Here is a 131,463-nt window from a genome sequence, read left to right on the forward strand (position 1 = left end):
CCAGGCAAGTAGGGGAGGGAGCTCAGTGTGGAAAGGACTGCATGTGCCAAAAGGCTGTTTTCTGGGGTGCTTTTTGCTGAAAAGCCTTTCAACAGAAGGAAAAACAGAAACTCTCAAAAGATCTGGTTCCAACTGCTGCATGCCTTCTCAGAGAATCCACCACACACAAGGGAAAAGCCCTCAGAGAATGCCCCTTTTTCGTTATAATGTACTTAAATTACACAAATAGAAAAGTTATGCTTATTAATAGTTTAATGTATGAAGGAAACATCCAGATTTCTGAATATGAAGGTACATATCTCACATTAATTTAAGTCTACGTAAAGTAGAGCCTCTATACTGACATACTGAAATTTACTTCTGCTTAGCCATTTGTTATGTAAACAATTGTACATTTATTTGCCATTCTAAAACTTCAGGATCAAGTTTACATAAGTTTTGCTAAATTTCTGTGTTTGCTCAGAAGCAGTTTACAGTACTAAAACCAACCAGCCAAAGAACAGCTTCAACAGAAAGTCATATAAAAAGAAAAAAAAAACAAACAAAAAACCCAAACAAACAAACAAAAAAAAAGGCAAAAAAAAAGGAGGAAAAAAAATCCCTAAACACACACACACAAAAAAAAAAGAAAGGAAAGAATAAAGGCTAACTAAGTTGAAACGTATGATGGTGGGGAATGGGCGGTCACAATGTTCACAGAAAAAGGTCAGTTAGTAAGTTCTTCTGCAAAAAGCCTACACACTTCAGTCAAGCACATCAGTAGAATGATCTGAGAGAACATAAACTGTTTCTGCCACTTGTGTTTTCCTCTGCCAAAAAGGAATCTCGAGGCTAGCAAGTTGATCCCACTCAGCCCAGTTGGTTCATATGCACACTGTTCATGTGAGGTGTCCAAGTTCCAGTCCACACCTGAAAGAGAAAGCTTCATTTAACACCATGCTTTGGGGTCAGTCAAAATAGCAGCAAAGTTACTTTTGGCATTTATGGTTTTCTCTGCAACCAAGCAAAGTCTGGCATCATATAACATGGCAACACATCAAACTACACAGAGTTCCTTCCCACACTTGTTTTATCCTGCAGTAATTCAGGCGAGAAAAAAGGGAAATGGGGTGTTAATTTTTCTGCCTGTACTTTTTCACCTTGGCCAAAGCATCAGTCAATCTTCCTTTTTAATTTAGCGCAGCAAACTACTCCCACCCAGCCCAACCCTTCACCCCAGAATCAAAAAAGAGAAATCAATGCTATTTATGCCCACTAGTTCCTCCATCACAGCAACACTGATATTTTACTGCTCCCTTTAGACCCAGGAAAACGAGTGTTTCCTCTAAACTGCCAAGGAGAAGTAACAGAACTCTATGTGCGAAATTCTTGGCAAGGAGAGCACCTGAAGATCTCCAGCAAGAGCAAGAGACTATGTTTCCTCTTTACGTTAGTCTGTCTGAACTTTCAAGAACTTGCTTTCTGGCAACCTTAATTGTTTTCCCTCAGTGCATACCAACACCCTTAGCTCTGGATAAACCCAAAGACAAGCAGCTAAATCTTCTCTGAAGGACAAGGTCTTCTCCCTAAACCAGAAGCAGCCTCTACCAGACATGAGCCACTTCAGCACAGTGCATGAACTATGGCTAAAATCAGACTGCTTCCTCGGCACACCTATGATCTGCCAGTGCTGGGAGCTGCTCTTTCCAGCTTGGAGGGCTCTCAAGGAAATTATGTCCAGAAATATATTTACTAACAGAGCTCACTGTACAATTAAAAATAAATACAGGCTATAATGTAACAAGAGCTACTGAGAAGCCATTTAGTATTAGTTGTTGGGTATTTACCAACAAGAGATTTAGGAGAACATAATCCCTATACCTAAATAATCTTTAGTGGACAAGCCTAAAACCCAGGCAAGATCAGAGCAGAAGAGAGAAAAGATAATTCTCCCTTCCCACAACAACTCCTGCCACTGTGAAGACATCGGACCTTACAAAGCTTAGCAACAGTCCCTCAGAACTAATGCTGTTTGCCCTTGTGGGGACGGAAATCTTACCTAACAGCAAATAAATAAAAGCAAATTGATTGTGTTTTCCCAAATGAAAAACTGAACAGAGAGAAATTGCAATCATTTTATGCACAATATACAGCGTAGAACTATCTTTTCTATCCAGACTTGCCAAAAACACATCACCAAGAGAGCTGATCAGCAGTTATTAACCAGGTGCCTACCCTGATAAAATAGGCAGCTTCACTAAGCTCAGCTGGAATCAAACTTCCCAATTCTCCAGCACAAATGTATTCACAAAAATAAACAGCACAATCCTAGAACTGCCTTAATGATGCCGATTTTTCTTGGGACACATCTTGAAGAGGTGACTGGAGTTTAGAAGTTGTCACTAAGCACTGACATATCAGTGCTGTACTAAGTAGGAGGGGCTGTATCAGCTGCTTAAAGACATGAGCAAAACTAAGAAACACCACAGTGTATTTTCATATTAACCATTACGATCTTTTCTTCCCCACACTGTTTAAGTCAAAACAAAATTGAGAATATAAAAATTCAAAACTTACTGTCTGAGGCCCATTATTTTCTGTGGAATTTGAAACCATCTTTATCAGCGAGTTCCAAGATGGGTCAGCAGCATGAGGCCCATTGAATATAGGGCCTCCAGTACCATCTGTGATGGGGGCTACAGGAGGAATCATTGCATTCCCATACACAGAAAAAGGCATACCCTTAGGGGAGGAAAAAGCAAGAATCAGTTAAGTGTTCGTAAACACTGCTACTACAGCACAGGCATAATGACAAAAGGGGATACCAGTTAAAGAAACTGTCTTAAAGCAGTAATAAAATGACTGAATTAAAAACAAAATCAAACCTTTCTATGCATCTATTTATTGCATCATGGACAAGTTTTGTTTATTAGATCAGCACTTCTGCAGTACTGTGAGCGCTAGTCAGCACTGTAGCACAGCAAACAGTATCTCCAGGTTGTTCATCTGTCTCGTGTGCCAACATGGAAATGGAGTAGTACCATGTGTATCAAGTCCAAGAAGGTCCTTACCCCAACTTTTGGGAAGTCCATGTATCCTGCAGGAACGGGCTGATGGAATGTACCGGAAGGCGTTACAATTCCCGTGCTGTCTCTCTCCATGGCTTGGTGTGAGAACACACCAGGATCAGACATGGGCCTGTGGATCATGTGGCTCCCCATCCCGCTGTGACACCAATCCACTTTATCTAGCAACGCAGAAAAGAGCAACAACATTAAATGACATCTGCTAATCGCCTATTTTCCAGCCTAAATGCACACCTGAATGTTTCCTAAAGTGGCATTTGCTTTGCTTGCAGTTCCTCTGCATCTACTGACATCAAAACTTAGGTGTGCATGGGATGGAGAAAAATCAGAAATGGCACCTGCACACCCCCACTGAGGCAGTGCAAGGAGTTTTCAACAGCTACATGCAACGTGTCACCTCTGAGCTTTTCCTTCATTTGAAAGGGAAAGCTGGCATTTGTGCTAACTCTTCCTCCTCCAAAACCCCTCAATCCCTTGTGCATTTGGTGCTGTGAAAAGGCTAGGTACGCTAGCAGACATTTGCTCCACTTCATTAAATAATTCATGAAAGAATGGTAATGAACTAAGAGACAGAAGTACTTTTGAAAAGCTAAACTAGCAATTGACCAGCTGGAGACATGTGCTCATGTTCCAATTACACAAATTCATTAGACACAGCTTGTTATTGTTACTACACTTCAAGCCTCAGACATTCAGGAAGCCAATTTTTCAAAATAAAACAAGGAAATTGTAATTGGAGGAGCAGAGAAGGAATAGAGAAACATTTCTGAAGCCATTCTAATACTCAACAAGAGAGGAAAATTCAAATTCCATTTTGTGCAGGCTACTAATTCACGTTAAATATTAACTCCCATTGTACAAAATAATCTGTTCATCTACAGAGATAAGATACATAGTTATCTTGAGCTATCTTCACTTTCACTCTTCCTAAATCCAGTGAACCTCACTCAGTTCAATCCTGTGGTTTTATTTTCTGTTATTTCTTGCTTGGAGTAACAGATCTTCACAGCCAGGGCATTTCAAAACCCCTGAGGCTTTCTGAGACCTTGTTACAACACAGTCATGTGGGAAGGAGGGCAAACAGAAGTCCCTGCTCCAACTCCTTTGTCAACAGCACTCCTGCATTTTGAGGCATTCACTTCTGTGTCATCTTCCATCTCCAAGGACAAGTTAGGAAAAGACAATACTGGGGTCAAACACGCATAGGGACATCTTGCTACCATTACATACCTTGATTGCCACCTATACCCTCGAAGGACCAAATCCCACTATGTCCCACTGGAGCAGCTAAGTTGCTACCAATAACAGATGGAGTAGATGTTCCAGTTTGCCTAATACGTGCAGACCGTTCAGTCCCAATTGGAACAGGAACTTTTCTGTCCTGAGAAACATTATTGGGTTTTTCTGATCCCAAGGGCACTGCTGAAGGGGTGGGAGATGGTGCTCTTACTCCAGAAGACACTGACTGAGCAGGAGATTCTGCAAGAAGAGCAATGAAAGCACTTAGTAACAAGTAACCAGAATGTCTCAAATCACCACAAACCTATGCTTTGATGTCAAGCCATACATCAAACAAGTGAAAATTGATAGTCTGCTAATGGCAGTTTCATACAGCAAACAATTCAGGATAATTTTAGTGGTTTTGCTTTCAGAGCAGAGACACATTCACCATCAATTTACTCTCTTACAATGAATGATTACCATGCCCTGTCAGCTCAGCTACTGGAAACATACCACTACTGACGACAAGAGGCAGTTCAAAACCTTAACTAAACGTTACTGTTAAGCAGCAGTGGAGGACTGGAGGATTATATCCAAAACCATAGTGAAATAAACCCATGCTGTTGTTGGTTTGTTTTTTTTTTCTGGGTTTTGTCATTATTTTTCCCAGTAACAGACTAATTTGTTCCCTGAATAAGCTACCACTCAACAGCTTAACTGGGTTTTGTCCAAAAACTCCGCTGTGTAGCCAGCACTGCAAGGGCAACACACAGAGGAAAGCATCAGAACTTGCCCCAGGTATTTTCTCCTGGACACTAAGCCATCACCATTGTATGCTGGCTTTAGTACAACATCATTACAAGTTTTACACAACTCACACTTGGAATATTACTTTCACTAACCAAAATCCCAGCCTTTTCTTTGCAAGATGACTGTAAGAACACTGACTAGAACTCACCATTTGATGCTGATGAACATGGAGGCAATAAACTAAGTGGGGAAAAATGCTGTCTATTAAAATTAGCAGCTGCAGGTGCTCCACCAAGAGGAGTCCCAGGCGCATAGATCTGACCTCCTGAGAGGTTGGAGGCAAAATTACCCAGGTGTGTAGAAGAAGGTGTTACAGAAGCATAGGGTGAATCCATACTGACAATACCTAGGAGAGAAATGGGCACAGGTGACTCCCAGAACCCCAATATCTCCACAAACAGGTCACCCATATCATGGAAATAATGGAGAGAAGGAAAACTTTTACCTAGTCAATTGCTGGGAGGGAGTGGGGAATTGTTACTATTTTCCCCAAGCGAACTGGGTGTCTTAACCTTAATAATCTGTGAGTCATGGCAGTATGTGGCAGTTGTGCTGCATATATAAATCAAGAATGATTCTCATGTTACCATGCAGGTACCTTGAATGCAACTAAATCAAGGGAGCATAATATGTAACTCAACATTGAGCATTTTGTTGACCTGGAACTTATATTTAAGTAATATGATTCTGTACTGAGAATGGTAGAAATACTACTAAAGATTTGAAGACTTTCTCCATTTTTTTATTTGACAGAATGCTATGTACACCCTGATCAACACTCAAGTGTTTCTTCCCCCAAAACATGAACACATTTTAGCTTATTTAAGAAAATGATTTTTTATTAATACTCAATAGTACCAATTAGCCAAGGTATTCAAAGTACAGGAATTACCGTTCCCTTAACATTAAATCACAGAATGGTTTGGGTTGGAAGGGACCTTAAAGCTCGTCCAGTTCCAACCCCCTGCCAGGGGCAGGGACACCTTCCACTAGACCAGGTTACTCAAAGAAAACAAGACTTTGATCCCTCCACGAGCAGTTTGTACACTAACAAGGGTCTGGAGCATAAAAAATTGTCTTTCAAATCCAGAATAAGAACTCTGGGACCTAAAACTGAAGTTTGAGCCCTTCAGGAGGGGTTTGGACATAAAAGAGGCTGCTTGAACCCTAACGATGACACACTGGAATCTGAAAAGTAGACTTTCCAAACTAAACCTGAGCCTTTGGACCCTGAAAATGAGTCTCTGAAGCTTAAAATGAGACTTGAGAAGCAAAAACTAAGACTTTGGAAAGACAAAGGGAGGCTTTGAACACTATAAATCAGGCTTTGGGCTCAATAAGGCATTTGACAAAAGATTTACATTTGTAGTTTTCATTACAAGAAAAAAAAATCCTTCAGCAGTGCCAGACAGAAGCACGAAGCAGCACAGCACCTGCCTCCTCTGTTATTAAGACCCAACCTTTACTTTTGGTCAAATTTCTCAAGGCTTTTTAGGGGTTACTTTCCTATGAACTAACATACCACTTCCTACAAAACACCTCACAGGTCCTACTAGAACAGGCACAGATGGTACAAACTGTGTGTGTTCTTTCTGGAAGCTTCACAGAACAAGATCTGCAACAACCCCTTGGCTTTTGTTTGTGCAGAAGGCTCAACAAAATTCAGGAAGTCAATTCAAGGAAGCTTTTCCGATCAAATTTAGCAGTTGAAACACCTTGGCTCAAGTTCACATGAAAACAGTTCTTTTACCATCTTCACACTCTGAAGATGCTGCATATTCTCTTGCAGCCTCAGGACAAGAAGCAGGTTATCGCAAACTGGAACATTTATTAGCTAGTAGTTAGGAAGGGAGGTTGAAACTACAATGAAGTGGTTTATTATCTCATCTATGGTAGAAGAGCAGACTGGACAGAAAGAAGAATGCCTCAGCTTGACTTCTATCAAGTTCAGCAGCTGAGAAATAGGTATTGAATTTGAGAGACAGTACTTAAAAAGGAAGCTGAACTCAACTCTGCTTACAGAAATAAACTATATTAGAGCAGCCTTCCATTGCAGGGTGGACGGTGATTTACTCTAAATGACCACAGAAGCTTAGGCAAAAAGTACAAGTGTTCAAAAAAAACAACATGCAGCAGTTATTTAGGTGTATTATTAAGGTATGAACACAAAACACAGACTCACCTGAGGGACTTGGAGCTGGCCTCTGTAATGGTGGCCTAAAACCTGGGGCTTTGGAAGTATCAGACTGATGTAACGGATCTGAATTTGGCAAAAATGAAGACTTTCCCGACAGCATTGATTCTGGTGTTGTCTGAGATGACACGACAGAACCACCCCAGAAGGCATGAGCAGATGTTGGGCTGTTCTCAAACAATGTACTAAAGGGCCCAAATGGTAGAGTAGCACTGAAATTGTTACCCATGGACTTGTTTGCTGGGTGAGCTGAATTCTGAGAAGCACTTTGTGTACTTAAGGTAGAAGGGAGCTGCACCGACGAAGGAACACTGTGGGGCCTTTTGATGTGGTTAACGTTGAGGACTGCAACAGAAGAATTTTGCACAGGAGCTGGATTCTTATGAATGCTACCGGTTCCATGAACAGGTGGCCTGATAGCCGGGCTTTCCATTTTAGCTGCAGGCTGCGAAGACCCTATTGATGTCTGAGACATGGGATAGGTCATCGGGGCATTAGCTGGACCTGCCACAGGTGCAGATGAGCTTGTCACTGCTAAATTTGGAGGCACAACCATGCGAGAATCTGGTGTGGGAACCTGAGGCTGCTGAAGAGGGGGTCTTGCCTCTGGCAGAGGAGCTCCTGGAGGCTGCTGATGAGCAGGGTGCACTGATGAGCTGCCAGTACTGGAACTGGGCTGCCTATTGGTGGCTGAGCTGCTTGTTTCCACTGCTGGAGGACTACCCACTTCGGGATCAGACGAAGGCGCACCTTTGCTGGGAGAAGTTGCTGCACAGTCAGAAGGACTGCTTCTGGAAACACCTGCTGGCTGTGCAGGAGGAGAAGGAGATGAAGGAGAAGATGCAGGGTAGTGTTCTTTGGCAGTAGGAACTGGATATGTGGCATTCGTAGGCGCTGTGCTCGTGTTGCTTGCTGTGGTTGTCACCGTGGTCGTTGTGGCGTTCGATGTCTTCACCACTGTGACGAAAAGCTGTCTTCTGACTGAAGGTGAACTTGGACTGCCGTTTGCAGAAGAACCAGGCACAGTAGAAGCCACTGAACTTGTTGTAGCCGTTGGACTAGTTGTTAAAGAATTTGCTGAATTCACCTGAGAACCGCCGCTGTTCTGACTGTTATGGCGAGGCACCATGTGAGGTTTCGGTGAGTTGGTAGCTCTTGCAGGGCTCAGTGGCCTAACAGGAAATGGACCCCATGTGGACTGAGCTGGTGGGAACGTGCCTCCAAAGTGTGTCATGGGCAACCGAGGCGGACGGATTTGCTGGAAAGTCTGAGCAGCGAGTAACGCATGTGCAAACTGTGGAGGAGGATATGCTAATGGCAGAGAGACCTGGAAACCAGGCCGAACGTTATTCACTGGGTTCTTGATGGTTTTGTGAGAGGATGCTGAAGAAATTGCAGGCACAGTGAGTGCAGAGGCAGTCTGAGATGTTGACGAAGCAGCTACGGTGGTCACTTTGATGCCCATGAGAGAACTGTTAGCAGCTGTAGTGGCAGCAGGTGTTGATGACCCCATTTTGGAGTTTGCAGCCGAACTTTTCAAGCGGTTCTTTGGGATAAGTTCATCGATTTCTTTATCTGGATCCTTAATCAGAGCATTGATCAACTGCGTGGCCTGTCTTGTTGATTCTGTGCCACCCCTATAAAAGGAAGAAAAAAGGGTAAGTGCATCTAAAGCATTTACATACAGTATTGACAGGTAGCTCCAAGACATGATCCAGCCTATCTTCCGTCATGCTAACACGGAGAGAAAGCCACTCCGCATCTGAAGACTGAGCTCAGCATGTTCTTGCTGCTGATAATTATTTAAGCAGCTTAAGTTGAAAACTCTTAACACCCCCAAACAGTTAAAACATCTACTTCCCTAAATACATGTTCATGTTTAGCAACATCTAAACAGGTCTAAATGCAGAATCCTAACGTTTATGCTCATCTCACGAGTCATCTTTTGTACGAACATGATGGTACCAACTGCCACCCATTTGCAGTTTCCCCACCCCATTTGTCTCCCCTCAAAGAACTAACTGTCCAGGAGTCATCTTTAAAGGGACAAAGAGATCAAACCTTTACATTTTTCTACACAACAGTGTTCTAAAACAGAGAACTCCACCCCTAGAACCAGCAAATCAAGCAGCCTGCTTACCTTATTGTTATTATTCTATCACCAGTTTTGTCCTTCTGTTTGTCAATGTCTATGTGTGCACCTGTGCACTCGCGGATCGCATTGATGTTACATCCTCCTCTGCCAATGACTCTGGAAATTACAGTTGATGGAACAGAAACCTTCTTGGACCTACACAAAAAGAAAAACCACCCAAAACAAATTAAGTGGAAAATGCTTCCAAGGTATGAGGTAGTGGGCAGGTTGGTCAAAACAATGTTATAATTCAGGATTCAACCTCTGCAGCAGTAACAATCATGAAGTCTATCAGGTCTGGTAAGAAGGTTGTTCAGTTACCTCAGAGTGCTGCACTAGAGAAGCTATTTTGAAAAATGACATCAATAAGGAGGAAGTTAGTGGAATATTTTGCTCACCTTCTCACAACTTCCTTCCACCCTTCTTCCCTTTTCTGACCACGTTTAGGACTAGCAATGGTGAGCTTGCCATTAGGAGAAGAAAGGGGAGAAGGACCAGCCTTTGTGCATGTAGACAAGGAATTACTCGCCACTTCACCAATAACTTCTGGCAACCTTTAAAAGAAATTAGATGCTGTCACTGTGTAATAAAACCCCCTAAAATACAGATGGATTACTTGCGTTTTGCCCATTCTTCACCCCCTGTCCCCAACCCATTATTTTCTTTCACCACAAAAGCACGATGTTATGAAGAAGTTGCTTGAACTGAGACCCTTACATCTCAAAATACCCCACTAATTCCTTCATTCCACATCCACGGTCATGTTTCATAGCATCACAGAACCATAGAATGCTTTGGGTTGGAAGGGATCTTAAAGCTCATCTGATTCCAAGCCCTCACCATGGGCAGGGACACATTCCACGAGACCAAGTGGCTCCAAGGCTCTTCCAACCTAGCCTTGAACACTGCCAGGGATGGGGCAGCCACAGCTTCTCTGGGCAACTTGTGCCCATGCCTCACCACCCTCACAGGGAAGAACTTTTCCCTTATGTCTAATCTAAATCTCCCCTCTGTCAGTTTAAAGCCATTCCCCCTTGTCCTGTCACTATATGTCCTTTAAAAAGTCCCACTCCCTTATGTTTCTTGCTTCAGAACCTACTACCTAAGTTCAAGTTCATACTACAATGTTTATACTCCTCATACACACTAGAGCTAGGCTACTGCCTCACCCACTTCTTAACAATGGATTAAGGAAAGCAAGTCTGTGAAGACAAGGGCACAACACTCAAACATAGAGCAACAACCACCTTAAGGTGGCATGGATGGTCACAGCAACTTACTTGATGGATGATTTGCCAGTAGTAGCTGCTTTCCTCTCATCCTTTGGACAAGTGACAAGAACCGATGGTTGCTTTTTGTTGCTCTGTGTGTTAGTAACGGCTGTGGAAGAATGATTGTCACTCTTGTGGCTGCTGTTGCTATTGCTGCTTTCATCACTACAGCTGGAGATCCTCATATTGTCACTGTCACCACTCTCACTAGTACTGCTGCTCTTGGACTCACCATTTACTTTTTCTGGTTGGCTATAGGAAATTGGGAGTTGATCATCAAATATAATCTGAACATTATCAGGAGTTACTTTGTTTTTCCTGTTTTTCCTTTTGGAGCTTGTTGTGGTGATGGTGTTGTTCCTCTTCCCATGGGAACCTGCTAATGTTGTCCAAGTTGCAGATATACCTATGGTGGTTGTAGTGGTAGCACTTGGAGGCTCCATCGGGACCTCTGGATCATCTGATGGAAGAGTTTAAAAAAAACCTAGTAATTTAGTTGGCTTGAGGAAATTTAAGTGGGTTTGTCTTCTAAATTACACCTGTTCTATCAAATGACTCATGAGTAACTTTACAAGAGCCCAAGAAACAAGCACAACCCCTAGCTATGGAACATCTATCATACCATGGAGCCTCTCCATTTATCCTAACTGGTATGATATACAAACTTCTTTGAAAAAATGCAGCAGCAATTTAATAACTGTGAAATGGAATTCAGACATGGAAAGACAGACTCAAACAATTAGGGCACAAACATATGAAACAACAAAATAATTGTCACACCCTCCTTTTCTTTCAGGATGTCACAGTGAGGGAGCAATCAGTGAAAACTATTTCTCAGTACAGGTCGTGAAACTCATCACCACAAGATGCAGAAGAAAGAGTTTCCTATAGATAACAAAAGACTGATACATATTTGGGATTTCCATATGGCCGGTTTTTCAGCTAAACATTATCATTCCATTTGTAAGCTCATAATTGACCTGGTTTTAAGTACTGGGACCACTGTACTAATCTACAAACATAACAGGAAAGGTGAACAAGAGCAAAACTCAGCAGGGTCCTAAGAAAGTTCACATTCCAGTTCTGACAAGAAATACCAGGTATAAAATCAAGGCTGTGTTTAAAAAAATAAGACAAATATTTCAAGTCACCTTCAGCTTTTAGCTTCTCTTTCTCCTGAGCAGCCTGAAGTTCAAAATTCTCTTTATTTTTTGCTTCTATTTCTTCTAGTTTTCGCCTCTGCTCTTCTTTTTTCTTCCTCCTTTTCTCCTTCCTTTTCTCTCTTTTGGCAGCCAAAGCCAGTCTCCTGCTTTCTTCCCTTAGCTACAAGTCAAGCACATGGAACAGCATTACAGCATGTCCCATGCATTACAAGAAATGCTCTTCATTTCTCAGAAAGCTGAACTTCCATTTTAGATTAACATATTTACAAAACACAAGCTAAATTCTCTACAACCCATGTCTTTAGATATTTACTTCTTCCAAACAGACTGCTCACTCATGTTAACAGAAGGTTACTGTAGAAACAACAGATATGATCTAAACTGAAGTCAGAGTTTGCCAAGGCATGCATTCAGGATTCTTTGTGTCTCAACAGTGCAGGCCGAACACCACCCATCTCCCTTTCAAAGGCCAGACATGAAATGGTTTCACCCAGTTAAATATAAAGCATGTGCCCATTTAATGCTATACCTGTCCTTGGACTTTTCCACTAAATTTCTACTTCAGCACTATGGTTCTAGTAACATTATTAGTATATTATTTTTAGTATTAAAGACACAAAATAAGGTTTAGACTTAAAATCCGTACCAGTGTACCTGGAAAATACCCATGTGTCAGGCATTTGACCAAAGAATACACTCAAAAGAAAACTTATTTTTGTGTGTATTCTTCTTCTGGAATAATATAATCCCAGAAGAAATAATTTTATTGGACTTTCTTAATCCAATTTATCCAAGTAACAGTAAAAGCAAAGTTCAAAGCTCATCTGAACAACAGGATGCTCAGCTCCAGACACTCCAATTGCAGTACTCACATAGACTCTACACTTTAATACGTATTTTCATCGATTTTACGATCTTGCAGGATTGAGAAATTGTGATTTTATCAAATAAATATTCACAGCTCCAAACTCTTTAAACTTGCCTTCTCCAAGTCCAGTTCCTCCAAAAGAATGCTTGCATTTTTGTTGGCTTCGGCAGCTTGTCTATCTTTGGCTTGAACAATTGATTCCATGCACAGATGGCACTTCTTCAGCATCTCCTGAAATGAAGTATTTCAAACAGAGTGTTGATTCCCTCCAGTAAGCTCCTCTTCAAGCCCAGCCTTACTGATATTCCAGTCACCGACATGATGTACAAAGGCCATTCGTAACATATGCCCATAATCAAAACCAAAAAGTTTAATGAAATGTAAGGCTAAGGGTCTGAAAGGTGAAGCAACTGTAGAAATAAAGATGTATCATCAAGCAAGGTTGGTTGATGATTTTAAAACACCTGGGAAATGGGTGAATATTCTAGTACTGCTCACAAACCTACACTAGTAGCATGTCAGTGAAGGTGCCTTAATTCAGCGGGTGCCTAGCATCATGGAAGCAGGCAGTGATCACCACCACTGGTAATAAAACATACCAATTTAAACATTAGCACCTCTTCAGCCTCAACATGCTCACTGTAATTTGATGCCCAGAAAGAAGACAACCACAGCCCAGCAGGGCAGTGAAGAGATAGAAGCATTAAGACCATATTTTTGCACCAGCTGCTGTTCTCCTTTGTCCTACTACAAAATATTTTTTGCCCTGTTCATCTGGACTGAAAGTAAACCAAATAAACCTGAATCTCCACAGCAAAAAGCAGCATATGCACTAAGAAACCACTTCACTGCCAATCATCTTTTTCCATCTTCTAATACAAACTTTCCTTGGAAGTTTATGAATCTTCATACTGAAGCTCACACACACTCACAGCGTAAATTCATTCTGTAATCTCCACCCCACTGCAAAGCCACATAAATTCAGTATAAACTTGCTCAAGCAGGAGGAATGCAGACCAGAGTGCGGTAATGACTGGGAGAACACTTGAAAGGAAGTAGAGGTAAGAAGTAAAACCTCATTTACTACTATTCTGACAACACAGAAGTTTTGTTGCTGTGTGTTCCCATTTTTTTGCAATGCTTTTTTATGAAAAAGCCCAATGGGATTCACCATTTGGCTGAAATCTGGTATGGCAGGAAGCTAAAGACTATTCATAACATTGACTCTAAAGCTGAGTCACAGCACTAGCCCTTCACAAATATTTTCCTTCTTACAATCTCACCTTATCAGTAATGGTTGCTATGTATCTCATGCATTCTGAGTCCGATGGGAACTGGTTTACTTCTTTGACTAGGTAGCGCACCACTTTCACATGACCCTGAAAAACAGATTTCAAGGACAACATTTTGTTTCAGGCCAGCCACTTCTGCATTGCTAGCAAACACTTTAGTCCAAGCACTCTTTGTAAAATACTTATTTTCACCTCCTTCAGACCATGTCCTCAACTTACTTTTCAATCTTCATCACCTCCTGAACTAGAGAGGGATGTTTCTTCATACAAAGGCAAAAAATTACAGTACCTGTTGTCATGCTGTCCTTAATCCAGCCATGTTTTCACAAACTTCTGCCTTTTATTTTGGTAGTTATCAAATGCCCAGCTCTGGTAATTAAATACCTGCAGACTCCTGCAGTCACCTGCTATTTTTCAAGTACTACAGCACTTGAACTTCACTCTCTTGCTAACAAGAATTGTCTCTAGAGCTAAATCAGGCTAAGCCAAAGGGTTTTTGACAAAAGAGCTCATTCTCTCTTGCGTAAGACACCAATTCAATTTCCCCCCAGTTTCATCATATATTCCCCCACTTCTGCACAAATAACTGCTATTTCACCTCTTAACAGATACAGAAGAACCAACCTATAAAGCAAATTTCTAGTCGACTTTAACACCGATGTTCCACTGGTGACACACATACCTATTTTTGGAGGTTCAAAGCCAAACATTCAAATTATTTGACATTTTTAAATATGTAGTTCCTGTCAGCTACATTCTATTTATAACAACTGCACAGGGATGATTCAGACAACACAGGGTGAGGCCAAAACTGAACTTTCTACCTTTCGAAAGGCTGCCATGAGAGGAGTTATCTTCCTGTTATCAGCAGCATCCACATCAGCTCCAGCCTGAACTAGCAGCTGGACAACATCTAGATGCCCTCCGTTGGCTGCCAGCCACAGTGGAGTGTTCCCCTTCTTGTTACGTACATCAATGTGAGCTCCTCTAAAAAAAACAAAGGCTCTCAATCAAAACTCTGGACCAGACTTCCATTTCTTGTATCAACTGGACTGATAAACTGGACATGCAATACAAGAACAACACGGTAAAACTCAGTACTCATTTTTACATCAAGCATATGCATTCACAGAGTGCTTCAGCTCCCAGAATTGTTTTTGTTTCATCTGATGCTGTCAAAAGCCTCAGCCTAAAAAGTAATTTTAATACTCTAAAGCTGCTCAGGAAACACGATTACACTCAATGTGCTTCATGATCAAGCTAGGAAAAAAACCCAAAACCAAAACATTAAGATGTATGCTTTGTGCACATCTTGTGTTGTTTAAGGACTTTATGTTACCATCTCTAAGGGCTCTGTGTCATGATTATGAGTACATATATGTAAACTTCAAAAGAAATTATTTCTAACATTCATGATTTAGTGAGACAGAAAAAAATTAGTCCATTTGGGCAAAGCACTCTAACACCAAAAGGAACAGATAACTTCTGATGGATAAAAATATATAGTGATGGTCAACACACAGAGAACCTTTCCCATTTCTTACCCTGTAGCATATAATGGAAAATAGTATTATATATTGTGGAAAATTAGTCTAAAGCCATATTACAGATGTTTTTCTACAAGCAGCACACTTGCAAATACAGTACCTGCTAATGAGGAGCTCACAGAATTTGTAGTGCCCTTTGTCTGCTGCAATAGTTAAAGCTGTATCTCTTGAAGAAGGTACTGGAGGAGCATTTACATCTGCACCCTTGTCTAGCAGAACTCTGCCGACTTCTGCATATCCACCAGAAGCTGCTTCCATTAATGGTGTGAGACCAGTCTTAGACAAGCAAGCAAGAAAAATAAGCAATTAGATGGGTGTTCACTTGACAGCCAGGATTTACTTCAGTTTCCAGAAACATATTTCTAACTCTGGTGTACAGACTCCAATTGCTACCTGTTTTTGAATACACTGAAGCCTTCTCTTTTTTTTTTTAAAGTTACTCTTGTTACGTTTGTAAGCACCTGAAAATTAATTAAGGCTTCAGAAGAAATACTTATTTTTGATGAACAACCAAAATACTAGCCCTTAAATACATTAATACAGCTATGATTTTCTTTACAATATATGGTTCCAACTGACATAGAAGTCAACCTGCAAAAAAGGCAAAGAAAATCAGATAACCCCAGAGAAGTGATGACTTTGAAGTATCTATTTTTGGAGAGTTATTCAGCCATTTGCTCCTTACCTTAGCTCTATGTTCCACATTAGCTTTTCTATCAAGCAGCAGACTAACCACTTCAGTTCTCCCCTGGAAACAAGCCAGAGTCAGGGCTGTGTTCCTGTTAGTCTCTATCTGGGCATTTATATCAGAGCCCATGTCCAGTAACAGTTTGACAGCAGCAGTGTGTCCATTCATAGCTGCCAGCATTAAGGGAGAAATGCCCAATTTACTACCAGTTCTGGAAGAGAAGGAAGGAAAACCAAAAAGCGCTATAAAACACTAGTCACATTTCTAAAATGACTTTAAGAGAGCTAGTGAAAGCAGAGTACTTACCCAAGAGCAAAAACTCAGCTACATAGCAATTACTATTGAAATTGCAAGAGGTTGTCCATGGTAGCACTGCTTAGGAGAAGTACTTGTATTTGGAGATACTACACATTACCTTTTAATTGCTTTAAATTTAAAGCCATGTCTCATGAGGTACATAATTTTTGCTTGAACCTTTCATTTGACTTTTGCAGCACAGGGCAATTTTCTAGCTCACACTGGTACGCAAGCTTTACATACATTCATACACACAGCAAAAGCTTTCCCTAAGCTACAGAGGGAAACCAATGGGATAAAACACACCCTTGATCTAATCCTGAACTAAGTTCAACCCAGCTGGCCAACCAGAGTAAGAAGAAAGACTTTTTATCTTTAACAAAAGATGACTGATTACATGATATAGGAAAGAAGTTCACAAAATACAAACAGAAGGAGATGGAAGTTAAAAGTCAGTCAAAACCTTTTGTTTCCAACTTAAAAGAAGCCTACCATAAATTACACAATATACTGGTTGTGACCAGGTAAGAATAATGAGATTTTGCTCCACAGTTTTCAAGGAAACCCTATGGAAAGGGCAAAACCACTACAAAAGCCATGAGAGAAGGGGTGAAAAGGGTACTTGCCTGGAATTTATTTCTGCCCCAGCATTTAGCAGGATCTTGATAATGTTCACATAGCCACCCGATGCAGCGAGGCTTAAAGGTGTATAATCAGAAACATTCCTGTGCTCCTTGTTTGCCCCTCGAGCTAGCAGCAACTCCACCACCTGCAGCATTGTAAAACATAAGATCTGGTTTTCTCCCAGATTTGCACATCCATCCCAGGGCAAATGTTTTCTGAAGCCTAAATACACCACTGACATCTTCCAACAATCTGAAAGCTATTTTACTCTGTTGCTTCCCTATACTCTTCACCTCCATAAATGAACAATGAAGCTGCAACAATGTTCCCCAAGCCACTGTAAAACTTCCTTTAATAATCAATCTTGGTCACCCATTAGCATGCTTAGACCATTCATACCTAATGTTGTAACAGCAGAAAGAAATTTGTATCTTTTTATGAGTACTTCAGCCAACTTTTATGACTGCCAAAACTAAATTCACTTTGAACATTCAAGTTTTGTCCTCTCAATGCTCACTATCGTGTTAAAAACATCTTCAAAACAAAGCTGTGGAGCAACCAAGAAAACAGTTCTACCTTGGCTGCTCCTATATCTTACTTTCTTCAATGCTTCTGTATCTTACATTCTCTGTATACACCACTACATCACGAAGCACGTAGATTATCCACAGGTATCTCATGCAAGAGCTATTAGTAAAATTAACATTTGCATCACCTTGCTGGCTGTGTCCCACAGGTGGTTTGCTCTTTACGTTAAAAAACCAGCACAAATACTTCTTACATTAATTATTCCTTCCTTGCAGATTCATTTACAACCCAAGCAGTTCATAGCTTCCCACAGTCTATATGAAGCTTTCATTCTGTAATGAAGTTTCTGCAGATCACCTGACAAAAACCTGAAGTGACTTAAAATCAAAACAAACATTGAGATGACAAACCACTGTCTCATCTCCATTGCAACGTTTAATTTGTTCCACTTTCAGCTTTTAAGCTTAAAACATGTTTAGATTAGATCTGTGCAACAAAAGCTAAGGGCTTTTCAGTCAGAGAATGTTCCTGTGAAATCATTGGACAAACATAGTGTCCAAAACAAAAACTGGGGTGGAAGGGCCTGCCAACATCATCTCTACTACCCAACACCCAGTGTTTTCCCATCTTCTTCCCAAAAAAAAGCATGAAAAAACACCCATGATCCATTCCTCAATAACAACTCATCTGTTTGAGAAACGCATATCAATCAACTCTTTAAAAAGTTAGGCTTCAATTTACCTCTGCTATATGAGGCTGCTAGGACAGAGTTACTAAAAGGGATGCCTCTCCCTTCTCCAGAGAGCATGGGATTCTCATTGCAGCTCATTCCCCCAGTGCCTAAAAGCTTCTGGATGGCACTAAACTGGCCAGAAGAGCTTCAATTTTTCAGTAAGGTTTTCTCAAACGGAAGTAACCACCTTTTAAACACAACAGTATCACTGTTCAGACAATCTGCAAAAGCAGGAGAGATGTCTCCAACCTCATCAATTTCCAGATGGCCACAGAGGAAGGTGACTCTGCACCAGATTATACAGCTTCCACTATGGCTTTTCCAATCCAAATAGTACAAGCATTAACAGAATTACACACTTCTGATCTGTAGCACCCACTACTGAAAAAAAAAATCTGCATTTTGATTAAGTCACATAATACAGTTTTTTACCCCTACAGTTACTGTTGCTCAATTATTTGAGAAACAATTTTTGTGGTTTTAGTGAGACACACTGGATTCATCTGCAGTATTCCAATATCCTATGCCTTATACAGGATCCATTAAGTTTTCTACACTCATATAATTTTCTTAGCTTATATAGAAATCTGATTCATGCCTAACTCCAGCTTCTCAATCGGAACACTCCTCACATTCGTATCTACATTTAACTATGCTGGTAAGAGCCCCATAATGAGCTGATGATGATTACAGTCATGAGGTCATCCGCACAGCACCAGGCCAGCTTAGAAACAGAGAAAAGCAATCTCTAAAGACATGCTGCAATCTAAAACTTGGACAATGTGAAGCTCTGCATCCTTTTAAAGCAGACCATTCTGAAACAGAATGGTGAATTAAGTTACTGTAACTTTTCTTGCAGACTGCTTCAGTACACTGAACAGAAGCTGTCATCTACACAAGGCTTTTGAAGACTTAAGTTTTACTTCACCTCTTGTCTCCCTCCTGAGCAAGCCAAAGACAAGGGAGTGTCCTTGGTTCTCTCAGACTGGGCTTCAATATCAGCTCCATTATCCAGTAAGATTTCAACAACACCCACGTGGCCAGCTGTAGCAGCCAGAATAAGCGGAGTAAACCCTGAAATGAAAAAGGATGTTTGAAGAATCCACATTCATAGCATAAAAAGTAAGCCAAAAGCTTCACATGAAGACTATGCATATTGCACGTTTATTCAGTGCGATACTAGAATAGGGTCTGTACTGCTGCAGTAAGATACTTACCTTTCTTGTCCCTGTGTTCAATATTAGCTCCTCTCTCTAGCAGGGTCTGTACTAGCTCTTCATGGCCACCAGCACAAGCAAGTGTCAATGCTGTGTCATGATTACTCTCAGTCTAAAAGAAACAAACATCAGATACAGAAAGTAAGTATTCCCCTTTTCCAAGTACAACCCCTTCATGTTGTACACTAGCCCAAGTAAAACTATACCTGTGACAATAAAAAGCTTCTGTTAAGTGTAAGACATGTCTGTCAATTACTTCTCAGTTATCTCTTGTGTTCAAGTTGGTAATAGGATTCTAGTTCTCAGATCTCTCAACTGAACTGACATGAGAACAATTCCTGACAAGAATCAAGATCCTTCAAGAACAGACATCTCATGTGTGCTTTGACAACTAGATCAACTTATTTACCACTGCTTCACTGGAATCATTAGATGGCATAATGAAGACAAGAATTCATCTTTAGCTCTTTTTTCTCTGTTAAGACTCACAGTCTCCAAGGGACCATTTCTAGTGGTAGATAGCTCACAATAGCGGAACTGAGCCTTTATCAACTTTGACTTTGTGAAAAACTTGCAACCCAGTAACTTGCGTATCATTTCTCAGTGTTGCCAGAACCCATATAAACGGCCACCATCTTATTTGAAAGAACAACTGAGAAATTTGGAGGACTCCTGGCACTGTTAGTTACAGCACAAGGACTGACTAAAATGGCACTTCTCTATTCTTAAACAACAAGCACTAAACAACAAAATCATCCCAAAGCCCATAAAGACACACACATTTCTTAGCTACTCTGCAAACTTACTTTTACTTTACTCTATTATGATCCAACATAGATGGCAACTTACCATAACCTTGATCTGCACTGGTGTCTACCAGCTAACAAAGCTGGTCAGGTTATGCCAAGGACATGGTCACAGAGGAGGCCAAGTCAAGTGCCACAAGCAGCTGAAGTAGCCGATGCTTTTCTAGAGGTTTCTCTCCCTTTCTCCACAATCTCACACCCTCTTCTCTACAATGCCCACATTAGCCATGTTACATATAGTCTAGACCTATGCATACATGTATGCTAGTTAGTATATGCATCTGGTTTGAGATTTTTGATGGCCAGCTAGTTGCAAGTCAACATTATGCAGCCCTTTTTATAACTGCAGTAAGAAAATATCTTTTCTTTAGTGGAAATGAGAGCTTGTATTACTTCCTCTTGTTAACAGCTTCAATACTTTCCTACTTCTGTCAAGCTGGGTGATCACTCGCCAACAACCTCAAGCACAATTGGAAAAAAAATGTGTGCCATGTTTTCAGGTTTAGTTTTTTTGTCTTAGATCAAGCCAGAAAAATATTTTTTTCTTTCAGAAGACAACTTTGTTATTTCTCATTATCACTCTGACAACAAAGAAATAGAAATGCAAGTGTTCAGTCATTCAAAGACTTTCTCTTATTCAGTGAGAGCACAGAAAAAAACAGGTTGCAACTCTCCAGGGAGTCACAGAGGCTTTCTAAAAGCAGCAAATCTCTAGAACCCAATTCATCAAACAACAGAGCTAGTGACTAGTGCTGAATTTTTCAGGCCACAGAAGCAAAACAGCTTTATGCCTCTATGCCACAGGGACAATTGTGGGCTTACCTGAGCATCGATATCTATAGCAGGGTAGATTGGTAGCATGGCTGAGGGAGATATGATAGGACTCGGAGTTGGCGTCTGAGGTTGGGAGACAGAAGTTGCAATGCTGTGGGTAGGAGTGTTTGACATTGCAGATGCTCTTCCACTCACTGCTGTTGAACAGAATAATTACACTCAGTAAAAGCAAAACACTTCGCTTCTGAAGTTGAATGTGACAAGTGGACAGTGGGACAGAACTCCTACTGGCAGACAGGACTCTCTATAAAATGTTCCACAAATACTTATTTTCCACACATCTAACCTACTCTTTGGACCTTTAACTCTTTCAATTTAGCAACTATGAAAAAAGTTAATTGTATGCAAAGAAAATAGTGAAGTACCAGACTACCACGTGTTCCAGAAGCCCACCACGTATCTATATATATATATATATATATATATATCCTCCAACAGTTAATTGGACCAGGAGTTCCATACCTTGATAAGCAGGACAGCAGAGCAAGTCCAGTCAATGGGTATCTATCCAGTTTTTCTTAAAACAGTTTAAAGATACTCATATAAGTGTCTGTCCAACTTTCACCCCCCACACCCAGGCCCCGTAAACATGACCACCAAAAAAAAAAAAAAAGAATGCTAGTGTCAGGATGATCACATGGCAGAACTGGTTGAAACCAGAGCAGTGAACGCTTCTGAACAGCTATTTTGCAGAAAATTTGGTCATGGTTGTTCAGATAAGCAAAAGTTAATAACATTTTACAGTTGGTGACAGTAAATTGACATAAAATAGCACTGACTGCCACATTTCCCTGAAACTTATTTCATACATACAGTGTCTGAAAAAACAAAAGTTTAACCTAAAACAGCCTTTGAGGAAAATATCTCATTTTCCTACTCTTCATTTTCTTCCTGCTCCTTAAAATAACTCCATGTTTTTCTCCACGTCTTTATCAAGTGTGATCAGCAAAGGACAAAGTGGACTACAGTTCCCTTCTGTTTTTCCTGTTCCCTTCTCCTGTTGAGTTGATAAAAGCACCTTTAACCGCAAAAAGAAAGACACGTCCTTCCCACGTGCTCTCAGTCTTCATCTAGTACACACCAGGGAGTATCCCCATGGAAGATGAACATAATGCCTCTTAAACCTCATTTTTAAGTTCTGTTGTTTTTTTTTTTTCAAACAGGTTTAATAATCCATAACTGCCAGCTACTGATAAGTAACTTCTATATTTTGTGTGAATAAGTTTTTGAACAGATGCTACAAAAACTGTATCCTAACATACCAATTTGTGTACTTCCACTCTGCAAGGTTTTTCATCCATTTTTAATTTCATTTCTGGACTTCCCATACCAAACCCCAGAAAAGAAGCTAATAAACATCACTGGGAGACTCAAAGAACTTGTAACATAAAAATCACAACCTTATATTTAAAAGTAAATAAAAATTCAAACTCCCTTGATCTCTATACCAGAGCGTCTTCTGAAAACTCTTCTCATGTTACAAGACAAATCACACTAGGTATGGATTAAAAGAAACACAGAAACTAAGTCAAAATATAGCGACAGAAGGTGAAAGATTATGGTCTAAGGGAGTTACTACCCAAAGATTGGAGTGAAATATCCTTCAGGGGAGCACCTAATTGAAACTGTTTTAATTCCTTATTCTAACTATAAATTAGAGATGTAACCTAAAATCAGAGCTTCAAATTGGTCTTCAGACCAATTTTCAGAAGTTCTCAGCTTCAACTCATGCTCCCTGCTTTACATCTAGTAGTTGAAAAATAAGCATATCAACTTTAAGTACAAAAAGGAAGTTAAAGCAGCATAAACCAGCAATGGAATAATAAAGGATCATGATTCTTGACTGTCACATCCAGTCCAAAAGAACCTGATAAAGATGGTAAACCAGACTGGAAATTAAGCAAGTGTGCTTAGCTTGGATGAGAGAAAAACACAATCATCAAATAATCCACATACAGACAAAGTGAACCCTGCTAAAGTTAAAAAACCCAAGATAGCTCAGAAGGTCTCAATTCAGGTAAAGTGTGCTTTTTATACCAATGGGGAGGGGGGGGGGGAGGGAAAAAACCCCACCACAAACCCCACAAAAAAAACCTCAAAGCAGAGACCTGTTTAAAAGCCAATCCCACCCCCTCTTTCCACGAGGTAGAATAAAAAACACCTTTACTGTACAACCCATATATAAATGTTTTTATTTATACTAGTAGAGAACATGTGTGTTGACTTACACCTGTCATATTAAATGTATTTCAAGTGTGCTTCCAGCAATAATTCACAGACAAATATAGTTCACATTCCCAAAGCACGTCACTGAGACAAGATATTAATTTCAATGGGTAATGGCATTATATAGATTTCACCATCACCAGTGCAAAGTTCAGATTGATGATGGAGGGCAATGAACAGAATCATTACTGTGTCCAAACAAAAACAGGAAAGTTTTCAATAAGCCAAAAGGTTTCTGCAACAGCCTTGAGGAACAAAGAGAGTAACCAACTAGCCTTGATCATCCAACCTAGTCACACTGATAGTCAACATGGATCTTTCCCCTCTGCCCCTCCATCTACTCTAATGGACCGGCAGCAACAGTTAGCTAGAAGTCCACAATTAAACATGAAGACATCATGACTTCATGCCTGGGATAACAAAGTTTTCAAAGCTAGTGCACCATTAGAATATTTTAGTATATACACAGCTTTGTATGGGACCAGCTACCACTGCTCATCACATTACAGAACAAGCTTGTCAGAAAAGATCAGTCGAAGCACTATTTCACCACTCTGGTCCAAGCCTTTTACGTGTGTTTGGGTACGAGGCAGTTTTGTGCTTCCTGACATTAGGAGCATAGCTGCTCTTCATCTTGATTTCTTTCTGGCCATCTAAGCTTTCCCTTTCCTTACAAGTGTCCTGGGTTCAGCTGTAACAGTTACTTTTCTCCTTCTCAGTAGCTGGTGCAGTGCTCTGTTTTGGCTTTAGTCTCAGAACAATGCAGATAACACAGTACTGCACCAGCTACTAAGGAGGAGAAAAATAACTGTTACCATGCACTGGATTAAGGAGTGGAGAGTGAGTGAGTGGCTGCGTGGTTCTGAGTTACTGGCTGGGCTTAAAACCACAACAATAAAAAGAGGACATCCTCACAACTGCTACCTTCTCCCCCATGCCCAGCAGCCCAAGAGAAGCACTGGTTTTACAACTGCTGCCCTTGTATCAGGGGAGGGACACTGACCAATTAAGAAACCTGAGAAGTAACCCAAGAGGGTTCTTTCCCCCCTCACTCATCTGCATGTCCTGTATCAAACCAAGTGTCTGAAAAAAGCCTGACATGCTCCTGTAAGGAACATGGAGCTGTTCGCTCTGTTCAAGCTTGCTACTTCCTTGAATACTTGGTATTTTCACCAAGTGCAAGTTGTTACAGAAACCAAGCACCTTTATAATCCCATTTCATTTTTATATCAACCACTAAGTTTCTTACTAGTGTTGTCTGGTCGTGGCCATACTCTTTTTTTTAAAAAATATTTACCCCTTATCTCCTGTAAGGTCAACAGCAGATGTATAAAACAACTGGTTTACGTTTCATTGCAATAAGCCAAGATGAGGGACTGAAAAAATGAAATTCCTTACAAGAAATGTATTAGATAGCTCACCTTTTTCCAACTTACTTCAAGTCAACTCAACAGGCTTGTTCCACATCAGTTCCTTCCCCTCTACCCCCAATTTCTCTGTAGTATCTTAGGTTATTAAAAGATACATTCCTGCCACACATGCTTAAAAATCAATAGAGAGCACTTCAGATGCATAACATGCCTTGAATTACAAGAGTCCCAGTTATGTTCTGAATTCAAGTACAAACACACAGTGTGGCTTCTATGAGCTAACAGCTCTGTGGATGCAGCCTGAAAGCCACCCCACACCAGCAGTAGCGATGATCATTAGGTATTTTTATATATATTGGCATTTATATTTGTATATAGTTTTAAATGTATATATATTAGTCCAAAAGGCAGGCTACAGGGTCTACCCCACTCAAAACCAGCTGCCTAGCAATAGAGGTAAGTCTTTTAATATTCCAAGGACAAAGGTTTAGATGCATTTACCATACATTTGCAAGAACAACATAACCATTGGCAGCAACCAGCTGTAGTTACACCAAGGCATAAAAGCTTTCATCCTCAGTTTCCTATGGCTCCTGCACAGGTCACAAGTGGGACAGAACATGACAAATTTTCTGTGATGCTAGTGCTTTTTTTCAGTACTGAGTTTCTGTGAAGAACCTGCAGTCAAAGCATGTTCTTTCTTAGGTATTTAGACAGTTACAGTTAAAACTGACTCATCCCACAAGGTAGCTTCCAGGAATTTATCTTATCAAGTGCTTCAAGATTCCTGAAGTTCCTTTGTGAGGCTCCTCTACTGGACATAATCCTTCAAGTACTTACTACTTCTAAAAAAAAAAAAAAAAAGAAATGTGCTGTTCAAAACAGTATTTTATTCTTTATATCCTTACTTAGCACATCATTTAACACTTTTTTTTTTTATTCAGGAGTTACAAAGCAAACTCCTGTTCACTAGCTTCACTGCAAGCTAAGACCTTCTCCATCATCTGAAGCTGAAGAGAAAATCTTTTTTGTGTCATCCATTCCAACAGGATCAGGTAGGATCTCGAAGATCAACCAGAAAGATTTACTATTTCTTCATCTTCTTTCCTTGAACACTACACCCCCCCAGTCCCAAATTTCTCAACTTGGTACATTCTCTGTTGTTTCCAGGCAAACTTGTAGCACTCTGGGAACATGAATTTCTTTCCCTAATAGCAAGGAATCCTACTTTGGAGTCCCAGAGTTGATCTAGCAACAACACTTGACCTCTACATCAACACCCATGTCTTGTATTCACCTTTGAATCAACAGCACTTGCACACCTAGCCTTGTTTTAAACAAGTGCTTCAAATGGGAAAATTAAACTCATTGTTTGCAGCTAATTAAGCGCAGACATGAGAATTAAATAAAGCTTGCACAGTCAAGGCAAAGCTTTGTTTTCATAACTGCTGCGACAAGCTGCAGCTCTGTGATGGAACTAAAGTCATCTCAGGAACAGAGATTTTAATCCATGGAATACTCTAGAGGGTTCCTATTAAGAAACTAATCTGACAGAATAGACATAAAATATATATCTGCTGTTTAAGTGTTTTGTGTTACACTGAGCCCATTTCAGCTCCACACTGAATTCTGATCTGTGGATTCAAGCTGGCACTTAAGTTGTATACTCAGGTCTGTACCTGCTCTTGCGTGAAAAAAAAGCCAAACTTAAAATTAGCCACCTCACAAAAAAGCAAAGATGTAATTGCACCAGTACAGCTTTTCACGGACTTGCCACAAATGCCTTACAGAGCTCAATCTGCTGGGGGATGAAGGGACTGAGAAAGAGGGTTCTGGTGGATGAAAAGCTGGACATGACCTGACAATCTGCTCTCACAGACCCAAAAGCCAACGGCATCCTGAGCTACATCCATACACAGCTAGAGGATACAGGGAGGTGATTCTCCCCCCTCTGTCATGCCCTGGTGAGACCCCCCCTGCAGTCGTGCCCAACGGAAACCATTCTACTGTTCTGTGAATTTAGACCTCATGATCAATTGCACATATGTATGCACATACTAAGAGGTGGGACTTTAGTACAGAAACACTCCAAGGCATATTTGGAGTACCTAACCTTTCCAAAAAGCATGCATGAGCATTTGGGTATGTGGCACATGACCTAAAATGGTTGATTCTCAACATGTTATATGCAGTTAAGCACATAAACTTTTAGTTAGGACATTTATTAAGCTATACATTAAACACAATTAAAATGGTTGCACAGACTCTGCATGAGTAACCCACAACTGTAACTATCCCATCTCCTGGACTGAGTAGCTGGTATTATGTACCCCAGCAGCTTCATGTGAGAGAAAGCTTCACTACCAATACATGATGGACATAGTTGTATATCCTTTTTCATGCATCCAGTTTGGCTCCATTTTTTGCATCCACTGACAGCCTCCAGTCTGTATCTCTATGCTTTAATTCTAACACCACATTGTCAGAAAAGAGTCTCTGTAGCTCCCGTAAGTTCCAGTCATCTTTAATGAGGATTTGCCTGAGCAGCAGGTTACTCATTAGATGCCTAATGTAAAAAGTGTTGTTCCAAGTATTTTAAACAATCAGCATCTGATATTCTTAACTATTATTAGAGTGTCTTCTACTTGCTTTGTACCATTACCGCACTCCAGTAACTCTTGCAGCATACACACAACCTGTGCCTCTGCCCTAAAATGTACTTGGAGACCTCCCTTTCCTCTGGCCCATACCCCTCATCTCAATGTGCTTTACAAAGTAGGCTTGTCAAAACAGACAGCGCTTTTAAAAAAGACAGTTCACCAGCAAAGGCTCATCAAGTGATGTGATTTTTATAGTACTATATACTAACAGTTATCCTGTACTCAGCTAGAGGAGTCAAAAATCAGTATTTCTGCAACTGCTCAGGCATGGAAAGGGGACTTTGTGCAACTGAAATGGGCATAAAGGAAAGCAACACTAAAACCTCACATTTGTTATGGTATTTAAAATACATTCCATTCTTTTATTTTACCACTTAAGGTTTAAAGCACTGGCTAAAGATTCTCTGAAGTGATTAAGACAGCTTTGGGAAGGCTAAATTTGTTTTTCACGGGCTAAGCAGCCATCTTCTGAGTAGATATAGAGGATTATCATATTTTTTTTCCAAACAGAAGTAAAAGCTTCAACAGTTAGACTATTCAAGGCCTACCCAAGAAGCTGTCATTCGAGAGACAAGTCTACAGGTTTCTTACATATTACAGACTTGAGCAGCTACAGCTGCTCAAAGACTATTCTGAGTGCTCCAAATCAATTCTCAGCTAGTCCAAAGTACTAACTAGTATAATCAAGATACTGGTCCTGAGCTACAAACCTATTGAAATGGAACTATTAGACCCTAGCACATCCCTCCCCAAACTGTGAAGAGTTGTAAACACCACTTCCAACATACCAACCTGACCCACAGGCACCAGTTAGCTCAACAAAAGAAAAGGCATCCCTGCAAATGGAAAAGTTAAACCTAGTTTTTTGCCCTTCTCAAGAAAAGGACCAGCAGGCTAATGTAGCCTGGTGTAGAGCTTGTGGAAATACACAAACACACATACACAGAGAAGTGGACATACCCTCAACTGGTCAAGCAAATATTATACCTGCTCATAACAATATAAACCCACCTGCCATGATGTCATCCAGCGTGTCATTGAGCGTCTGAGCAGGGCTGGCTACCATTAACCCTTGCTGTGTTTCTGTCAGTATTCCTTGCCCCAGCCCTGCTAGTTGTGCTTGGCCCAACACTGGCTGTCCAACTATAACACCTTGCAGCTCTGTAAGATTTGCGATGGACCCTGGAGGCAAGGAACCTGCTGCCAGAGGCAAAGCTTGGGGCATCGCCAGAGGCTGAATTGGTGCAAAACCCGTCTGCGCGGCAGCTTGCTGGGGATCATCTTTAAGCAAGATGGGGTCCACTTGTTGTAATCGTGCATAGTCTCCCTCTGAGAGCTGTTCTCCTACCCCAACAGGAGTCAGTAGTCCCAGATGCTGGCAAGACTGTTGCTGTTGCTGGAGCTGAATTCTTTGCGCTTTTACCTCTAGATACTGCTTTTTGAGCTGCTGCTGAGTTTTCAGCTGTAACTCTCGCTCCACTTTCTGCAGTTCCTCCAAAATCTTTTGCTTCTTCTGAATTTGTTCCTCTCTGGTTTTGTTCAGCTCCTCAATCTTCTCTTTGGTGAGCTGGTCTGCATGTGCCAATTCCAGGGACTGCAGCTGAGCATTCTTCTCTATGGCTTCTTTTATCCTCTGCTCCAGCTCTGTCAACTTGCCCTGAGCCTCTTCTACAATGCTCTCTGGAGACTGATTGGTGATGTAACCCTGTACATCCTGGTTGTTTGCTGGCAAATGACTGCTGGACTTTTGTTTAGAAGCAGCTGTGTGAAAAAGAAACCCCCTCAGAACCAATGGAAGTGCATATGAATGGCATCCTCATTACAGAGCTACTCCTGGGATGCTACATGGCCAGTTATGCACCAAGACACAGCATCCACAGAAGGTCAGCGTGTACTGGAAGGCCCTCCAAGAAAACTCTCATCTTCCACTAGCTATTTGAACACAGCAGTCAGATTGCAATTAACAGGACAGATTACTGCACATACATCCCAAATAACCCTGTGCTATATGGAAACATTTATTCCAACAATTGTTAATTAGCCCAATGAAGCCATTGTCTCAAGAGCCGCTGCTCAAGTGGTGCTACGAGATAAATGGAAACAAAGAAAAGGATATGCTGTCTCCTTACTTGATGTTTTGTGCCTGTGATGTTTTTGGTATGGTGTTAAAGACATAAATGTATGATTACAGCCCTGAAAGCACAGCAAAAGTGATGCAAAAACATCTTGAGGGACAGGTGACTTATGCTGGGCCACTGGCTTTGTGAGTGGCTTGGTAAGTTTTAGGATGCACTACGCTTCCTTGAACTACTGAATCCTTTCACTACAGGTATCCAGCTTTGCTCAGTTGAAAAACAGCACTAGACCCCAGCATAGTCATTTACAGTTAATATGATCTAACAGGGTTTTGTTTAGCCCCTACATTTTACCCCTAGCAGACATGACTTTGCCTGTGTCAAAACTCAGCTCTCTGCCCAGGCAAGGCAAATGTTTCAGCCTTCCTGCAAGAATGAGCGATGGACTCATCCAATTCATCTTTTATGAAGAAGTCCACAGTAACACAGCTGACATGGTCTGCCGTATCGGTTGCAGAAGGAACAATCGGTTAATTTTGAAGGGTGAAAGGCAAATCAAAACTCAGGGTCTGAGTCAGTGGAGGTGCCCAGTTTCTTCCAGTCATCCTCGCTGTATTTCCAGAACAATACAAGTGTACACACAGCATTAATTTTTTTATGATATGCACGCCTGTATTTGCACTACTGCTGATCCTTGATATAAATTGGTTTTGGAAGAGAATTCTTAAGGACAGAAAGTGTTAAGTGTCAAAATGGTAGTATCAAAATAGATGCAAATTTAGTCCTGGCAGGACATGAGCCACATCACACTCAATGTTTTCTAGCACAAGAAATTCTGCCTTCAATCCAATTAATCAAACCCACTCCAAGACTACACTCCTAAGCAAGCACAAGTTGTCAAATCAACTACAATATGGACTTTAACATTTGTTTTTACAACTTCCATTATCAAATTTATATAGGCTTCTGGGTGACAATTTGCATTAGCCCAGTATGTCAGACTAACGCGTTTTAACATATCTATTTAAGGCAGATTTCTTGACGCTTTATAATTACAGGGTTAAAGACTGATATTCTATTTGGCAGATAAGCAACTCCAAAAAAAATTTTTTTTTTTTTTTGAACCAAAAAAATCTTGCAGTTCCCTTGACTGAATCCAGAAACACGCTTCACAGGAGCTACTCTGCCACAAGTGCAACTCTCTATCTTCTACCTCAGAAGGATATTTACAAAATAAGCTCCAGAACTAAGACTGACCTTTATTTCTGATGGGAAGGGTTGTGGCGACATTAGCAGGGGGTTTGTCAGGCTCCTGGGGTGGGACGACCATTGGCAGCGCCTGCACTGGTACACGAGGAGCCTAAAATGTTGGATACTTAACAGATTACTTTTCTCATACTCTAATCTAGTTAGGTAAATAAAACCTGTTAGAAAAGCAGAGTTTAATGGTGACTAGTAACATTTAATACATTTTTTTCATATGCCAAGTTCAACAGTCAACTGTTTGAGATCACCTGACTTTCATATACTCTGTATTTTTAACCTAAAAAATTACTTGCCAAACGCTACTTATCTCAGCATGGTACAGTGCTCTAGACAGTGAAGCAAACACATGCCACATTGGGCTACAAATGGAATTCAAGAGCCTCATTATTTAAGCAGACCTTTTTGCTTGCTGGGTTTTTTCCTCTCATGATTTTTTTCCAATCATACTTCTAGGGCAGCAAAAAGAACACTGAAAGCATAACACAGTAATGCTCAGAGAGTCTTCAACATTTTCACAACAGCTCAAAGCCATTTTCAGTGCGTTCATGTACAGTTCAGTAGTTCACGAAATGAAGTAACACAACTTATCTCTAAACTTGAGTAAACTGCAAAAAAGAAAGGCAAAAAAAAAACCTCAAACCCACAGCCAGCAAGCCTCTAAATCTTACCCTATTTAAATCATGAGATGGTGGGGTCAGCTGCGTAGCATCAGGAGGAGGAGCAGAAAGCAAGTTGTTTGGGTAATCGAGAAGGTAACAAACCACACTGGTATGACCGCCTTTTGCTGCCTCTATTAACATAGTTGAGCCATCCTAAAGAGGGAAAGATGACGCTATTAGAGAACAGTAACATCAAAACCCCGCAACACTGAAGCATTTTGGAAGACATGACATTGTATCTATTAAGACTGCTTTAACAAACATTGATTCAACCTGCAGCAGGTCCACACAAGTTTAACGACTTCATTTACTCCCAAAAACGGTAGGAACTGTTAAAATTTTCCTTCCTCTTCCACAATTATGACTTTAAGACTGCAGTGCAAATTTAATATCTTGGTAATCAATCAACCTGAACTCCTTGTAACTCCAACTTTTATAAACATGCTCATGAGCACAATGCCTGCTGATGTAGTACCAGCTCTAGCATCTTCTCTTAAAACCATGGCATGTTGGGTCAGTTGTAGAGAACACAGAAGGACAAAATTTGTTTGGCTTTCATTAGTTTTAAGATTAATGAGACATCACCTCAATGGAAAATAAGGTAGTTGAGCAACAAACCTTCAATCTGTGTGTAGGATCAGCACCATGAGCTAGCAGTAACTCCACAACTGCCAAATGACCTCCAGCACAGGCCAGCGACAGCACTGTATGATCATTGTTAGCTGTGGTCCTATTCACATTTGCTCCTTCAAAAGTAAGAGGGGGGAAAGATTATTTTAAAATACTTCAACTAGTTCTCCTCTACCAAAAGAGACAATTAAATTTCTTGTTAAATATGGAAACTTGGTTCTCCGTGGCTGCAGTCTTACAGCTGATAAACAGCCAATTATTACTATCAGACTATTTAACACAGCACAAAAACAAAAGCAACCCAACCTGCACTAGCATTCCAAGCTCACTCTTCAAATGGCTACAGTCTAAGTATGGAACGTCACAGGGCGGGTGAACCTACTGCTTTTAAATTTGCCACCAACCATGCCAGGACTGGGCCTCTTTTAAATACAAAATAAAAGCAAACATTAAGATCTAACACAGGGATCCATGCATCTTAGCAAATGATTGATTGTAGCTTTGCTTCTTTCCTCTACAATATAAACACAAAATTTACAACACACTGGAAGTTTTAGGTCAGTCCTCCTCCATACATGGAAGGTCTAAGAAAAATCTGTCAGCATCAGCTTAAGAGACAGAAAACAGCAATTCCAAGCTTCGCATCAACTCTAAGCATTCAACTATCTTGCCAGAAACCAGAGGTGATCATTACACGCCTAATTTGAGAATCAATGAGGTACGCGAGTTAAAGCGTTTGAAACAAATCCAAGGAAGATAGGCTAGAACTGACATGCTCCTAACCCTGAGTATTTCTAACAGCAGGAAAACCCTTTTCACACTCTTACCTTTGCTAATCAAGAACTGAACAGTGCAAACGTGACCTGCTCTCGCAGCTTTCATAAGAGGAGTTCTTCCACCTTCTGATTCATGCTCCTACAGCAGATAGAGAAAGGCTTAAAGTTCAGAAGTAGCACAGGTCAAAGGATGCAATTCAACCTTGGGAATTTTTGCATGGAAAGGCACCAGACATGGAAGATCCCTCTTTAATGTTTCACAAACTATAGATGTAGCATTTACATAACATTTGAACTTGCAGATCGATCAAACTACCTTCATACATGTCTGAGACTCCAGTACAAGAAGCACTCAAGCACATGGTGGGAATTTGACCTGAATATAAAGTATTCTGTTCTGCTTAACTGCAATTTTTGCTAACACACTGGTTACAAGCCTAACATAAAAATCCATTTACCTCTGTCACCTTAATTCCATTACAGTACACCAACAGATTACATTGGAGCAGAACTATCAACTGTTTGTTGCATAAGGAATAGAACAAACTTGAAGGTACAAGAGATAACTCATAATCAGTTCAACAATTTAAAGCTGAATGCTGTTCACGACTGCACATGACAGAACCACCAAATCCCTTACTTCTCTGTAGAGCCACCCTGAATGGCTTGGAGATGCTTTAGAGCTCAATCACCAAAGTACTGTAACTGACCTACACACTTTCAGGTAAGTAAACAGCCTAAAATCCATTAGAAAAACATCACCAACTCATACATCATTAAAAGAAAAAGGTTAGAAGATAATTTGAATGCAACTATAATAAGTGAATTCAGTAAGTTTTCAGCAATGCACTGAGAACAAAACCAGAAATAGAGACGTTTCTAGTTTTCTTTCCTAATTAAGAAGGTAACAACTTACCAAATCTGCACCTGCCTGCAGTAAGACATCTGCTACATCAGTATGGCCATTTTCACAGGCATATGTCAGTGCTGTGTCCCCTGTTGCTGTTGTTGCATGCACATTAGCCCCTGAAGTAATAGTAAAGACCATGTAAGCTTTACAAGATTCACCACAGAAAACATGCAAGTCTCTTCACAACCTTTACCACATCAGACAGCAAGTTTTTAACTTCCCCCTTCCAACTGAACATGTATGAAACTGAGAACTTAATCCTCTGGAACAGGATTAGAAAAAATAAAAATGAACTAAGAGTTCATTCACATCAACCTAATCTTCAAAAGCTAAATTAGGAGTCTAACTGGTAAATTACTTGAGGTTCCACAAACCTCTGCAACTAATGAGAAGGTAACAAACATGGGTAAAGATGTTTCTCTCAATGTTACAGTAAGCCTCTACATAACTGTTACCAAAATTACTCCATACCTGCAGCTAATAAATATTTGACCAGCTCCAAATGACCCTCTTGAGCAGCTTCCATCAAAGGAGTAGAACAACCAAGTTCAATGTCAGCTCCTGCTTTAATGAGGAAATCTGCAACCTCCAGAAAACCTCCACAGCAAGCCAGAGTTAATGCAGTTTCTTGTGTCTCCTCTGTCTGAGCATTGATGTTTGCTCCTTAAAACCAAACAAAACACCAGTTACTGAAAGCAGTATCAGCAAGGATAGTTCCTGATGCACAAGGCATCTTATTGTATAGATTCTCTGTTTTAGAGCTGCAGAAATTTTATTCTCAAGTCACAGTGTATCAAACTACAAGATTTTAACTTCACGGAACTACTTTGGAACCCCCCCGAGCACCTCAAAGCACTTCTCTACAGCTTTTCAGCAATACCACCGCCTCAAGATAGGCCAAGGTGATCATGCAGAATGCAAGTTACCCACATAATCCAGTGCCTGTTTGAAAAATGTCAACCTGTTCTGAAGAACATTTCCACGCAAACAGCTATTGCAATTACAATCCATGAAAGGTCCCAAAATAGTTACCTTGACCAAGTAACAGTGCCACCATCTCTTCGTGGCCTTCTCTAGCTGCCTCCATTAGAGGTGTGTATCCTTCATCGTTGACCTCTTCCAAGTTAGCTCCACGTTCAATCAACAACGCTGCCAGTTCAACATGTCCACCACAGGCTGCCAGAGTCAATGGAGACTCAAAAGAGTCCGCAGGCATGTTCACCTGAGCTCCGCTGTCAAGCAGTAATCTTGCCACTTCCACATGGCCATCCTAGGAATTCAGAAAAACAAAGATCAAAAGGCAGGCAAAAAAGTAAAATTACTCCTCTTCTCCAGAGCTCTAAATAGTCACCAGACAAACAACAAAGCAAAACCCAAACACTTGAGAGGGAGCTCAATGAGGAGCCTGCCTCCTCCACAAGAGCAATACCAAAATCCTCTAACACCCAGGACTTCTCTTGGTTAAAGACTGTGCTAAGTAACTTAAGGAACAAAAATGTTATCAGTCAAGTCTATTTTTTCTTGTGTTCTGGCAACAAATTTACTGCTAACACCACAGGTGGCCTAATACATACAGGAATATTAGAATTTCACTCCAAGAAAAAATAAAAATAAAAATCTATCTTCTCTTGGACGTAGTAAGAGGCTTTGATGTTCTTCCTAAAGACTACAAAACCTTTACGTTGCAAACAAGTCACTGAATGAAACAAGTCACTCAATGCCAATGCTCCCCACTTCAACAGAAGAGGGAATTTTGGTTTAAATCCAACATGCAGTTGCATTATTTGTTCAATACAGTGTATTTCAGTTATAAAAACAATGCACATCAAGCAACACAGTTTGTCCTCATAACCATGCAGACTGCTAGTGTCTCTATTTGTTAGAGACTCACAGCTTTTGGGGAAGAAAGAGGAAGAGAGGAAAGGACTTAAGGTCAATAATTTTGCTTCCTTCCTTTCTTAAAAGGAAGCAGCACACAGTAATACTGCTCGTCTCTTGGCACCTGCAGAACTATTTCACCGCTCAATTTAATAGCGGAGTCAGGACTTTCTCCAAGAGAAAAGCAAAACCTAAGACTTTTTTTTTGTCAGGGTTTACTCAGACATGACAGGAGCCACCTGAATACAGCCTTCCCTTGGCAGGATTTGCCAGATACCACTACCATGGTGTCAAAATTGTTTTACCAAAACCGTGCTCCTTAGTTTACACTTCCTTCCTTTAGAAACAAAGCCAATACTTGAGGGGTATGATCTTTGTCATGTTTTTAGTATCCCATAAATCCAGGTACTATTTGAAGTGGCTTTTCAGCTGGATGTTTACCCTGGAGGCCTGACAATGACATATCCAACTGCCACTCAATCCTGCTTTTGCTTAGATAGCAGCAGAGGCTGGCTCAGTCACTGCAGCCCAACAACAGCACAGACTCTCCAAGCTGTTTTTCTCCATGTGGAAATTGCCATCATTCCAACATGGAGTAACCATAATGGGAAAAGGTCTGACATAACACAAGAGGATGGCACAGAAAAAACAGCAGCTTAACAGGAACACAAGGCTGCCCTGTCCCAAGGTTGTAGCTGAACAAGGTAAATATACCTTGACCTTAGATAACTGGTAAGAGGCAGAATATATTTCTTGCCAAGCTAGAAACCATAATCCCAAACAGTTCTTTTCCAGACAAAACACAGAACTGACATTTTTACACCTAATCTTCCAAAATGTTTTATACCTTCTTCCAAGATCCAGGGAGCAAGATTTCCTCTCAGAAAACTATCTAGGACATTAACCAGGATGTATTCACCTTGACATGACAACACTGTTTCAAGGGGAAAAAACTCCAATACTCTGTAAGGAATCTCTCCTCAGGGCAATGAAGTGTGATTCAACCATGAGGCTCTGGCAGAACAGCTCACTCCTCACCCCCGAGGCAGGAGAAGAATAGCAAACAGCAGGAGAAGGTGTGCTTCCAAGTTGCTGATGTGGGACAAGCAGCCCTGAGAGTAATTGCTGGTGTTCAACCTCATATAGGAATTCTATCCATGCTTTGACCAGCCTTGCAATGGGGTGGTGCCCTTCAAGCTCGTCTACAACCACTAGGAAAACTCTTTTAACTGCTATGAGATAAAAAAAAAATCTGACCAATCTGCAGTAGGTATATTTTACATATCAACTGCAGCAGGCAATTGGTACTCGCACCTCCCTGTGAACAATCAGGTTACTTCTGCAAGAGGAAGCTCGAACAAAACAAACCTGCTTTTTGCTCCCACAAGGCAAGTCCCATTGCCCAACAACTCATTTGCATTAAACCCATGTTAACTCTTATCTATAAATAAGCTCTGTGTCAGAAGTCTTCCCCAATACTTGGTAGGAGAAGGGTTAAACAGTCTCACTGGCTTGTATATTAGCGTAATACTCTCCTGGGTTCAGCTACAATGGTTATTTTTCTCCTTCTCAGTAGCTGGTGCAGTGCTGTGGTTTTGACTTTAGCCTGAGAAGAACTCTGATAACACACCAATGTTTCTAGCTGTTGCTAAGTAATGCTTACCCCGATCACAGACTTTTCAGTCTCATGCTCTGCCAGTGAGAAGGGACACAGGAAGCTGGGAGGAAGCAGAGACAGGACACACCTGACCGAAACTAGCCAAAGGGGTATTCCATACCACAGCACATCATGCCCAGTATGTAAACTGGGGAAAGTTAGCTGGAAGGCTCAGGTCTCTGCTCAAGTTGGGCTGGGTATTAGTCAATGGGTGGTGAGTAACTGTATTGCCCATCACGTGTTTGGGTTTTTTTTTTCTTTTTTAAACTTTCCCTTTTTAGTTCTATATTCTCTCCCCTTGTTATTTCCCTTATCATTATTCCTGTTCATGGCAGTAGCAGTAGTTTTGTGTTACACCTTAGCTATTGGACTGTTCTTATCTCAACCCATGGGGTTTACATTCTTTTGATTCTCCTCCCCATCCCTCTGGGAGCAAGGGGGAGAGAAGGGAGGGGAGTGACTGAGCAAGCAGCTGCACAGTTCTAACTTACCAGCTGGGCTTAAACCACAATAAATATACATCTGAAGTGTTTAAGGCCAGGTTGGATGGGGCTTGGAGCAACCTGGTCTAGTGGAAGGTGTCCTTGCCTGTGGCAGGGGCTTGGAACTGGATGAGCTGTAAAAAACCTTCCAACCCAAACCACTCCGTGATTCTACAATATATTCAAACTCAATGCTGTTCTAGAAAAGGTAGTTTCTTCTGCTACAGAAAAGCAAAAACTGCTTCTGCAGAAAAAAAACACTTTATTTCAGGCTTTAAGTGACTGAACATTTTTATGTGCTGCTACAGAAAGCTGCCCCCTCTCAAGGAGAACTGAAGGTACTGAGACTCTCTCACCTGTCAGTTCTGAGCAGCAGTGTAAAAACACCTACTACAGAACAGTTTCCTGCATAAGTAAGGGAGAGTGATTGCTTCCTATTGCCCAGTAAGTCTTAATAAAAAATGGGTCTCAAGATTTCTGCAAGTCTGATGGACTTTTAAGTCTGTTGGCAGAGGGAAAAGGGGGAAGAGTGTGGCAAGGAAGAGATGACTTGCTTCATAGCTCCATGAAGTATCAGCTTTTTCTGCAAACTTCTGACCTGTCAAGAACCTGTCCTAATGAGAAGGCTACTGCAACATCAAACAATGTAATTTTACGAGGGAACTAACTGCAAGAACAGCACCCATAATATTTATGAGGCTAATCTAGTCAGATTTCAGAGCACGATAAACACTAGCTCAAGCCCTGTTTACCTACATGCCTTTCTTTCTAAGGACTTCTTGTGAGTGTAATGGTTTCTGTTAAGGATTCTCCTATCTGAAGCCACTAACTTCTTCAAGTAAACATCACTGGCCGATTTTAGCACCATTATAGTTTTTTCAGGGAAGGGAAGACTAATTACGGGCTTGTGGCACTGCTCCATTGGCACTGTCACTATACCAGGCTGATAACATGAAAACCCCAACCCATGAGAAATCCATTTAGAGAGGAAGGCAAAAGGAAAACCCAAGAGACAAGCTGTCAGTTTTACATGCAAGTTCCATGTTTAGATGAAGGATCTGGAATATGTTAGCATAAACAAACTACTGACCTACCTAAGCATGCTGCAGCCATACACCCTACATAGTAGGGAATCCTCCACCATAAATGTTGCAGAACAAACAACTGCAATTCAGGGTCACAAAGGGAGGGGGGAAGGTATCAAAAACCAGAGCCTAATTCTGCTCCATTTTATTTCACTTTCGTTTCTCCAGCAGGAAAATTTCTTATCTCCAAAAACACCAATCGACATCTGCTAGGTTTTCCATCCTACCAGCTTATCCCTCACTATGGGGCAGGGTTAACAAACTTATGGCAGGGTATTCACTTAAGAGAATACCAAAGGCTAAACAATTCCTTGGAGGAGAAATCAAGATGATAAATGGGCACATTTACTCCATCATCAAAAGAAACTACCAAAGGAAAAACCCAAAGCAACTGAATCCTATTACTTCAGGTAATATGTAGGAAATTGATTTCAAATAGGCTGTGGACTTTTAAGAAGATGCAGATGCATGAGACTTAAATAGTCTAACTACTTCAAACAGAAAACTATCCACTTGGTAAGTTTTCTTCACCATAAAAGCCTGCAATAATCTTCAGTGCAGCATCAATTACACCATTCCGGAGTTAAAATGCACACATACACAACCTTTTCCAGGGGAAGTTTCATATATCCTGGTGTTCTGTGGCAAAACACTTATCCAAGAATCCGAGTTGTTCTCAAGATCTTACTAAAATTCATAAAAAGGTTCTCTCATCTACACTGCCATCTTCTAATTGCCTTAGATGAGCAAAGCAGCAACATGGAAGTACTCATAGTAGTATGAGGTTAACAGTTTGCCCTTCCATCTCCTAGTTGCTTCCCAACAGTCTGATCCTGTGCTTTCAAGGTGCACTTGGTTCTGTGAACCATAACAACACAAGCTGCACATACAACCCTGTAATGTAAACACCTACACCAAAGAGAACTTGGCCTACAAACTCCTTACACAAGACACAGGTATGTTAAATACCTCTAACAGCCATGTTACGACCATATTCACTGCCCATGTTTCGCACATTAGAATTGTTGAAAGCACTGCAACAACCACTGGGAATCTTTCACTTCAAGTTATTTAATTTGGACATTCCTGTGTGAAGGACTTTTCTCATCATAAACTGAAAAAGTTGCTCACCCAGAAACATGCATATTTACACAAAGCAAAACCAAAAGGGGTTCTGTTCAAATAAACTACTATTATTTACTTTTGTCTATCTCCAACCCATTAATTTCTCTTAACTAGGGTCACAAAATATGTCTGTTTTAAACCAGGCCTCTGTGATTATCAGAAGGGCAAAAAGCAAAGAGCAAGTGACATATAACACCACAAGGAAGCTACAGAAGCTGCTTTGGGACAATGAGCACTGAGTTATGCCACTTGAAGGAAAGAATTAAGTGTCCTGGCCATCCAGAAACTACTCAAAGTGTGGGTTAGCAGAGCTCTCCTGCTAATGCTCACATGCTACTAAGTTTTAGCCAATGTCCCTGAAGGATTCAACTACTTTGTCAGCTACCAGAGGAACAAGTTAAATTTTGCTATTAGAGGAATTATACTTTTTGAACCACATTATCCCCGCTCCCCAAATTTCTTCTGCAAAAGGGCCAAACATCAAAAGAACCTAAACATTACATAGTTAGGTTCTGAACCAAAAGGAATCACTGTGTCCATCCTTCAGGAAGAGAGAGTACGTACACCTCACTGCCCAAGCCATCCATCTCTTACCATGCAAGCCTCCATGAGAGCAGTATGCATTTCATCTGTCTTGTGTTCCTGGTCTGCACCAGCTTCCAGCAGAAATCTCACCATTTCTAGATGGCCTGCGTGGTGAAAATATTTAACAGGCATAAACCACTTTAGAAAGCACATTCTGTCAGTCACAAAAAGGTTCTAACAGATGACAGACAGTAATAGAAGGCCATGTTTCAATGTAAAACCAAAATTCTATGGAACACTCTTGAAAGGCATGTTCATATCTACGCATCCAATGCACACAGAAGCTTAACAGCACAGTTAAGCTGTTATATAAACACAATCCAATTCACAGGAGTTTCTTAAAGAATGTCTGCACTACATGCTTTCCTTGAGGTGACATTACAACTCAGTAGTATGCACTTCAGAAGCTTTACCAGGGTGATTTAATTTGTACAAAGATACTGGCATTTTTTTCATCTACAGAATGTTTTTTTGTTGGGGGTGGGGTTTCCCCTCTTCTTTCTTGACATTAAAGATTTAAGATTAGCATTTTTAAACACAATATTGTAATGAAGCTCAGAGTTCACATCAACCCTCAAACCATAAAACATACTTGAGCAGATGGACCTTCACACTTCCAAGAATACTCTTGGAAATTCAACTGTCTGTAAGCATCTTCTATCTCAGAACACCTAACAGATTTTTTTAAAGTATTTGCTATCAACCATTCCATTAATTCATAGCTCCTGTTCAGCAAGTCCTGTATGTGTGCCAAGTCCAGCCAACTTTGCTACACTGTCATGACCAACACAATACATGAGCATATAAAACCAAGTCAAAGGAAAAAAACTGCTGTTACATAACTCAACATGACCATGGCTAAAGATTAAAACTAGAACTGTATCTAGCGACACAATGAACAGCAGACAGTGCCCAATATGAGGCTACACTACCTTTCCACCCTTGCCCCTTTATCTAGAAGTTAGCATCCTTTCTGGTCCCAAGTATAACATGTCATTCTACTACAGAAAGCAAGCAACATCAGAAAATTAAGAGCTTTTTATGCCCTACACTCGAGATCTGGAGCAACACAGAAATGCACAAAAGGCAGGCAAATTGTATATAGATAAGGTGAAAGGCAAAAGCCCGAGTATCTTTCCTTCTGTCCCACGTATCACAGTGAACAACTGACTAAGCACAGACTTATGAATTTTTTATCTCTGCTTTCCAACCTCACTTCAAGATTCAGAGCCCAAGCACATTTTCTCAGTGAGAGAATATTCTGGGGCCCCACTCCTCTCTTTCATAATACAGCCTTTGCTCTAACAGTCAGCACCAAAGAAAATTACCATGGCTTATGAGGGCCTTCAGCAACAGCAAACCAAGGAATTTATCAAGGCAGATAAAAGAAACATAAATAAAAAGCTTCTACTGCAATGCCAAAGAAGTACCCTGGTACTAACATCAACTAGTCAATGACGCCAAGACCCATTCTAATAGGTCTACTAAAACACATCCTAAGTGACTGTAACAGCAACTGTTCAGCTGTGTGAACATATTTAGCCTCTTAAACATCTTCATCACCTTGGTTGGGTGATGCAAAATTGCTGCCTAATACTCAAATAAGACAGGCCTGTTGCCTAAACACTGACACCTAAAAGCCAAGATGGTAGATTCTGCATGTTTTCTAAGAGATAAGGCCTTGAAAATTAAATTTCTAGATCTAAGCAGAGATACCTTCTATAACGAAGCTGTAATAATGAAGTTTACCATGCTTACTATATGATAAAGGGCATCAGTTCCTCATCTCCCAGTACATTTAATAGAGAATCTTTGAAAACATCACAGCAACTCAGGGAAGAGGTCTATAATCTTGATACTTACACTGCTCACACCGATCATTATTTACATATAGCATAAATATGCTATGTGGTATAACAATCAGAACTCACAGCTTTTGAATTAATTTCATCCTAGACAGCAAGGCTGCAGAAATACATGTTTAAGAAGACTTTTCACATCCACCACACTCTTCCATACTTGTTACACCCTGGTAACAAGCATGGTATTTGGTACTATACCTTTGTAGCAAGCCAGCGTAAGTGCACTCTCCTTGAATTCATTGGAATGAGTATTTATTCCTGCTCCATTTTCCAGCAGCACTCTGGCCACTTCCACATGGCCAGCACTTCCTGCTTCCATGAGAGGAGTGTGACCATTCTCATTATGGTCCTCAATACTGGCACCAGATTCTAGCAGTACTTTCACAACATCAACGTAGCCTCCAGCACAGGCATATGTAAGAGCTGTATTGCCTAAAGCCAGAAGAGAAAAAGGGTTGAAAACAGGATGATAGCATTTCTACACTGGGATCTTCAACTTCTGCTCCATTCCATCCCTTTTACCTGGCTACCTTACGAAACAAGCTTTTTTTTTTTTTCCAGGCTACAGGTCAAGAACCATGGGGGCAAGTGGGTAAAACAAAAATAGCTCAGTGCTGGCAGACTGAAGACTACCATGTGCCTGGTGAACCTTTTGAAGCACTTTTCCCACTTCCACCTCAACTAGTGTCAGCCTCTGTTACAAAAAAAAAAAAACCAAAACTAACATCCCTTGTACTGTTAATCAGCAGGAACATACTATGCTGTAAAATGAAAGCTCAAAACAAGGAGCAGAAAGAACTGCTTTTATATGTCTTAAACACCTCTAAAGGGCTGGTTTGAAAATGTCCACAGTCTTTACATAGAGATGAAAACAACTTCCTTGGAAAAACTACAAAAACTTGTTATCTGAACAGAACAAAGACTTTGCCTTTACGGAAGATACCTTGAAAAAATGTTACGGATCAAAGCAGCGTTACTACTCAGAACTACTACACTGAAAAGAAAAAAGTAATTAAAAAATAAGGTATCTTCTGGTATCTCAACTCTTTCCTCATTCGGGGTGAGTATTTCCTTTGTCAATGACTGCTGACTACGCACAGCCTCTCCACTTTAAGGATACACAAACTAAGAAAATCTCCCAATTTGGTCACTTCAACACAAATGCCTACCCAACTGCAACAGGGAAAGGGGGGCACTTATGTTGACTATTTTCCCTTGGTTTCCTAGGCCTGACACAAACCAGCTTTCTATGCACTCACAAACTTCCCAGACTGTGCCTAAGATACCACGTGACAACCCATCTTATGCACGCAAACTAACTGACCTTATCCACCTTCTTATGTCTGCATCCAACTATTATTATATAGTTACATTTAAAGAAAGAGAAGCTAAACAGTGAAACCACAAAGCAGCATTCTGTGTTTCCTGGCTGAGAGCCATTCCTCCTAAATTTCCATACAGTGTTTCCTGCACATGCAATTCTCAGTTTTCCAGCCATTTTCAATAAGCCCTACCACACTTCCTTTACCTGTTGATGACTGTGCATTCACATCAGCACCATGAGCTAGCAGCAACTTGACAATTTTGACATGTCCACCATTAGCAGCAGCCATGAGAGGTGTGATGTCTCCTTTAATACCACGGTCCTCAACATTAGCATGCATTGCCAGAAGAACCTGCCAATAAAACTGTGGTCAACAACACCAGCAAGTGACAAACCAACATGTCAGGATGGCTGAAACACCACATGAAAGCCCCAACCCTTCACCAACAGTTTTGTCTTAGAAGCACTTAAAGAAAGTAAGCACAAGAGAATGTATTAGCGACATTCAGTGTACATGGAAGCCTTCACTTGCCAGTTAGCTGACATTTCCCACTACCGTAACATGGCAGTGGACATGGACCTGCTTGAGAGGGTCCAGAGGAGGACAGAAAGACGCTGTAAAGGCTGGAGCACCTCTGCTATGGAGACAGGCTGAGAGAGCTGGGCTCGTTCAGCCTGAAGAGGAAGCTCTAGGGAGACCTTAGAGCAGCTTCCAGTGCCTAAAGGGGCTACAAGAAACCTGGAGAGGGGCTTTGGGAAAGGACCTGTAGGAAGAGGAGAAGGGGGAATGGCTTTAAACAGACAAAGGGGAGACTGAGATTAGACATAAGGGAAACATTTGTGAGGGTGGTGAGGCCTGGCACAGGTTGCCCAGAGAACCTGGTCTAGTGGAAGGTGTCCTTGCCCATGGCAGAGAGTTGGAACTGAATGAGGTCACTTCCAATCCAAAACACTCTGTGATTCTATGATTAACATTGCCTTCCAGGTGCATAAGAATGATACACATGAACTCACACTTGGTTTTGTACAATACACACACACTAAAACCAGTGAAGAAACCAACCTGTGCAAGCTCATAATACCCTGCTGAGCAGGCCAAGCAAAGGAGGCTTTCCCCTTCTTCTGTGTGCTCATTCACACTCCTTCCTTCAATCAGCAACTTCCGCACAGCATTTACATCTCCTTCTGAACAAGCCTCTGCCAAGCTGCGGCTAGTAAGACAGAACACACGTCCATGAAAGTGGACTACACGTGAAATGCTTCATCTATGTGCAGTCCAGGTTGACATAAGCATGCAATCAAAGAGGAAAACAATCTAAATGCCCACAGCTAATTGAGGAGGTGCTGTTTTTACACTTGAGGCTCTCCACATAACTTCTCTGAAAGCTGGGTAATGTGTACACGCAATTCCTCCCACTATTATTTTCTAACAGAAGTTTACAGGAGAAACACCTGCAGGATGGCCATTTAGGTTACTAAATTTTGCATCACATACAACTGAAGAAAACATGTTGCGAGAAGACAACTGTGGACCTGATCTACTGTACCAGTTTGAAAACACAGGGTTTGTCCCATTCACTTTCTGAAGTAAGGTTCAAAGTAGAACTGGTTATATCACAGGAAGTACTCATGAGTTGTATCCATATTCTCTTTTACCACAGGATCAGAGGACAAGAAAATTGCCTTTCCATCTTAACAGCCCTCTAACTTTTGTTCAGCACTGTTAATTCAATTAAGACACATAACCTCTGTGACTCTTCTCCTATATCAAAATTAACCAGTTGTCCTGTGCTGAAACAAACACCAGAATTCTGTTACCTGATACCACCTGATGTTTCATTTGTGGCCGTAACTCAGTTAAGCAGAAAAGCATAAAATTCTTCCGGTTTGGTAAGCCTCAAGTCAGAGTACTTGTGCTTCTCATGTCCCAAGTTCTTCACTTCTATCATTCCTACTCTTTTTGAGTCAAAAAAGGAACTACTGGAAGCATATCTTCAATCCCATCAATTCTGTCTTCTGTCTACGCTGCCTTCATTACAAAATAGTTACTGCCTTGTGCAAGTAAAAACTTAACTCTGACATATTTCCCCATTGTGCTACAAATAACTGGATAAATAATAATAAATCCGTGACTACTGGCCTCACCAAATCACTGCCCATTCATTTCTCCTCCATTTAGGAAGTCCCACCAACACAGAACTAAGGAAATGGTAAAATAAGGTAGCTGACAAACTTTTGCAAATCATCTAACTCAACATGCATATGAGCAATTCTTCAAATACTCAAGATGTAAAAGCTGGTATTTATGTAGCAAGGACTTATACATGTATGTTGCACTCAGGACTCCTATTTAACTTGTGCCACAAGACACAATCTTAATATATGGAGAATTATTTCTCAAATATATCTGTTCACTGCATTTCACACATCTATTTTTATTTCTCAGATCCTCTGTCTTGGTAAGAACTGTGGCCACAGACACCATTCCTTAAGAAAAAAAAAAGAGGAAGCTGGGGGCAGGAAAAGAGACACACAGAATAAATAGTTGCAGGCATAACCCCAAAATACTCTGGTCTTTTTAAGTCCTGATCAACACACCAAGAAATGCTTCCTTGACATTACTCAGTACACAAGGAACAAACTGCCAACTAGCACAGCAGACCTCAGCTGTTCCCACTAACACTCTGCTTCTGTTGTATTGAAGCTTAATTAGTCTAGAAGGAAACCTTCATTTCCTTTCCCTCATAAAGATCTCAATAAGGCAAAAAAACCCACAACTTATGCCAGGAAGTCCAGTCAAAAAGCTGGGATTTTCTGGCCAAAACTCTGTCCAAGGTCCTACACAGCATAACAAAGCTGCTGACCACCATGAAGCTCCAAGGCCATCAAAGTGCCTTCCTTAATTTAAAAGGCACTCTCTAAAACAACAGATGAGGGCGGTTTGGTCCCAAAGGTTTTAATATCATGCTATTGCTGAATGACCCATTGAGGGATTTTTTGGGTACAGTTTTAAGGCCCATACTATGTAAGAGCTTAGAAATTCTGTTTCTGTAGTTGGTCAAATGAAAGTTACTTGGCACATAATTTCAGAATTCTAAGTGTATTAATTGTGCCCCTCCTCACTGCAAGACCTGATAGTCCAGGAAAATGTAACAGGAGATCCACAAGTGGTAACCTGACGTCAGTTCCACTTGAGTAAGAGTTTCACCATCCTGGAATCAGAAGTGATAGAAGAAAAACTGCTACTAAAAGTAGCAAAGTACTGAAAACAACTCCCAGTGTGTAAGGTGACTTACTTGTCCGTCTGCCCTGCATTTGCTGTGCTTTCTGCTCTCATCCGGGTAAGTGCAGCAGCAGCTTCATCCAACGCGCAACTGACCGAAGAAGTCAGTCTGCGAAGCACCTCAGGATCTGCAAATGCTTTACCATCAGCTGTGGACAGCTTACCTATTCCTTTCGTTCCAAGTTACAACACATCAGGAGGCATGCCAGAAAAAGACAGAACAGAGAATTTGAAATTGAACCTGTAAGATCTGCTTGCAGAAACATTCCAAGCATCATGAACTACAGCTCCCAAACAGAAGGGATTAACTGTTTACAATGCGACTTTAAAAGCTACACTGTGATGAGCATGAATGAAACCCTCCAGGCCACAGATACAATTCTTGACAAGTACTTTATGTAAGTGAATAGTAAAGCTTTTCATCCAGTAATTAATACAAAACAAAGTCTTACTGAGCAATTTGGGTTTTTATATAGGGCCACAAGCCCCAGTCAGGTGTCAGTTTTCACTCAGGATTTTAGAAATCTAGCATTGGAGGAATCCTAGCAGGAGCAGGAAACCCTAATTTTCCAAAATCTGAAATGTTGTAATGAACTTCTTCCTCTTCAAAAACTTGTACAACCGTGACAAGTTCACACCTCCTTACATTCTGTATTTGCATCACGCTCATGCAGACCCAACTCATGCAAGCAGTTCCAGTAGGGTCTCATGTGTAAGGGCTTTGGGGTTAAACTTGCATGGGGCACGAGTATTTACCTGCAGCTTCAAGTAAAGCTTCTAATCTTGCCTGGGTTTCTGGATCTACTGTTCTCAGGTCAGCACCATCAGCAGTACTTGACAAAAGGAGTTTAGAAGCTGTTTCCAGCATGGGGTTTTCGAGATCATCCTGATCCAAGATAAATGATTCCACCTGAAAAATAACAGATCTGGTTCAAGAATGGTATGCTTGAACAAAATATACTTGAAATAGAAAAACCACAGAGTTTTATTTGTCACTTAAGCATTTGCTTTTCAAATACTTTGTTAGCCAAACTATCCTCAGTTGACTCCAAAGGGTATTTCAAAGGAAGCAACAAGATTTTCCAAAAATCACATCCAAGAATGTGCCTTTTGTCATCTATCTGCTCTGACTAGAAGCCACTAGAGATAGCCTTCACATCTCCACACTGCACTTTACAGTTTTCAAGTCCAACTTAACACAACAAGGGAAAAGTGGAAGAAAAGGTTGCACTTCAGAAGGCCTAAAGGTGGTAGCTGCCGTGAGTTTCATGCAAGCTATTGGTTTGGTGGGGTTCTTTTCCTCCTCAAAGCATGAGATACATACAACAGGGACAGAACTAATCTATTTCACACAACCCAGTCATTTTTGGAAGAAGTAACCTACCCTCAAATGGCATTAAGCTCTACTAGCACACAAAAGCCAGAAAAACAAAGTCATCATTATTTTCGTGTCAACTGGTCTGACTTGCAGACAAATTCTCTCAGCTATCTCACTCTTTCAAGTCTGATGTCTCCCAATCCAGTATTTAAAAAACACAGAAAGACCAGCAATATGTTCCAGATCTAATAATCTCACAACAGCTTCACAGAATATTCCCAATAAAAGATTTAAAATATTACCTACAGAATATGGAACCCATTATACCTGACTTTTTCAGAAAACAGATGCTGAATGGTCTAAGTTCTTCTCAGGATCCTGTTTTTCTGTATTCTCCATTTGTTTTGGTTGGGAAACAAATGGAGATTAAGTAAGTGATCAATGTATTAGAAGAGAAAAAAAGCCCCTAACATCTATCTGTGTTTTACTGTGTGTAAAAGACTGAGTCAAGTAGTTTAAAGTAGACACTCCTCTCAGAGATCCATGAACAAACCCCTAAGCCTTTGTATTAGCCATCAAGCCATTTATTAGATTATAAAGACAAAGTCTAAACATCCCCCTACAAAGCTCAACAGCCTCAAAACTCCACACCTTCAAAATCAAAGGCAAAAGCCAATCCCACCCCCCCCCCCCCCAAAAAAAAAAAAAAAAAAAAAATCAATCTAAAGGCAAGGCTGCTAGATAAACCAAATCCATGTGCCCAGCCACCCCTACAACATAACCATTCAATCATCTTTGGATAAATGCAGCTACTGTCCAAAGTACAGCAGTGATCTACTTCCATGTGGAACACAGTTCACCAAGATAGAAATATAATTTCTTTTCTTCATGTGTGTCTCTGAAGTTTAAAAGCCATCTCATGAGCATCACAACTTCAGATTCCTGCTAATAATGGCACTGATCTAAGCAGGCAGATACACTGAAAGAGTGACTAATCCATCCAGGGACTGACATCCTTCTATCTGTTTTCCAGTCAGAAGTTAAAAGCTCACCAACAACTTCTGCTGTCTGCCTCCAGCTCAACACTTACTAAGATACAGTACTAGTGCATAGCCCGAACTTAAACACCTTGGTCCTTTAGGAAAGCAGGCTGAGAACGCCCAAAATTACTTCAATTTATCATTTCAAAGATACCATTGAGAAAAAGCATCCCATCAGACAGCTGTTAACAATACACAAGTACACCCCTCAAAGGTATCTCTGAAGCCTCCTTCCACTCCTCTGCAACCTCTTTGCACTCCTTCACACCCAGGAACACAGCAGGCTGAAGAGGAGTTCTGACTTGGGATGAAAGTAGTTCTGACTTCAACAACGGGACAGTCACAGAATCATGGAATGGTTTGGGCTGGAAGAGACCTTCAAGCTCATTCAGTTCCTACCCCCTGCCATGGGCAGGGACACCTTCCCCTAGACCAGGCTGCTCAAAGTGCCATCCAACCTGGCCTTCAACACTGCCAGGGACGGGGCAGTCCTGCAGTACTGCATATTGCTCCTCAGCACTCCTTTTTGCAAGGGATACTCTCACTGGCTGCAGCTTCCCAGTCTGGCACACTAGTAAAGGCAACTTCACTTCTCAGGTGGAGGAACGCTGCTGCATTCATCCGTTTTAGGCTGGTTTTGGCTCATCTGAGGACTTGCCATTTGTCTTGTTCAAAAGGACTAAGCCTGCTGCAGCAAGCAGCAGGCATCAGGAGCCAAGCGACAGATTTCATCACTGGGAAGGCAAACTACTGAACAGTTGGAAGGATTCTTGGCTCCCCCAACCCATGCAAAATCTCTACTGCTCAAACTGAAAAAAACTCCTCTGAGCAAGATATTTAACAGCTGGTCATAGCTCTTCCTAGCACTATGAAATATTTGTTAAGGAAAAAGTCAAAATAGGAAAACATCTCTCCCTACTCACATCCTCTCCTCTCAAATTAGGTCTTTTATGCAGTTTTAAGTTTCATATGCGAAAAGTCTTCCTATTTGGCTTCCAGCTAAGAATATGAGCATAGTAAGATTTAAAAAAAAAAAAAAACAACAACTAACATCAGGAGAATGAGGAGAAAAAGCAATCCACCTACAAGCATCACAGCACCCGTGCAACCACAAGTTATAGAATCAGAGTGGTTTGGACTGGAAGGGACTTTAAAGCTCATCCAGTTCCAAGCCCCTGCCACAGGCAGGGACACCTTCTGCTAGAGCAGCTGGCTCTAAGCCCTTGTCCAACCTGGCCTTGAACACTGCCAGGGATGGGGCAGCCATAGCTTCTCTGGGCAACCTGTGCCAGGCCTCACCACCCTCACAGGGAAGATATCTAGAGAAAGCTTATCTTGCAACCAAGTTCTGAAACTTGCAGTCATTTAAACCATTTCAGAGCAACAACTCAAGAAATTAATTTATTCAGTAACAGATATTGACTATTTTATGACATTAAATATAGCTGGTTCTCATTTTCTAAGGGAGAAAAGACATCTTCAACATGTGGCTTGTAGAATTGCTCATCAAGCCTCTGGTTACACTCTTCTGTAGTTTCACAACTGCCTTTTAGCTGAAGAACTTCATTTGGTTCAACACAGCACAGAACACCACACAGGGTGATAGCAACAGACACAGTACCTAATAGTGCTGAATGAAACTATTTTGGTAGAAGCTAATTCTCAATTTCCCCTTCTCAGAAAATCCTTCCTGCTCTACAGAACTTACAAACTGAAAACAAAGCATTTCATTTACCGGGCTAAGTAAATAGACACTTCCTTTAATGGTCTTCAGATGTATTTTATTTCCTTTAACTAAAACTCCATGTAGAATAGCCCACAAATGCTCCACCTTACATATCAGAATATTTAATCTGCCTTCTCAGTCAGTATTTCTCCAATCAAACAATACTCTGACATAACTCAATTGTTCAAACAGGCTCCAACAGAATGCCTTTTACAAGATTTCTCCTCCTCTCTCATCCTGCAATAAAATCTCATGCCCAAGTTTACTTTGGTCATAATCACCTCCAGTGTATTTTATGCTTCTACAATGAAAAAAGATGCTGGGAGCACAGAATGACCAAGTTCTGAGTACTCTCAAACAGAACAGCCCACACTTTTGATGCACTGAACACAACTGTAAAGAGGTATTAAAAAAACAGCTTCAAAAAGCATGGTGTTAACAGGTATAGAAAGACAAACCTCAAGGCACTAGAAGCTTTCCAAGTAGTCTAGGGGAGGGGCTGTATCTTTTCTTTCCTAAAGAGCAGTATTTCCGCATTTTTGGTAGTGTTTTACCATCTGGTCCATGGATACACATACATCTTAAACAGCTACAAGCTGAACCACCAGGACTCATGTCTATATACACCTTAAAGAAAGCCCTGAAAGTTGTCAGTAATTTTATGTTTTGATTATCAAATACCAGATATTGAGTATACATTTTAATAAATGCGAGGTTAGAGCAGAAAACAAAGCACAGCTGAGTTACTTTGCTCTAACTGGCATAGCTTGCCACCATGTGATGCTAGATCTACTTTGGAAACATAACTCAGTTCTTGACACTAACTCAAACTTCATCCACCTCTTCCCATCAAGTCATACACATCTAAAACTGTCATCAAATAGATCCCATTGCAGACACACTGCTGTAAGCAGCATCACAGAATGGTTTGGGTCAGAAGAGACCAGTTCCAAGCCCCTGTCACAGGTAGGGTCACCCTCCACTAGACCAGGTTTCTCTAAGATCCATCCAACCTGGCCTTGAAAACTGTCAGAGATGGGGCAGCCACAACTTCTCTGGGAAACCTGGTCCAATGTCCCAGCATCCTCATAGTAAGCATCCCCCATATTCCTACAGCAGTGTCTTCCAAGCCCATACACATGCCTCCACATGGTCTCCCACAGATGCACACTAAGGTGAAACAAATTCCCAGATTCCCTCAAAAAACAAACCCAAAAACCCTCCACCACGCAAAAAGCCCTATGCATTTGGGTACTTGATACCTAACAACTCCTCTAGAGCCACACTATCAACTAAGGTATCAACCTAGACAAGTCTCTTCACTACCTAAATGCGTACCCAACACCTAAAAATATTCATTACAAGCCTAATCTTGTTCTCAGCCAAAGTCCCAAAATCACATATTGGCAATTTATAGTATATAAACTTCATATACATTAAACCATAAAAACCAGCGCTCCACATCTGACAACAGCATGATTCAATTCTGATATACTACACAACTTCACTGGTAAGAAGTTCTAAACTTGTCTGATGCTGCACAATTAAAGGACCCAAGAGCCTTTAGAAAAGGCTGTATACCATCATTTTCTTCTCCTAGGTTTCCCACCTGATTTTAAGAGCCCATTTTGCCGATTCTATTCCCTAGTCTTCCTCATAGCCTTCCCACATGCACATGGTATTGACCCACTACTGCTTTCCAGCATTTAGTCAGAAATTAGCACAGAGTAAACATTTGAGACCCCATATTCCATATAAATTATAAAAATTAACCTCATATTACTGTAACACATCCCATCTGGCAGTGTTGCATAGAGACAGAATGCACCAAACAGTTCTTGAATTGCATGGTACACTTAGGCACAGTGTCATCAACTCAGCCTAAACACTAGTTATGAAAAACCTGAACGACATCCATGGCCAAACATTCCTTCCTGGAAGCAATGCAAGTTCCTAGCTCCGTTTTAGCCTTTGTTGATAATAAAAAAACAGACAATATATTTCTCTTTCTTGAAGCCTTACATGAAGGCATGCTCATAAAAAGCAGTAAGTAATTCTTAAGGTACCAAGGGAACAGTGAAATGCAGATTGGACATCCACCAGGTAGGCTGCAAACAACAGACCTTGAAGGGTGTGGAAAAGCAAGGTGGATTCATTAACATAATAGGATGAAACCTTTTTAAGCCACAGTGTTTTTAAGCTCTGAAACCTCATTTGGATGACCCACACTAACCCAGACAAGCATTTTTAAGGGCCCCCAAAACACCCTTTGTGGAAAAAAATGTATTTTCTCTGCAGGTTTGTGTCTAATTCTTAGGGCTAGCCACTATTTTCCAGGCTTACAATTCAATTGTAGATTTGTTAACTCAGCTTCTGTCAGATGACTCCCATTACCTTACAGGTCATAGAGTTCCAACAATTTCATAATTTGCTAAATTTTTACCTTGACATTTGGATTTTTGGTATTTGATAGCTCAAGGGAGAACCAAAACTTACTACAAAGCTTTTCTGAAGAGCTAGCACACAAGGAACAGCTTGTGGCTGTTGCCATGTAGAAAACTTCACCACCTCAAATAGAGTTTCACCAGTCCTTTTAGTATTATTCCTTACTGAGGGACAGAAGGACTTGCTGACAATTTGCAAGCACTCCAACAGCTGATTTTTCCCAGCTGCAAAGTTTTTGGAGAGCAGCAAAAGGGTTTTAAAGACAATATAAAGTTTAACAAGGATTTTCAAGTCCATCAGGTATTGCAAAGCCACTGTCAGACCAAAACAATTACCAAAAACCATTACCAGGTCAGTTCATCAACTTTAGTCCAAGTTACCAGTTTGAGAAGTAAGGAAGCTTCAGGTTCTTCCCTTCCCTAGCTAAAAATTACTCTCATGCAGCAAGCAGCTTTAATCCCAATTTAGATAAGGAGCTACTCAGGTGAGCAGAAAAGCCTGACCCAGAGTTACGCTACCTTCCCCTTGCACTCCAGCAACTCATGTCCAAGATGACCTCAGCTTTCACTACAGATCAGTTTTAGCTCTCACACCATGAGTGGCAGACCACTAATCCTTTCTGCCCTCGTTCTTCATCTCATCAAGACAACAAGTAGGTTTTACAGCCAATGGTAATTTATTTAGTTAGAGCTGGACCTTCAGAACTTCACCTCTGGAACAGAATGTGCAGATGAGACAGGCAGGAAGGGCACAGGGCTGGCACACAGACCAACCTTTTCCAGAAGAGCCCAGACAAGCATATGAACACCCCTGCACCCTGGGATCTAGATTCCTCTCAGGGTTTTATTCTGCCCACCCTTGTATGAAAAATGGTCCCCAAGTGTTTTCTGGCTGCTGCTGAGTCTACTACGCACCTGCTGAACACTTCCTACAGCAGCAGGAATGACTGTGAAATCGTTCCAATTTATCACAAAACACTGCACAAAAAAAACACACAAAAACAAACCAAACAAAAAACCATAACCAAAGAAAACCTACCTCCACCTTTCATACAACTTGAACTTCTTAAAAATAACATTTTCCACTGCTTACTTCATGAATATGCCCTTTAAGTCTGAAACTAGCCACTTTTATACTGCACCTTGCAACTGCAACATTCAAGAGGAAATAAACCAACATTCCCATTGCAAGAGCAAAGCCCAGCCCTGACTAATAACGACTTGAGTTGTCTTTGCACAACACTGCTCCATATTTTTCATGTCTTATATGTAAACACTCAACACGCATCAAGGGATTGGGGAGGTAAGAGTGAAAAGGGATGATATATTTGGAACATGGCAAATCAGGCCGAGTAACCCAAGCACCAAGTTTTCACTTCAGCATCCAAAAGACAACCCCAAAACTCTGTAAATTAAGACGCATAATTCCATCATGTTTTTAAGAATAATGGATTATTGAAGTTTTTATATACAGCTTCCTATCCTAAGTGTCAAGAAATCATTTGGAGTGTTAGGAGACTCATTCTTCCAAAGGCACCTGATAATGTCCATGCCATATACATGTACTGCATTTCTGTTCATCTCGGTCACAGGTCAGCTAAGTATAAGGAACAGTCCAATTTTTTCAGCCCCTCACATGTCCCACACTAAATCAAGAACTTCATGCCTGCTCTTTCTTACCCTGGTACCTTTTAGCCCTCAGAATATCAACTCTTACACTCTAAAAATGCATCAATCTGTCTCAGTTGAAAGCCAGCTTACCGGAAAAAAATACTCTGACCTAAAACATCAAGACAAAGCAATCAACTCACACACACCTTGAAATAAAGCACTGGGAATAAATTTGATCTTTAACAAACTAAATTTATTAAGGTAAAGTACATGGTTCTGCCTTTTCACCTAATAGTACAGGTCTTCAGGTGACATTACCACTTAACACAGGTTCCAAGCCGTCTTAAAATGTAGATCTTTACAGGACTAATAATATTATCATATTAAAAATTCCATTCCAAACTTGACTGAAGACAAGCTTCTGGTATTGCTTCCCATTCACATGGGGACAAAACAGAACATCACAACTGCCTAATTTAGATGACAGAGCTCTAAAGGGCAAGTGATAGCTTACTGGATATTTATACAGGACACCATTTTCTTTCGCTAAAGATGAGCTTCCTGGCTGCTGAATGCTGAAGCCCAGTGAAGAAGCCTATTCTGCCTATTCCATTCCAGCCTCTCAGCTTTATGTTATTTCTTAGAATCTATTTTCTAACAGGAGCAAGCTGCATGATCCTCCCTTACCCTACCTAGCTAGTACAGCAGCACTGTTGCTGCAAACAGTCCTAACAGCAGCATTTCTCCCTCATATAGAAAATTCCTTCCCATTCTCTGGGATACATAATCCCATTTGTTGTGTTCTGTATGTGCAGTGACCCTCCCCAAACCTAAATGCCTCGTTCAGCAAAAATCTAGAGTCCAGCAGCTGGAACTTTAACGGTGTCTTCTTTCATTTTATTCATCAACTAGACGCTCCATTTACTCTTGCTGCTGCTAAAAAAATACAAAAGGGGAGGGAAGAAGGGAAGGAGGACAGTCCATACTGCTGAAATGGCATTAACACCATCCTCATGACTGGCACCACCAGAGTTTTTGCTGCAGGGACACCTGCATTATTACTGCAGTGTGTTTATGATTACAAGACAGGTGCTGATGTATTCACAGGAAAATTTCCTCCTCTCCTCTGTAGTCTGTATCCCCAGCATTACAACAATTAAGAGAGGCAGGCAGACAGACTGAAACCTACCACTCCAAGGAGCTTGTGAAACTACAAGGAACAACACCTTCAGTTTAACATTCTTTTCCCATTTCAAATCTCAATTCCAAACACTCGGCATACTTCCACATTAAATGAATTCATGCATTAACTGGTATTCTGCTGCAATTGTTCATGTGAGACAGTTTTCATGCCAGTGTAAAAACAAAACCTCAACTCACATCTTAAGAGTTCCCTGTCCCAGTTTCACATTTATGTAGGGAAAAAACAACATACAAGTTTTAGTCTCTGACATGAATAACAGGATATTAAAATCACAAAGAAAACCAACAAAACCAAACACATCATAACTCTATAGAGCTGTCTGCCATCATGTTTCTGAAAGCTCAGCTTCAGACAATACTTCTACATCCAACAAGAAAAAAAGCTGCCCCATTTTTAATCCAGCCACCTGAACAGTTGCTCACCTTCTTTCCCCCCAAGCCCCGCAAAAAAAAAATGATCTTGAACTTTTGATAGAAACCATGTCTTTTGGAGTGGGCTTGGGAAGAACTGAAAAAAAACAAAGGAAGCCAAGCTTTGACAGCATGGAATAACACACATGGAGTTTGCCTGTCTCTGCAGCAACCCTGAGATGTGGTAGTCTGCACAAACCACTGACTGATAGGTAATACCTATAAAGAGGCTGTTTCCATACCTTTCCAAAACCAAAATGGAAACTGCTCTCTGCCAAACAACCCTGACAGCTGAAGGATGCTAAACAACCAACCTGATCCTACACAGGTAATTTCTGCTGCTCTTAACAAGGAACCCATCATGTCTCTTCCCAAACACTGACAGACTGAGACACATGAGAAAGGGAGCACAGAACCACCATGAAGAAAACAGATGATGCAACTGAGAAACACCCTCTCCCCTCATCAGTGAAGTCTCCCAATGCCACACCTAAACTGCAGCCCACTATGACTTAGTATCTGAGGTAAGCATCACTTAAGCTACTTAGCAAGTTACTTATAGGGTCACTCAACCCAGAGCCTACTCCTTAAAGCTGTAAAAATCTTAGAGGGGTTATGCTGCCGCTGAGCACCTAGTCAATTTTTCACCCAGCCTCTATCACAGCTCTTCAAGACAAACCTTCTGAGCTAGGCTGATGGCATTTTATAGTCCTCACACCTCTCTACCTGCTTAAGGACTGCTCAAGGATTCTAAACCTCTATGGAGAAACTTGTACTTCCCCGAGAACCTAAGACTCAGGACTGACCCCTAATCACAACATGGCCAGCTTCCATGGATACAGTAGTGAGGCCTAAGTAACACTGAGAACTAAGGAATACAGAACAACACAGCTATATGAAAGACTTTCAAAAAAAAAAAACTGTCAAAACTGAAAAGTTTTGTCATTCAAAATGGCAAAATTTGGCAGCACATGAAGCACAACTGCTCTTAAAACATATTGGACATGAAGAGCACCCTGAGACACAGCACACTTGCACCTCCAAACAACATGTGCACTACTGAGAAAGGACTAAGCAGTCCTGCTGTGCACTGTTACATCCTATTCCTCACTGCCCTACTTTCAGGGGACTAATTATTCTCTTAAGCCTTGTTTAAGGAAGGTGAGCTCACAGGAAAGGAAATACTTCTCTAGCAGTTGCTCACATTCCTTTTCCACTGGACTCACCTTTTCCCTTGACTATATACTCCAAGGATAGATTTAAGAGATGCATTCTCAAGACAAGCATTTCCAAGCATCACAAGAAGTGCCTGGCTACACTAACAGACCCATGTCAATTCATTTAGAATCTTGAAGCGTCCTCCTCTTAAATGACACCTAAGTGAAAAAATGAAACCCTGAGCTGTTACAACCACAAACAGATCATTTTGATTCCACTATCTATACAAGAGTCAAGCTTGAAATCCCAAACACCATTCATTATCTTTATCACTGCTTAAGTTCAGGGGGCATGTCTGCATGCTTGCTGCCTGCAGAGTCTTCAAGGAGAAGTATCCCGAGCTTTCTGTTCACAGCTCAATAAGCAGCCACTTCTCTGTCATGCTCAGGCTTTGTTGTAACAGATCAAGACCCTTAACTAATCCTTTGAGGAGGGAGTTTAGAGCAGCTTAGCACAACTAAAGGCAGCCCAACTTCTCACAAGCACTTGTCCTGCAGTATTTTTCACCTTTTCCATTTCACTTTAAATTCCAGTTCAGAACTGTGCACACCCATCCATTTCCAGCTCAGACAAGTTGTTATTCTAAGGACTGCAGATTAGTACAGCTGAACAATAAAAATACAACATCGTAACTTCTGTGTAGACAAAGCTAGCAGTAATAAAGCTTGATGCAGAAATAGCACCATGGGGCCTTTCCTTCACCCACATTTTATAAAACCATAGTTAACAGGAGAGCAGTTCAGATTTGAAAACACACATTTCTTGTGATGAGACCAGGCCTCAGATGACCCAGGAAAGCTTCTCTGTGGTCACAGGATATCAGACTGGTTTTGGTTGGATGAGCTTAAAGCTCATCCAGTTCCAGCCCCATGCTACAGGCAGGGACACCTTCCACTACACCAGGTTGCTCCAAGCCCCACGCAACCTGGCCCTGGAAGTCCACAACAAAGAAGCTGAAGAACTTAAACTACGCAGATTCAGTGGAAAAAGAGGACAGGAGAGACCACCCTCTTACCCCTCTCGAGGTATGATACAAGGCACCAGAATCCTACGTACATTCAAATGAATTTACACAAAAACAAAAACAAACAAAAAAAACCAAACAAAAACCATCCATTCACACTGCTACACGGCAAGCTCTCACTGACAGAGCATGCTCTATTTGTAAGGTCACAAAGAGGGAAACCACCAACTTTCCCAGTTTTCACGAAGAGATTCTTCAGATTGCTATGCTAGATCTGCCAGAAAGCATTTCTCTGTCAGCACAACCTTCTACATTCAGCCTAGTCAGCTTGGCTTCGTTCTTCCCTGCATCTGCAAGTGACTACAGCAGTGGTAAATCAGTTGAAGTCCCACCAGGAGTTTACTCCTGCTCCTTAACTGTTCTCAAATGACATAATTCTGTGTGTTTCCCAACTCCCATCTTAAAACCAAACTCAACCCCAGAAGGGGAGACCCTCAGAAGCTCATTTACACCACAAAACCTTCAAACAGAAGACAGACCACTCTACTGCGCTGGCCTCAATATACACACAGAGGGAGATCCTGCATTGCCTCAAACTTCCAACATGCAAACAAGCTATTGAGTCAACAGTACTTTGCTTCAACAATAACAGAAGACAATCAATCAATGTTTATACACATATTTTCATCCCCCAACACAGATGCCGAGATACGCTGGGGGTTGGAAGTAGATGATTTTTAAGTTTCCTCCCAAACCCTTCTGTGACTCTATGCTATAGACCGATGAGATCACAGAACAAGAGAAGCAAGAGGAACAAAAATAAAGGTTTACACAGCCTGTATTACATCACAAGTTACTGCTACCCTCAGGACTAAACCTCAGATCTCCTGATGCCTAAAATGCACTGCTTTACTGATTCCAGAGTGTTTGCCAGCTCTAGGAAACTCCAGAGCAATGACAAATACTACACATTCTTGTTGTGAGAAAAGGAACTTGCAACACTACAAAACAACTCTTACTGCACAAACAATTCCAATTTTACTTCTCTAGTGACACCCTGGACTCCTTATGTCTAAAAACCACCAGGAGGGTTGTCCTTAATCTCAATCAAGAACTGCTGGCAAGAGGAGTGTGTGCTGCTCAACTGCAGCATCTGAAAGGTTTAAAAACCCTTGTAAAATATCAGACTGGCATAAAGTAAGAAGCAAAGACACAGCTGGTTGTTTCCCACTCCTTTTTTATGTGGTCAAGATCAAGAACACGCATCAGGCATCTACATCAACCGCTTTATGGAGAAATCCCAGCAAAATTGCAGTATTTTAAGAGTCCTGCCTGAAACCAGGCTCCCTTCAAGGAGGTGAACCAGAGGCGGTAAAACAAGACTGTCTGGCCAGAAGAGACACAAAATGGCTTTTACTGGGGGTTTACAGGAGCAATTGGCTTTTCGGATACACTGGCACTGTGTTGTAGTTAACTCCAGTTATTTACTGTCAAAGGTTGCTTTAAGTGCTTGGGGTTTACCTGAACAGAGACCACAAATTGCACATGTGCATTCCATCAGATTTTAGAAAGCTTAAGACAAGCTTGCAGCAGTTACACTGGTATCATTGTATATAATCAGAGACTTAGGCAAATCCCTTGCACAGTAACAAAGGTGTACACCACAAACTACATCTGAGTGGAATATGCAGAGGGCAAAAGGCTAAAGCATTCCATTATCTCTTTTTAATAGAAGATGATGTGGAAGTTAGCATAATGCTTCAGTGACACCAGCCAACTTGAAGTTTGCCATTTACAGGATCATATACCAAACCTGGGGCAGCAAAACTGCATTTGGTGGGGGCTGTTGAAGCATAGCAGATGCCTCCCAGCTTCAGGTGCACCTTCCAGCTCTGTCCTTGCCTTGTCTTCCACAGCACTGGAGAGGGCACAAACCAAAGCCAAAATTCCAAAATACCATCAGGGATTGAAGAAACCTTGTTGCGCACTACACAAAACCCTGTCACACAACACACTAAAGTCCTGCCCGTCTGTCCCCTTGATGGTGGTAGACTGTCTCTTTGCTTCTGCTCAGATCATCTATAGCAGACAAGACATCATCCATCTCTCCCACCACAACAAGGCAAAAAAAAAAAAAGCTGTCTGCCTCCCACTTCAGTCTGCCTGTTTTGCTCATTTTGCTACCCTCCAAAACCATTTTAATCCTGCAGAACAACAGCAGGGACTAAAAAACTTAAAAAAAAAGAGACAGCAATTTTGGATAAACAATATTTTCCCTGGCCTCAGCAGCATTACTACTCCTCTGCACCTAAGCTGCCTACTTCTTCTTCGCTGCTCTTGTAGAAAAAAAATCCTTTTAGATTGACAATTCTGATACCTCTGGCACATACTCCCACCACATTTCAGGTCTACAGTCACCAAAAGGATCATTCATTTGGGCTACTGAGCATAAAGCGTGGTGAGCAAGTGGCCTGAGCTGCCAAACAGCAACTGGTTTTGAAACAGAAATAGTTTTAAGTTGCCCACACATTTTCTTACACAAATTTGGCAGGAAATCATTCCCATCTGTAAGTGGTTTTGGTCAGTTATTCTTCACAATAGCAAGTGCTCTGCACCAAAGGATGAAGCAGCAGAAGGGAATGAAGACATGTGGAGGAGGGATAGGATGAACACACAAACAGCTACTCTGTGAAAGAGTCCAACTCAGAGTTCCCTTTGGCATAAATGAAACGCTAGCATGTTCACGGTAATACAGCATCAACTTGTGTGCAGAGATGTAAAACTAAACGCAGGAACAATAGAACCATTTTTTCCTTCAAGCAATGCAATGTGTAGCTTAGTCTCAGTTTTCTATTCCCATCAAAGTGATCAGATCATCAGTCCGCTGTGTAGGGCACTGTATAAGTGTCTCTCTTCATCGTCTTAATGCAGTATATTACTCCAGGAACAAAAAAAACTCTAGAAACATCACGCATGTCCCAGAAGTTGTCTACCTTGACACTATAGCTCCTTAAGTCAACACACGCTACATTAAATAATCAACAGAAAAGGGATGTGGACACTAACGCACGTTAGAAACAAGAAAAATTACACAATACAGGGAAAGTTGAGTTTCAAGACCTTCCACTTCTATTTACTGCTATATATTCCTGTCCTATGAAGTTAAATGGAGGAATAGCTCTGCAACCATTTCAAAACAAGCTACCATGCTCACACACAAAAACTGAGCTCAACAAAAAAAAAAAAAAAACTGAAAAGGAACAAACCAAAACATCGTGTGGATTTCCTTTCCTGGCATTTACAATTCAAGGTTGGTTGTGGGGTTTTGGTTTCTGGGCTTGTTTTGGTTTTGGTCTTTTTTTATAAGGAAACTGGTATGGCCTACTTTACCATTCTTCTGATGAGAAGCAAGAAGATACAGTAGGAGACAGTCAAATTCAGTATCCAACTCAAATTGCTACTGTTACCACTGCAGGAACTGAGTGCAGAAGGAATTTACTTGTAATAACTTCAACTCATTTGGTTAAAATTCTGACGAGCTTGATAGTCACTCTACTCTTCCTTCAACGCAAACTGCTATTAGGCCTAATACCTAATAAATGATTTACAAATTCTCTTTGCTCTATTTGACACCCAACTGAAAGCTTCTGCATATGGAATAGATTTGAAAAGGTTTTGCATATAGTAAATTATCAGACATATGAATGTAACCAAAGCAATGGACAAGTATTTGACTAAATCCAAGTATGTATTTACTCCTCTCATTAAGAAAGGTCCTAGAAAAAAAAAACAACAACAACCAAGGTTTAAGGGCCAAGACAACAATTTTAAGTGTAATCCCTCCTTTTCACTATTTGCTTTGCATGCTAGATATAAAACCCATGCCTCAAGTTCCTCCAAATCACTACCACAATTTTGATTTCTTCCCTCCAATTAATGCTTCTGATCAAAGATATTTTAGCATATTAATTCAGTGTTTACATGAACATAGCTCCAGGATCAGCTTCTCAGTAGGACAAGCTGCATCACAACTCATTTCCTTTTCTTCCCTCCCCTGAGCACAAAGGACATTCAGCCATGTTCAGATAACAGAGAAGTGCTAGTACAGAATTTTTTTTCCTATTACCACATGCTTGTCCACAGCCAGAGAGAGGGGCATCTTAGATCTTCTTTTAGGAAGAGATGTTCAAGTCCATCACCTACCATCAGAAATGTTCAAAGTGCAAAGAAACAGAAAAAAAACACGCAAGAACTGAGCAGCATGGGAGATATTTGCCATAAAGTGGCAGATAACCATCATCCAGATTTCCTTCTCATATGATTTTGATGCTGAGGCAGTGTAACAGGTTGTTTTGAGTGTGGGTTTCAGTTTTAGAGCATGTGACTTCATTTTGGGAAACACAGCCCGCAAATTCCAGCAAGGCAAAGATCTGAAAAGATTTTATGTGCATGCAGGAACAAAGAAACAAGTACCCTTGCCGCAGAAAGAACCTTTTCGACACATTACTAGAGAAGTTTAAAGACAGGTTATGTGGAGAAAAGGTATCTAAATAAATTCACTAAAAAGTCTCTCTCAATTCTCTTGATATTTTTTACTAAGCACCTGATTTGAATGACCATCTTACAAGACAGAAGGGCTGAGGTTGAGAGAGACCTTTGCAGATGATCTGATTTCCCCTGCTAGTGAAGGCCTTGGTTAAGTTATCCCAAGTAGCAAAACACTCATTGGCAGACACAAGCACTGAATAACACTGACCTAACAGCTGTCACTCAAGTACAAAGTTTGTGCCTTAAAGGTTTCTTGCAATAAATGCATTTTCATATTACTGTACCAAGAACAAGCCGTTACTGAAAAAGATAAGCAATAAAGCATAAATAAGACTTATTACACCACTTACACCATCAACTTGTCATCACTTCCTACAAGACAAGGAGAAACAGCTTGAGACCCAAAGAAATCACATCTACCAGCTTTTAACTCTTGCTTGTCACACATAGGAACCCAGATCTAGCAGCTGAAAATGAGCTCCTCACCCTGCAAAATACATTTACCAAACTAAGTGGGTGGGAGAAAGTGACAGACAAAGATACAGTTTGCTTTTCTGGAGGACTCAACATACACACTTGTTCTATTTAAGCTCTGCCTCACACCAAAGGAAAAATGGGCAGAGGAGGCAGTATTAGGGGGCAGAGTGGTTTCAAGGAAGGGGAATCGCCTTTTGTTTGAAAGCACTAGATGACTATACAGAAGAGCCCTTAGGAAGCAGCCAGGCACCTTCACACCAGTTTCCCACTCACCTCTGCGAAGCTGCAAGCACAGGAGCTAGCAGGGCCTAGGTTACTGCCATCACTGCTGCTCTGTCAGACTGACACCATTCTGCCAGCTACCAAGCCAGGGAAGAAGGCAGTGGCACAAAAACTCTTCACTACATAAAGAGTTGCATAGCAGATCAGCAAGCTGAGTATCTCAGCCTGTAAGCTCAGCCTGAAAGACCCTTTCCTCTGTCTGACTCAACAGAAGGTCAAAAAGCAAAAACAAAAAAAAAGCAAAGAAAAAAAACCCCACAGCCATTTGTCCTCTAAAATGTCCTAAAATTCATGATACTACCAGCAAAACAAGGATAGAGTGCAAGTTGTAGCTTCCCAGTCTACCTGCTTACCTTCACTACATCACAAGGAGCATTAGTGCCACCTCCTCAATATAAGATGGCTGATGAATTTTAGCCTTGTCTGTCAGCACATTCAGCTTGCCTTCCTTCAGACCAGTTTTCCTTCTCTGAACAATATTCCAGACAAGGGATAATCAGCTAAGATCAGTCTTCACTCATCCAGATTGCTTCTGGAACATGAGTTCACCTCAGAACCATTTGCTCCATAGCTTTAAACACCAACCAAGGCCATCTCAAAGTTTGGGCAAAAACAAGCACACTGATCAGACACAAATGACTAACCAAACCTAAGGTCACACCCACTCTCCAGCAGAACATGCATACTGATAAAGCCTTCATTTCTACTTCAGGCCCACAGCAAACATGAATCCAGCTCTTGATGTACTTACAGCACTTCATCCCGCATTCTTGCTGCCTTACCACCAGCCTCAACATCATTGTGGGGGACAGCTTCACAGCAAGTGTAGGTCTTCTTATTAAGATCAGCTCAGTATTGCTTAAGAGTAAACCTTAAAAAAATCAGCTACCTTGGACCCAGACAGGAGCATCCAATATTCATCACCTGGGGTTTGGACTAGATGCAGCCCAGACTTAGTAATGATGCTTTAATAAAAGGAATCATCAGTGCTCCAACTTACTTAACATCTGAAGAAGTTGTTCTGAAAGATAACATGAACAACTTACAAGAACCACTAAGAAATGCTGAAGCACATTAGTAGCCCATCCTGACTTGCTATAGACAGAGACTTTTAAAAAATGGAAAACAAGGTACAAAGTAACACAGCTAAGATTACCAAAAGCTACAAGAACAAAAATGGGGAAAGGATTAGCCTGTTTAAGAGCTGGAACACGGAAACACTACTCATGCCCAAAAGAGAAATACTGTGATACAATCCTAATTTTAATCTTCAGACCACAAGTCTACAACATCTGTACATATTAAAAGCCTTGGCCTGTTGAAAAAAAAAAAATTACATTGCAGAGGCCTCCCCGGTATCTGAACATGTTTTATAGATCACTCTGCTACTGAATGTTTGCTCTGCCTTTCATTATCGTTTCATCAAGCACCCACGTGCTCAAGCAGGTTAGTCTTTGCTCTATATGAATATACAGTTATACTTTGCTGTCCATGCTGGCTTGCCTAAATGACTGAAGGTATAACACACGATCATTTCATGTTACCTCACCTCTTACCAACCCCAATGGCAGCTACATGCAATGCAACTGAGGTAGCAACTCAGCCATTCCTAAAATAACCTCAAGTACAAAATTAAAACCAGAAACTTACGCAGTTGCAAAATACTCCAATATCACAATAAGAAATGAGGGTCTCTTTGCAATTATTTTGAGTTTCAGCTCAAGGTAGGGGAAAGGTATTTACCTTAACTTGAAAGAAATAAATGCCCTTCCTAAGGACATACAGAAACTGCCACATGCCAGCTTGTTTTGTACTCCAATCTGCTGCCCTTAAGTCAAGCACAAACAAGCTTTCAAAGAACTTGAAGGTCAAAAAACACAGTTCCTTCCCTTGAAACATCTCAAACCAACACAAGGAATATAAATTCACCCCTCTACCGCCAATATCCTAACAGAAATCCACTTAGGCAGCTTTTGACAACATACACCACATCCTTATCTGTCAGGACAAAACACACCTCCTTGTGTCCCAACAGAGAAAGTGTTTCTGCTGGCTAACTCAAGCCTCAAAAACACAGCCACAGGTTTGCCTCTCTTTGAATGCCACACTAAGGTCTCCTTCAACATAATTATTCCTTCGCTAGCATGTATGAGCCAAAACCTGAAAGGTTATACCAACAACAAAAAGCCTTGTTGTCAGTTAGGTCACACATAAGCGAAGAAGTATGGCCAAGATACACATATCACAAGAACCAGATGAACAGAAGCTAACTGCATATTAACCCCATGGTGTCTGAATTTTATTCAACTGCTCCCCACACAGCTATTTCTATACCAGATTCAAGCATCAGGGGTAAGGCAACATTCATCTTCAGCCAAGAGCAGCAAAGCCAGCTCAGGTTAAGCATTAAGCACCCCTATGCTTTTACCTCATCTTGCCTCTTTCTCTTCCCAAGAAGTAGTCTTAACACTAGGCCAAGCCAGAACATGCAAACAATTAACTACTTGATTACTTGGCTACCTTTTAAACTCAAGACTGATTTTTGCCTCAGTAGCCCCCACTTGATGCTTGCATTGAGGACCTCTACCACAACTGGAACCTCAGTCTCTGTGCTGACTCAAAATAACTAGCACCTTACAGAAAATAGCTTTTTTTTCCTCATTTTTAATCATAACCAATTTAGAGGTAAAAGCCTTCTTGAAGATTTTATGAAGAGACAAAGACTGATCCCTCCAATTTAACTAAATACTAAATAGTACCAAATCTGTCCAATAGAACAGAGTCCTGACATAGATTCTGCTGCCTAAGCAAGAGAAGTTCTCTCCGTCTTTATACTGCTGTCTTCAGACAAACATAAGTGCCTGCTCCACAGGAGAAAAAAAGCTCTAAAATGGAAAAACATAACACATTCTAAACAGACTGTCTTAAGTTATAACAGAAGCAAGCTTTAAGGGAACCAAGTTTTACTTCTGGACCCTTACTGGGAATGCAGGACAAACACACTGCTTCCACTAACTCATTAATAACTGATGGACAACCTCCATTGCTACGAGGGTATTTCAGATTCACCACCAACCAATTTGGTCATAGTTTACACATATCTCAAGTCAGAGAAGTTATACTTGATTTTTGAAGATGTTTTACCTGGATACAGTCAGTCTTATGACCAGGAAGAGAATGTGTGATGAAATTATGAACAGAGAAGTCACTGCATCTTACTCTGAGAAGGAAGATATAATCACTTAGGTCACACACACAAATCCAAAATACTGCTATACTGACAACTGGTTTGCTAATTGCCTTTCCAAACAAGACTATTAATAAATACCAAATATTTTATTAATTTAACATACTATCGAGTTGCACATGGCAACTGTAGCTACAACGAAGACAGACAAAAAAAGAAAAAGCTTTCAGTGTTCAATCAGTGAAGTAGTGAAATTTGTCTGATGGCAGAAAGCCCAGTATACTTCTGGTCATCCAATCTCACCACAGAAACCCAGCCATGCAGACAGTGGTAGAAATATCTTGTTCATGCACCTGTACCAGTTTCTTCAGCACAAACTGAGCAGTTGTGTTAGCATTCTGGATGCTTAACAGTTCGAAGGTTCACAAGGAAATTGACACCAACAGTAAGTATTTCCATTGATCTAAACACTTTAGAGCAACAGAAGTATGGCCATGAAGAAAAAGTCCTAGAGGACAAGCACCACTGAAAGTGCTGTTTTGTTTAAATTTTGACAGCAGCTAATAAAGGAGCAGATTCTTGTTACAATAAAGAACATATGCAAATATTTTGAAAAGTGAATGAAGGCAATGAAACCACGGTTTTGCTCTCAAAACCAGAAAAACCACAAAACAACAGAAAAAGATATTTCCTTGAAGTATTACAGCTAATACAATCTGGACTAGGAATCTTTGCCACTTGGAATACAAGTTTCACTTCATGATTCCTAGGCAGGCCTGCCTTCATGTGACTGAAACAGTGTTTCTCACAAAAAGGGAAAATGACATTTATTTCATAATGCAAGACCTGCTTCTGCAGAGAAAATACAGGCAGGCTAAACTGGCAACAGCTGGAAACACTGGAATAGCAATTATTCAGGCCTAAGACATGGTGGGGATAAAACAAAACAATCCCTCCAGTTCTTACAGGGGGATGTCCTGCAGGAGGGCTGCAGCCATCCCACTTCATTATCACCCCAAGCACTCCAGGTGCCCCTCATGGAGTAAGCAGCATCCCACAGCGGCGGAAAGGAGGCCCCAGGCCTGCCCAGCAGCAGCACCCTTAGGTCTATGTGCACCCCAGGCACCCAATGGGCCAACTGCCGGTGTCCAGTCCCCTCAGCCCCTACTGCCGTGCACAGGGGGCGGCCCCGCGCTCCGGCCTAGGCCCCGCTGTGTGCCCCCATCCAACCCTTAGCTCCGCGACGGGACTAAGGGCGGGCGGGGGGAGGCCCTGCCGCTCCCCCGGGGGCTCGACCGCCGCCGGCCCCGCGCACCCCTTTGTTCTGCGGCCCTCTCCCGCCCCTACCTCCAGGATGTCCTCCAGCACGTACGCCTCCATGGCGGCGGCCACCGCCTCCCCCCCGCCTCACCGCCGGGCCATGCTCCGCTCTCCCCTTCCCGCCCTCCCGCCCCCCACCGTCGCTGGGACAGACAGACGGGCTACCGGCCGCCCGGCAGCAGCACGTTCGCTCCCCCCCTGCTGTCAGCACGGGAACAGGAAATGGACTGTTCCACCCCGCGCAGGGCGGGCAATTACCAATCCAGAGAGGGGGAGGACGGAGAGAAGAGGAGGCCGGGGATCCGCTCCTCTACAGAGAACATAGCAGAGTGAAGGGCGGAATGAAAATTTAAAAAAATTCTACGGAAACCAGATCCTTCTCATGGTATTCATACCACCCCTCCCCTCTCCTGCCCCTGCACCAACCTGTCCATGCTTAAGGGTCCCACAGTCTGTTGAGGGGCACATCAGCATCCCTGAGGACACTGTAAGGGACATAATTCTGACCCAATGAAGTACAAAAATCCACTCTAGATAGTTCCCCTTGACCGTATCTCCTTTGAGTGAGTCCAGAGGAGGCCACCGAGATGCTGTGAGGGCTGGCTGGAGCACCTCTGCTATGGAGACAGGCTGAGAGAGATGAGCTTGTTCAGCCTGGAGAAGAGAAGGCTCTGGGGAAAACTCAGAGCCGTTTCCAGTGCCTAAAGGGGCTTCAAGAAACCTGGAGAAGGACTTCGGAAAAGGGCCTGTAGAGACAGGAGAAGGGGGAATGGTTTTAAACTGCCAGAGGGGAGATTGAGATGAGATGTTAGGAAGGAGTTCTTCCCTGCGAGGGCGGTGAGGCCCTGGCACAGGTTGCTCAGAGAAGCTGTGGCTGCCCTATCCCTGGCAGTGTTCAAGGCCAGGTTGGACAGGGCTTGGAGCAACCTGCTCTAGTGGAAGGTGTCCCTGCCTGTGGCAAGGAGTTGGAACTGGATGAGCTTTAAGGTCCCTTCCAACACAAACCAGTCTGGGATCCCATTTATCACCATACTATCCTAACCACTCCTCAAAACTGTTACAAAATAAAACAAAACAAACAAAAACTAAAAACTAAAAAAAAAACACACAACACAAACAATGAACACCACAAAACACCAATCTTCGCAATAAGCAGATCTACGACACAGCCCACAATTCTTCCCAATAAGCAGATCTACGACACAGCCCACAATTCTTCCCATGCTACAGTCTGGCTTCCTATTACAGCAAAACCTCCTAAAAACAACTGACCCACCTTAAGTGCTGCACAACTACTGTGCTTCCAACAACCCCATCCTTTTCTGCTCCACTGCCTGAGGCTAATGCAGGGAGGAATCAAGAATTTCCAAAATAGCCAATTAGATGATAACAAAGGTACTGACCACTTGAAGAATGTTTTACACAAGGTCTTTTTGAGAACCATCATCATCTCCACACTTCTCTACTTTACCCAAAACTTTTCAGTGACAACTGAGGCCAAAAACATGTCTTTTTACACATTCCTTCAAACACCAGGTGACAGTGGTACCCACTCTGCACGTATCAGGTCAGAATCATTGAGCAATCCTAACTGCAGCTCTCAAAATATTTAATTTTCCAATTCTAAAAATACAGCACAATAAATACTGTCAACCCCACAAAAAACTCCACTCTCATGAGCTCATTTGAGCTCAGCACAAAGGGGTCTAATGGTCAAAGGAATTAAACTCACATTTTTACTTGAAGAAATACTACTAGTAATCAATTTCTTTTAATTAACATAATATTAAAAAAAATATGTTCTAATGCTAACAAATACTCTCTTAACAGCAAGAACATCCTTACCTGGATTTATGAAGATGACCAGGCGGACTACTACTGTCACAAAGAGACTTTCTAGTTGATTATCTAGATTTTAGGCACAGCTATGTTCTTTTGATTAAAATTATTTTCCTTAAACCCCCATTCTACTCACCTACCATGAAGTATCTCATTTTACACAAACTCTGAACCTGCTCGGGCAGTCCATACTATTTTTCCATGTTGGGGAACATCCCAGATTTCATAGGTTTTTAACCAGAATTCATTCCGCTCACACTGTTCATCTTTGAGACTGTATAACTTGTCTTGAGCCTGTTTTGGGGGCTTAATATATCCCAAATAATTCATGTCATGGAAGAATTTTTATGCTATTTTTCATGAAATACTTTGAGCTCTGAACTTTGCCTCTTTAGCTGGTCAGGTTTCCTTTACGGACGTACTAGTAACTGGTAACATAGGACCTAACTGGTAAATCCAGCCACTGCTATTTAGCCAGTTTTGGATGTTTTTTTAAGTTTGAAACAACATTAAGAAAACCATCTAATGAATTAATCTTATACAACATTAACTCTGAGGACAAGATAACATTTGCCAACATTTACCATAGACTTCAACCCACTTAGGTCTGTCTTAGAAGCACTTGCTGCAGGATCCCATCAAACTTCATCAGGCATCTATACCTATGGAAGCAAAAGCTCTGCAACCTCCAGTTAGATAATTAACAGAAGTCTTAGCTGCCCAGAGGGAAATGAGTCACCCAGACATCTACATTTCAAAATCTACTTCCCATAAGAAACTGTTGTCCATGTGAAGAATCACAGGACAGTTCCATGGCTCCTCTGCAACAGTGCTTTTAGGTCAGAGGTTCCAATATCCGTAGCAGCCCCTTTCAACTGATCTTGTGTACATGTTGCCAAGCCATTAAACAAGTATTAGCCCAAACACAAAGCTACCCCTGCCAACTTGAAGGACTCCTTTATACATAAAAAGCTACTACCACCTCCCACTTAACACTCATGTCTCAAAAGACTAATTACTTGGTCTTCCAAGCACTGGAAAGAATTAACAGATACCTTAGAACAGACCAAAAAAAAATACACAAAAAAAACCAAAAACAAAACAAAAACAAGAAACCAAACCCTAATACACACAACTTAGCACTGAAATTAAAAAAATTTATATATGACACCACTGAAAACAATTTTCAAATGGAAAGACAGCCTAATTCAAGGACAAAAGGTGTCTGTTCCACACAAAGCAAACTGAATATCAACATCTTTTCCATTTTCACAGAACAAATGCAAGATTCTCAGGAAAAGAAAAAACAAGCTCACCTCAAGAGCTGAGCCATTTCCCATCCCATTTGGAAGACCAGCTAGTTCTGTCTACAGTAAAATCCCTTCATTTTCAAAACTTGAACCAAAAGAATTAATTCAGAGCTTCTCAAGCTGATGTACAGCATTAGAAATACCCTGGGGAGTCAGATTCTACGTGTGAGCAATGAAGGCAACAACAAAGCTTACCAGCTAGATATGCCACTACAAGCAAGTCACACTTGGCATTGGTTTGCTTTCACACTCAGAAGCTTGATACTCCAACCCCTCGCAAGATACTCTGGTGAAGGTTTTAAAGAAGAACTTATTTGCCAAATAACTTCACCACTTCACTCAGTACTCCAGAAACATTTATAGCATGGAATATCAAGCTCCAAAGGCCCATCCTAAACACTGCAAGACCTTCAGTAAAACTGAGGCATTAATGCAGCCATCCATTCTGTTCCTGCAAGAAAAAGAGGCATCTAGGGGGAAAACAAACCAACAAAAATATACTTAGATGTCTGTGATTAATTCCTTTCGTACTTCTACTGGGCAATTTTGGGCTTTAAACACAGGTCAGGAAACATATCTTCATGCTCTACACAAGTGAACACAAATCCATTTCCTCATTGTTTTTAAGTCCAGCTCTATGAACTACTTGAACTAGCTGTATAGCTAAAGAACGGTATCTTTTTGAAACATCTCAGCTTCTATCTGAAAGCTTATACCTTTATTTTGCCTTACTCTGAAGCGCATGATCTAATCAGTACTCATCTACTACTACCCACTCCTGAAAAGCAGCCTCCTCTTCTGCACAAGTGCTATCTTCACATAACACAGCTCCCCAAGCCACGTGCGTCCATCATGTTTTATTATGGTCCCTCACATTCTGACAGCCTAAAACATAACAAAGCCCTTATGTTCCCCACACAGAAGGTGGGAGAATAAACATCTGAAGTGCGGCTTCAGGAGACAAACTTAGCACAGCACTGCTTTAAAATGGGGGGGGGGGGGGGGGGGGGAAAGAAGTCCTATTTCAAGCTACATTGAAACATGTAAAACCAAAGGAGACAGTATTGTGTGAAAGCCAGACCCAGACATAAGTATAAACTAATATTTGTTTCCTCTATGGTGTGTTCTCCACACATCACTGGTAGCTGAAACTGAGTGGGAAGCACACGACTTTACTGAAGGAAGGATAAAAGCATTTGCAAGAACACAGTTCTTCACAAAGAATGAAGCACAGTGTGAAGCTAAAAAACTGTCCACTGGCTCTTGAGCATTCAAAGAAAATTCTTGGTTCCATCTTCTAGTCCCACAAAGGACACCATGGCTTTTGAACTGGCATTGCTCACATTACATCACTCTGAAACACAAGCATTTCAACAATTGATCTGAGACAGATTCTAGCACCCTGAAATGTAAGCATTTGAACAACCAGTCGGACAATTCCCACTCTTATATCACAAAAGCACATTGTTATCTCTTTACAGCTGACCAAGCTGTACTGGTCATGAACCATCCCAAAGCATATAAACACTCTTTTTTGTGTGTTTTCAGAGTCACAGAGCTCAGTGTCAAAGTTGGCTTGTTTAAACTGTGTCCCAAGCAGACGCCAACACCTTATTCAGAAGAACCAGGAGGTGTATTCATTAATGAAAATATAAATCATTTTGAGAAGGAGAAAAAAAATAAAGAGTTGAAAATAGCCCTTCAATATAGTACAAAGCATTGCTCAGTTATTCCCGTCAGCACAGCTTTCCCAAGGATTTTCTCCACAGCAGTAGGCAGACAGTCCTAACAAGATTACCTCAGATACAATCAAAACATTCCTGAGACAGTAAAGACCAAAAGGAAGAGTAGGTTTCCAGCCCAAATTTTGTGACATTCTGGTTTTCTGTTAAGTGTAGCATGCCAACAGGCAAAAATCCCACCACTGTCACAGGAAAGACATTGACAACCAAAGCATCTGCCACAAAATATACTTGAATATGTAGAATATGACAGGGTACACTTGCAGAGAGAAGACTTATGTTTCACATGGATTAATATCCATGAAATCAGAAAATCCAATGCACAAAGAGGCAGATTCCACATTAGAACTTCCAAATGACCAAGCTCCCCCTTCTAACGCGAACAAAAAAAACTATAAGATATGTGAACAGTTGTTTATATTAATGATACAAGCAATATTCAGATAGCTTTTTCAAAGGCTGCTTCAAACATGTGCTTGAAAGAACACAGGGGTGAGAAATACATCCATGTTGGCAGCAGGAAAGTAGTAGATAATGGCAGCACAGTACCTATGAACTTAACGTCTTAGAGATTCTGTCCCAAGCTTTAGCACTGATACTGGGAGAGGAGTATTATTGCTTAAGTCTTATTATTGCTTAAGTCTTATTATCTATCTTGTGATAGACATGTTATGTATCACAAGAAATCAGCTACAGAACAATCAACAAAGGTCAGGTCAATGTCTTCACAAGTCATCACATCCGAAGGGATGTTTTTTTGTAGTCTGGACTTTATTTATTCCATCTCAGAAATTGTAGAAGTGGGTCACTAAAACATATAAATGCAACAAAACCCTCTCCAACTAAGTCAGAAGTGCTTTCACAAGCAAACACCCCTAATGGTACACAGTGTTCCAAGTAAATGCACTGGTATTTATCGACCTTCATTAGGAACTACATCCCCCTACACGTATCACTTTCATCACTCCATCATATCAGTACCTGGCTTAGGTCACCATTAAGATACTAAACATGTTATTCTCTGTTACTTGTCATATTAATTTCTTTTTCTAAATATAAAAATTTTGTTATACCACAAAGGCATGACCTCTACTTCACAGTTCTTTGCATCAGTCACCACCTGGTGCATTCTGCAAGGTGTTTTAGTTCTATGACAATGGAGGGGGAAGCCTTAAACCTCCCATTTGGTGAATCTGTCTGGAGAGAGAAGACGGAACTCCTTACTTTTGATCCTCAGTGATCATGAGAAAAAAAAAAAAAAAAAAAATCAAAAAAAAAAAATCAAGTAAATCCAAAAGCAAATCTCAGGAAAAATTTCAAGTTATCTGCTACTCCTATTTTCATATAGTATATTGTTTACTTTTTCTTCACTTCTTACAGCAATCACATCTCTGCAGCTGCCAGCCTGACTAAATCTCCAGCATCCTCCAGTGAAGTGCTTTAGTGAATTTAAAATTAAAAATATTAAAATCTACTTTATTCCTTTATTTTTTATTATTGGGGATAAGGGTGCACAGGGATGCTGGGCTTTAACCTGATCAATCTACTGGGGTTAACACATACTTCTATTATAATTTCTTTTTATTCCCTTATCCTTATTAATTCTGTGTCTCTTTAAGGGAATTTCAGCCTTCTCTGCCAAAACCTGCCATGAAGCATTCACGGAGTTTCACAATTACCAGATGATCCCTGTTGTCCACCCTTACTATCATGCCACCCTTGTTTCAGCTCCATTACCTCCCACAGATAAGGAAACTTCCATAGCAAATCCACATTTTTCTGCTGTAGCAACTTTTTTTGATTGTTCAAGATTATTTCTCACTCAAAACCAAAGCTTTCTCCCAAGACAGATCTTGCCTTTCTGCCCAGCACACTCTACACTTGGCCTGGGCAGCTGCAAGGCATGCAAAACCCTTCTGCCTCATTCAGTACTTGTCATTCATTTAGTGTTAGTCATTTTAGTAAGCATGTAAGTCTGGAGAGGTTGAAATTCTCATCCTTATGAGGCCTTAACAAAGTATTCTTGAGACCTAGGTTGTCCACAGCTCCAAGGAAACTAGTATCTTTCACAGGTGCTGTACTTAACTACCTTTAGAAGTGCCAAGATAAAACACATCCCGAGTTTTCTTTTACATCAGTTTCAAAGACTGCATAAAACTTATAAGGTTTAAAGACTGACCACTAACAGCAGACTCAGATATTTATGACCTGTCTGATGGAATAATGCTGCCCCATTCCCTCCTTAAAAGCATCCTCAGATCTGTTCTCCCTTAACAGAAATACTGTGCTAGCTAAGTACACCTTGAAGCTCACATGAACTATCAGGTTCAGGTGGGGTCAGGGAACATGATGACTCCACATACAGAAAGCCATTTCCAAATAGGTGTCATCTCCTCTCAAAAATAGTTTGGGGATTTCAGATTCACTCTGCATTACTATTACATAGGAGATTCAAAGGTCAGTCAGTCAAGAGTTGTAAGTTCATAGCCTTAAATTCTACTAGCAGCTTCTTATTCTTAACACCATCCACCTCTAACCAGAAGGTAGATGCACAACATATAACTATTTCTGAAATAAGTCTTCATCTATGCCTAAATGAAACTGGCACCTAAACAGTTTTATAGCCTAGCAAGTAAGAGGCATTCCAGCACAGAGGAATCTCATCAGCCAAGAGCCATCCTGCCCAGTAAGTGCTTACATCAGTCCCGTTATTCTGGATTTCAATTCCATAAGGCCAATCTATGCATGGAGGGGGGGGGGGGGGGGGGGGGATAAAATAAAACAAAACAAAGCCACCACACCATACCCCAAAACCAAACCACACCTTTACCCATCCATAGCACTGCCCTGAAGATGAACTAAACAGGAACATCATTTAAAAGCCACCGTGTCAGGATATACTCCTGCAGTTCTGCCTCCGTATCTGTCCATGCTACTTCCTCTCCTATCAGAGGAGCTCCCCCATGTTACTGTGGAGGAGCTGCCCAATGCAAATTCAATGCAACTTCCACAAAGGTGTAGATGCGATACAAAACTGCATAACATTACCTCAGCATTTTTAGAGGATTTTTCAACGGAAGTCAAAGATTACTGGCACACATTTTTGTCTAAGGGGAGCTTTCTGTAAGAGAACTTCTTTAAAGTTCTCACTTTAAGTAGTCCGTTTTCACTGGGCAATACTTTGTTTCAAGCCTTTAATCCAAGAACTTTGAATGACTAAAGAGATCCGGTTTGGGGCTAAACACAAGAAAGATGGGCAACACGGGACAGAAAGGATCCTTCTTCAAACAAATTTATATACATATTCCTCTCTCATTCCACATGTGACATATCAGCAAGAGGAAAGCCAGGTATAATGTATGTAGACTGTGAATAGCCTCTAAACTGAGTAATGATCTCACATGTAGGAGTCACATACAGTCCAAAAAACACTCGTACTAACACATCTCAAATTCCAAGATCTGTACTAATCCAAGATATGTTCACTTTATTATGTGACGATATAAGCACAAGATCAAAACCATCCTCATTTAACGTATGTTCTATTCATGCACTCTATTTGACGCTCCTGCTTTGAGAGGAGCTGGTTTTTAGTTTTACCCAGTTAATAATGGTATATAAGCTCCCTAACAGAGATGCCTTCTCTTATAGCTGCTGTAACGCAATATATTTTTAGCAATTTTGGCCATGCACTCTCAAAACAACCAACACGTACACCTGTGCAAACCCTTGCCCTCTCCACTGATATTTCAATCAAATCAGAGCCTAAAGGACTTATTTTACTATGACAAAATTTAGTAAATGCATTGGAAGTTCAAAAAAAAAAAAAGAAAGCCAAAAAGTAATTTAATACATCCCAGGCTGTGGGCAGAATATTTGTTACAAAAATCAACTGCACAAAGTATTTGTATTAACAACTTTTCCAGGGTTGGAAAGACAGCATGCTCTGCAGTGCCCAACTCTGGATTACAATGAAAGGCACTGCCAAAGACTTGATGCCTTTCTCAAAAAGCATTCATTTAAGATGTAAAAGAATAGGGGCTTTGGATTCAGTGGACTACTGCTAACCTTACCCTCAAGTCTAACTCACTGAAGGCAATGCTTACCAAGTGGTACCACTTCACACACTTCTTCAAAACCAGTAATGCTGATGGAAGTTACTGGAGGCAAAGACATCTGCAACCTAACCATGGTTTTGGCCAGACACCTACCTAACTGAGCAATGCTAGTACAGAGCAGCACACACTGCCCCAAAAAACAGGAGGGATTAGCATCTGTATCAACTTTCACAACAAGCACAGCACTTAGCAGAGCTATTCCACCAATGCTCAGCTATACATGCAAGAGTTGAACAAGGCAGTGTCCCGAGTTGATGCAACACTTCAGTTCCAGACTCAAAAGAAAGGCCAATGGAATAAAAGACCCACACAGTTCTCTTCCCCCTTGTCCCTCTACCCACTGTACCCTTCTGGCCAGTGACCTGCTGTAGCGGTAACTGGTGAAACACCACCAGCCTAAAGGCACACCTAGGAAGAACTTGGAGGAAGAGATTCCCCCTCTTAGCAGAGGTAAGCTGTTAGATCTAGTAATCACACTAGGTCATCCCAAATATGTCTGCAGAACCCAACTTCAGCACACACACTAGTGCGTTTCCAAGAATCCACCTCAACCAGGAGCCATGAGCACACCTTCTTAGCTGGGAGCCATGAGCACATGTGGAGTGATTTTACATAGAAGCATCAAAATTCCCCCCTGCTCCCTCCCAGGCTTCACAAAAGTCCTTTTGCCAAGTTTGGCACATACAGTTTGGCACTATATTTATCACTGAGAAGTTCCTTTATCAAGCTGATGCTTCACCAAAATCCCAGCATGCTGTTATGCCAACTTTCATTTCTATTAGCAATGGAGATGGACAGAAGGCATATGTTCATCTATCTATCAGACTGCTACATTGAGAGCTCTCTCTCTTTAAACTAGCCTGGATATTTGTGTTACAACTGCCACACTGATCACAACTGTACTTTGTGACTACTTCATGCTTGTCAGTATGCAAAGTGACTCTTTTCCTGCACTGCACTAAACAATGATACTCCAAAGCATGTTAACATTTTTAGATAGCACTTCTTATTTCTCTTTCTCCCCATCCCTAACACACTCTCAAGAACCTTAACAAATAGTAGAGGCAGAAAACCATCAGTGCTGATTTTACCTCAAGAAGCTTTCGAGTTTTCAAGCTGCACACAAAAATATTTCTCTGAAATCTATCTTTCCAGGCCAGTGCCAGGCATGTTCCATTGGAAGATCCAAAGGAAGCATTAGTACCTTGCTCTAACACAAGAATTCTCATATCTGTACCATTCTTAACAGTTCAAATCCTCAAAGACAATGCAAGTGTTACTCTGACAGGCATCTAAATGAATGGTTCCACCAAAAACCCTGCCCAAGTTCCCAGCTCTCTGCTGCTTCAGCACAAGCACTCCTGACACAGACAGGATCAAGGAACCCATCAACTGTAAACACCCTTCTTCTGTTGCTGAGGTTTTTCAGCAAGGTCATTTCCCAAATGGCTGGAAGGAGCACTGAATGCCTCTCTTTTTGTTCTTTCTTGGCAGCAGCAGCATGCTCACTGCAACCTTCCTACGAGCCCAACTCCTCTGATTGCAATGGGATCGGCTCCCACACCAGGCAGGCTGAACACCACCAAGCACTTGAGGAAAAAAAGCTAAGCCACATCATGTCTTTACACACCGAATTTCATTAAAGCATTGTTCACCATTCTGTGGAGGAGAACGATTCACACCTGCAGAAGAGCATAAAAAGGAAAATTCAGCTGGCAAACCATTTCAGGACAAGGCTAAACAAAAGGAAAGAAATACCTAAAATTTTGAAATGGTAAAGCTCCAGGACAGGAAAACATGTGAGTCACCAGATACCTGCCAGACAGAGATGTACTGGGGACCTCCAGCTTCTCCTTAAAGAAAAGGTTTAGTTCTATTCTGGTGTGTGGGAAGAACTGGGAGTATGACAGGGACCTTCCTCCTCCCATCTCTGAATCACTCCCTGCCCTAGAGAGAGCTTTCAGATGTACCTTTCTGCTGAAGCAACAATCCACAAAACAGCTCCTGTGAAAAGGGACAGATGTCCAGGCTCAGAAACAATCCTTCCTGCTTTATTTGAGCAAGGCAAAATAAATGTGAGCTCAAAAACAAGGTAGCCTCTGCAGAAAGCAGTCATATTATGGTGTGAAAGATGCCTTTAATTTTACCCTAAGAAAGAAAAAAAAAAAAACAAACAAAAAACCAGACACTAAACTTTCTGACTGTCCCAAATACAACTTGAGGGGAATGGAGGTCAAAACCCCAAAGTGATACTCTAAATAGTGACATTTCATCAGACTTAATACTCCAAACTTCTTTCTAGCATCTGGACAGCTGAACATTACCCAATCCTGATGCTTAACACCACAAAAACCTAAGATACTGGGGGGATGAAAAAAAAAAAAAAAAAAAAAAAATCACAGTTTATTTCAGCTCATTTCCTAGGATACACCATTATCCTCCAAAGACTTGAGGATTCAGCTAAACTACAGCAGAGGAAAGACACCTGCACACCAAACACCAGTAATCCGAGTTTGTCAAAAACTGCTTTGGGTAATGAAAACAAAATCATCCTAATTACAACATTCAGCCTAAAAGAAAATACTGCAAGCACAAAGAAAGATGTATTAAAGATACTCTTGGTTTTATGGCTGATTTTTAGCCTGGTATACAACTATTACCTAATGGGAAAAGAAGGTGACATAACAGGTTAGTAATAAACTCCACACAGCTTTAGCTCTTCAGATAGTTGCCAGTTTAGGATTGCATATGGGGGGAAAATGTGGCTGAAAACATCTGGAATACTGAGATCACCTGAGTACCAGTTAACACAAAGCACTAACTACTTAGTGAACACAGAGAGGAAATACTGCTCTGCACTGGTCAACCATGGGAGGGTTTTTTCCAACACTCCTGTTGACACAGCACAGGACATTTATACGCACTGGTAAGGCTAACCGCACGTCAAGGAAGACTTCTTTCTTTAAGCAGATGTGTTAAATGACCTTACCCAAACAATTTACCTTCCCCACTCACAGTTACTGATGTGACAAAGAAGTCCCATGTAGTACAGAAGCTCTACAGATACAGCACATATTCAACTTCTTATTTCAACTTAGTCACCTAAAATGCCATACCATCAAGAAACCAAAAGCACATCATTGCAGGGGGAAGGAGGGGAAAAAAAAAAAGCTGAACTGCCAAGGCAGCCAGAGACTCTGCTCAAATTGCCTAAAGCATTAATACCAAATGTGTATTATTTAAGTTAGAAGGGCTTGTTTGTTCAATACCAGAAACCAAGCTTTGTTATCCTGGATCTGCAGCATTGATTCTCCAGTTCCTAAACCCAATTTCCCAATCAGCTATACCCTAAATAAGCAGAAATAGTTCCGGTTTTAAAACACAGCTAGAGGAAAAAGCCAAACATACATAACCCCATTTGCCTTCAGAGCCAGTGGATGAGGAAATTCTCTCAGCTATATCTCTTCCAAAGACATCATTCTCTTTAAAGAACTAAAGTACTAGCTTAAAATATGAGGCATTTGGCTCCAGCCTGCTCACAGGAATGATGTTTATAAGGACATTTCCGGAAGGAATAGCTGAGGAAGTAAACAAATTCACATGGTGCTACCAATACCTAGCTCCACCTTCTGCAAGAGGTCATTTTATGCAGGGGGCTTATTTTAAACCCAGATATTCACTAATAACTTCAATGGAATAGAGCAGACAGAAAAAAAAACAAACAAACTTTAAGGTCTTTTAAAAATTATGCACTGTTTGACCAGACACCACTGATGAGCTCTGCATCCCTAGATCTTTGCCATACACATAAAAGACACTGGTTTATCTTTGCTTACCACCTCAGCCAGTTAACAGAACGCTCAGCCTCCTACCCAGCCCATGAATTCTGGTAACACAGTATCTGGGGGCATACGCTAGTCATTATCTACAGGATAATGCCAGAAGCAATTAAAAGGTTGTTAGCAGGAAATGGCAAAGCCACTCAAATCGTTATCGAAGTTTTCCAAGCTGATTTTGCTGAAACCCAGACTTGGGAACAATAAGGAAGGGCTGTTAAACATTTTCAGCTACTGCTTCCTGGGGTCAGCTACAGCCAACTCCATTGCTGTGAAACCTGGCTGAGGGCCGCAAACACAGCCACAAAGATGCTGTGAGGGGCTGAAACACCTCCGCTATGGAGACAGGCTGAGAGAGCTGGGCTGGTTCAGCCTGGAGACGGTTCTGAGGAGAACTGAGAGCAGCTTCCAGTGCCTAAAGGGGCTACAAGAAACCTGGAGAAGGGCTTTGGACAAGGCCCTGTAGGGACAGGACAAGGGGGAATGGCTTTAACCTGACAGAGGGGAGATTGAGATGAGAGGTTAGGAAGTTCTTACCTGTGAGGGTGGCGAGACCCTGGCACAGCTTGCCCAGAGAAGCTGCGGCTGCCTCATCCCTGGCAGTGTTCAAGGGCAGGTTGGACAGGGCTTGCAGTAACGTGCTCTAGTGAAAGGTGTCCCTGCCTGTGGTAGAGAGCTAGGGTGGATGAACTTTAAGGTCCCTTCCAACCCAAACCAGTCTGTGATTCTATGATTCACCCAAGAGTCCTGTTCCTTCAGGGATTTTTGAGAACATACTTTACATCCTTCCAGGCAATTTCAAGTTCTACTCCTCTTCAAAAGCAATTACTGGATGCTCTTGCCAGTTCTATTACATCATACTTATCATATCCCTCATGAAAAATAAAACCAAGATTCCACCCACAGCACCAATCCAATTAAAATATTTTCTCCAATAGTGGGCTTTGTGTTGGGAGCACGTAACATACAGGTGAGAACTGGCATTTCTCAAGTATCATGACATGATTCTTCCTAGAGATGGAGAAGTAGTCTGTGCCATGGACTCTACTGTGGCTCACCTGTTTTTTTAGCCACATCAGTTCAACTGAGGAATCACAGAATGGTTTGGGTTAGAAGAGACATCATTACGTTAAGGATCATCTAGCTCCAACCCCCTGCCACGGGCAGGATGCAAGGTAACTTGCTAGACCAAGTTACATGTTATAGTAACTAGACTGATAAGGAAAATGCCCAAACCACCTTAGGTCTTAAAAAAAAAGTAAAAGCCCCAAACTTGTTTATTTTATTTTTTTTAAAAAGGGATCTCACTATTATTTTGCTCTTTTGAAGGCAAGAAACAAAATGGTGGAGGCAAAAAAACTGCCCAAGTAGGGAGAAAGAAAACATAAACAGCATACTTACATAAACAGCATACCTACAGCATGAACAACCTGGCAGTATAAAAGACTGAAGTGTCCATCGGGGTAGCACATGCTACGAGGACAGAGCTGAACTATTTGCATGTTCAGTCATGTATTTGAGGACACAAGGAGATGAAAGTAATAGCACGCAGAACATACTGTAACATGGTCAAGAGAAACATACTGGCTCTTCAGCAGCCCTACAGAATCCACAGGCTTTAGTCCTGAATTCTAATTAAAACAGTTGGGATTAAAAGAAGTAATTTGTAAAATAAATTCTGTGTTTCAAATGAACGCTTAAGCTGTTAAAGCCTTCCACAATTTAAGTATTACAACCATGTGTCTGTGATGCTCTTGAAATCATAGCAGTAAGCCCAAGTTTGTGGATTAACACCTTACATGTGAAGCTGAAGAAGTTAAAAGTAGTTTATTCTGCATTAAGAAATTCTAGAGAGTTGGTTGTTGCTTTATTTATTTCTTACTAGTCAGTTTCATTACTATTTCAATTGCAGCCGAGAAAATAAAAGCTTTTATTTACAGCAGCTAGGAGGACAAAGTAAAAAACAAGAACACTTAAGAAACAGAACATCTCAAAACCATCCTTTACACAGGGTAGCACTTTCAGGTATAGTTAATGTAATGAATATTATGCAGATCTAATCATCATGAGACTTTTTGCTCAAGGAGAAAATTGAACTTAGGACCTCTTAAGATGGATACTGTATTAGGAAAAGCAATTATAAACTTTACTGCCAGCAGCAAACATTCCACAGGTTCAAAGACTTGATATAAGCTTGTAAGCAGTTTTTATAATACAATTAAATCTTTCTGTGCTTAACAAGAGAAGCCCTAATGCACTCCTGACATCAGATGTTTAAGTAGCAACTTGCTCGGTTTTTTGTACTATTTCACTATTTATTCAAGACTAATGTTGAACAAAATAAGAACACTTCCAAGAAAACTGCATATTTGTATTTATCTGAGCCTGTTGAAAGGAACTGCTAAACCATGTTTTCAAACAAAAAAAAGGGAAACATTAGTTTCCAAACCCTAACAACATCCTCAAGCTTCCCATTTTATGTCAGCTTTCATTTGTCTCATCTGCAGAGATGTCCCTTCACCTTACCCTTCAACATCTAACATGTCAACTGACTAAATTTTCCCAGGGTGTCCCTGCACCTATCGAGCTTTTGCCTGAACACTCCCTGTGAGCTATCACCTGATGGAAGGGGCACTTAAACAGGCACAAAGTCCTATTTAACAACTGTACAGCTCCTTGAGCAGTTTAAGAGGCTGCTTCTATGAAAACTGAACGTGATCCTTCATAAACTGAGGCCACAATTCAGCCAGGAAGCATGCAAGTAGACCTTCCCAGTATCTAACTTCTACTTTAAGATCCCTCTTCCTGCAAACTGAAAAGATTCACCCTTATTTTTAATCAATTGGTGGTTAGGGAAAAGGCAATTTCCCATTTACAGACAATACCAGACCACACTACCTAGAACCCAGCGATTTGCTGGAATTCCCAAAAGCAACCTTGGAGGTTGCCATGAACACTGTAGTAGGAGCTCATTAAGCTGTTGGTATGAAATTTCAATTCAACTTCACTCAGCGCCTATGCCTCCACACTGACATCTAAGGTGAAAATGTCTGATTGCAACTTTTTATTCCATTCTATCAGCTCAGCAACAACTGAGCCAAACAATGTCATTCCACTCATGGGGGGTTTGTCATTTAGCACCTGCCAGGTTTCCCATTATAACTCCTTGGACTTGTTGCTACTGTCCTTCTGATTTTTAGAAGCTGTCTCATTAGTAGTCAAATCAAGAAGTACTACGCTTCAGAGACTAGAGAAGTCTTAATGTATTCAGCATGGGAAAGGCAAAAAACTTAAGACAAACTGTCTTAAGTTTATAGAGATAATGAACTGAAGGGCTTGTAGGGAACACCGTCTTTTGCAGTGTTTCCACAACAGTTTCCATTACAGCAAAACCATAAACTTGGATTTCTTTGTTTTTTCATTTTAAGTGCCTTCCAGACTGCCCGTGGTCAGATGACCACAATCTAACTGCTGAAAGCCACACAAGCTATTCTCTTCTCAACTAAGTCTGAACTACAGAAAATTTTAATCCCAAACAAAAATACCTCAGTAATTTTTTATTTTTTTTAATTTAAAGCTTCTAAAAAGCCAAAATTAAACATCAGATTGCTTTCAGACAAGTAAAACTCCCTGTCCCTCAAAACACATTTCCTCCCCACGAGCTGCTGGGAACGACTTTGATGTTAGATCCTCTGCTCCATTAATCAGGCCTTCCTCTTGTTTGCATTCCCAAAAACTGCGATTTCAGCTGTGCCTACCCTTCAAACTGTATTATCTCATCCTGGAGTCATGGGGAGAAAGACTGCAACAGTCTTTTGCAAGCAACCTGAATATCATGAAAAGGAATTGCTATAGCAAGTATGTGACAAAATGTACACTATCCTGAACTTACTGAACTAAGTACTATTATTTTTTTTATCATTTACCTACCCCTGCTTAGTATTTAATCCCAAACCACCCAGACTGGGAAAGCCTTCACTTACTATGAAAGCCATCAGGGAAGCTTCCAAATGTAAAACTGCCTTCCTAACCACTGGTACCTACAGTATGTGTCATTCTGGCAGAGAACAGTGAAGCATTCTTCTGCTGCTTGTAGTAGTTAAATGTCCATTTGCCTTTTTTTATCTCTCTGCAGGTCTTCTCATGAAGGTGTGTGTTGCCATCACACACAACTCACCTCAATGCTTTAACTATCAACCCATACACCTGCAGTCATTAAAAGGCCTTCATCCCTTTACCACATGCTCAAGAGAGTAAAAGAGTTTTTCAGGTACCTACAGGACTGCTAGACAGCACAGCTCAGCACATGACCATAGCTGTCTATCTTAACTTTTAAACCCTCAAAACTTATATCTACACAAAGATATCCACTTTCCTAAAAATTAACACTAAAGATACAAAATGCCAAGGATAAATACTTGTTAATTGCACACTGTGCGCACTTTACCTCAAAGAAGTTAGATAAAATGCTTCCTGTATCAACTCCTGCAGAAATAAAATGCAGGACGGTCCTTAACCATCCAAAAATCTATCACCATCTCAGCCCAGCCATGCCTTAAACCTATCAGACTCTTCCTTCCCCTTCTTCCTACTCATTTTAATTTCTAACACAAAAGTAGATATATCAGTTAAAAGCCAAACTACTTATAAGTAAAGTTCAGAACAACAGCTTACAAACCTGAGGAGGAGTTTTTTGAGGAAAAAAAAAAGCCAACGACAAACAACCCAAAATAAAGAAAAAAACCCAAGTGCACATTCAGCTTTGAAGGTTACAGAATTAAAGCTCCCATGCAAAGCAGCTCTGTGTGACTATACATCAGCTTCTAGTTTTGCTTTGCCTTTTCCAGCAATACCTACCTGAAAAAGCTAATGTTAAACGAAAACAAGGTAATAATGCTTCCTTGTACGTGGTTCAACACTGCATGGGAATGGTGGGTGCTATCAGGTTTGAAGCGTGAGCAGGACGAGAGTAAAGCACCCAGAGCTCTTCAGCAGCCTTCACTTCAGCTGCACATCCAGCTTCTTTGCCTCAGGATGACCTATTCCCAAACCCAGGAGCACAAACGTGTCTACCAACGTGCCCAGAGCTCCAGCCTCTCTCCAAAACCAAGCTCCGGACATACCAGTACCATTTCCACCATTACACTCTCCTGCTCCGATACAAATCGTGGCAACCGCACACGGAGACACCACACAAGGAGTCGAGGGGCACTTGCAACGAACGCTTCGGGCGCCTTTCCCTACAGCAGCGCCCCACATACGCAAAACCACAGAGCAAGCTGGAAACCGGGTGAGGCTCCAGAAGGTCCCCCGGTCCCCCCATCCCGGGCACACCGGCGGGTGGGAGAGAAAAGGGAGAGAGAAGGGAGGGAAAGAAGGCGGTCAGAGCGCAGGTTCCCCCATCCCCCCCCCCCGCGCAGGTCCCTGGTCCCGCCCCGCCACGAGGCCGCTCCGGTGCTGCCCCCTTCCTGCCTCCAACGCAGGCCCCCGCGGAGACCCGGGAGGCTGGAGCATACAGCAATGATAGACTGGGAGCGATAGGGAAACCCCCGGGCCCACCCCGCCACCGGGACCCCCATCCCGGTCATTGCCCCCTTCACCGGCCCCACAGACCCCCTCACCCATTTTCCCCCCCTCCGGGGCCCCGTCTCGCCCGTCCCCGTGGTACCTCAGAGACCTCCTCTTCTTCCTCTTCCTCGTCGTCTTCCTCGTCTTCCTCCTCCTCACTACCGTTGTTGCTGCTCTCGCTGCCGCCGCCGCCGCTCTCGCTGCTGCTGGCTGCCAGGCCCGCTCGGCCGCTCCGCTTCGCCTTCGGCGGCACCTTCTTCTTCAGCAGCAGGTCGCACACCCGCACCAGCCCCATCGGCGCAGCCGCCGCCGCCGCCCCGGCCGAGCACGACGGCGAGGTACCGGCGCCGCCGTTCAACCCCTCCGGGGGACCGGGCCCCGCCGTAGCGCTCCCGGCCTCACCACCGTCACCACCTCCTTCGGTCGCCGCCACCACAACCGCTGCCGAGCCGGCCGCCTTCTCCATAGCCGCCGATCCGCTTCGCTCAGCGCCCGGTAAGGAAGGGAGAGGAGAAGAAGGAGGAGGCTCCCGGAGCCGCTGCCGCTGTCTCGGTCACCTCTAGGGCCGGCGCCGCGCCACCTCTCGCGATACTTGTCGTTGCCGTTGTTGCCGCCGCTGCCGCCTTCAGCAGCGGCGGCGGGCACGGCACCGCTCCCGCCGCAAAAGCGGCCACCGCCGCCACGCCCGGTCTGATCTAGGGCCCCACCGTCCCTCGCCGCACCCGCTCCACCGCGGCGACCTCTTCTGTGCGTGCCTCAATCACCACGCCGGAAGCGCCCTTAACGTCATCACCCGCCGCTGCGCGCCCACTTCCCTCCTCAGATGACCTGGCTCCGCCCCGCGGCTGAGGTCGCCGCGGTCCTCAGCGGCGTGGTTGTTCCTGTGTCGCACTCCTCCTAGTTAGAACGTGGTTTGATGAGACCAGGGTTAGCCTTGAGTCTCTTCGTCAGGCTAAAAATACCGGGATAACGGTAAGGCTGGTCCTTGTCAGGTTGTGGGGCAGCTCTACCTGCCCTGTCTACAAGTATGCTTGGCTCTGAAAGAGTGCTAGTCACAAGTGATGTTCTCCTCAGACAGTGCACAGCACACTCGGAGCCACCTCCTCAGCCCTCTTTTAAAAGGAAGTTGGTGGAGTTTTATTTAAAAAGTAGGAAATGCCAGGATGCCCATGTCACTTTGGCCATGAGCTCTGTGTCAGTTGATCCCTTTTTCTACCTCAGGCCAGTCTGGCCAGGACTTTAATCTGTAGAAAACTGCTGCCTCCACTGATGTGGGTCGGGTCCTACAGTAGCAGAAGTTGTGGCAGTTAACTACAGGCAATCAATGCGTGCTCACTGAAGGATCTGTCTTAGGGTTCTTTTCCCCTTAAACGGGATGGAAATCAAGGAAAAGGTTTTTAACCACAGAAACACATGATTGTAAGGAGTGTTAATGGCTCCGATGCACTGAAACGCTACAGATGTATTAGTGTTTCAAGCCAATAGTGTCCATTGCAGTTATATTTTGCAGAAATGCAAAGAGCTGCTTGTTACTTGATTACTTTATTCCTAAGTGGTGCCCTTATGCTTATTTTGGTAGCATTGGAAAGCATGAGCCATGTCTGCAGCTCCTCTGAAACGAAACACTGCTTTTAAAAACAAATCTCAAAGCACCAACACTCATCAGGAAAGCAAGTCTGCATGGTTTTTCCCCAAATCTTTATGTTCCTTACAGTCCACCTAAACCTACATCTTTTTACAGATGTCTAAGTCCTTAATAAAAGGACTGTGTTAGTCGTGACAGCACTGCTAATAAATTACTGTATTTCTAAGTCATCCAGCTACAACTGTAGTTCTTAACCTCTAATCTTCAGGTGCGAGGTCTAAGCTGAACAATACCTTTATAAACACCTCCATAGATGACACTTTGATATGATCCAAGGAATAAACTGGATGTTCCAGCTACCTACCACTTCCTGGTATGACTGTAAAAAATGATGAAAGATTGGCAAGAATAATCCCTTTGTCCTCCTGTGCTGAATGCATTGGTTTTTACCGATTTACGTAGAGATACGAGCACAAATGATTTATTTGTGCAATCCCAGGAAGCAGAAAACGGAGTTGTCAGTGAATACAGGTAACCTCAGCCTTACCACCTGAGATTCATGGTGCACATGTGAAAAGATGTCACTTTTTTCAAGCAATAAGCGTGGAAAAAGTGGCCTGGTCTTCATCATTTGACCCAAGAGGTGCCTGACTTCTGTGAACATGTCCTGGGTTCAGCTCAAACCACAACAGAACAAAACACATCTTAGATTCCTGTGGCTGTACAAGCAGCCCAGCAGAGGAATAGCCCATCCAAATGCCCCTAATTCCCCTGCTGGGGTTCAGGAAGGGTGGTGGCAGGGTTGGATTTTACCCTTTGAGCTATTAGCAAGGAGTTGCCCTCCCTTTCTGGTGCAGCACCAGGCTGGAAAATGTCAGCAAAGGGCTGATCCAGCACTGAGCTGATTGAGGTCAAGCAGGGCTGCAGTGACGATCATTCCCATTTAATACTGTGTTTTAATACTCGGCTGCAACATTTGCTTGTTACTTCAGGTATCCATATAAGTTGCTAGGCTTGGGAATGATATTTTGAGCCACCCAGTCCAGTTTGAATGAAAGCAACTGTGTTACGTTATCACTGCATTGTCTTTTCAGCCTTGAATCCGGTGGAGTAGTTACAAAAAGCTTCTGTTGGCATGGGCAGCATGGCCTATCTGAGGGTGTTTGTTCAGTTTATTTTATGATGGTGACCTCTGTTCTGATCAAAGAGTGGCTCCTCCTAATCTTGCAGCATAAAGCAAGTAGATTCCCTCTGGTTTTATGACATAGAGTTTATACCTGCTCTCCCTACCACCATGGCCACTTGGATCCTTTTGTGAGTGCAACAGCAATCAAAGCACTTGCGGCCTTTAGAGAAGCTTAGTATTAGATTCAAGCTTTGGCCTTGTCATGGCAAAAGCTACCAGCAGAAGTCAGCTTTCAATCCTGGGATGGTCTGAACAACTTGGGAAGGTATGAAACCTCTCCAGGTTGCGTAAGAGCACTTTGTATTTACAGATATATAGAATCATAGAACAGTTAGGGTTGGAAAGGACCTTAAGATCATCCAGTTCCAACCTCCCTGCCATAGGCAGGGACAATACACACTAAACCATGTCACCCAAGACTCCATCCAACCTGGCCGTGAAACGCTGCCAGGAATGGAGCATTCACAGCATCCTTGGGCAACATGTTCCAGTACCTCACCGCCCTCTCAGTAAAGAAATTCTTCCTTATATCTAACCTGAATGTCCCCTGTTTCAGTTTAAACCCATTACCCATTGTTGTGTTGCTGCAGTCCCTAATGAAAAGTCCCTCTCCAGCATCCTTGTAGGCCCTCTTCAGATACTGGAAGGCTGCTATGAGGTCTCCATGCAGCTTCTCTTCTCCAGGCTGAACAGCCTTGGCTTTCTCAGTCTATCTTCATATGGGAGGTGCTCCAGCCCCTGTTCATCCCTGTGGCCTCCTCTGGTCTTGCTCTAACAGCTCCATGTCCTTCTTATGTTGAGGACACCAGAACTGTACACAATGATCCAAGCGGGGTCTCAAGACAGCAGAGTGGAGAGACAGGATCACCTCCCTCGACCTGCTGGTCACTCTTCTTTTGATGCAGCCCAGGATACAGTTGGCTTTCTGGGCTGCAAGTGCACACTGCTGGCTAATGTTAATTTTCTCATCATATATTTTGCAGGCACCCTGATAATCGTCAAGATATGCTAATAATGGAAGAGTAAATAATCAAGATTTTTTTTAATGTATCCTGATTTCCCTATGGGTGTGTGACCCAAAGCTGGCTGTGCTGCTCATAGGGCTCTTAGGGAATGGACTGCATAGCAATGGGAAGGAAGCATAGGCCCTCATCAGGGGAGCAGTAACTAACAAGTACATTTCCTTTTGTGACTTTGTGAGGTTGATTAACTTGGAACACTTGGGTTTGTTGCTAACATAAAACTGCACGAAATCTTGAGAAAGATGGTATTCCTTCCTTATCCCTTTGATCTGTGACTTCTGCTTCAGTATTTATCCAGTTCCTTTTGGGTTATTGATCACCAAACACATAGGATTGAATAGCAGGAAAAACAGGTTTGAATTCAGTGAATGCTCTCAGGAATTGTCTGATAGACAATAGATTCTGTAAAAAGTCCTATAGGACAGTTGATGTGTTTAAAACCTACACTGTGCTGTAATTATCTGCACAGATCTGCTTTCAGTTTCATAACTGCTGGAAGCAGTATCATCATCGAAGTCAGAAAGCAAGGATCTTGATTTTGTTTGCTATTGTACCTGGTACAGGAGCTGAAAAAAGTTCTTCATGCTTTGAGCTTCATTAACCCTTCCAACACACATGTATGCAAGGTGCGTATTCTCACACCCCATTAATTGGACTTTCACCTCGACCTCCTCTTCTGCCCTGATTTTACCCTCTCCCTCCCAGGCCATACACATGTTAGCTAGTTCAGCCCACCTGTGCTCTGTGCCATGCCATCAAGAAGTCCTAAACACACTCTGGTCACACTCAGCTCTTCTTTCTTAGGTATTTTTTCAGTCTAGGAGCTGCTGAGCAATGTTCAGAACTTCTGAAATGATCAGTTGAGAGTTGGAGAGAAAAAATGGTGAAAGAAGGTGTCTTGCTCTTGATCTCAAAGACTACATAATCCAGCTTTTATCTTCAGTAACTTGTTGTAAATGCACTGAAATGGTACTTCTGAATGGCTGAAATACTTTACTTTTTGTGAAGGGATGGATGCATGTTATTTTCTCTCTGTATTTGCTTTCTGTGAGAACTTCCTGAATTTTTACCTCCAATTAAGGACTGCTACAGCTACCTTTTCCCGTAGTCTCCCTCCCACCAGTTTTGGAATCAATTTTTCTCTTTCTGTGGATACAACTGCTTTAGTTGTGTTCCTTTAAGTGCTAAAGAGTGACTGCCTCTTAGAAAGGGTGAATGCTGTCAGCCTAAAACTACCAAACTGCCTTTCCCCATGTTTATGTCCTTCTGAGTATATCTATGTTTAATACTTGTCACAGTAGGAGGAGCACAGAATATATACACCTCTCCAGATGAGATGATTATTCAAATGAGCTATGAAATTAATCCAAAACCCAAATAATGCCATTCTCACTGGTTATAGAATGAGTGAATTTGTTGTTTATCTTTGACATACACGGTTTTGCAGTTGTTGCAGCTTCGGTATGTGCTGCAATGTGTTTATTCAGATCATTCTGGGAATTGTGTGCCCCAAGTGATTGTATCCCTTCAACACACATACCAAAAGGCCTGGCTCATGGGACCGTGTTGATGCATAGCATTTCCTATAAAAAAAGCAAAATCAGGAGGACCTATCTGAAACGGGAGACAAGATAAACTAAAAATAATTATTTCAAACAAAAATGATAAATTTGAAGTGTTTAGCAATTATGCAGTTATTGCTGACCAAGTTGAAGGGAGAAAGAAATAAAAGAACACAGATGTGTCTACATTCAGGAAAGTGCTGCTTTCTGTGATAGAAATTTTTAAGGTTTGTCTAAAACACTCAGTTTTAATAACTGTAAATTACACATGAAAAAAATAATGATGAAAAAATGGGTTTATACAACCATGGCATTTACTTTAAATGTCATTTTTTTTACTATCTGTACTTCTCCTTTACAGTAAGTTTCCTGTGAGTGAAGAAAGTAGATAAATTCCAGACAGACTGAGAATTAAACCAGGGTGGTGCTAGCCTGAGAGGACTGCTTAAAGTTACAGCAGCCCTGTTCATCGAGGGGCAGCACTTCTATGTGGGCAGAAGGTAAAAGATTTACATTAATGCTACCACTCAGATACACACCCTATGATGGCCCTTTTGGGATTGACTACTGTCTACATCTGGCAGGTAAGCCAAGTTATTTTGCCATTTCCTATGCTTTTTCATCATCAGTGTCAGTTTGAAATATATATATATCCTAGAATCATAGAAGCATATCCTGCTCGAGTATCTTGGAAGTATTTATATTTCTTCTCCAGATACTGCTCTTAACATAGAATCACAGTATCACAGACTGGTTTGGGTTGGAAAGGACCTTAAGATCATCTAGTTCCATCCCCCTGCCATGGGCAGGGACACCTCACACTAGACCATGTTGCCCAAGGCTCTGTCCAATCTGGCCTTGAATACTGCCAGGGGTGGAACATTTACCACTGTTCTGATAGTTGTCCTTGAACCTCAATACAACATCATGACTGCTTCCTCATGGGGAGGATTGGGGAAGTAAAAACAAGTCCAGAAAGCAAAACCTGCTGAAGGCTGAGTCATTGGAGAAATATGCAAGTGCTCTGTTAAAACAGAAAACATGCAGTTGTTCTACAGGCAGTAGTGGCATTCTATCCCATGAAGTCTTTGCTAACAAAGGGCAGCCTTATGCCTGTTCCTTCATAATGTCATCACTAGAAGCAGTCAACTAGAACTCAAGCGTGGTCTAGTCACATCCATCCACCCACAAGACATCAAAGTCCAGAACAGTGTTTGATGCCAGGGCATGTGCTGGGAGGCCCGTAGGGGTGCTAGAGACTGTCAGTAGCATGGAATACTTCTGGTTTTATTCAGAGAGCAATGATTATCTGCCTGTATACTTGGAGTTGGTTCAGGTAGCTTAGTGGGACTTGCTGCTGCTTCTTGTGTGTTTTTGAGGGAAAGCACTCCCAAGTTTGGGGTGCAGTTATTGTAGCTCGAGTGTTTGAGCACAGGTGTGAATGTTAATGTAAACCAGCAAGCTGGTGGCCACACTGTCTGAGTTTTGTCAAAGAATCTGGCAAGTGTTGAAACTACAATAACGGCACAGGAGTAAATAGTGACATCTAATACAGCACTACCATTTTGGGGCTAGATATTCAGAGCTCTACTTAGAGACATGAGACTTGTAAACAGTTTTCCTGTAAGAATCCTGCCAGCAAAAGGCTACACTTCAGCAATATGTGTACAGTGTAGGTGCTATAGGATGACTGATTGACAGAAGCCTGGGCTGAAACACTGGTGGCCCAAACAGACGCTCATTAGGCATCCTAAGCCTGGTGAGGCAAAGGGAAGCAATACCTTTTGTATTAAAATTATGGGTTTTATGTAATTTTTGTACTTTATTTATTTTTACTATGAGCCGTACAATCTAGTCACTATTTTATACCCGTCTCTATAGTCTTAGTAGTAACCACCATATAACGGTAGTTTGAACTTGAAATTCTAAAGGGGTGATTAGCTAACAAATGGTCTCAAGTGTTAAGCTAGAAAGACATTTATTCTGCAATATATTTATTACTTTGGGAGTCTGTACTTTATTTAAGAAATGTCTTAAGCACTTGTAATCTTAAAGCTTATTAATATTCTGAGATTTACATTGCTACATGCAGAAATGATGTCTGAAAGTAGGTTTCAGGTTCCTAATTTGCTTCACATACTTTCAAAATGTTTATCCTGTGTGAGTATAAAAATGCCCTAGCAAATAGAGGCAAATAGCATCTGGATAAGATTCTAAATTTCTTTCTGATTCTCTCAAGTGCTGTAGAAGATAAAATAAAAAGAAGGCAAATGGTAAGATAAAGAGAAGGTTTTCTGTATTTTATATATAATGGCTCTGTAATCCAAAACTGTGAATAAGACCACTGAAGACAAAACCACCTGTATTTGAATATCAAAGTTTACTTGTCAAAGTAATGTTTTGTTGTTCGAGGTTTTTTATTACTTACATTTAAAGTAGCATCAACTGTGGACTACCCAAAAATCAGCCAGGAGGTTAAGCATTTCTTACATTTCATGTTTTGCCTGAGTCCTGCCAGTCTATAATGATAACTTCTACAGCAGCCACTTTTTAAGTAAACAACTGATTAGTTCTGAAATCAGACCTTGAGACTGCTTCTCTTTGTTCAGCTCAGGAGATCTTAATGCAGGCAGCCGTCTGCTGACATGCAGAACAACAAGGTTCAAGCTGTTGCTCTTCTATCTTCACAGACAATGTGCCTGGAAAAATATTTGTACTATCAGGCTAGTTTATGTCTGGACAAGACAGGGTGAGAAACTTTTTTTTGTGAGATCTTGGTTTCACTGAAGGCAATGTAAGAAATTTCTTTGCTACCTCAAAAATGAGTGTAAAATGGACAAAAAACTTTTTTCACAGAGCTCAAATGCTAACTAGAAAAATTGTCTAAAAGCCTAAAATGATCTGATTCCCCCAGCATCCTGTGGAGCCTGTTTTCCAAAACAGAACCTTCTCAGCCGTGTTTACTGTGTTCTATTCTACTCATTGACTCTTGTAATTTGCCATTTTGTCTTCGCTTCAAAGCATTTCCTTTCAACAGCTATATATTGCTGATTCCTGATCTCTTATTTTAGGGAGAGGTTGGGATACAATTCTTTTTTAAAAAGATCAATCTTTCTGTTATTTCACATTGACACAGTAGATGGAGCTGGCAATCCATCTTCAGCTATAACCAAAACCAGTCAGAATTGAGGGCCTGGACCGACAAATTCTTACTCATCCCAACATTCTGGACATGACATTTTACTAAAGCATTTGATTCTTAAACATCTTTTTTCTTAAAAAAAAAGAATAATTTTTTTTTTTTTCCCCTCCATTTTTTTTGTTATTTATTTCCGGCAGACTAGATAGGTTTTTTTTTCATGTGTGACATATATAATGCCATTGACTTTAATGAAAGCTAATTACAAAGTTAGGTGCTGTCTTGAACAGCTTTATGTCCCTGAGTCACTGTTCTTTTCAATAGCATTTCATGTACATGGAAGGAAGGAATGCTGATGGGGTGAATTTTAATTTTGTCATCTGTCATTCTCTGATTTTCTCATTTATGAACATGAATTCAGTTATGTTTCTAGATAAGGAAGTACAACAAGATAGGACTTGAGAACAGGGCTGCAGTAGTCAAAATACACATTTACCTGTAAATGTCTTGCGAGTGAATCTGGATAATTTATTCTCATTCGTGAATTTTGATGAACAAGCTCAACCTAAAACATCTGATTCATTTTCTCAAGTATGTGATTTTCAGTTATTCACAAGATATTCCTTTTCAAGGTTTAACATGGTATTCCAGAAGTCAGTATGAACACAAATTCACAAATTTAGGCATCACTAAAGTCTCTCCATGTTTAGCAAAGCTCTTAAATGCCACTTAACTTCAGTGAAATTTGAAACCTTTGCTTCAGCCTACTTGCAGTCAGCAAAGCACTTTACATGTAACCTTTCTATACCCAAATCCTGCACACCTCTTCATTAGCTATTGACTATTACTGCTCAGAAGAGCTGTTCATAAGGTTTGGAATGCTATGCTTTGTCAGTGTTACCTAGCATCTTAAAGTACCTTTCGCATTCTATATTCCAAGTAGCTTTCTTTATTTAAAAAGACCCATGTAAGGATGATGAAAACGTTTTTCAATAAAAGTTCTTCTGAAAGTCTTACACAAATAGTTTGCAATATGAGCAGCAAATAAATGGCACATCCTTATTCATCAACAAGTTAAGCTTTCTCTTTAATTAGCAATCAAACCCAAGCAAAAGCTGATCACTTTGTTATACACTTCACTATAGCAAAGTTCTATGACTCTCACTGGAATATTAGATTTGGGTTTTTAGTTTGTATGCTAGATTATTCTAAAGAAGGTACATTACTTACCTGCCTATGTGCACTGTCAGTCCCAAGCAGGTGTACCTGAGTTTTGTTAAACAGATTACATTAGGGACAGTTGCTTACCTAATGACTATTCTACTTTTTTTACTCTGTCATGGAGTTATTTCCTACCATCTGTAGAAATGTTGTCAAAGTGTAATCAGCAGCCTGCACCCAGGTACTTGCCTGGCACAGGGTGACTTAGAATGCTGCAGATCAGAGCCTTCCAAGGAGCCGATTTAAAGCAATGTGTCTTTTTAGGCTATGTTTTTCACCCATAATGTGAAACAGCTGTGTGGTGATACCTGATTCAGCCATGGTGTTAGGAAACTGAGTTAGTTGTTAGGGAGCAAGTATGCTATAACAAAATGGGTTATTTTGGTAGTGATATCTTTGTTATATGATGTCTCCTATAAAGCATTAGAGTTAGGGGCATTCGACGTGACACTTTGCTAGTAATAATAGTAATCATTAGGTGACAACTTTGCCAGTGAAATTGTCGAGACATATATGGTTTCAGAGAACTTTGAGTTGAAGAAAGCAGCTTGAGCCAAAACTGCATCTCCATAAAAAAAGTTTTCTGGTTGTGTATTTTTTGTGTGTGTGTGTGGTTTTTTTTTTTTTTTTTTGTTCATTGGGTTTTTTGGGTTGGTTTTTTTTGTTTTTTTTTGGGGGGGGGCAGTGTTTGTGTGGTTGGTTGGGTTGGGTTGGGTTTTTTGGGGGTTATTTTTAAGAGGCATAAAATCTCACCTTCTGACTGGGAAGAAAGACTATTTAGGAGATCATCAGATTCATAGCTGAGTCCTTCACTTCTTCCCCTTCTAAGATAAGCTATTTTGTAGTTCAAATGGAATTAACTGACCAATACATGATCATTCCCTCCAGTGTTTTAATGAAGTTCTGTTTCAGACCACTTAACTATGAAAGAAACTCTAATGCTTTAGAGCTAAGGGAAAAAATCAAATGCTTCTCTCTGCTGTGGTTTCTGCTCAGTATTTGACAAATATCTTGTGCTGCATATATTCCTATAATGCCAAACACAAAGAAGCTAAATGTTTTTTCTACCTATCAAACTCTAGGCTTAAATTATAGGTTTAAACTAACAATAGTGTGTGTGTCTTCAAGCTAACATATTAGAATACAGCAAATTGTTCTAACTTGCTAACACTTACAGAAAAAGGAATGTTCAGCTGACAGGGGAAGGAGCATTAGGAGACTGATAACTAAGGAGATAGTAAATAATACCAAGGATGCTAACCTTCAAAATAGCAGAGTGGCGCCCAAAGTGGAGCGGGACTGGAACAGACCAGAAGCAAGGACATACCAACCGCTAACTAAGCACTAGGACCTTGCGAGCATGTGCAAGCACTGAGATCATTCCGTAAACACTGTGAGGAACACTATTGACAACCACCAGAGACCCCCACTCAGCAAGAAAGTGCATGCATAATTAGAGTGCAAATATTATATTTAGTTCCTGGAAAAGCTATGAATATGCATGAGTATGCTAAATATATAGCCGCTGTCAGCAAACGATGGTGCGCTCACCTTTGCGAAACGATTCATGTGTGCACCCAGCGCTGCAATAAAGAATGCCTGCTTTCTAAAGCTCCAAATTGAGTCTTAGAGAGTTTCTCTGACCAACTTTTACGCTAACAAAACTAGCAGGAGTAATTGATAAAATGGGCTTTTTATCTTTTTTAAAGGTCAGACCAGGTGATCCTGACAGTCTCTTGACTGTGTGGTATCTACATGTTTTCAGATGTTACTGAGGTTTTCTTATGTCTTAGCATCTTTCAGCAGTGCAACGAAGTATAGCAAAACACCTCACAAACTTTTTATGGTGGAATAGTTAGTCATTGGAAATCGTTTGCAGCAATGATATCTCTCATTAACTGAAAGAATAGCCTGTTCTTTGCCCACAGGAGCATTAGGTTTTTCTCAGCGTGGAGGACCGCAGTTTCTCTGTGCAGAGTTTTCTTGGCAGTAGGTGGCATACCTCTCCCACTTGAGTTCTTCGGAAAGGGTTGCTGTCTATTGATCAAGGCTGGTTCTTACCAAATGCTGATACCTGTTCACTTCAGGACACATAGCAGCTTTCTCTGCCAGCGCTCTCTTTTAGGAAAGGATTAAGCTTGAACATCAGTTTTAGAATAATATCAACATAATCTGAGCTGCACCTGCTTTCTACTGTCCATACTGGTACATTTGCATTTAGCCAGAGTCCTTCCAGCCTGTGGTTTCCCCACAGCTCATTGCAGCAGCTTTGTTATCTGTCACCGTTGTTCCATCTGCAGTGGAGGCCAAGTTCCATCTTGGCCTCATGTGCAGGAGGTAACTGAACCCATAGTAAGTTTTTGCTGTGTGTCATGGGCATTTTCAGGCAGCTGGACTAAAAAATTTGTGTCATTTGGTGTGAAATGACTTCTTTAGAGTACAGTACCGAGTGTCTAAATGGGAAGATCCAAGGTAGGATCTCTCTTGGCAGTTTTGTAAAATAACCCTCTTCCTTCCAAACCCAAGGCCAAATAAAAAGCCTTTTGCATGCAAAACAGCATCCCACTTGCAGTTGTATCAACTTGTGTAAAATAAACTGTTTTTACACCATTCCTGTTCACCAGTGTCCCTGCTGGAGCTTAACCATTGTACACACAATCATATTTATATTTGAAGATCCACTAGTATAAATGCTTGCTTGCACAGACCTCATGGCAGGATAAAGACTTGAATTTTGACCTCACATGAATGAATCTGTGATTTTCAATGTTACCTCACTTAAAAAAAAAAAAAGGAAAAGAAAAAAAAAGTTTTCTTATTGCTTGATTATTCAGCGCTTTCCCATCTTCATTTCTTGACTCTTCAGTTCTCTGGTCACAACTGGGGTAAATAAGCAGGGCACTTTTCAAAAGCACACACTTTTCTCTAACAGGCTTTCCAGTGAAGTCGGGTGAATTTTAGCACTGGCTTCAACATGACCAGAATTAGGCCAATGCGGAATATATTTCAAAATCCTACACTGAAAACCTGATAATCTTATTAAATTATCAAATATCTACTTAGGCAATATCAGTGCCAAATAGACAGGAGCCTTTGATTTGTCCCATTTAAATCTGTTCTTATCCAACTTGAAGTGCAGTTATATGCTGAAGGGAGGCAGTACTTGATTTTTCTTTCAGAAATGGAAGTAGATAGATTGCTTACTTGATAACCAGGAATCAAATAAAATAGTTTTTTTTCTTTGGGAAACCAACCAACCAAACAAACAAAAAACTACACAGAAATTCCTTGCGAGGCCTAAATTTCACCCTATCCACACAATAATTTTTAGTTCCAATGTTACACCATTCTGTACTGAGTGTTGTGACCAGCTTGACCATGAAGTTTCCTTTTTGTGGGTGGCAAGATAAAATAACTTAAGTCCATTTCAGGGGAGTTTTTATTTGTTGCCACATGGTATAACAACTGTGTGGGTTTTTTTTAAAAGAACAGAAAATTCAGAGCAATGTATCATGCATAAATGCCATGAGGACTGATAAAAATGCATGCTATCAGTAAACCAGTGAAGCTTACCAGCCAAGGGCTTCCACATTTGTTGTTCTAAAACCATGACAGCTACAAAGCTTTTATAGGATCTGGTTCTGGAGGTCTTAAAAAAGTAATTCTTGAATTTCCATAGGGATTATATCTTTATTTAGAGGCAGACCTGGGTGACAAACTGGCATCTTTTTGTTCTCTTCATTTTACACTTGGTTCAAATGCCCATATTTTTAATTTAAGGTCTGTTTACATCTGATGGTGACATGAAATCAGGTGCCTGCCAAAACAGTTCAGTTTTGCAGGCACAATTCACGTCACATTGGTCTCTATTCATTCAGTTTAATGAGATGGTCAGTTTAAGACAAAATGGGGCCTCCAGTCATCTTTTGGGTGACTTTTTCACACCTTTCGAGTTTTTAGACTAAAGATTGTTTCTTATGATCAGCAGGATAAATTCAGCACTCAGATTTGCATTTACAACTTGGAAGTCGTGGAATGCGAGTGGCCTTACATTCCTGAGAGTGTCACTGAGTCTAACACAACCTAATCTGCACATTCCTAGAAGTTTGAAGAGGAAAATAATAACCATTCTAGGAGACTTGTCTTAATACTGGCTAATAACCTGTATACTGGTATTGAAACGCTGGCTTGTCTTAAAAACTGACTAATAACCATTCTAGCCAGTCTTGGTCTTGGGAGATGAGACATCAAGGTCAGGCAGAGTAGCTGGACTCTGTCATTCCTTGTCTGAGAACTGGGCGTTTGTCAGTGTGGGTCATGGCTGAGCCCTGGTTCAAGAGTATAGTGTTGTAGCTTGTTAATTTGTTTGGATTTTTTGTTGGACATAGGTCAGGGTTAGCAGATTAAAAGATGTTTGTCATTTGAAAGGTTTGGACATGTTAAACATTCACTCTTTCTTGAGCTGCTTTGGTGTTAGATCACAAAAGACCATTCCTGGTGATGACAGATACATTCCAGAGGGTAATTTCCCATGGATTCAGTGCTGCCATCACTCAGACTCCTGAGTTTTACTGTTGTTTTCCACGGAGGCAAAGCTGCACTGGTGCTATTTCTGATCAAGCAACCATTATGACATAAAGTAAACCTGGTCTGCCTATTTATTGCACAGTATTCACCTAAAATGTCAATTAGTTGAATCCAAAATGTTTCACTGGCAACATCAGAGTTCTCATAAACTTTGATGAAACCCAAAGTTATGTTTCCTATGGAATCATACTGGCTTTAACAAACCTGCTGAGATGCAGGCCCTGAGATAAATGAAGAACATCAGTGTTGTGGGATGCCAAAGTGTCCATCCCCAAACTCTTACAGTGCTAACAGCAATCAGGCCAAAGCACTCAACCGTGCAGCAGGACCTTGGAAACCATGACACTCATGTTCACATCAGGCTCTCCACATTTTCAGGCTTCCTCTTCTTGCACCAGGAGATAGTCCTAGGTCTTGGCTATGAACTAGGTTCAGCAGTCTGCCAGTAGGAACTGTGAGGAATTTGGTTCAACATATAATTTGCATAGCTTCCAACTTCCCTTCCCAGGGAGCCAGAATCTGACAGCCTCATGCACCCCTGGCATGAAAAATACTTATTAAGACACCAGAGGTGAGGTGATACAACTAGCTGTTCATGAACAGGGACGGGGGATCCCCTCTCGTTACAAAAGGCAGGATTCCTCTTCTTGCTAAATCAAACACCTGCTTTAGATGACATGTCCTTCACTTCATGGCTGTAGCAGCTAGATCTGCACTGACTTCAGAGGAAGCCTGGAGTCTCTTTGCAGCTCAGGTCTCTGTATACTAGACAGCTGAAGCTCAGTAAGACAAATCCCACTCTGTTTTTACAGCACTCATAGTCCTGGAGAAAAGCCAAAAACTTACGTACACTCAAAAGCACAGAAGCCAGATAAGGGCAATTCAAATTCATCTTAATTTAATGAGTTATTTTTGATACCTAAGATAGATTATGAATATGCTTGATTGAACCACTGCTGCTCTGAGAATAAAAAAGCATTTGAATAGAAGGCAGATGTCAAGGACTGTCAGCAAGGGGTTGAAGTGCAATATAGAGGAATGGCCTAGCGAGTATAGCCACTGCCTAATTGATCCAAAAGACAACACTAAAAGCTTCATGTGCAAAGAGTTTGTTAATATTTCTTTTCATGACTTGAGAAGGGTTCTCAGGTTAGCATTCAAAATAAACAAAAAGCGACAAAGCAACACAGCTATTAAGACTCTGCCAAAGCCACAGAACTATCTGGTGCCTCTTCTTAATTCCTTTGATATGACTGTCTGTACCAGTCTTTTTATTACTTATTTAGGAGAACCACACAAACCATACAGATCTTTGCTAAGCTTAATCAGCTTTTTTGGTCTCGGCTAAAATTTTTCTGATTCTTGGAATGTATTGAGGAGCCTTACTTTGAAAATCAGGTCTTCCTGAAGGCTCTCAAGTTAGATACCCCAAGAGACTTGGCTCCTTTGAAAATCAGAGTTTGCAGGCACTACCCTAGAGAAAAAAAATAAAACAAGCAACATTTCCTCAGTTTCATACTATTTTTAGTCACTTCCTTAACATTCGGAATCCCAAGTTTCCAGTATTACATGTTATGTCATAACAGATACAGGTAAAGGAGAACATACGAAGGAGAAAGGCACCCGGAAGAAAGAGAACATTTTGTTGATTCTGCTGCAAATCAGATTCTCCTCTTAGGAGGTCGTTACGTGCTGCTAATGTCATTGAGAGTTTGGTTCATGTTTCAGGCCGTACTGGACCTGGAACTAAAAGCCAGAGATCACCTAATAAGTACAGTTTGTTTGAATGTTGCTTAAAAAGCTTTTAGTTGTTAAAAACAATTGATTTTTTCAGACAGAAAAGTACACATGCTTAGGTTTGACTGACTGAACTTTGCTTCTGAGGCTAAGACAAAAATGTTGAAATTTTTTACTGTGGTTTTGGATTTCATCTGCAGGGACAGAAAGCTTCCCGTTTAATTAGTGGAGCCTCAGAATTCATTATAACAGAGTTAATATGCAGAAGTGGATTATCTTTTTATGTCAGTGAGTAAATGACAGTCCCAACTTTCACGATTTCTTTACCTGCCTGCTTTGAAAAAATGAAAGAGGCTCCATCCTAGCTGCAGCAGGCCTACTCTATCCAGGTACTTGCTTTGAGGAGATGATTGAAAACCTGGGTTCTGATAGGGGTGCTGAAAGGAGCAATAGTTTTGAATACAGATGTGACAGAATTTTGTTCAGTATATATAGGGCTGAAAGGATTCTTCCCTACATGTTCATACAGTAACAATGACGAGCAAATGGGTCCGCAAACTTCTGTTGTCCTGTCAAGGTGCTGGTTCAGGCCCTGACTCTTAGCTGCAAAAAATTTCAAAGGCAGTAGGGGATATTTGAGGTGGAAAATGCCACTCCTGCGCCAGGGCTTCTTTTAAAATAGCCTTCCGTTTTGCAAAGTTCTGAGGGCTTTTGCCTTCAGGAATTGCTTACTCAGAAATGGAAGAAAGAATGAGAACAGGATCAGTCTTCAGTCTCTTTCTCCTTAATGTTTGAACGTTTACAAATTGTCTGCAATAGGTCACCTAGTATCTTCCCAGGAAACAAACCAACATCATTAAAAAAAAAGAAAAAAAAATAAATAAATAAATCCAGGGGCCTTACCAGAAAAAAAACAGCACAAAATCAGAGAAGAGTTACAGCAGTAACACAGATTCTGTTCCTATGGAGATGGACACACGACAGAAAATATTTATCAACTCTGCAGTTTTTGGGCCGGAGTGGGAAAACTATGAGTTTGTGATGAAACCAAAGGAAAAACAGGACAAATGTAGAATGTCAGCACAGCTGAGGGGCAAAGGCTGTCAGGGATGTAGTAACATCTGGGTGTGCCAGCTGCAGAATGGGGAGTCTGTGTAAAATCTGAGATTTTCCACAGTCCTACAGCCCCTCTAAACATAAGGCAATAGTTTCAATTCTTGGGGCACAAAACCAATGGCTCACACACTTTTCTTCTAATTTTCGCCAATACACCTGCTTACATATATAAAAAAGTTAGCAGCCGTGTTTTTCATAAATTGGAGGTCACAGATAAATGCCTTAAAGGAATTAAAAAAAAAAAAAACAAACCAAAACCAGAACTTTTCAATATCCTTTTCATTGTTAAACCCAAAGTAGGTCAATCCTAGGAAAGAAATATTAGCAATCTCTTGACAAACAATAGCTTTCAGTTTTGGTTCTTGACTGAACTGTGTTCACTGAATGGTTCTTCTCAACTGCCAAAGACCAGCAAGACCAGTTGCACTTTTCCAGGCACAGTGCCACCAACAATTCCTTTGGATTGCATGCTGTCTATGAGCTGTCAGAAACCACATAGCCCTGGCAGAGACAGGCTGGTGGAAAGGATGAACTGCAGGGACTATTAGTGAGAATTTTCAGGGAACAAACAGGATCATTAGAAATACATTGAGTACACAGCTAAACATAAGCACAAATAAAACAGATCCAGTGGTTTATCAAACATGAAAACACATGAAAAATTTATCAAAATTGTTGTGAAATGAAGCAGAGAAATAAAAATAGTTTGAACAAAATCAGTACTTCCTGTGCTATTGAAAAAGCACACTAATGAATTGTCTATTGGTTCCACATGTATCAGCTAGGCCAACTTTTTAAATGGCACCTTAAAGAAGACTTCAAGCAGCTACTAAGAATATAAGCTCCTCTGGAGGCATGGCATGTCTGGGATAAAAACCAGTAAAGGTGGGTCAGAAAACTCAGACTGCAAAACTTGGTCAGAGCATGGAAGTGGGAAACTGAGTGCCAAAATGTGTTTCTAGGGGTTAAGTAAACATACTGGATTCCAAAGGTCTCTGGAGAATTATGTGAGAGGAAGAAAAAATGATCACCACTGACAGTTGTGTCGTTAAACAAATATAAACCACACCACTTACAATTTAAATTCCAGATAGCATATCAAAGAAATGTTTAGAGAATACTGAAGTGAAAGATTCCTTCTCATTAGGGCTTAATGAACTAATGCTGCAGCGAGGTTAATTCTTTCCTACATCTTTTTTGTAATTAGATGTGCACTTCACTCACACCAGAACATCACTCTGATGGGTTTTTGAGGTACCTTGTAACTAGAAATGGATACAATGATCAAGGCAAGTACCTACTTTGGAGTTTACCTACTTGTACTGACAGAAGAAAAAGTCATGGGGAGATGGAAGAAAGAGACTAATTCTGAGAAGTCACAGACCTTGCTAGCTGATAGCCATCCTAGTACTGAAGATTCTATATTTGGGTAGGTTCAAGCAATTCAGTGATAGAGGAGTCAAAATACAATGCTATAGTCAGTAAGGTATCACCTCCCAAGGCAAAACAAAACCATTCTTGTACTTGCTCCCAAAGGATGATATTGGCAACTGTCATTTGATCAGGAAAACAGCTACATCACCATATTGGGGATTTTGTGAGATGAGGTGGGAGGTATGGTGGAATGCCCAAGGAATCAAATGTACAGGACTCGAAAAGTAGGGCAGCACTCAAACATTTAGAGATTCATGTTGAAACAGAGAATATTTTGGATGTAAAGACACATGACAAGAAATGTAGCAAGGTATGAACTCAGGATTTTTTTTAATAGATACAGGTAGGGAAGATGGAGGAACAAGGTGATTTCTAACTCAGTGCTGCACCACATATGACATACTTGCTAACTTACCCACAGCTTGTTTTCAGCAGGTAAAACCAACAGACAAGATATCCCACATCTAAAAGATATTATTACATTATATCAAAGTCTTTGTTAAAAAATATTTATTTTAGGTTCTTTTCTCGTGTCAGCCTGTCACCCAGGATGGGTGGAAAGAAGGTGGAAATGCAAGAGACACAGATCATCTAAACAGTAAAGCAATTTTACTAATACCCACAGAAAAATGCACATGTAACTGAAGGATCTTGCAGTCTTGCTATCACCTGCATGTGTAGTAAGCTCCGCTAGAACAGAGGGGAAGGAGAGTATTCAGAAACTACTGCAAATTATCAGAAGGTGTAGTCATGAAGTACCCTACACTTTGCCTCCCCAGCCCCTGAACATTGTTTTATAATGCTCTTGGAATATGAGATACTATGAGGTGAATATAGATGATTTCTTACACAGCAGTCCTAGATCACACAGAGAAAGCTATGCAAAAATGCATTTTTCTTCCTAAGGGAAAACAACATTTAAAGCAACTGTGTAGGAGATTGAAGGCAGAAACTGTAAAGAACAAGAATAAGCTCTGATCAGAGAGGGTCACAATTGCTACCAGAATCCTATGGTGACTTGAAGTTCTGTAGGTGAAAAAAAGGCATCATATATAAACAATATAGTATTAAACACACATTATCAATAATATACATTAGAGCCATTTTGACTTCTTACATGCAGATAACTATAATAGAGGTAAAAGACCCGGTTAATACCTGTGTCACATACAGGTAAACCCAGGGCCAGACAGTGAAAATGTGCAACATTCTCAGTAGAGCTCAGTATGCATTAGGAATGTACATAAATTATCTCATTACTGTAAACCGTTTTCTAGGTTTTTGGACATGATATGTCTTGTCAGACACTGATGCAGTGATTACTGTAAGCAAAGCAACCTCTCATTTCAGTGGACATTGTACTGCAGTGACTGGTTTGGAGCCAGTTGATGCAATTTGGCTACAGACATTTAGTCACATCTTGCTATATCACAGCCAGTCAAACAGTAAAGGTGAACTACTGGGTACACTTTTCAGCACGGTAGTGTAAAGCACAGCAACACAGACACACAGATGCCACAGTGAGTAGGAAGAAGCTGACTCAAAGCCTGATGCTGGCAGTCTTTGCATCACTACCGTTGCCAGTGAAGGAAAAGACAAACTAGGAAGAACAGGGAACGCGTGTATTGGCTGAAGCCTACTAAATAACCAAGAGGTGAACAGCTTAGCAGAAGAATTCAAGCAGAAGGCCATGCACAAGCCATTTTCCGACTGTACACTTGAAAGGAAGTGTCCGACAGATACCTGCTTATGCAGGGAAGGCAGCACTGAATTCACTCTAATGAAGCTATAAATCCTGACAGTAATATTGACAATAGAGAGCTTGGGAAAACAGGCAGCCTGTATCTTGCTGACCTGGTCAGCTAGGTGCACAAAGACAACTGACTTGAGCTGGTTTCTCCTCCATCTGCTTGCAAGTCTTTTGATGCTAGAATGGTGCGAAATAACCTTTTTTCAACCCCTGCCAAGCTAAATGCCCTGTTAACAGGTAATTAGCAGACTACCTAAAACATGTAAGGCATTCATATATATATGCATGTACATGTGTCTTGAGATGGACTTTGAAAGGCACAGTGTCAAATTATGCTGCCAGATTATCCAATTGAAGCTGGATTTTGCAATCTGGAAAATATACACTGCCTGAGGTCTTCCTTCTCACTTTGAATTAGGCACCAAATACTGCATGTTCTGGCTACTCACTTCTGTGTTCTGGATATTGGCATGAAGTTCAGGCTTGCAAAACTGTTTTGGTGTTCAGGATGTAGCCTTCTGGTCTTGAATCCGTTCCAGAAAAGGACTGCAGGAGTAAGAAAGTAAATTACAAGTTGAGTTTATTGGAGTTGGGTGTTATGAGAATATGAATAATCATTCTGGTTGATTTAAAAATTCTTATTTTAATGAGACAGAACTCTGTAAACCTGCAGAGGAGTGACTGATGATCCAAGATGAAGGGTTCAGTCAGAGCTGAGGATGTGGCCAGCAGATAGGCATTGTCTTGGAATGCTGTCAGTTATACCATAGCAGGCCTCTGCCTATTCTGCCACAGCGATCAGATCTTTTCCATGTTTATGTTTGCTCATCAGATAGGCCTTCTTGTTCATTTTATATCTGTGAGTCCGTCTCTTCAAATAAAGGCATATATTTGTTGGAGATGTTTGACTTGTTTTGCATGGGAGCTAAACATTGATGATAAGTATAACAAATATAATGCACCAGAGCAAGTAAACTCTGGTACCTGGCCACATGTTGAGAACTACAGGCACTTATTTAGGTATACACTGATAATTGTAGTGATTTAAAAAATGAGATACTCCAGTGAAGGAAAAAAAATATAGCATCTACTCAACATGTCTGTAAGGCACAAGGCTGGAAATAGGAGACTGCAATGCCTTTTTCAGCATCATTCCACCTGCAGACAGAGGAGAAGCAGCATTCTTTTTACTGGCTCCATCCACTTCAACAGGAGGCTATTTTTCATCTTGAGGAAGGAAAAAAAATTGCTGGTTGGCTGCCCTCCTTCCTGTTACCATGAGATAAGTAAAAAGCCTAAGTAAAACAGAGAACAGAACCACCTCCAAAACAGAACCATGCTACTGGCAGTAATTGTGATCCTGGCATGTGAACCTCTCGAGGTTTGGTGTGTAGCTCACAGTCCAGTCACACAAACAAATCTCTTAGTCTTTAAAATAAACAGGAAACAGCAGTAAATAATCTTAAGGGGCACAAAATTAGAGGGTTAGTAACAGTCTTATTTTTTGAGAGATCACTTTGAAAAAGACTTATCTCCACAAGTACTCTGGCAGTGGTTCTTATGATGATACATCAAATTTGTTACTCAAAAAGTCATGCAATTTTAGTACATTTTGTTCCATATTCATGTAACTTTTAGTAGGAACATTAGTGATACATGAATAGCTTTTCCTTCAACTTCTGAATGCTTCCCACTCTGCAGCAATCTCCTTCAAGTGCAAACCAGCTGAACACAGACATGAATGGGTGTTTTTTTCTGATAAAGGAAGTGTTAGTGTAAAATTCATGGCTCAGGAATTCCTTGAGAGCAATGGCTCTACCATGGCATCTCCTTGTCCTTACTAAGTATGTTGTATCCAGTGTAAAAGAGCACACAGCACAGAATGAAGAATGAAGCATGGCTGTATGAAAACAGAAGATGGTTAAATAGGTGTCCCTGGAACTATTTCTCCAGTGGGAATATGAGAGTGAAGTAATCCACTTCGTACCTACACTTCCACTTTGCACAACATGCTGTGATGGACTATTTAAATATGATCCATCTTTTTATTGCCAGGTCAATTACTCTTGGCATTGCTGTGCTTTAGTCCCCCACATCTGAAATAACACTAGTTGCCAGCTGTGACTTCAGACATAGATGTGTATGAAAATGAGTATGTCTTAAAACACAATTGATGTATCCTTTTTGGACTACCGGGACACCTTTGTTGAGCGTGTACTTAGTGCAGTACAGAAGAATTGGGTAAGAGGAACCTCAGTATAATATTTAATATTGTTAAACAAATATCAGCATTGGCGTTCAGATCTCTCTTTCAGCAGTTATATGAAATGTTGGCATGAAGTACAGGACAGACAACAGAAGATATCTAGAAATAAACATGGACCCTGTATTACAAACTTACCTATTAACTCTAGGGGACCAGTCATGTTCTTGCTAACACTGCACAATGCTGCTGGGGAAAATTCCAGATAACTTTCAAGATGCAGCACTGCATAGTGAGGCTTTTTCTTGTGCTTAACTTCAAGGTGACAGAAAATCCTTTCCCCTCTCAGTCCTTAGCTGTCCTTTCGTGAAGACTGCCTTGGGACAGCCTGACCGCGTTTCCCACACTATTCTAAGGCATGATTTGCCACCACATCTTCTCACCACTTGGACTTGGGCAATGTTTCAGTCTGATTACCTTTTACCATCACATTACGGCTATTAGCAAGACACCTAAATGGGTGCTTATGATGAATGCTCTGTACGGATTTGAAAGAAGCCACAGGTTCATGGTGGAGGTAAATCAACCTGTTATTTGTAGGAAAGCACTATACTATTATATAGTGGCTTTCATTGGGATTGCTGAGTCAGCTCCTGGTATTCATTTTATCTGAGCTCTTGGAAAAAGTGTTGTTAAGCCCCTGTATCCACCATTCCACCTCTCACCTTTTTGTATCAGTGCAAAATGCTTGCAGAAGTCTCCAAACTCAGAATGCTGATCTATCCAAATGTCAGTGATTGAAGAGGCTGTGCAAAAACTTAGGTATCCTTCAGCCATCCTGAAGGTTACAAGTTAATCAAAAGGTCCATGCTTTAGTGATGGATTCTTCTTTGGCAGAGGGATATAGGCAGTAAAACCAAATACACACTGCTCAACCAGCTCTTTCCTGGGATTTTGCTGGGCAGCACAGATCTGAAAGGGCCAGATTGTTCATCCTAATTCCCATCATTCTCCAGAAAGTTGGAATTTTGCTACAACCACCTGAAAATAATCTCATTTTCATAGAATCATAGAATAGTTAGGGTTGGAAAGGACCTTAAGATCATCTAGTTCCAACCCCCCTGCCATGAGCAGGGACACCCCACACTAAACCATGCCACACTGAGGTGTTTTTCTGCAAATATGGCTTCCCAACCTACATTCCTCAAAAGTTATGCAGAAAACTTTTTTAATTCCCAGAACAGAGCCTCATTCCTTTAAATCACTAACAAGAATGCTGGTTTTCACCTATAAAGATGATAGTGCAAAAAATGGAGAAATGGTAAACTTTTTTTGCCAAAGCTACAGGTAGTACAAATTTGATGTATCAAACTATTCTGCAAAATCATCTAAGTGTTACGTGGTTATTCATGGAGAACTGAATGGTCTTTCTGCAAGACAAGATGCATTACTTTGACATCTTTCCAAATGAAAATGGCCTGCAAGTATTTTAGGCTTAGACATGTCATTTGGTTTCTTTAAGACATGTTTAAAATCTCAATTTCAGAAACAAAGTAAAGGTTTGTTGTTGTTTTGTGGGTTTTTTTGTCAAATGTCCAGACAATGGGTTCATACTACTCCCAGTAGGAATAATACAGAGTTGTGTTAGAACTTCCCACTTGAGGAAAATAAAACAGTAGAAAAAGGAACCTGAAGGACTATGGAAGTGTTAGAATACCTTGCTGTGTTCCCACAATGGAATTGCATCACTGTGCACTCAGTAAGGATGCAACCTTATATTTGTCAGGGGGTTTTTTGAAGCCTCTCACTGAGTGTTCTGGAAAGCAACTTTCAATTACATTCCGTGTCCCAGGGCTCTGTGCAACCTTCACAGTTCTTCCCATGTCTAATCTCCTAAATTACATCCTATCAATAGAGATTTTTGAAGAGGAGAGTGATGCTTAATGGAGAGATTACTCTTGGGAGCATGTCAGTACAAATGAGGAATTGCAAAAACTAGGAGATGACAGCTCTTGCAAATGTTTACACAGGTATTTGCCTGTTTTCTGGTTCCTGGTGAACAGCAGTGCCCACAGAACATCAGAATGGGACCTAACAACTCAGCTTCCCTCTTGGATGTTCCCTGAGGTTTAAATCCCAAATTTGAAGTGAACTGCAGTCTTGTACAACGTGAAAGTGTCAGTTCCAACTGACTGACGCAGACCCACTGTAGGAAATTGTTCCACTCTGGAGCTACATGCATAGTGAGGTTCAGATTCCTTGGGACCTGTTCCACACCTTTACTTCCTCTTCCTTGAAGAATTTGGAAGCCAGTTGAGGTTGGAGATGCTTTTCACCTGTATCTTTGTGCTCTGTATTTACCAATCTGTATTTCTTATACCAAAGTCTGGGTGAGCCATCTCATCTTTGTAAAGTGATTAAAAATTACAGTTCTCTAGTTACAAGTGAGTATGTGGACTCTGTCCTATCTGGCTGAGTAGTTACTGTACAATTCCAACATGCTTTACTTTTGAACAAATAAAGGAAAAAAAAAATAAAAAGGAAAAAAGCACAGCTCTAGGATTAGACTTGATGAGACTTTTGTCTGATGCCTTGAACTCCTTGTTTGTCGTTTGATAAGGAAATTTACGCAAAACTTTATCTATTTGGGTGCTGGCAGGTTCAACCTTTTCAGGACAAAAAGGCCCAGACTAACACAATAAACAAAGCATATCAAATTCATTTTTGCAAGGACAGTCCAAGTTTTGTAATCTTCTTCAGGCCAAGTGGAAACCTACAAGTGCCAGCTCTATGGTTAATATTTTACAGACTCAAGTAAGAAAGAGTATATAAGCAAATGCTTTCTCTTCTATCTTCCAGCTTTTCTGAGCATTTTAACCCACATCATAATCTGCAACCATGAAGTGGGTAACATTGATTTCATTTATTTTCCTCATAAGTTCTGCCAGATCCAGGAATCTGCAAAGAGTCGCTCGAGGGGCAGGTAAGAAAGGACCACTTAGTTGTTTTTGCAGTCTTTGCTATATCAATTTCATGTCTTTAATGCAATTTCATGGACAATTTTTGCAAGCCCAATCCAAAGAGAAGAGAAAAACTTGATTGACTTGAAAAGCAACTAAATGAAGAAATCATGAGGAGATGGCTAGAACAGGACAACTTAACTGGGTGAGAAAGTCTGGTGACGTCCCTTTGCAGCATCAGTGTAGGGCATGAACAGATGTTGATTATTCAGCATCTGTTACTTTCCAGTGAGGAGAAAAGGGACTCACTGTACTTTTTTAAGTGCTGTCTTTCACATGGTAGTTCATATGTGAGCTCCTCACCAGTAAAAGGTGACAGTTTTCACATAAGTAGGTCAAACAAAAAAATCTGCATCTCAGTTTGGGCTATAGGAAGGCTAGCCAAAGCCTCCTCATTGTTTCATCTCTCCCTGTATTATAAAACTTAAGATGTTTGTCAAGAAAATATTCCTGCAGGCAGTCTTAGACATTTTTCCACTGATCTTTTTAATTTTTGTTTGAAATGTGAAAATTAACCAAACTCATTTATCCGGAGCTGGCTGGAAATGCCAGTGAACAGCAGCAAAAAAATATCTTTTAATTACAATTTTCTGCACCAAAACGCTTATTATCAAAGCAGGTATATTCCATTAGGTAAGGGAATTACTCCTAATGTTTTCTAAATGCTTCTGAATGGTATTTCTAGACCAAGACGACTGACCCAGTCTAGCTCATTCATTACTGTAGCTATATGACTCAGTATCTGTTTGAGAAATCTCATGGGTGTCTTCTCACCAAGAGCAAGGTGTAACTACAACCTGTATTTGTTACCACCAGGACCAAGGGAAGGTATTTACCTGCTTTCCTTTTCTCAGAGAGCACAGATGATATGCACTGGTTGGAACCAGAATATTGAATCTGCCAAATTAATAATTATATGTTCAAAAAGAGAAAATTCTGTTGATGCTTGCTCTCATCAAACTACAGCTGCATTCCTTTCTTTGTAGCGTGGACATGATAGTGTTGTCAGTTACTCAAAGGACGTTTGCTAACCCTTAATAGTAAGCTACAGCAGTCATTTTGAGTATTTGAAGTAAGTATGTGCTTACAGAGGTAAATCTTGTATTAAAGTCCTAAAAATCATATGCTTGGACTCCTTCAGAAAGATGAGTGTTCGTAAGCATTAGGTGTCCACAGACAAACAGACAAGAAGTGTCATCTGAGACATCAAAGAGCTCAAGGTGGCTGAAAAGAGGTTTAGATTGAAGTTCCCAGAACATCAGCACAGATTACCCAGAATGGTGTGCCCAGCGGTGGGATTTGACAAGTGATCAGCATCAGCTTGGGCTGTTTCAAAACAATGATGCTACTCACTCAAGTTATTCCCTTAAGAGCTGGATGAATGCTGCACCCTTCTACAAATCTGACCCAAGGTGCCCAGCAAGTATTCCTTAATGGGTCTAGCACAGCCAGAGGTATAGGGAGCCTCACTGTTCTCTTTGCTTTTCTTCCTAGAGCACAAGAGTGAGATTGCCCATCGCTACAATGACTTGAAGGAGGAGACATTTAAGGCAGTGTAAGTGAACGTTCCACTTACATTTTCTGATTGTTTTCCATCTCTTTTGATACTGGAGAAAAAGGGGAAACTAAAACACACCATGCGAGCAAGTGAAGAGTGTATGTGTCTCACTGAAGGCACTGAGTTAGCCTTACTGTTAGTATACAAAGCCTACAAATACGTTAAGACCTGCAAAACTCACTATGACGTTCATGCTCTCTAGGAAAAGAACTCCTTGGAAACTTTATGAGAAAACCTGTGTTCCCTATGGGAACACAGTTATGCTGGATTGTGACATTACCAAAAAAACCCAACCAAACCCACAACAGATTTTTTTGAGACAATTCAATTATTTTCTTTTGAAATTGGTTTTGGGAATGGCAGAGGGCCCTGGCAGAAACATACCAACTTCTGAAAGAAGGCAGCCTTAAGATCAGTATTTGTAACAAAATGACAAAACCCAGCTTAGTTTACCACTGGTAAAAGCAACAGGAAAATCAGATCATAGTCTTTTCTGGTTTATTTCTAATCTACTATCCAAGACTTTTGTTCTTGGGTAGTAAGGCTGAAAACCTTCTTCTAGAAAGGAGTTGAGAAGAGGAAGGATATGGGATCTGGTACTAAGCTCTTCATGGTACTCTATTTAAGCTTTTGTGCACGGCATTTGAACAATTTAGTATCCAGATGCACCTCTGAAAATGTTAGCTGTTATGTTTCTTATCTCCATATTCCAAATGTGCTTTGTGTTTCAGTGCCATGATCACATTTGCCCAGTATCTCCAGAGGTGTTCTTACGAGGGACTGTCTAAGCTGGTAAAGGATGTTGTTGATCTGGCACAGAAGTGTGTGGCCAATGAGGATGCCCCTGAGTGCACAAAATCACTGGTATGCAATGAATCCTTTGGTATTGTGTTTCTCCTCATTCTGTGCAGCTACCAGCGTCATCCTCACTGAGGATTTATAACTGATCCTTTCAGGTGTGGCTGTTGTCATTGGCAATTCTCAGATTTTAGTGCTGAAACAAAGAACTTGGTTGTGTTGGGTTCTGAAACTGCATTTCAGAAATGCCTAAATGATCTGTGGAGCCACATACTGGAGCCCAGACACCACACGCAGGCACATTTCCAGCATTGCCTGGAAATAAATGTTAGCATTTAGTACAAATACCCCAGCGGTAAAATACAGGTCTAGATAATCAGGTGACCAAAATGTGTGGGTTTTCACACTCGGATGACTTGAAAAGGTATGTGTGCTGATTTAAGGTACTTAGTTTGCGAAGTTTTAAAAAAACTCCTGTAAGATGAGGTAACAAAAGAAGTTTGTAGGTATGGAAGATCCCCGGGTGTCTAGCAGGCTTCAGAAAGACAGATGCCTCTGTTCTTGTGAGCTCTAACATTCAGACCAAATGACATGACTACATTAGTTCTCCATAAAGGTTTCCTCAACCTGATCATCAAGTAGAATCTCAAATTCTGCTTCAATTCATCTGAAAATTCAGTTTAGTCAGATTAGAAGTAAAAGGAGATCTCTGTCTTGCACAGAGTATTTTAAATTATTTTTTTTCAATAAAGCATTGTAATAGTTTTGATACTGGACCACATAAAATAAAACTTTATGAAATTGTGTTGAAAACAATGGATTATTCTGATTTATGGTCTAAATATTATCCCTGTAAAAAATGTATTTACTTATCAATCTGGGTTTTCTTTTACAGATAAGTACATTATACTGTCTATAAGGAATAATTCTGACCCTCAGCATCTCCTTTACAGCCCTCTATTTTCCTGGATGAAATCTGCCAAGTCGAAAAGCTCCGTGACTCATATGGTGCAATGGCTGACTGCTGTAGTAAGGCTGATCCTGAAAGAAATAAGTGCTTCCTGTCATTTAAAGTCGCCAAGCCAGACTTCATTCAGCCATACCAGAGACCAGCTGCTGATGTGATATGCAAGGAGTACCAGGACAACCGGGTGTCATTCATGGGACAGTAAGAGAAATGGCCATTTTGCACTCTTTAAGCATTTAGATGTGCAGAAGAGGGAACTCCAAGCTATACAGAGTGTATGGACATGCAAGACATTAGAATTTTCAAGAGTTCAACCTCATATCCGCATGTGTAAATCATTTGCTCAATTGTTAAATAGCCAAAGCTCTGATCGTGTTTTTTCAGTCCATGCTAGCACAAGTTTTTCCATTCAAAAATGGGTTTTAAGGGATCACATTCTATAAATCTTGGGGGACTTCTTTTCTCCTCAGAAAACCCCTGAAAAACTACAGTGTTTCCAATATTTACTTAATAATTTACTTGCTCAAGTCTCCAACTACTCTCATAATTAGAAAGGATGAAGAAAGATAACAGAAGAATAAAAATCAGCAAGAAAATCTTGGTGAAATGGCCATAGAATAATTTTTCACACTCGAAATCACAATTCTCAAGTATCTGACAATGCATTTAAAAAAATCAAAATATGCACATCAATCTAGGTGGCTGTCAATAAAAGGAGTTATTCCACCTGTCATGGCTACTGAGCCCTGCTTTGGAAATTGAGATATATGAGAGCGTTTCCCATAGAAGACATTGTATTAGGAAAGTAGATTACATTTCTGCACTCAAAATGAAAGTTATGGAAGCTCTAAAAGATTTAAGGACATCTTCTGTTGTCATTGGAATATGTAACTTTTTCTTTTCCTCACAGTTTCATCTATTCTGTTGCAAGAAGAAGCCCCTTCTTGTATGCTCCAACAATCCTTAGTCTGGCTGCTGATTATGAACATGTACTTCAGAGCTGCTGCAAAGAGAGTGACGTTGGTGCTTGCTTGGATGAAAAGGTATATCCATTTTTTCACTGTGTGTGAAAACTAAGCCAATGTTCTGCTGCATAAAGGTCTTTTCTGATCTTAGTAACAACTCTCTTTAAAGGAAGAAGTGGCTTTAAATGGCTAACGTTAAATTACAGTTTATAGTTCCAACATTCTGCTTTTCTAGGGTGGTTTTCAGTAAACATTTGCATGTGGGTTTGTAGAAACTAACATGGAGTAAAAATTCATATTTTGTTTTTTTTTTAAATGAAACAAAAAAAAAACACACACACAAAAAAATCAAACTAGCTAAGTTTGTCTTTTTGTCCCTTTGCTAACATGTTATCAGGGAGCTGTGAGTATTGTGCAGATGTGCTGAATCCAAAGAACATGTAGCTCTTGGAGTTTTTCATCTGTGGTGAACTGTAGCGGAAAGGCATGCTACCAGAGAGGCATGAGGGCAAGACAGCTCTCTCTTGGCAGCCTAACATGCCATCACCCCATCCAGTGTGTAAGTGTACAAGAGGTCTCCCCTATTTTTGCTCTATTTGTTGTCCAAGCAAATGGAGGAGAAAGAGTGAGAAACAGGTAGAATCTTCCTGTTCATTAAAATCTTGGTATGAAGAACTTGTAGAGAAGGATTAATCATGAGTTAGTCCAATGATCTGATAGCAGGTGACTTCCACAGAGCTCTGCTTTTTAGAGAACTATAGCTAAGATTCCATGTTAGCCTTGGGAATGGCTTGAGCCTAATTTTCCTTTTGTCTCCAACTCAGTCCCAGTGACTTCTGTATAATCACTGCAGTGCTTTGTAAGACAACTTAGGCTCCTTTGAAGCCACAGGCTTCAATCACATTGAAGTATTTGGTGAACAGCAGCATGTCTGTAGAACTGCACTGTGCCATAAGGCATAGCATATAGACTGGAAGTTCAGTGCTGATTGCAAACTGGTTAGGACTGCCTAAGGAGTTCTCAGCTGGTTTGGCTTTTCAGCAGAGCTAACTGGACCAGGACCTAATGTGCATCTGAAGTGTGAATTTCAGATTTTTTTTTTTCTCAGTCCGTTAAATGTGACAAGTTTAATGTGACCATGTGCATCCTGTTACTATAGGCAGGTGCCATAAAAGAAAAAGCCAAGAAAATAAGCCTGAAGCACCAGCATTCTTGTGAAATCCTCAACAAGTTTGGTGAGAGAACTTTCCAAGCAGAGTAAGTTCCAATCAGTTTTTTGTAAAAAGTAGGCTTGTTAACAGGGGCCTGAAACTAATCACAAGGAAAATTGCTCACTATGAGGAAATTCTTCCCTGTGAGGTGGTGAGGCACTGGCACAGGTTGTCCAAAGAAGCTGTGACTGTTCCAACCCTGGCAGTGTTCAAGGCCAGGTTGAACGGGGCTTGGAGCAACCTTGTCTAGGGGAAGGTGTCCCTGCCTGTAGTAGGGGGGTGGAACTGAATGAGCTTTAGGGTCTCTTCCAGCCCATAGCTTCCTGTGATCCTATCATTCTAAGAAAACACTAGCATATAGAATTCACTTCCAAATGCTGAGTTAGAACAGTGCACTCATGGTACTTCCTAGCACGCTTTTTATTTATTTATTTATTTTAAATAAGTTGCTAGTTCAAGCCTTAAATCAGTGAAAGAGTCAGATTTGCAGTATCACAGTTATTATCAAAGCTATGTTTTTAAGATTAAGAAAGACTTAATCTTTCCAACAGAGAGTTACTTTGCATTCTGTGCTTGTCTAATACACTAACATTGACTAGGATTGACTTACTAGATATAGTCAGTTTTGATTTAAAGGCTTCATTAGAACTATATACATCTGCGCTAAGCAATCTTAGAGATCCTTTACAGGTCATTCCCCAGTCATGGGGAGTTCTAGGGTGTGATCCTTACACAGACAGCTCAGATAGAACAGAAGAACCAAACACTTGTTTCTTTCTATTTTTAATGAGCATTGGGTACTTCTGCAGATGTCAATGCCCCTTTTTTTACCAACCACCAGAAATTAGATGAGAAGAATGAATTAATATTTAGTTCCAACAATGCTGATCTACAGTATTGCAAGTGTTAACAAGATTTCTGTTCAACAGTGAGCTTTAAAACAAATGTGTTTTTCTTCTTTTCCACCCAGTAAACTTGCTCTCCTGAGCCAGAAATATCCCAAGGCTCCACTGTCAGAAATTGTTAAAATTCTACAGGACCTTAAGGGTATCTACAAAGAGTGCTGTGAAGGGGACATGATAGAGTGCATGGATGACAACGTAAGCTAAATATTTGTCAAAACTGTTTACATACTTGAGCAATGTTTAGGAAGACAATAATTTGTGCAACTACTCATTCGCAGTCCAGGGAATTCATACTCAACACTGCTGGAAGATTCTTCAGCCACTGAAAATCTCACAGCCAGCTCAGCAGCTTGTTCCTGGAACTAGGCTTTGGACCAGTTCTGGATCTAGCCCTTCATGATCATGAGGGCAAGGAGATGTTACTTACAGTATAGTGTGTGTGTTTGGCTGAAATCAAAATATTTATCTCGGAGATTGTTTGATGGTATTTACTCACTTCAGTTGTAAACAAAGCAAAAGAAAGCACAGGCATTTTTCTGCTGTCCTCCTGTGTGTACTGCCATTCATGCAGCTTTCCTGTAGTGCCAGGGAACTCTAGAGAGCAACTTGCATGGGAGAATTAGTAAAACTGTGCAACAGTGACATGATTTAAATATTGCCTCTCTGACTGGAATTTAGATGTGCTTTTTAAACCAGCTGGTGTCCAGTGCTGGCTTTATGAAGCTCTGGGGTTTTTGTTCTCTGTCAGAGCTGGGCACCTGACTATCAGATCTATCTGATACCCTTGTGACAGATCACTCAATGACATTCCAAAGTTTGTCTTCTCAAAGTTTCTAAGATCAACGAAGGAACAACATTCTCCCTGTACCCATGATCACAGTGCTTAGTATGCAGAGGACATGCCTGTTGCTGTCATTATTCTCTTTCATGGAAACAGCATTTCCTTAGCAAAATGCTAAGTAAACAGGTGACCTGGATGGAAAAGAAAGAATCTGAAAAAGAGAGGGGGGATGAATATATCTTTAAATTATTATTTCATAGCTTGTCTGATAATATGTTTATTCTTTAGGCAGAGCTTATAACCTATATGTGCTCTAAACAAGATGTATTCTCAAGTAAAATCAAAGACTGTTGTGCCAAGCCAGTTGTGGAACGAAGCCAGTGTATTATTGAATCAGATTTTGATGAGAAACCTGCAGATCTTCCTTCACTAGTTGAAAAATACATCCAAGATAAGGAAGTGTGCAAGAGCTTTGAGGCAGGCCATGATGCATTCTTGTCAGAGTAAGTAGTGCAAACAGCATGTGTGCTTGCATTTGAATGTTTCTGCAAATGAGCCTCTGTTTTTTCTGAACTATGACATTTTGTACTGCTGGAAAAGCTGTCCTCTTGTAGTTTCAACTGCATATGGAGAGCAGAGATGACCACGTGGAAGTCTGATGTAGCTCTGACCCAAGTTGAACCCCTAGTTTCTCATTCATGCTTTGTGATGATTTATTTTGTTCAGCACTGTCCTATAGTATTTTTATTTGTGGGCTTTGTGCATGTCCACGTACATTACCTGCTTAAGAATTATTCTGTCCCAGGGTACTATTTTGTTCCTCTCACATTTGCCTTGTTGGCAGATGACAGAACGACAAAACACATGTGCTAAAACAAGCAAACATCATTCCAAGCTTATCATCCATTTACTTGATCTTTTGCAGGGAACTACCATTGTAAGTTATTGTGCTATGCATGAAGAAAGCAGCACGTTGTTTGGGAGCTCTGATTCTGTCAGCCTGTGTGTCTTTCAGGTTTGTTTATGAATACTCACGGAGACACCCTGAGCTCTCCACACAGCTGATTCTGAGAGTTGCTAAGGGATATGAAACACTCCTGGAAAAGTGCTGCAAGACAGACAACCCTGCCCAGTGCTACGGAAATGCTGTAGGTGCACAGCTTTTTTTGCAGATAACTACAGTGCTTGGTTGGTACCTATCATGAAACAACTGGGTTGAGAAGCTCCTATGGAAGAGCAGACAGAAAGCATTTTGAGTGACTAACCCCAGGGAAAGTTAGTGTCCTGTTGGGATGCTAAGCAGTCCAGGGCTGTGACAACAGAATGTTCTTAGATCAAAGAATAACTTCATTGGTCACCTTATGAAATTTCAGACTATCCTCAGAACTGCCTGATGCCTCCGTCTCTCAAAAGTGATTTTGCTTAGCCTGAAGATGATTAATAACTGGTTAGATTAATTATTCTGTGAGCTCCACTGCCTATACTGAATATGGCTGCTCATGGATTATGATGGGAACCCACATGGCCAGCTCACAGACACTAAGCATAAACTTTGATCTCCTAATCTTCAACTGAATTGCACACAAGTCACAGCACAAATTGAGTCACTGACAGCTTTGGCCAAGGAATGGAAAGAGGATGTTCTCCTCACAGTTGATAATCCTATACTTGAAAAATATTCACCGCATTTAAACAAAAAAAAAAAACCAAAACCAACCAAACAAAAAAGAAAACAAAGAACCCTGTTGTCTAGAAAGTAAGTCCAACAGGTAACTAATTTAAATTAAATTAAAAAAATCTTGCTGCCTTTTTAACAGAATTTCTGCTAGAACTTAAGACTCTTATGAGAATCAAGCCCTCCCTAAGATACCCAGGCTATCTGGAGGTAATTAGCGTTAAAAAATGGATATTTTATAGCTAATAAGATTTAGAAGACCTCAGAAGCTGCATTTGTGTGACTGTTACCAGGACATCCTACTCTAACATTACTAATGATTTCATACTTGTTTGCAGCAAGAGGATTTGAACAAGCATATCAAAGAAACGCAAGATGTTGTAAAGACCAACTGTGACCTTCTTGCTACCCATGGCGAAGCAGACTTTCTTAAAGCGTAAGTACTTAGCATGACCAGCAGGTCAAAGGAGGTGATCCTGCCCCTCTACTCTGCTATCCTGAGACCTCACTTGGAGTATTGTGTACAGTTCTGGTGTCCTCAACATAAAAAGGACATGGAACTGTTGGAACAAGTCCAGAGAAGGGCCACGAGGATGATCGGGGGACTAGAGCACCTCTCATATGAAGATAGGCTGAGAAAGTTGGAGCTGTTCAGCTTGGAGAAGAGAAGCTGCGTGGAGACCTCATAGCAGCCTGCCAGTACCTGGAGGGGGCCTATGAGGATGCTGGGGAGGGACTCTTCATTAAGGACTGTAGTGACAGGAAAAGGGGTAACGGGTTAAAACTTAAACTAGGGAAGTTTAGACTGGTTATAAAGAGGAAGTTCTTTCCTGTGAGGGTGGTGAGGCACTGGAATGGGTTGCCCAGGGAAGTTGTGAATGCTCCATCCCTGGCGGTGTTGAAGGCCAGGTTGGACAGAGCCTTGGGCGACATGGTTTAGTGTGAGGTGTCCCTGCCCATGGCAGGGGGGTTGGAACTGGATGATCTTAAGGTCCTTTGAACCCTAACTATTCTATGATTCTATGATTCTATGATTCTACTTGCTAACAAATATTCCAGATTGTAAAGAATGGTGCTGGCTGCTCTGGGTGAATTTATTTGGTTTTGTTTTTCACTTCTGTGGTCTAGCTCAGTAGAGCATTCATCAAATGTGAGCCAACAGTCATTTTGATATGACTTTTTCAGACTTCTCATCCGCTACACGAAGAAAATGCCTCAAGTATCAACTGACACCTTGCTGGAAATCGGAAAGAAAATGACAGCTGTTGGTACTAAGTGCTGCCAGCTTCCTGAGAACAAACGCCTGCCTTGCTCTGAGGGATATGTAAGTACATTGCTTTATTCTCTCTACTCTTGGAGATTTCTGCTGTTCTCAAAAAACTTGATTTCTGGTGAGATAGTAAACTCACAAGATTTTCCACAAACCCCAGGCTGAGCATCTACCTAAAAGAATTTGAAGTCTGTTAATTTTAATAAATTGAGAGCCTAAATAGTTGTCTGATGGAAGCTTGTGAAAATTTCAGCTAAGCTTTGCTCTCGCTCAGCAAGCAAAAATAAGTTGGTTGGCTGCTTGTATTTGGAAAAGCTAAACAGTCTTAAAGCAACCTAAATGTACTTACTGATTGTAGCGTGATTGATAGACAGACTGTTGGCAGACTAAGAAATACTCAGGTTCAGGAATGTACATTTAATTTAAGTTTTAAGACCATGTAATTTCCAAGGAGGTGTTGGGATCTGACAGCTTCCACTTCCAGCTATGCTACTGTACCACAAACACCACATTTCTTACTGCAGCAGGTGAAACTCAAGTTTGTCCTTCTTTCCTTCTCTTTCCAGCTGAGCATTGTGATTCAGGAGATGTGCAAGAGGCAGGAGACCACACCTATAAATGACAATGTTTCACACTGCTGCAGTGACTCCTATGCTTACAGGAGACCCTGTTTCACTGCCATGGGAGTAGATACCAAATATGTGCCTCCAGCATTTAACCCTGATATGTTCAGCTTTGATGAAAAATTGTGCACTGCTGCTCCTGCTGAACGGGAACTAGGGCAGATGAAGTAAGCCAAAGGAAATACTTGTAGTAAAGCTTCTGAAGTGTAATACTTGGAAGGGGGGGTGCAGGAGGAAGCTACAAACACCCTGTTTTGTCATCAGACTGGGACTTCACTAACAGCAGCTAAAAAGCCAGATGGAACTATGTGTTTGCGCTGCACGTGTCAGTGCATAGCATCATGTGGTTTGGAAGAGGCAAAATAGGGTGTTTTCTTCAAACAAAATCTGTCTCTTAGCTGACCTGTTTCATGTAGGTCCACTGCCAGTGCAAATCTTAAGACGTACTTCATTAAGACAACATAAAGGCTATTGCAGTAGGTTTTTTTCCCACCTGTAACTGGGATAGCAAAAAGCAAAGTGGTAGACTGGGAGTTTGGAACCACAAATAGGCACAAACCCCTCTAGGCATGACAAAAGAAAAAAAAGCCTCATAAATGAGCAGTACCTGTACAGAATGGCATATTTGAAACTGGGAAATCAAACTACAGCAGGTAGTGTTAACTCTATGTTGTGGCTTTGTTTTCAGATTGCTTGTCAACCTCATTAAACGCAAGCCCCAGATGACAGAAGAACAAATCAAGACAATTGCTAATGGTTTCACTGCCATGGTGGACAAGTGCTGCAAAAAATCAGATATTGAGACATGCTTTGGGGAAGAGGTATTTCCTATCTCCTTTAAAAAACAAAACAAAACAGGAAAGGAAAGGAAAGGAAAGGAAAGGAAAGGAAAGGAAAGGAAAGGAAAGGAAAGGAAAGGAAAGGAAAGGAAAGGAAAGGAAAGGAAAGGAAAGGAAAGGAAAGGAAAGGAAAGGAAAGAAACACAGGAAACCAGAAACTCAGTAGGAAACCATGCATTAGGAAAGCAGTCCTGCAAACTGCTGTGATCCCTTGTCTGTGTACCCTTACAATAAATTTACCTGCAGAGCAGAACATGTGCAATCATACAGATTGTAGTCATTGCCCAGTTTCATGTGAAAAGAATGTCTGGAGGTCATGTAGTGCAATCATCTGCTCAAAGCACAGCTAAATTTTAGATTAGATAAGGTTCTTCAGGGTCTTGTCTGGAAAGTTGAGTTACAAGCCATAGCTGTAAAAGATGTATGCGTAGAATCTAAACTCTGCCTCTCACACAAACTTCCTTTTATGCTACAGATTCTTACAGAATTCTGAAGGATTACCAGTAAAAAGTGCATGTAGACCAATTATCAGACACCTAGCAAATATAGATACATTAGCAGGGGGAGTCCCGATGATTATGTCCTGTGAACAGTCATTCAGGTTTTCTTTTTTTTTCAAACTCATCAACCACAGATACATTCATTCATTCAATATCTGAAATAACCACAGGAGGAGCTGATCTGTAGCCATATAGCTAAGCAAGCACAAAGCATTTACAGGAATTATAAATAACAGTTTCCAGCAGCAAACTTGTAATCATTTGAAGCAGACGATTCTATTATCAATATCATAAATCATTTATTGATTGAATCCTTTTTTAATATATAACCAAATTATTGTGCAGGTAAATATATTAGGGAGACTTAGGAAATAATGACTTTTGTCTCTAAAGGTGTATTTTCTATGTTTGCAAGACTGAAAAATATCCAACATACATGAGTGCACAGATTCTAAACTTAGGAAGGACCATTAGAATTATCCTTTGAAACAGAACACAGTCACAAGTTTAAGTTTATAGAAATTCCTGCTCAAGCACCACATACTTTCCTCCCTTGGCTTCTCTCTCACAACTGTGTGTACTCCTTTTTCTAGGGTGCAAACCTGATAGTCCAGAGCAGAGCCACATTAGGAATTGGCGTGTAACACATGGTAGGTAACAGCAGTAATGCACGTATCATTTATCTATGTATGTATCTATATATGTATCTATATCTGTCTATCTATCTATCTAATCTGTCTACCTACCTATCTCTTCCCACCCTTCTGCCCAGAACTTAATTCCTTCAGCTCAAAAAAGCATCCAGCTTCCCTTTAACCACCAAGAAGTTGCTTTTTCTAACAGCTGGTTTAACCATCTGCCATTACACAGCATACAGCAGGTGGAAGTACTACTGGTGTGCTACTATTATACAAAATAATCCTTTTTGTTTCTCCAATCTAGGTTGCCACTGGGGGAAATGTGAAGAAAAATACTTCTGTGTAACTTCTCCTGCCCATTACCTTTTTTCCTTTGGTATTGAATGAGTATTTCATAAATCTTTAGTGTTTTGTCAAACCACATGCTTTTCCAGAAACTTTTCAATTCTATCACTTTGAAAAAATGAATAATAAATAAAAGCTTTATAAATCTGCATCTGTCCTCGTCTGCTGGTGACTACCATAAGACAAAGCTCTGCAGTGCTCCCTACACAAAATGGTTGCTATATATGTAAGGGCAGGGATTCCGTGGGGTTTTTTCTGTTTCTTGCTCTTGGAAACTAGATGTGAAAGAATATGAAAGGTGCTAACACATTTAGCTAGGCTTTAATACTCTGATTCAATTAGAGGTTCATTTTAGGCTTTACTTCAGCAATTATAATCACACATTAAGAAAACGTTCAAAGGAAGTGCTCAGTCTAAATAAGATGACTGGCAATGAGATCTTATTCAAAGGAAAAAAAAATATTTTCTTACATCAGTCCCAGATGGAGTATCCCTTTGCTTGCAGAGTTGCAAACAGATCTGCTTTTAGACACTTCTTTTCTTGTCTGAGGTTGTTTTTTTTAAACAGCTTTTGACTTTAGTCTTGTCTCTTGAAAAGCCTACCATCTGAATCATGCCTTTTATTTCAGGAAGCTCCTAAGAGAGAAATATTTCTGTTCTATGCCACTAAAGCAGCATGATTTTCTAGCTTATAGGTAGTTTCACTTTAACAAGGACCCTTGCATAATCCTTGAATAATAAGACATTTCATAAGGACAATTTTCTTGGCCTTGACTCTTTTGCCAAGTTCATGAACTGGGAATGTTCTCCAGAACCACAGAAGTACATTCAGAATGAAACATTCAGAGACACTGGGTTGAAAATTGATAAGGAAGAATCATCCATCTTGTTATGATTGAAAGGTTTGAACAGTCAATCACTGTGACTCATAGGTATTGGTTTAGCTCTTGTGACCCCAAGTCATCCACAAACACATCATTTGAAATGTACAGTTTTGTGAATTGAAGCAAGAATCATTTGTCAGTTGCAGTGAAGCACATTTTCTCTTAGTTTAAGGGAGCAAAACAGACATTCCGAAGACCATTCCCATTATTTAATTCACCATCCAAAAAGCTGACAGTCATTCACTGCAGGTAAAACTAACCTGTCTAGATTACTGAATTAGGACATGTTAAGCTCATTCAAGGAAGAGGTTTGGTGATGATTCTGATGCATGGAAATCAGCCTTATATCACAAATCTATCAAGAAGTGGGGATTTCTCATTCGATTTGCAGCTACTCCCCACACACTGTAACAATTCTTACGTGTGCTGTCACATGGGCTATGGCTTTTCAACTTCACTTTCAATAACTCCAAATACAAACAAGGTTAAAGGTTCCATTAAGATTTAGTAACTGAAAATGTGCATATAATGTGTTTGTAATTTTGTTGGCTCCAAAGAGATAAAAAATTAATAGATAAATGATTTCTGGCCTGCGTTTATCATTTGTCAATGCCAAAAAGAGTAATGTGGCAAGAGAATGGAGTTGAGTTGAATATCAGTATAGCAAAAATACGTGGAAAGAATTGATTTCTCTCCACCCCAACTCATTTCTACAATTTGTAGGAACCCATCTCTTTAATTCTTGCACATCACTATATCTGTATAACCAGAACAAACTACCATGGCAAGTGCAAGGTCCTACACCTGGGTTGCAGCAATCCCAGGCACAACTACGGGTTGGGCAGAGAAGAGATTCAGGGCAGCCCTGTGGAGAAGGACTTGGGGGTGCTGGTCGAAGAGAAAATGAGCATGGGCCGGCAGTGTGCGCTTGCAGCCCAGAAAGCCAATCATTTCCTGGGCTGCATCAAAAGGAGCGTGACCAGCAGGTCGAAGGAGATGATCCTGCCCCTATACTCTGCTCTTCTGAGACTTCACCTGGAGTATTGTGTGCAGTTCTGGTGTCCTCAGCATAAAAAGGACATGGAACTGTTGGAACAAGTCCAGAGAAGGGCCACGAGGATGATCAGGGGACTGGAGCACCTCCTGTGTGAAGACAGGCTGAGAAAGTTGGGGCTGTTCAGCCTGGAGAAGAGAAGGCTGCGTGGAGACCTCATAGCAGCCTTCCAGTATCTGAAGGGGGCCTGTAAGGATGCTGGGGAGGGACTCTTCATTAAGGACTGTAGTGACAGGACAAGGGGTAATGGGTTTAAACTACAACAGGGGAAGTTTAGGTTGGATATAAGGAAGAAGTTCTTTCCTGTAAGGGTGGTGAGGCACTGGAATGGGTTGCCCAGGGAGGCTGTGAATGCTCCATCCCTGGCGGTGCTCAAGGCCAGGTTGGACAGAGCCTTGGGCGACATGGTTTAGTGTGAGGTGTCCCTGCCCATGGCAGGGGGGTTGGAACTGGATGATCTTAAGGTCCTTTCCAACCCTAACTATTCTATGATTCCATGACACAAGCTGGGGGATAATACACTCTTTACTCTGAGGAGTAACCAGTTTCCAACCTCCCTTATCTCCTAGGTTCCTTCCATCTGCCTGATGGCAAGAAGGTAGGGGATCCTGAAGCTCTTCTGTTTTGGATGGCTGGCTTGATACTATCAGGAATGGCAGAGTGCGGTTCTACCAGGCAATCTCCTCCTCGAATTCCCTTATGCTCCATGGCCATTCCACCTCTTCCTGTACCTCTGCCACCATGCAGAGCAAATTGTCAACCTGCTGACATCTTATACAGCTACCATCTAACATCACTGACAGGCTTGCCTCTCTGCTTGCCTGCCCACGCCAGCCACCACTCTGACTGCCACAGCCATGCTCTGCTCCCCCACTCTGTTTGCCATGCTCCCAAGGGCAGTGTTTTACCCGTTCAGGAGTGGTGCTGCCCCTCCTGGCAACGCCCTCCGTAAGTCAGCTGCTGAGTCAGCAGCGCTGCTGTTTTCCAGGCAAGTCGTGACGAGGACTTGAGGCTCCTTTGGTGGCTCTTTGCCGCTCAGGCAAAAAATGATTTTAGTTTTCTTATAGCGTGCAAACCTGATAGCCTAAAGTAGAGACATGCTAGGAAATGGTTTCTAAAGCACTGCACGTAACAGCAGCTTCACAAACTGCTGTTCAAAAATCACCTTCAAACATCACCTTACCTATTACATGAACAGCCTAAAAGTTGTCAGGCAGAGATAAAGATGGGATAAGAGCCAGTGATCCCCTGCAGTGGTGGCTTATTGAGGAAAGGCAAAATTCCACTGAGACACAGGGCCCTTGATGGTAGAAAGTGTCTCAAACAGACCTCTGCAGAAATGTGGTGGCGTGGAAGAAGAGCTTGCAAGTGCAAGGCATAAAGAGCCACTGTGTGGACTTGAACCAAGGGATATCCCCATCCCTTTCCAAAAAGGATATGAAATAGCAGGCAGGATGGCTTCAAAAGGAGATTTGGACTTGACAGCTGTCTCTGCTCTGTGGGGCCTGAGGGGTAGGCTGCAAATGAAGTCATCTTAGTAGAACTCCAGTGTTAAAATACCTGACCCAACCAAGAATGACTCTGCGAGAACAGAAATTCTGAACAAGGCATGCCAGACTCTTGACTACAAGAATCTAGGGAGAATTTTTACTCTAAAAGCTAAAACTCCACTAGACCTAGGGTGAGCCATTGAGTCCAAAGACTCAGTGTCTTGGGAGCAGTGCCTTTCAGAAAGCAGCTGCAAGGAGTTCACTGGGGCCTTCACAAAAGGACATGCATTTTGCTTCCTTACCTGTGGGGCAAATATCCCAAGTTCTCTGCCTTACTCAAAAGCACTGTGTCAGCAGGTCACTGCAACCAGAGTTTGACTTGTGTCAAGATAACTGACTGTGTTGTATTAAGTTAACTTGTTTTGACATTCAGCAATGGTGTTTCACTTGCCTAGACCATCATGCCTGCAGGTGTCAGATAAAGACAAGTTGTAAATGTCACCCTTTGTACTCTGTGGCGTCCAGCTCAGTTGCAATCAACCCGAGGTAGGATTTGGAACATAGATAAAAGTAGGAGTGTTTTGCTTAGGAAGTTAAGGGAACGGTGAGTCAAGGACCAAGGATTTTAGCTTGAGGAGTCTGACTTCTTTCAGTCCAGATGTTGTATGTTCATCTTATACTCTCACAATTAGCTGGCATATAGACTTTGCGTCCCAATAAAGGGCAAATTGTGTTGATAACTAACATAGATGCAGCAGCATCTACAAAACATCACTCCTTTAAAGCTTTCATGCTAAATACTAGGCTGCAAATACCCCTCCCAGTACCCAGGGACCACCCAATATCAATGATTACATCTTTTGTCCCACTTAGGGCACAACAACTACTTCCAGGACTTCTGGAAGGACATTCATTGCATATAAAACAAAGTGGAAGAGTCTCTCCTGGAAATGATCCTCACCTAAGGCAGAAAAAGTTCATATCCAATTAAACCATTTCATGATCATCTCTTTATCCCTAGAAGTGTTTAAGGACAGGTTAGATAGGGCCTTGAGTGACCTCGTCTAGTGGAAAGTGCCCATGCCCATGGCAGGGGTTTGGAATTAGAGGAGCTTTAAGGTCCCTTCCAACACAAACCATTCTATGATTACGTTGTGGTATCTTTTTTTTTATTATCAAAGGTGTTTGCTATATAAGAGCTTGGCTCTGAGGCAAGCAATAGCTCCTGGAGTTACTAGAATGTTTTTTCCTCACTGTATAGAAGTGTATTTTGCTTTTGACATGGTCCTGCAATTATGTGGAAACAGAGGAGCAGGGTAGGGTGGAAATCTGGGCAGTACAACTCACACATTACAACTGTGTCATACTACAGAGATGATCAAATTACACTTGAGATGGAACCCTAACCTACAAACACGCACACAGGTAAGTCCTCCCAGGACACTTGTCAGCTTACTGCCAGCACTGAGACCACGCAAAGTACCCAGAGCACTTCCCACCCATGTGCACTGACACAACCCACACAGCAAATGTGTCCTTGCAAGCCCAGAGACCAACGGGCGAGAGAAAGCCACTGCCAGAAAAGGCATGAGGAAAGTTTTTTCATTCCCAGCCAAGTGAGTCAAATGATCCAAAGGACAGGACTTGGTTGCCAATTTAGAGCAGCACGTAGGTGTGCATGGCCTGGCCATGCTCCCACCTGTACTGCAAGAAGTTACCCCATCTCCTGTGCCAACATGCTTACACACCCACATGGTGAACACTCCCCCAGACAAGAGCTCAAGGAAAAGTTCAGTTCAGATCAGACTAAGGGGCTGAGCAAAATGCCTGAGAGAGACACTAAAAAGAAAGCGAGAAGCCAGACATCAATCTTTTCTTTCCTTCAAGTTAAAAGAATTTGAACAGGATCCTTTTACCTAGACAGATTACGGTTTGTGTTACACCACATCCATCATCTCAACATAGGTCAGCAAAGAGGCATGGCTGGACAATGAGTATACTTTAATACCACATCAAAACCTGCCTGTTTTTTCCATGAAACAAATCATTCTTTTGTACTACTAACAATAGTCCATAATAGATAATCCGTGA

The 131,463-nt window shown here is 41.1% G+C and overlaps 2 protein-coding genes across 6 annotated transcripts; one reads left to right on the forward strand and one right to left on the reverse strand.

Moving 5' to 3' along the window:
* Positions 1-234: 234 nt before the first annotated feature.
* ANKRD17 (ankyrin repeat domain 17) lies at positions 235-87,984 on the reverse strand. 5 transcript variants are annotated; one of them, XM_061463246.1, is made up of 34 exons: positions 87,408-87,984; positions 47,902-48,055; positions 47,159-47,315; positions 44,926-45,073; positions 44,067-44,214; positions 42,737-42,970; positions 40,686-40,780; positions 34,897-35,134; positions 34,336-34,527; positions 33,871-33,980; positions 33,006-33,093; positions 32,167-32,294; positions 31,558-31,701; positions 30,881-30,983; positions 28,560-29,309; positions 21,281-21,426; positions 19,653-19,764; positions 19,364-19,509; positions 17,177-17,319; positions 16,251-16,464; positions 15,666-15,841; positions 14,843-15,005; positions 14,010-14,105; positions 12,841-12,957; positions 11,847-12,018; positions 10,705-11,155; positions 9,823-9,978; positions 9,431-9,580; positions 7,279-8,927; positions 5,245-5,442; positions 4,296-4,544; positions 3,051-3,226; positions 2,557-2,721; positions 235-909 (listed from the first exon to the last, which is right to left on the reverse strand). In XM_061463246.1, exons 1-34 carry the CDS (start codon positions 87,771-87,773, stop codon positions 850-852), a joined length of 7,794 nt encoding a protein of 2,597 aa, XP_061319230.1. In that variant the 5' UTR covers positions 87,774-87,984; the 3' UTR covers positions 235-849. The 5 variants fall into 5 exon arrangements, with proteins under 5 accessions (XP_061319230.1, XP_061319221.1, XP_061319238.1 ...); XM_061463237.1 differs by having other exon boundaries at positions 21,281-21,429; XM_061463254.1 differs by lacking the exon at positions 87,408-87,984 and adding an exon at positions 68,922-69,007 and having other exon boundaries at positions 21,281-21,429.
* Positions 87,985-112,674: 24,690 nt separating this feature from the next.
* ALB (albumin) lies at positions 112,675-126,095 on the forward strand. The gene is made up of 15 exons (XM_061463404.1): positions 112,675-112,832; positions 114,364-114,424; positions 115,159-115,291; positions 116,179-116,393; positions 117,103-117,235; positions 118,317-118,414; positions 119,339-119,468; positions 120,343-120,557; positions 121,070-121,202; positions 122,068-122,165; positions 122,915-123,053; positions 123,566-123,789; positions 124,311-124,443; positions 125,555-125,611; positions 125,904-126,095. The coding sequence occupies exons 1-14, from the start codon at positions 112,748-112,750 to the stop codon at positions 125,603-125,605; spliced, it is 1,848 nt and encodes a 615-aa protein (XP_061319388.1). The 5' UTR covers positions 112,675-112,747; the 3' UTR covers positions 125,606-125,611; positions 125,904-126,095.
* Positions 126,096-131,463: the final 5,368 nt, after the last annotated feature.

This window comes from Pezoporus flaviventris, unplaced genomic scaffold (genome assembly GCF_033815535.1).
Source record: "Pezoporus flaviventris isolate CSIRO_AGI_PZ_B2104156 unplaced genomic scaffold, CSIRO_AGI_Pfla_v1 ptg000002l, whole genome shotgun sequence".
NCBI lineage: Eukaryota > Metazoa > Chordata > Aves > Psittaciformes > Psittacidae > Pezoporus > Pezoporus flaviventris.

Excerpts from the sequence above, each read along its gene's own strand:
- ALB (XM_061463404.1), top strand. The coding sequence starts at position 112,748 with ATGAAGTGGGTAACATTGATTTCATTTATTTTCCTCATAAGTTCTGCC. Across the intron at positions 115,292-116,178 it reads CTGAGTGCACAAAATCACTG|CCCTCTATTTTCCTGGATGA; the intron begins GTATGCAATGAA and ends TCTCCTTTACAG. Across the intron at positions 123,790-124,310 it reads CGGGAACTAGGGCAGATGAA|ATTGCTTGTCAACCTCATTA; the intron begins GTAAGCCAAAGG and ends CTTTGTTTTCAG.
- ANKRD17 (XM_061463237.1), bottom strand. The coding sequence starts at position 87,773 with ATGGAGAAGGCGGCCGGCTCGGCAGCGGTTGTGGTGGCGGCGACCGAA. Across the intron at positions 17,320-19,363 it reads GCTCAGGAGGGAGACAAGAG|GTGGTGGAGTTGCTGCTAGC; the intron begins GTGAAGTAAAAC and ends ACAATGCTGCAG. Across the intron at positions 5,443-7,278 it reads GCCAGCTCCAAGTCCCTCAG|GTATTGTCAGTATGGATTCA; the intron begins GTGAGTCTGTGT and ends TTTCTCTCCTAG.